The sequence below is a fragment of the Camelus bactrianus genome, chromosome 12 (assembly GCF_048773025.1).
Source record: "Camelus bactrianus isolate YW-2024 breed Bactrian camel chromosome 12, ASM4877302v1, whole genome shotgun sequence".
Classification (NCBI taxonomy): Eukaryota; Metazoa; Chordata; class Mammalia; order Artiodactyla; family Camelidae; genus Camelus; species Camelus bactrianus.
In genome coordinates, this window is record NC_133550.1 from 17,102,209 (window position 1) to 17,241,662 (window position 139,454).

Here is a 139,454-nt window from a genome sequence, read left to right on the forward strand (position 1 = left end):
TACATCATCTTAAGACAAATTCTGCGATTAAATGTTGGGGAAAACCTTACACTGATGATTTTAACTGTAGTTTGAAGCTTAAACAATATAAAGTCATCCAATTCCAGTTACCTTTTTTTTTTTCTCCCCCCACCCCTTCCCAACCCCACCCCGTAATGGATGCTCGGCTGTTTTTGCACGGTCTCTTTGTCTGAAGGATGCAAACAGTCTATGGATGCTAGGGAAAAGGGGGTGGGGGAGAGATTACCTCATCCCATGTCGCTTGCACCAATCAACACTCTCCTGTCGTGGCTTCTCTGGGCAGATTGAGGGGTCTGGACCAACAGGAAAAGGCCCCAGCCCATCCCCATGGTGACCGAGCTGTATATAGGGAGCCGCATCCGCCCATGTGCCGCAGGTTCTCTTACATCGACCGCTTAAGAGTCGCGCTGTAAGAAGCAACAACCTCTCCTCCTCCTCTCCGCCATCTCCTCGGCAGCCGCAAAACAGCAACTATGGTAAGAATATTTTCTCCAGCAATTCGTGACCGTTGGGTGGGGTCAGTGCCCCAGTGTCTACTTGGAAACTGTAACCCCCTTTTCCTCTACAGCTTGTTTGGATAAGGGTAGCTTTATGCTTTGTTTGCGAGGTTTAGCTTTGTCTGCCCCAAATCCTTGAGCTCAGCCGTCGCCGCAGTGCAGGGTGCAAGAACCCAGCCAGAACTGCGTCCAGGGCGCAGCCTAACTGTGGGGAAGAACAAAGGCGGCGCAGAGGGAGTTTTTGTTATCCGAGCCCTTGGGAGCCGCAAGCAGCCCATCTGTCGCTGATGAAAGGGCCTGGGGCAGAGAAAGCGATCGTGGCGTCGCCTTCACAGCCCCAACGTGTGAGCACGGTATTCGTGGACTCGGAGAGGCCCTTTTCTTCCTCGCGTTGTTCCCCAGGGGCAGGGAGAGGAGTCGACCAAAAAGACCGGGTCGGTTAGTGTAGCTGGGAGGAGGGTGAGAGAAGGACGGCGACAATGCGGAATCTCGGTTAGTATAAAAAGATTTCTCGCCAGTTCGTTGTGTTTTAGAAAGATACCCATGTATTAACGGGGAAAATGGTTGGTTTCTCTTGGAGCCCGTGGCGGCAGGCGACAAGGCGGCGCAGGGGCGGAGTTGTTTGTTTCTTGCTTCTCTGGCCTTGGAGCCACAGGGCGGGGTTCGCCCTCACTAAGCCTCCTCAGTCAGAGTTTTAATAAAAGCCTTTCGTCATTGCGGAACGTAGGCGTTAAGAGGTTTTTCATTCACTGTTAAAACTTAGGTGAAATATGTTTTTTCTTCAGGAGCGAAATCACAATTCACTTGACAAGCCCTTTAATGTCTAGTCTGGGGCCGCCTCGTCCTGACTTGTGTGTGTCTGTCTTACTTGGCTGCACATTCACCGAGGGAGAAAGCCCATTTTGTGAACCAGGCTGCCCTAATGTTGAGGACCCAGGGAAACGCCCTTCCACGCCCCGCCCCCATTTGTCAGTGAATGGACAATGGATAGACAAAGGAAGTTGTAGCCATAAAGACCATAGAGAAGACAATCACTATTAAATGTAATAAGTATGAATATTCTGTGGTGGGTAGAGAATCTCGGGATGAAAATACTATTTTGTTTAAAAAAAAATTCATTATCCTTTCACTGGGCTTTTATTGTTTGGTAGCTTCTCGTGTGCTATTTATTTCTAATTTAGAAACTGTTTTAGAGATACTAATAATTTTTCAGTTTTTTTCCAGTGGAGAAGATTCTGGAAAAACTTTCTTAAAAAAAGTAATGAAAATGCTGCAGACAAAGAAGACTTATATGCTTGTCCAGCTGTCTTTTGTTCTACTGCATCTTTATTAATTCATTTCAATTTAGGGATATGGTCCCAGGCTGGGGCAGAGGAGGAAAACTGGCAGAATTGCACAATGAGATCATGTAGGCAGTTGCTGGAAATAGAGCTTGCTCTTTTAAATAATGTAGCAGACAGTACAGGCTGGCACCAGACACAGCAAATGCAGCAATGCAGCAATGCGGGAGGCAGTCCTTGTTTAGCTTCTAAACCCTTAGTAATGATGGGTACTGCAGATCGACTGCAAAAGGGTGTGGCCTGTAGCCTCAGCTGCAGTACAGATGTCCATGTTGAAATACCAAGTCCTATTTAGAAGAAATTCTAGTCTTTATTTAAAGGGGAAGGAGGCAGTAATATTAAACTGAATTTAATTTACTTCATTTTACAAAATCTGTGCTTGAATATTTCTTAAATATGAAAAGTCTTCCATTCAAGCATGGCTGTGGAACAATGGGCTTGCACCATGTGCTACATAGTGCAACATAATTATTATTCAGACCACACCCATCTGCAGCATTTGTAGCTGGTGCTTTTCCTTGTTTCTGTTGTGTTATGGATATGACCTCAGATAAATGAAGAATACTTGTACATTACTAGAAGTAGTTTCAGAAATTTACTGAAAATTCAAATGCTAATATAACCTACTTTTACTGTTTTTTTGTTTTCCATCCCACAGCGTGAGTGCATCTCCATCCACGTTGGCCAGGCTGGTGTCCAGATCGGCAATGCCTGCTGGGAGCTCTACTGCCTGGAACATGGCATCCAGCCCGATGGCCAGATGCCAAGTGACAAGACCATTGGGGGAGGAGACGACTCCTTCAACACCTTCTTCAGTGAGACAGGCGCTGGCAAGCATGTGCCCAGGGCAGTGTTCGTAGACCTGGAACCTACAGTCATTGGTGAGTTGACCTCAGTAACCCAAGTGAGATCCTAGGGTCTGGTGCAAGAGGTGTCCTGGGGGTTCCACTGATGCCCCGGGGTTGAGCAGACTTGTGCAGGTTGTTAGTGATGAGTGGCTGCTTTGTCTTCCTTTTCCAGATGAAGTTCGCACTGGCACCTACCGCCAGCTCTTCCACCCTGAGCAGCTCATCACAGGCAAAGAAGATGCTGCCAATAACTATGCCCGCGGTCACTACACCATTGGCAAGGAGATCATTGACCTCGTCTTGGACCGAATTCGGAAACTGGTATGTTTGATTCTCAGGAATAAAGTAGATTAATGAACCTAAGAGAGATGTTTGAAATATGCTTTTTTTTTTAAACACAGGGTTAAAATGTAACAAAGTGATGTTAATTATTTCCTTATAGTTTTTTTTAAATTCCATTAAAATATGAACTGTCTGGTGTCATCTTATAAATATGAATGAAGATTTTTTTTAATAAAGGAATGCAGAATCATTTCAGGAAGGTCTGCATTTTTAAAAAAGCATTTCTTGTCAAAATAAGATCTAAATCTTTGGAATTAATGGAAAGTGAAAATATTTACTATGATTACTATGATTGTATCTCAAAAAGCAGTAACTGTGTTTTCTCTACTCCTCTTTTCCAACAGGCTGACCAGTGCACAGGTCTTCAGGGCTTCTTGGTTTTCCACAGCTTCGGCGGGGGAACTGGTTCTGGGTTTACCTCCCTGCTGATGGAACGTCTCTCTGTCGATTATGGCAAGAAGTCTAAGCTGGAGTTCTCCATTTACCCAGCCCCCCAGGTTTCCACAGCTGTAGTTGAGCCCTACAACTCCATCCTCACCACCCACACCACCCTGGAGCACTCTGACTGTGCCTTCATGGTAGACAACGAGGCCATCTATGACATCTGTCGTAGAAACCTCGATATTGAGCGCCCAACCTACACAAACCTGAATAGGTTGATAGGTCAAATTGTGTCCTCCATCACTGCTTCCCTGAGATTTGATGGAGCCCTGAATGTTGACTTGACAGAATTCCAAACCAACCTGGTACCCTATCCTCGCATCCATTTCCCTCTGGCCACATATGCCCCTGTCATCTCTGCTGAGAAAGCCTACCATGAACAGCTTTCTGTAGCAGAGATCACCAACGCTTGCTTTGAGCCAGCCAACCAGATGGTGAAATGTGACCCTCGCCATGGTAAATACATGGCTTGCTGCCTGTTGTACCGTGGTGACGTGGTCCCCAAAGATGTCAATGCTGCCATTGCCACCATCAAGACCAAGCGTACCATCCAGTTTGTGGACTGGTGCCCCACTGGCTTCAAAGTTGGCATTAATTACCAGCCTCCCACGGTGGTACCTGGTGGAGACCTGGCCAAAGTACAGCGAGCTGTGTGCATGCTGAGCAACACCACAGCCATTGCTGAGGCCTGGGCTCGCCTGGACCACAAGTTTGACCTGATGTATGCCAAGCGTGCCTTTGTTCACTGGTATGTGGGTGAGGGCATGGAGGAAGGAGAGTTTTCTGAGGCCCGTGAGGACATGGCTGCCCTTGAGAAGGATTATGAGGAGGTTGGTGTAGATTCTGTTGAAGGAGAGGGAGAGGAAGAAGGAGAGGAATACTAAAGTTAAAATGTCACAAAGGTGCTGCTTTTACAGGGAAGCTTATTCTGTTTTAAGCATTGAAAAGTTGTGGTCTGATCAGTTAATTTGTATGTAGCAGTGTATACTCATATACAATTACTGACCTATGCTTTAAAACACAACGCTTTGTTACAGGCCCAAGCTATCCATTTCTCTGATGGATGTGAATAAAGTATTCCCTGTCTTAAATGAGCTCAGTCTTGTGTTTTGTATTTGGGTGTCTGAAAATTTTCATGTATTCAATACATTGAGTAAAAAAGAATAACTGTTGACTGTTTATATATATATATATATATATATATATATATATATATATATATATATATATATATATATACATATATACATATATACACACACACACTAAGCAATGACTTATTGTCTTAGTATATTATAAAACTTATCTGTAAAATATAAAATGCATATCTAAAAACTACCATTAGCTAATATCCATACTATTAAGTTTTGACTCCATTATAATAGTAACTTAAATTGCTAGTTCTTTGAGAAGTGATATTTGTTAATGCACAATCAAAGTCTGGTTGACTACTGAGTCTCAAACAACTAACATAAAATGGTGAATATTCCAAATGCATCATCAGGTCTTATAAGCTTATTTTTATGTTCTTCATGTCCTTGGCAAGTGTCTAGGTGCCATCATGCTTCCTCTTCCCCAGGTTCTCAAAAGAAGGTGCTCTCTCCAAGCAATTGCCCACTGTGCTAAACCTAATTCTTCTTTCGAAACTTATTTTCAGCGTCACACTGGAAAAGCCTGATACGTTTGTTCACTCTAGTGTCTTAACTATATATCTGAACTTCAACTCTCCAAGGGTATTCATTTTTAATATGGGCCAATAACTTCAAAAAACACAACTATAATAGTGCCATTGTAGGCGTCAGCACATACAGTGAAACAGTTTGGACCAAGGGTTTCTTCAGCAATAGAGTTCAGCTGCCATTTCAACTGACCAAAAGGCTAAGGACCCAAGGACAGCAAGCTGTGTTAGGCCATCACATTATCTTGTTCTGGAATAATATCTAGGATTGATGAAGTTGTTTTTTTGTTATTAACTACCTATTTAATCTATTTTTACCTTGACACAGACAACTAAGGGGTATAACAGTATTGTAGTTACTGGAATCTGAGTTTAATGTAAGTTAATGGAAATAATGAAAAATTAGAAATAAGCCAAGATAAACTAATTTTAAAACCAATCTAGTATTGCTCAGCAGTTTTAACTAAAGCTAATGCAAACAGATTGATACACAAAAGTAAAAGTCCTCACTCATTCAGATGAAAAACTAGAAATTAGATCAAGTGTTAAGTTTTTAATGTACATTCCCGGCACCCAGCAAAGTATAAGGGAAGTGGTAGATGTACAATGATTATTGGGTAAATGAATAAAGTGTATGATAAAAGAGATATAAAATCATAGATGTTAAATAAAAGCCCTATGATCCTAATTTTAATTATAAATATCAGTATGAATTTGTTAGGTATTTTCTATTATGAAAGAAAAAAAATTTATAGCTTTGTCCACTGAAAATGCCAAGAACCAATGCAGCAGTAGTATCTCCAGCACTTAGATGGTGGTCTCCAGACATCATTTTTCACTGAAAGGAACCAGGACATTTTAGAGAAATGACTGACTCCAAGCCTAGAGCAGGAAATAAATAAGTTCAGGCTCAAATATTTTCTCATTCCAGAAAGCAAGGAAGATATCAAAGATTAAAGTCAAATCAAAAGGACACGAGTCAGATTTAAGGGGCTCCCATTGATGGTACAATGTTAGCACTGAAAACAATAGTGATTGAAGTGGTTTGAAGAATACAAAATTTGTTAAAATCCATGAGCTCATAATAGTTTTACTTTAGTTTAAAAAAGAATGTAAAACTTTATGGCAGTTACTAAAAAAATTAAACAGATTACCTTATGATCCTGAAATTCCATTTCTGGGTAAATACCCAAAAGAATTGAAAGCAGGGACTCAGATATTTGTATAACTATGCTCATAGAAGCATCATACACAATAACCAAAAGATGGAAGTAACCCTAATATCCATTGATGGATAAATGAATAAACAAAATGTAATATACATATGATGGAATATTATTCAGCCTCAAGGAGGAAGGAAATTTTGACACATGCTATAACATGGATGAAACTTGAGGACATTATGCATAAGCCAGACACAAAAGGACAAATGTCATCTGATTCTACTTACGTGTTAACTAAAGTAGTCAAATTCATAGACAGGAAGTAGAATAGTGGTTATTAGGGGCTAGGGGGAACGATATAATGGGAAGTGTTGTGCTTCTTTGTTTGTAATGATAAAAAAGTTCTAGAGATGAACAGTGGTGATGGTTGCACAACAGTGTTAATGTATTTCAATGCTACTGAATTGTACACTTAAAATGGGTTAAAATGTAAACAATAGGGATATATTATACAGCACAGGGAAATATAGCCATTATTTTGTAATAACTTTAAATGAAATACAATCTATTAGAATACTGAATCATTAGGTTGTACACCTGAAGCTTGCACAATACTGTAAATTAACTTCAATTTTTAAAAAGTTAAAATGGTAAATTTTATGTTTGTTTGTCTTACCACAATCAAACAATGGAAGCATAAACCAAAAACTAAAAAATAGTTACCTGCAGAGGGAGAGAATATGGTCTAAACACACTTCTTTGAGTGTATTTGTTATATCATTTGACTACCGAAACATATAACTGTATTATGTATTATAAGAAAGAATTAAATCAAGGTGGAAAAAATTTCTGACAGTTAAAAGCAAAATGAAACAAATGAATCTAACCATGTATGAATTTGGTGGCTTAACTACAGAGTGGAGAATTATTTCAAGAGACTTAAAAACATAGTAATTTGATTGTACATTCATAGTAAGACATAGCCTAAGGAAAAAAGGAACTCCAAAAAAGAAAGTTTCAGTAATCATTCAGTAATCATAGTGCTATTAATAATATTGATATTGTTATTTTGAAACTACTATATATTAGAATAAATAAAATAATTCATTTATGTTATTAGTATATAAAACCTTAAAAGTTATTATTATTATATGACATATGTTCAAGAAAGTGGATGAATTTTAAGTAGAGATATGGGGAAAAATCAAAATCAAAATTCTAGAGATGAAAAATACATCTGAGATTTAAAAAAATACTGAATGGGATGAACAGCAGATTAGATACCACAGAAGAAAAGATTAATGAATTGAAGCCATAACAACAAATAATATCCAAAATGAAATACAGAACAAAACACTTAGGAAAAAATGAACAGATTATGGATACTAAATAGAATACAAACAAGAGCACAATGAAGATGACTCAGTATTTTAAAAAACTTCAAATGTTTTAATATTTATTATTATTTATTAAGTATGCAATTGACAGCATACTTAAACAGTTTGAGAGAATGAGATTTTAAGCCTTTGGTATTATATTTTCTCAATTACAAACTACTTTCAACATAAAATACAGTGCCATAAATAAATTCAAATTTTATAAATCTATAAGGACATGTTTTTAAGATTAGAGTTTAAATAATGTTAAAACACTTTGTTTTGCTTATTTTTATACATTATTCATTTTACTTTATTTTTTAAGTTAATTTTATTTTTTTAATTGACGTATAGTCATTTTACAATGTTGTGTCCATTTCTACTGTACAGCATGTTTCAGTCATACATATACATACATATACTCATTTTCATATTATTTTCCCTAATTATAGATTACTGTAAGATAATGAATATAGTTCTCTGTGCTATACAGAAGAAACTTGCTGTATATCTATTTTATATATAGGAGTTAATAACTACGAATCTTGAACTTCCACCTTTCCACCCATTTCCCCCTGGTAACCATAAGCTTGTTTTCTATGTCTCTGAGTCTGCTTCTATTTTGTAAGTAAGTTTGTTTGTGTCTTTTTTCATTTAAAGATTCCACATATGAGTGATATCATATGGTATTTTTCTTTCTCTTTCTGGCTTACTTCAATTAGAATGACATTCTCTAGGTCCATCCATGTTGCTGCAAATGGCATTATTTTATTCTTTTTTTACGGCTGAGGAGTATTCCATTGTGTAAATATACCACGGCTTCTTTATCCAGTCATCTGTCAGTGGACGTTTAGGTTGTTTCCATGTCTTGGCTATTGTAAATTGTGCTGCTATGAACACTGGGGCACATGTATTTTTTGAAATTAGAGTTCCTTCCAGATATATGCCCAGGAGTGGGATTGTTGGATCATATGATAAGTCTATTTTTAGTTTTTTGAGGAATCTCCATACTGTTTTTCATAATGGCTACACCAAACTACATTCCCACCAGCAGTGTAGGAGTGTTTCCTTTTCTCCACACTCTCTCCAGCATTAACAGTTTGTGGACTTTTTAATGATGGCCATTCTAATTAGTGTGAGGCGGTACCTCACTGTAGTTTTGATTTGCATTTCTCTGATAGTTAGTGATAATGAGCATTTTTTCATGTGCCTATTGGCTATTTGTATGCCTTCATTGGAGCATTGCTTGTTTAGGCCTTCTGCCCATTTTTAGATTGGGTTGTTTGTTTTTTTGTTCTTACGCTGTATGAGCTGTTTATGTATTCTGGAAATTAAGCCTTTGTCAGTCGCATCATTTGCAAATATTTCTCCCATTCCATAGGCTGTCATTTTGTTTTGCTTATGGTTTCCTTTGTTGTGCCAAAGCTTGTAAGTTTAATTAGCATTTTACTTTATTTTTAATTGTGGTAAAATACACATAGCATAAAATTTACCATCTTAACCATTTTTTAAGTGTACAGTTAAGTAATGTCAAGTACTTTCACATTGTCATGCAACCAATTTCCTAATTCCTTTCATCTTACAAAACTAAAACTCTATACCCATTAATCAACAATCCCCCACACCACTTTCCCTCACCTCTGGCAACCATCATTCTACTTTCTGTCTGTATGACTTTGTCTATTCTAGACACCTCAAATAATAGAATCAGACAGTATTTGTCTTTTTGTGACTAGCTTATTTCACTTAGAATAACATTCTTAAGGTTCATCATGTTATAGTATGCATCAGAATTTCTTTCCTCTTTAAGATTGAATAATATTCCATTGTATACGCATACTACATTTTGTTTATCCATTCATTCATTGATGGACATTAGGGCTGCTTCCACATTTTCACTATTGGAAATAATGCTTTTATGAACACGGGTATATAAATATCTCTTCCAGACCCTGCTTTCAATTTTTTGAGGTATATATCCAGAAGTGGAATTTCTGGATCATATGGTAATTCTATGTTTAACTTTTTTGAGGAACTGCCATGCTATTTCCTACAGAAATTTTTTTCCCTATATTTTCTCCATATCCTTGCCAACACTTGTAATTTTCCGTTTTGGTTTTTGTTTTGCTTTTTTATAGTAGCCATTCTAATGGATAAGAGGTAGTATCTCAATATGGTTTTGGTTTACATTTCCCAAATGATTACTGATGTTCAGTATCTTTTAATGTCCTTATTGGCCATCTGGATATTGTCTCTGGAGAAATGTCTATTCAAGTCCTTTGCTCATTTTTTATTTGGGTTATTAATTTTAAACACATTTATCTCGTTATTTAATCTATGAGGTTATAATAATCTTGAGAAAGTTAAAATTAAAAAATTGACAGCAAAAAGAATATTTTATCTTGAGAACATCATATAAATTTTATAATTATCCTGCATATAATAATTCCTTCATATTAGAAAGTAAAATAATAATAATAGTAGTGGCTAAAGTGCTCATCTTATTCCTTTTTTCTCATTTAATTGAAATGTAACTTGTGGCCTCAAGACATATGTTTTATAACTTTTTGAATCAAATATATGGAAAGAATATATCTTAAATAAGAATATCTATATTATTTATATATTACTAAGAATTTTTATCAGAATAAATATTGAATTTGATTGTCTTTCTAGTAATATTTGGAGATTGATATGATTTTTCTCCTTCAACACAATATAATGAATTATTTTAAAAGCATTTCTAATGCTGAATCATCACTGCATTTCCAGTACAAAAAGCTTGGTCATGGTGATTATTCATTCTTCCAATGTGCTACCAGGTTCTATTTGATGATGTGCATTTTCACCCCCACCAGCAATGTTTTGGAGTCTTATATTATCTTTAATATAAGTTCACTAGAGACTTGGGAATGGGCTGAAGGTGAAATATTTTCTCCTTGGATTTTTACCAGTCTCATGTTTCCAACCATCATTTTGTGGCAACAAGCCTTGATTGGTCTTTCCACTTGTCCTCCTTCCAGGGAGGGATTTTGCAATTCCTTCACTGCATCTCTCACCTATACATTGTCCTCTACTATCTTTTTATTCAGGTTGGGAGTGTGGGAGGTTGTGGGTAGAGGGAAAGAGGTGTGGGAAGGATTCACTATCTTTGAAATGAGAGTTTCCTTTTACTTTCTTCTATTGCCTCTGAGACCTTTGAGTCTGGAGAACCGACTACCAGGCCATTGGCTGCCTAAGTATAAAACCTGGAGATGATGGATGATCATCAAGCCACAGACTTTTTGTTCTGGGGAACTGCCTTCTTCAGAGAGAAGAAGGTGGAGGGATGTGAATTGGTTATTAGTTTCTGAGTTTTGCTGAAGTAGAATCTAAAAAGAAGAAAAAGCAGTTGAGTCATATTATGCATTTTTCAATATAGACTGTGGCATCACACTAGAGTACATTCCAGGGAAAAAAAAGAAAGTTATTCTACCAGAAGCCTATCTCGTGCAGTCCAGGTAAGTAGGCCTTTGATGATCTAGCTTAATTCAGAGACAGAATTTAGAGTACCTAAAGCAAGAGTTCATTATTGATGAACAGGTGGTGAGGACAGACATCCTTGTCTTGTTTCCAGTCTTAGAGAATGTTTAATATTTTATCATTAAGAAGATGTTAGCTTCCAGCTTTTCTTAGATGCTCTTTATCAGATTAAAGTTTCTTTCTATTCCTAGTTTGCTGAGAATTTTTTTTTAATAAATGGATGTTGGATTTTGTCAAAAAATTTTTCTGCATGCATCTATTGAAATGATAATATGGGTTTTTTTCCTTTACTCTATTATCATGGTGAATTGGGTTCATTGCCTTTTGAATATGAAAACAACTTTGCATTTCTGGGATAAATTATACTTGGTTTATATTTAAAGCAGAGATTCTTAACCTAGGGCTCTGGAAAGCATAGGGTACTTCACTAATGGTTCTCATGGGTTGATGAACTCCCTAATGTTGTATGCAAAATTCTGTGTGACCATGCTCATGGTAGCTTGTCACCAAAGATAGCTACTAGCCATTTCTCTCATCCCTATAGGTATAAGCTACTTCTCCCATCAAGAGGTGGGGTCTATTCCTCTCTCCTACAAACTCAGTTGGCTTTAAGACTGCTTTAACTAATAGAATGTGACAGAAGAGAAGCTATGCCAAATCCAGGTCAAGCCCTTAAGAATTCTGGCAGTCTGTTTTCACTAAGAGAGGTCATATGGAAAAGAACCAGGGTACCCCATCCAATAGCCAGAACAAAGACCCCCAAAATGGGAATGTGACCATCCTAGGCATTCCCACCTCAGCTGAAATCCCACTTGAATGCAACTATGAGTTAACCAGATGCCACCACATGAAACAGAAAAACTGTCCATAACCCATGTACTCGTAATAAATAATAAATAACTTTTGTTTAAAGTCAGTGAGTTTTGGGGCAGTTTGTTACACAGCAATAGATATCTGAAACAGGACTTATCCACACATCTGGAGAGGAAATACACAATTTTCATCAGATTCTCCAAAACAATTAAAACCACTAGAGGAATGAAACACTGAATATTCTGTAGAAAACACCTCATAATTATTCTTTTTTTCAGTGTTTTTCATAGATATTAGCAGCAATGTGCTTAAGACTATAATCTCTTGCCCTATGTAAGTAGACTATAGCTACTGAATTCGGCAATTAAATGAAAGGTCATATGCTTTAGCAATCTAATGGGACTGACAACCTCAGGTGAAAAATGAGAAAACTTACTGGACCAGCCCTCCTCTACTCTGAAGCAAGTTTAGGTAGTATTTTAAGACAAGGCCCAAACACTTCACAAAAAAATATACATATAAAACAAAAACAAAAACAAAACAAAAAGCTGAGGGAGGGTAATAATAGCTCAGTGGTAGACTGTGTGCTTAGCATGCACAAGGTCCTGGGTTCAGATCCCAGTACCTCCACTTAAAAAAAATTATATATATATATATATATACTTATACATATATATATATACACATATGATCATGAGAAAATATATACATATAAAAATTATACACAGAGGAATGAACAAAAACAAACCCAAAGTCCTATACCATAAAATGTGGTAAAAACACAGATGCATACACGAAACAGCTGGATGTATTTAACTACAATCATAAATAGTGTAGTCATGGTGGGAAGTGAGTGTGATTTGAAACTGAGATATCACCTATCTAGGTAGAGTTTGGATAAAAAAAGTGACTGAGACATAGGGCATGGTTTCCATCTGATGAATGGGATGGGGTAGGGAAGAGAGGTGGAAGGAGAATGACAATACTCTAGACCACTAGTCCAACCCAGTAGCAGACATAATGAATCAGAAGGGTCTAAGATAATACAGCAAAGAGAAGCTAACCCTGGAAAAAAGGAGCTTAAAGAGATCAGGCCCACGTACCCAGAAATAGTTCAAAGGGAATACATCAGAGACCCAGGCAAGGCCTACTAGGCAGACTATCTGGCTCCCATGTTAGGCATTATTTAGGGAAACAACAGCTAAATGCTCCTTCAAGTGTCCAGGATGTTGAAGGCCAAGATATCCAAGGTCTGACCTAGAGGGGGAAGAAAAACCCAGGATTCTGGGTGGCATTCATAGAAATCCTTGCTGCAGCATATCACAGAAGGAAGGATCCAGATGAGTAACTATATACAAGAGAGTAGACCAAATGAATTATATACCAGAACTCATGGGGAAGCCCTTGATGAAGGAAACACAGGAAAACAAGGGGAGAACAAAGGAAGCTGGTCAGTTGGAATGCCATACTAGAAAGACTAGAGCAGGAGTAGTTGAAGAGATGACATGAGGGCCAGGAATATGGGTGCAGCCAAGCTGGGTTCTACCGGTAAAAGATTTCTCATGAGATTTCAGTCATACAATTGGCCAGGGCTGTAGTCCAATCTGAAGACTCAACTGATGGAGGATTCACTTCCAATCTCACACCCATGATTGTTGGCAGAATTTAGTACCTGAACAGCTTGCAGTCAAGGGCCTCAGTTCCTTGCTGCCTGTTAGCTGGAGACCTCCCAAAGTTCCCTGATACAGGAGTCTCTTCAAAGGGCAGCACAACATGGCAATTCATTTCCCTCAGAGCAAGAAAGCAAAAGAGAGGCCCTGAAACAGAAGCCATAGTCTTTTTGCAACCTAGCCTCAGAAACAACATCTCATTACTTGTGCTGTAGTCTATTAGAAGTGAATCACAGTGGGGAGGGTATAGTTCAGTCAGTGGCAGAGTGCTTGCTTTGCATGCACAAGGTCATACATTTGATCCCCAGTACCCCTGTTAAATAAAATCAGTAATAATAATAAATAAGTAAACCTAATTCTGTCCCTCCCAGAAAAAAACAAAAACAAAAACAAACAACAGCAAAAATACAAGTGACTCACTAGGTCCAACCTATAGTCAAGGGGAGAACATTACATAAAGACATGAATACTAGAAGGAGGGGTACAATGGGGGCCATCTTAAAGGCCGTGTATCATATTACTCAGGTCTAAAAACTTTGTCCCTGTATTTAATTACTGCAAATGTCAAATTCCTGGGAGCAAGGATCTCACTGGCCCAGTTTGGGTTAGAATTTCTTCTGTGGGTCCATCAGCCTTGGCTAGACAGAGCAAGATCACGTAATATATTTTATTATTTTTAGACATTTCAAGAGAATAGGAAATTGTTGTAGGCTTTGTTACAAAGATACACTATCAAGCTATTATAAAAACTGTATAAAAACTAAAAAGATTACTTGAGATTTAGTATTGGGAAATCAAGCTAAGGAATATTTTCACTCGTCTCATTAATGATTACCTTATTCTTTAGAACTAAAGGGAGAGAGTGAGCCATCATTTTAACACCAGCAGATACAATTTAATGGGATAGTTTCGACATATCTTGCCTAAGCCAAATTAGAAGATTCTCAGAATTATTAAGGGGATAGTGGAGGGAGAGAATAAAGAAAATAGTAGAGGTAGTAGAAATAAGACCAACAAGAGGATAAGTTTTTAATGAAGAATTAAAACAACTGATGTCTTTGAATCTCAAGGCATCTCAAAGGTAAACAGAAAATCATCTTTGTTGACATTGACACAATATTTACATAAAGGCAAATAAAGTAGGCTCTGAGTATCACTGCTTTTCTTCAGTTGTTTTATTTTTAAAGTTATTCTCTAGGGAATTCTGCTTTCAGTGATGGTGAAGTTTCTTGCAGACCAATCCTGCAGCAAAAAACAACTAGAAAATATGAACAAGCAGTTATACTTTAAAAAAAAAAAAAGCCTTTCAAAAATGAAGACAGACTTTCTGCCCTGCCATGCTCTGCTCTCAAAAGACACAAGTCATCTCCCCCAGCAAAAGGCCCTGGCCTGCGGCGGAAGAGGGCGGCATATGGCCCCACTTTGCCGGGCTCTCAGAGCATGCCACTGCCCGGACCAAGAGATCTGTGTGCGCAGTGGCTATGACCTGTACAGTGCCTATGATTACACAGTACCACCTATGGAGAAAGCCCTTGTGAAAACCAACATTCGGTAGCCCTTCCTTCTGGGTGCTATGGAAGAGTAGTTCCATGTCCAGACTTGGCTGCAAAACACCTCATAGATGTTGGAGCTGGTGTCATAGACTATAGAGGAAATGTTGTTGTTGTACTATTTAATTTTGGCAAAGAAAAGTTTGCAGTGAAAATGGGTGATCGAATTGTACAGTTCATTTGTGAACGGATTTTTCATCCAGAGATAGAGGAAGCTCAGGTTTTAGGTGACACTGAAAGGGGTTCAGGAGGTTTTGGTTCAGGAGGTTTTGGTTCCACTGGAAAGAATTAAAACTTATGCCAAGAACAAAAAATGAGAAAATGTACTTTTTCCTTGAAAATAAAAACTTTGCTTAAAGTGAAAAAATAATGAAGACAAATTAAATACATTTTCAGAAAAATAATTGAGAGAACCTGCAGACTGCATTAAAGGAATACCAAAGAGAGTTCTTCAAGCAAAAGGAAAATAATCCTAAATGCAGGAAGAAATTCAGCAATAAAAAGGGTAAATATGAAGGTAAATCCTAATGAATAATAAGAGTTGACATTTAAGGATATATGAAAATGGCTAAAAATAAAGAATTTCTGGAATAAAAAACTATGATCTCTTGGGAAAACAATTTGCAGATGAATTAAAGGAGAGAATGCTTACCGGAAAATCGAGCAGAAGAGCTATCTCAAAGCAAAGAGCTGAAATACAAACAGAAGTCATGATGAAAAACACAAGACTTAGAGGATAGATCCAGGAGGCCTAATACACAAGTAAGAGAAGTTCCAGGAGAAAAGAAAAAAAAAAAATACTATTGATTGCTAGATACAAAAATATACAAAAATCAACTGCATTTTCATATACCAAAAATAATTAGAAATTTTAACTTTAAAAAGAATATTGTATCAAAAAACTTATAAAGTGCCCAGGGATAAAATTACTCAATATGCAAGATGTATTTTAATAAAACTTTATTGAAAAACACTAAAACACACTTAAATAAATGGAATTATATACTTATTCCCTTTTTTGGGAGAGTCACCTCATAAAATGTCAGTTGTTCTCAAACTGATCTACAGATTCAATACAATTCCAATCAAAATCACAAAAGACTCTATGTGCACGTTCACATGTCATCTAAGCATGCACTTGACAAAGAGAATATATCATAGATGGCACCATATTAGAAGATTTTTTTCAAAAATACAGAATAAAAAAAAGTCCCTGTGGACCATTTTATACAGGAAATAGTGGCAACATGGGACAAAGTGCTTGGCGGTGGGGAGCTACTCTCAACCCTTACCCATACCCTCCTATATTCATTCTGATTCTCTTACCCGAAGCTTTAATTTCTATCAAAAAGCCCACTAGTATCTGCAAAAACAGTCATCAATTTCTTCAGATGTCATCTTTCGATAAAGTACTGGTATTTAAACAGGGAATTTTTAGGACTTAGAGTCAACTTTTTAAAAAATGGCAGGAAAAGAATTTTAAGCCCCATCTTAGGCAAAACAGATGATATTTTGGGTAGCTATTTTAAAAATCTTGAATCACTAAAATCAGAGTACACAGTGATAGACTAATACCCACTCTACCTACCCCAAAGCTAACCTTGCCCCTCACTCTTTATCCCTTGTGGGGTTTTTTCTTAATATAACATCTTCATTGAAATATAATTCACATACCACACAATTCACCCATTTAAAATGTACAATTCAATGGTTTTCAGTATATTCCCAAAGTTGTGCAACCATCACCACGATCAATTTTGGAGCATTTTTATCACCCCCCTCCTCCTAAACCCTCCACCCAAAAGAAGCTCTGTAACCTAGGCAACCCCTAGCTCTAAGCAACCACTAATCCACTTTCTATCTCTATATAGTTTCCTATTCTGGACATTTCACATAAATGGAGTCATGAGAGCCTGTAGGGGTGCCTTCCCATCAGGGGCTCCCTGTGTGATTCCAGCCAGAGTTCGCTTTCCACCTCCCTCCACTCTTCCCTTTCCCTGCTGCTCAGTTCTGCATACATTCGTAAACTCCAAAAGATGACAGACATTCCAAACAGCCCCCAGTGCTTTGCCTGACCTGGCAGGTAAGTTTCCCAAAAGCCAACAGTTCTCTGTGAATAAGAACCCTCCGTCTCTCTCCACCACTTTGGGCAGTGGGGGCTTCAGAGAACAACCCACAGGTCCTCTCCCTTGCCACATTCCACTCCAAACTAACAATCTTTGCCACCACCCCACCAGCACAGCACAGATGAGTGACTTCCTTGCTTCACCCTCCTCCTCCTTTTCTCACCATACGCAAAGAATAAAGCCATGGGGGGGGGAGTGATAATAATAATAATAATAATAATAATAATAATAATAATAACAATAACAATAACAATGATAATAATAATTGGAATCATACAATATGTAGGTGTTTGTAACTGGCTTCTTTATTCCTTTTTAAAAAACTCAAGTAGACATATTTTTTAAATATTTCCTTTTCAGTGATCCAGACTATTACAGAAAACACCAGCAGGCCATGAAATTTTAAAATAAGCGATTTTAAAATTGCTTCATAAAAAAGCAAATTGTATTGTTACTTAATACATAATTCACATACCATACAATTCACTCTTCAGTGCACAATTTTAGTTTTCAGTATATTCACCAGGTTGTGCAACCATTACAATCATCTAAGCCTAGAACATTTTCATAATCTACAAAAAACCCTAAACTCTGTACCTATTAGCAGTCACTCCCCATTAAACTCTCCCCCAGACTATGGCAAATACTAATCTATGTTCTGTATCTATGAATTTGCCTATTCTGAACATTTCATATAAACAGAATATTTTCAAGGTTCATCCATGTTGTAGTGTGTACTTCATTTCTTTTTATTGCCAAGTAATATTCTATTGTATGGAGATACAACATTTTCTTTATCCATTCATCAATTGATGGCCATTTCAATTGTTTCCAATTTTTGGCTATTATAAATAATGCTGTGCAGAATAGAATTCACCAACCCAAAACATGCCAACTTTGGCATAAGGATTATTTTGCACTGAAGGCAATTAAGAAGAAGCAGATATAAAACAAGCTCTCTGCCCTCTCCCTATTTGCCTAAAAGCAGGACATAAATTTGTACAGAAGTTAATCACTGATAACCCTAGACCATTATCAGCTCAGAGATTCACTGAGCACCAGAAGATTCACTACAGCAAATTTTACTAACTAACCTTTATCCTCCATTAGTCCTCATATATTTACCTTCCCACAACTTGCCATCCCTAAAGACTCAGTCTTTTTCTTGTGTTGATACTTCTCTAAATATGTATTCCTTTGCTAAGTGCTATATAAGCCAAAGTTTTAACCAAACCTTTAAGTTACTATCCCTGATTTTCTCCCATGTATATATGACACACATGTTAATAAACTTCAGTTTGTTTCTCTTTTATTAATCTGTTTTTTGTTTCAGAGCCCCAGACAAGAAACTAGAAGGGTAAAAAGAAAAATATTTCTCCTTCTCCTACAGCTGCTGTGAACATTTGTGTATGAGTTTTTGTATGGCCATATGTTTTCATTTCTCTTGGGTATAATCCTAGAAGTGGAATTTCTGGTTTATAGGTGGCTCTATGTTTAATATCTTGTGGAACTGCCCAACTGTTTTCCAAAGTGGTTGTACCATTTACATTCCTACCAGTAGTGTACAAGAATTCCAATTTTTCCACATCCTCACCAAGACTAGTTATTATCTTTGTTTTTGATTGTAGCCATCCCAGTGGGCTTGAAGTGGTATCTCATTGGGGTTTTGATTTATACTTCTCTGATGGCTAATGATGTTGAGCACCTTTTCATGTACTTATTGACCATTTTTTATCTTTGGAGAAAGATATATTCATATTCTTTGCTCATTTTTTAATTGAATTATTTGTCTTATTGAGTTGTAAGAGTTCTTTACATGTTCTAGTTATGAATATCTTATAATCTTTATAATTTGCAAGTATTTTCTCCCACTTGGTAGGAATGAATATAATGGATAACATTACATACATAATATTTTTAATAGAGTCCTTTGAAACACAGTTTTTCATTTTGATGAAGTCCAATTTATCTATTTTTTCTTTTGTTGTCTATGCTTTGGGTGTCATATCTAAGATGACTTTGACCCAAGGTCATTAAAATTTACTTCTATATTTTCTTTTAAGAATTTTATAATTTTATCTATTACATTAGGTCTATGATCCATTTGAGTTCATGCACATATAAATGTTTGTGTATGTGTGAGGAAGGGATTCATTATTATTCTCTTGCATATAGATATCCCGTTGTCCCAGGACTATATGTTGAAAAAACTATTCTTCCCTCATTGAATTATCTTGACACCCTTAACAAAAATCAATTGCCCATAAGTGTGAAAGTCTATTTCTAGACTCTCAATTCTATCCCACTGGTCTATTATATCTATACTTATGCCAGCCCCACACAGTCTTGATTACTGTAGCTTTGTGGAAAGTTCTGAAATCAGGAAGTATGAGTCCTCCAACTTTGTTCTTTTTCAAGACTGTTTTTACTATTCTAGGTCCCTTGAATTTTCATATAAATTTTGGGATCAGTTTGTTAATTTCTGCAGAAAAGCCAGATAGGGATTTTGAGAGGGATTTTGTTGCATCTGTATATCAATTTGGGGAATATTGCCATCTCAACAATAGTAAGTCTTCCAATCCTTAAACATCTTGCCATTTATTTAGATCATCTTTAATTTTCTTCAGCAATGTTTTATAGTTATTCAATTATTTTAACTGCAATGTTATCCATTCTTAGACAAAAGTATTAATTATAACTCAAGTCTCTCAGTTCTTTCTCCAGATTTGGAAGAGAGGTTTATCTGTCCTATGGAAACTCAAAAACGTTTTGATTCTTAGTGGGTCCCCAATTTAAATTTTACTCTTACCCCCATTTCATTTCAGAACCACCAAATCTTTACCTCATGATGGTAGGCTAGGATTATTTTCTGCGTAGTTTTAATTTCCCTAAAGAAACACTATTTTGCTGCACAGCACATTCTCTGTACTCATCAGAGATCCAACATGATTTTTTCCACTGGGATGGCTTTTTACATCTGTGATAAGATGCAGAGATTTTCCCCCTTTGAGTTTATTAAGTAGAAACAGCTATTCTTCAGCTACAATAAAGAACAGCATTAAGACACCTTCTGTAGAATGTGTTAAATGGGGCAAGATACATTTCTAATTTGAGAGAGAGAAAAAGAGAGAATTAACTTTTAAAGAATCATTATTTTTTAAAAAACAGAATCATTATTTAATATTCTGAAACTGAAGTTCTGCCAGATAAGAAATTTAAATATAGCATACTTTTCTTACTAACATATATAGAAACAGAACACCTGTCTGCTTCCCCTACAGAATTTTATTTTGGTTGGTGGAAAATATGCCAATAATTACAATAGCCAAGATGTGGAAACAACCTAAATGTCCACTGATAGATGACTGGATATAGAAGTTGTGGTATATTTATACAATGGAATACTACTCAGCCATAAAAAAGAATAAAATAATGCCATTTGCAGCAACATGGATGGACATGGAGAAGTCATTCTAAGTGAAGTAAACCAGAAAGAGAAAGAAAAATACCATATGATATCACTTATATGTGGAATCTAAAAGAAGACAAATGAACGTATTGACAAAATGGAAACAGACTCACAGACATAGAAAATAAACTTACGGTTACCAGAGGGGAAAGGGAGTGAGAAGGGATAAATTGGGAGTTTGAGATTTGCAGATGCTAACTACCATATGTAGGATAGATAAACAACAAGTTTCTACTATATAGCGTAGGAAACTATATTCAAGATCTTACAGTAACCTATGGTGAAAAAGAGTATGAAAATGAATATATGTATATTTATGTAAGACTGAAGCATTATGCTATACACTAGAAATTGACATAACATTATAAGCTGACTATACTTCAATTAAAAAAATATATATATATATCTGGGGAAAAAATAAAATATGCCAACAATTTTTGTAACTTACATATTTTGTACCTCCCAATTTATATGTTTTAGGAATATTTAACCTAGTATAGTCAGGGAGATATAGACTTCATTAATCTCAAAGAAAAGTCTTTCTTAGATAATTTGTCCCAAAAAACTGTACAGAACTAAACATCGATTCTCTTCCTTCATATATAAAATATAATGTTTAAAATTTTCACTAACAGCATTTTAATCTCAGTTAATATTTCAAAATTACCAGCTTCTCATTCATTTTTACAGCTTGTTCTCCCTTCAAAAATACAAGAGGAGAAAATCAGCATTCTTTACTACTGACTCAACATAATTGCTATTTTTTCTAAGTTACTAAGATTAATACCTATATGCAATTATGCTTGATAATGCAATTGATATTTTTACTGTTTTTTTTAAAAAATTCCTTGTTTTCTCTATTATGCAGAAATGAGTATAATTTGACAGTGCACATGAGAATTAGCTCTTGAACCTGGATTACGCCAGAAGGACAAGTAATTCCTTTCAAAAGATGAAATCATTTTATAGTACTTTTTGTGTGACCAAAGTGTTTATACTATAGGCAAGAAAGTGATCTAAGGGCATTTTAATTAGTTTGGAAGGCAAAAAAATTTTTTTACAAAGTTAATCTAAACTCTAAAAATCTAAAAAGTATTTTGCTATCTGTCCTTTAAATTTTTCATTGGGCAGACTTTCTGTAGAGCCATTATCCTTACTGTTAGAAGTTAGGGAATCTTCTAGACAGTAGTCAAGTGACCCTAAGAGAGTCATTTGAGGTGCTGAGGATTAAGATTGAGAACCTGGTTGCTATCTCAAAACCTAACAAAGGCAGAAGGAAATAGTCTTCACAATAGGCAAAATGTGTGCTCCCTTCAGCAGCACATATACTAAAATTGGAACGATACAGAGAAGACTAGCATGGTCCCTTCGCAAGGATGACACGCAAATTTGTGAAGCGTTCCATATTTTTTAGCACAGGGAACTATATTCAATATCCTGTAGTAACTTAATGGTGAAAAAGAATATGAAAACAAATATATGTATGTTCATGTATGACCGAAACTGTGCTATACACCAGAAATTGACCCAACACTGTAAACTGACTATACTTCAATAAAAAAAAATAAATACTTAATCTATGCAAAATGTAATCTTCCCAAACAAAAGAAAACAATGAAGTACATGAGTGACACTATATCCATTTATTCATCCATTTCATATTTTTTTAATACCAAACATAAATAGCCCTACATAAATAGCCCTATGGTAGGCATTGGGGATACACATTTATACATTCAATTCATAGTCAATACATATTTATTCGTCACCTACTACAGAAGACTCTGGGGCTTAGGCAGTGAACAAAACAGACAAGATCCTCCCCTTTTATAACTTATATTCCAGTAGGGAGATAGAAAATAAGCAAATAAACAAATGTACTAAGAGGTTAAGGGGGGAACGAAGAGATAGAGGATGCTATTTTAGAAAGAAAGGTCAAGGCCTCTTTGAGGTGATAATATTGAAGAAGAAATTTCACAGAAATGAAGGAGTGGATACCCAGGAGAAAAGCAAACTAGGCAAAGGGAACTCTAAGTGGAGAGCCTTGAGGCAAAGCAGCATATTTACTATGTTCAAGGAACAGTAGGAAGGCCAGTGCAGCTGAAGTGGAATGAGTTCAGTTTAAAGTCATCCTAGACTAGTAGTGCCTCCAGGCATCTGGCAGAAGAAAAAGCAAATCCTTATATTAGGCGTCAAAGAATCCCCCACCCCAATCTAATTTCCCAAGGAAAATGAGGTTTGTTAGTTAAAAAACAAAAAAGTTATGCAATATAAGGAAATAAGGCATTACCCAGTATAAGTAAGTCAGCAAAGGCATTAGATATTGGAATTAACAGATCTAGCTTCTTAAAAACTGCACATTACATTTCAAAAAATAAATAAATAAAGACAAGTTTAGAAATATCTGTAAGAAATAGGAAACAATAAAAGATAACCAAGCAGATTAGAAGTAGAATAAAATAGAAATTGCAGAAGTTAAAAATTAAAGTTATTGTGTTGCCAAAGAGTAGGTTCTTGTCTTATCACAGAAAGAAGACGAGACACAGAGGTCATGAAAGCAAAGCGAGGTTTTATTAAGCGATAGTATATACTCTCAGGAGGGAGAGGGGGCAGGCTCAAGTGAGTAGTTGCCCTAAGTTTCTTTGGCAAGCTGATTATATGAGGTATGAAAATCATTGGGCAGAACATTCTTTGGGAGGGAGGAGTTTGGGTCATTATGTCCTGATTTTCATCCCAGCTACACCTTCCCGGGGGTAGGAGGGATTTTTGTCTTTATGTAGTCTTGATCAAAAGTGTCATGGTGTTGGTGCATGATGGGTACTTCTTATCTGCAAGGCTAATTTTCTTATAACGAGGGCATAATGAGCAAAAGGTTACATTCCGACAAGATTTGGCCTTTTCTCACCTTTCTTTGTCTGCCTCTAGCATCCCTGTTGTCACAAGCTGTATGGTTTCCTGTCACCTAGCCTATGCCCCCCTTTCTCTGCTCATATCTAGCTAACTGCCTGCTCTAACAATTCTATTAATTTCCTAGAGCTGCAATAACAAATTACCACAAACACATCTTAATAATAAGCATACAAATAAAAGTGAAGAAATAAAACATTTGAATATCCTGATGAACAAATTTGAACTAATGGATATATAGAGAATATTGTACTCAACAATTGTAGAATATAGGATTTTGGTGTGTTTTTTTGTTTTGTTTTGTTTTTTGTACAAGGACACAAGGAATTATGGCCTTAAATGTGTATACCAGAAAAGAATAAAAGCTAAACATTAAAGAGTAAGTATTTATCTTAAGACACCAGAAAAAGAACAATAAAAGAAATAAAATATTAGAGGAGAGAGAATATAGGTCAGTGGTAGAGTGCATGCCTAGCGTGCAGGAGGTCCTGGGTTCAGTCCCCAGTACCTTCGATCAATCGATCAATCGATCAATCAATCAATCAATATTAAAAGAAAACAATCAGATAACAGCTAAGTTTACGAGACAGAAAACAAACCCACATAAAGAGGACCAGTAAAGCCAACAGTTGGTCCCTTAAACATAATAATACAATTGATAAACCTCTGATAAAACTAATTAAGAAAAAAACAGAATTGGCGCAAATAACCAATATCAAGAAGAAAAGGAGTCATCACCAAAGAAGTCATATGTACTAAAAAAAGTAAACAAGGATATTATGAAGAATTTAATTCCAATAGATTTGTACATACAGATGAACTGAGAAAAAAACTTCAAGAAGAAATAAAAAATCTGAATTATCACCTAACCACTAAATAAACAGATTATAAATTTAAAAAAAAATCTTCCCATAACAACACCACTACCACCATCCAGGCTCAGATTGCTCTACTAGCAAGTTCCACCAAATTTCAAGGAAAAAAATTCCAGTATTATACCAACTCTTCCAAAGAATAGAAAGTGATGGCACATTCCCTTATGAATCTATCAAAATTATATCAAATTTTGAAAGAAAAAATATGAAAAAGGCAAATTACAGACCAATTTCACACATAAACATTGATGTGAAATATTAGCAAACTGAATCTAGTAATATATTCTAAAATATGATACACTGTAGCCTAATTTTGAAAGCGAGCAGGACTCTGTGGGCCCTCCCCAACCCCTGCCTCTTGTTTATAGAAAAGCTTAAGTCTCCCAGACCTCCCTAAGTCATAGAAGAGCAGGCTCAAGCAGTTGATTAAGACAAGCCTGCAGGCATTGGGGGAGGGGAAGACCACCTATCTCAAAGATTAACTGAGATTATTCCTTCATTTCCCTATAAAACTTTCATGGCCAAACAGAATCTTTAGAGATGGTCTCTTTAGGGGATGCTGAGTCCACTAATTCTGATTAAAAGCAACTTCCTTTGTGTTACCAAGATGTTACCCCAGGATCATACCCCTGCCCTTCTCTCAAATAGAAACCAATTACTCTTATCTAAGTCTCAGGAGGCGGCTGCAGAGAAGAAACAAGACTTAGAACCTGCTCAGTCTAAGATGGTGGAGGATTTGACTTCCAGTGGACACTGAGCCTCATTACATGCTCATTGTAATATATTAACATGCTAAATGACACACCTACCATCACCTTGACAGTTGATGGTTGCCATGACAACAACCAGAAAAGCCCATACAGACTGAAAAACTCGAACAAGGACTGATTGGCTCCATCGATCCAGAACAAGGACATGATGGTGGAAGTCTCTCATAAATGTCCACATGGCCTAACCTAAGCCAGAGCTGTCCCTACTGCCCATCTTGGCTGATGACTCCCCACTCAAACACCTCTTCCTCATTGGAGAGCTTTTCTTCCCTTTTCCCTGCTCAAGCCCTTTCCTTCCCTTTCCCCTTCTGAGCAATAAAACAGGTGTTCACTTTGTCCCTCTGCCTCTGCTGTGCGAATTCTTTCACAGCCAGTGGTAAGAACCTACACTTTGGTGGGCTTCCTAATTTAGGGGTCCCTCCATCTGCTAACCGATTTATCATAGCAATTTAAGGTCATCTTAATTTTAGGAAACAAATCAGTAAAACTTGCCACAGAGTAAAAGAGAAAAATCAAAAGAGAATTTCAATAGATGCAGAACAAGCATTTGCTAAACTTCAACATTTATTCATGATAAAAGTTTCACCAAACTAAGGAAATCTTAATCTGATAAAAGATATCTGTAAGAAAAACGACAGCAAACATCACATTTAAAGTTGAAACCACTCCCTTTGAGAGATGGAACAAGAGACAAATGCTCATTAACACCACATTTTTGATCACTCTAAGGAAGGTCCCAGTGAGTAAATCAAGAAAAGCAAATAAAAGGAATAAAGAATGCAAAAGAATAAATGTAAATGCAAATTAAATGGCTGTGGTATAATAAAAAATAAATATTTGGTCTTTGTCTCTTATTTCCTCGAACAGAGCTCTTAAAATCTTCAGACTATCCTGAGTAAGAAGAATGTCTTTGTATGCTAATAAGGTTATGGGGTAGGGAAAGGGGCAGTCTAGCAAAACAAAACTTTTAGATAATAACTGTTCTTCCCCAGCCAAACACTACAGAAAAATCTGTGGCCTCACCCCACCCATGTCAACAAGCTGAGTAGCGAGCCTAGACCTTCACCCTTGCCAGGCTGTAACAAGGTGCATCAAAGTATACGCTTTTCTGAAAACAGTGCTGGGACAACTGCATATCTATATGCAAAGAAATGAAGCTAGACCCTGTATTGTGTCCCCCTACTCCCAAAATTCATGTCTACCCACAACCTCAGAATGTAACCGTATTTAAAAGTAGGGTCTTCGCAGATGTAATTAATTAGAATGAGGTATTGCTGGATTAGAGTAGGTTGTAAATCCAAAATGACTGGTGTCCTTATAAGAAGGCCATGTGAAGACACATATGCATAGGGAGAATGCCATGTAGTGATAGAGGCAGAAATTATAGTGGTATGTCTACAAGACAAGGAATTCCGAGGACTGTCAGCAACCATCAGAAGCTAAGAGAGAAGCATGGAACAGATTCTCCCTCAGACCTCCAAAAGTAATCAAACTGGCCACCACCTTGATTTCAGACTTCTAGCCTACAGAACTACCAGAGAATAAATTTCTGTTAAGTAACACAGTTTGTGGTACTTTGTCATGGCAGCCCTGGGAAACCAATACAGCCTCCTACTTCACAGCATACAAAAATTAACTCAAAATGGATCAAAGATCTAAACATAAGAGCTAAAACTTTAAAACTCTTAGAAGAAAATACAGGAGTAAATATGATCTTGGATTAGGTAATGGCTTCTTAGATATGATAACAAAATCACAAGCAACAGAAGGAAAAAGAAGACAAATTGAACTTCATTAAAATTAAAAATTTTTGTGCTTCAAAAGACACCATAAGAAAAGTGAAAAGAAAACCCTTGGTATGGGAGGAAATATTTGCAAATCATGTATCAGAGAAAGGACTTGCATCCAGAATATATAAAGAAATATTACAACCCAACAATAAAAATAAAAACTAAAAAATGCTCAAAGGATAAACATTTGAATAAACATTTCTCCAAAGAAGATGTACAAATGGCCAACCAGCACATTAAAAAGTGTCAACATCATTAGCCATTAGGGAAATACAAATCAAAATATAATGAGACACCACTACACATCCAGTAGGATGGCCATAATCAAAAAGACAGACAATATCAAACACAAGCAAGGATAGAGAAAAACTGGAACACTGATACATTGCTGGTTCCACTTTTAAGATATGTAGCCAAGAGAAATAAAAACATACAGTCACACAAAAATTTTTATAAATATTCATAAAGCATTATTCATAATAGCTGAAAAGTGCAAACAACCCAAAAGTCAATCAACTGATGAACAGATAAAGAAAATGTTGTATATCCATTCAATGGAATATTGTTTAGCAATAAAAAGAAATGAAATATTGATAGATGCTACAACATACATGAACCTTAAAAACATGCTAAGTAAAAGAAGTCACATACTGTATGATTCTATTTATATGAAATGTCCAGAATAGGCAAATCCAAGAAAACAGAAAGTAAATTAGTTGCCAGGGACTAGGGGAGGGATGAATGAGAAATGACTGCTAATGGGTACCAAAGTTTCTTCTGGGGTGATAAAAATGTTTTGAAATTAGAGAGTGATGACAGCTACACAATTCTATGAATATGCTAAAAAAAAACACTGAATTGTACATTCTAAAGGTGTAGATTTTATGGAATGTAAATTATCTCAGTAAAGCTTTTTTTTTTTTTTACAAAGTAGGTAAAGGGCAAAAATAAATACTTCTTTCCCTTAATCCACCATTTTACTTTATACTGACCTTTTGTTAACATTAATTTTAATTTTAAAAGCAATACATCTGGATTGAAGAAACTTTGAAGGAAGGTTTTTTAATCACCACAAATCTTACCAATCAATACTGAGACTTCCATTTTCTTTTCACCGGGTAAACATCAGCCTATTAAGTATTTCCTTTGTAACCGCTGTAGGAATTATTTGCTTTCTCAGTTTTAAAATTATTTTCTGAATCTGTACTCCTTTCCTATGTAGTTCATATACATAAATTCAGATCATAGTTAATCTCTACTTAAACTCTTCTCCTTAATCCTCTTTAGTTATTATTAGTACTTTATTTTCATCACTTTCAAAATGCTTCGTCACCAGCTCTCATTTAACCTGAGGAAACTGAGCCTTCCTTTCTTCTCTGTATAGAAAAGTTAAGTACTCAAGTCTCTAGATGGTCACTGCCCAATATGGTAGCCACTAAATGTGACTACTTAAAAATAATTAAAATTTACAAAAATAAAATATTCAGTTTCTCAGTCAGACGTGTCACACTGCAAGGGTTCAACAGCCACATGTAGCTAGATGTTACCATATTGAACAGCAGTGCTTCAGATCTTAGAAGTATTTTCAAAAGCAGTGTTATCAAAAGCATTTTATCTCTCCTGATATCTTAACTCTTTATTATTATTAATTTTAAATATTTACCAATGAATACATGTACAAAGTTTAAAAATGAAATATTCTTTATCTGGGTGCTAATTTGCGCAAGTGTGTTCACTTTAGGTTAATTTATCAGGCTGTACATTTATGAGTTGTACCCTTTTCTGTATATAGGTTGTTACATAGATGTTATATTTCAATAAAAAATTTACAAAACCCACAAGTCAAATACTATTATTTTAAAACAACAGTTTTCCTGCATCATTCCTCCCCTACCCTAGATCTGTTCATGAGGTCTGAGTTATAGTTCACCGCATCTGTTCACCAGAGGAAATTACCCCCAATTCATCCAACCATTTCCCTTGGATTTAACCTACTTATTTCTAAATATTATGTCTATGCTGCTATTTCTTGATTTATCCATTTTAGACTTTTATTTACTTATTTATTTTTTAATCTTATTAGACTTATTTTATTTTATTACTTTATTAGACTTTTATTTATTTATTTATTTACTTTTCACTGTATTTGTTGAGAACTTAGTTCTTTTTTGTTTCTCATACTTTGCCTCCTGGCCATCTTGTCAACATAGTTTTAATTTAAGTCAGCCAGTGCTTACATTATGATTATGATTTAAGTATTATTCATTGCTTAAGCAAACAATGCACTGTAATCATTATTCCTTTCTCATTACAAACTTTTATTTTTCCAGAACTTCATAACTGCTTCATTTTTCGCTTGATATCTCATATAAAATTTTCCAAATGCTCCCACATCTCTGCCAAAGGCCTATTAGTATTAATTCCCTTTTTTTTTTTTATAGTTCATTTGGAGTTCCCTTCTCTATAACTGAAATTCATCATCTCACAAACCCCCAGAAACTGCAAAAACTTAAGCACTACTTTCAAGGTATATCAGTTACTTCTTGTTTAAAATAGTCTCATTTGAGTAAATATTTAGTCAAAATCAAGATTCAAATTCTTCTACCCTCTCCTTCTCTTATCCTCTCTAAGGTGATCTAAGTTCCTAGAGAGACTTGGGTATGATTCTCGAATTGGAGGAAGGGAATCTGATCCCTGTACGGTCTTCCATCCATGCTGGTCTCTGCTGAGTTGTAGTTCACCCTGCCTGTCTTTAGATTTCTTGTGCTGATATCTAGGGTTCCTGCCTTGGCCTCTAGTCTGAGTCCTTTTTACTCCAGCTCCAAGTCTCTTTCAGTTTGCCAGCCTTCTCAGAACTTCCACATCCCATTGGATACTTTGGAACTCTCAGCTGTTTTGCCCATCATGGTGGGGTGTGGGAAAGGAATTTGTAAGGCTGCTTTTAGTTTGCCTAGGCACCTCCTTTAGCCACGGCCACTTTTTTGCTCGGGCACTATCTTAGATGTTGCATTTCTTTAAGAGTCTTACAGTCCTGCAAGGCTATACCCTAGAAAGTGAAACATAAGATTCATCTGCTTAGAACATCTCTTCAACTGGCTAATCTATCCTCACTTCAACTGCCAGAGCCAAGACCCAGTGCAGTAAGACACAGGAATGCTGGATTTTGTCTCAGGAACCCACAAGCAGCTAAACCTTAATCACTCTGCCTTTGATTCACAATTTCCTGTCTGCTGGCTGAATTCTTACTTCTTTTTGGAGAGATAATGATTTTTTTTAACATCATGCATTCTTCACATTTCTGTGGATCCTGGCATGAATTTTAAATAAGAAGTCCTGCTATACTGACTCTGTGGAACCCACAAAGCTGTAACAAAACCTAGTTCTTGCAAATAAAGGCCTTGCTTTCAAAAAATTAATGAATCATGACACAGCTATAAGAACAGAATGAAAAATAAAAATAATGAGAATACTCTCCAGGTATTGACAGGAAAAGATATCCAGCATATACTGACAAGTGAAAAAAAGCAAGGTACAGACAGCATGCACTATAGTTTACAACTACCTTTTTGTAAGAACAGAGTGAAATAAGAATAGATTGATCAATCAATATTTTTATTTTCATAAAGAAACACCATAAGAATCCACAACAAACTAATACAAATGCTTCTCTATAGGGGGAAGTGAGAGGGAATGGGATGAATGAGCATAGGGGTGTGTATTAGTGAGGATTCTCCAGAGAAACAGAACAGGGGTTGGAGGGATTGGGAGAGAACAGAGAAGATTTTATAAGATATTGGCTATAGCAGCTGAGAAGTCCCACTCTTTGCTGTCTGTCCACAAGCTGGAGACCCAGGAAAGCCGTGGTGTAATTCAAAGGCTGGAGAGCTAATGATACAGATTGCTGAAGCCTGAGAACCAGGAATACCAAGGACCAGAGGAGATCAATATCCAAGCTCAGTCAGTAGGTAGAGAAAGTGAATTCAACCACTCTCTGCCTTTTTTGCTTTATTCAGGCCTTCAACAGACTGGATGATGCCCACTCACATTAGGGAGGGCCATGTGCTTTACTTAATCCACCAATTCAAATACTAATCTCTTCAGAAACATCTTCACAGACTCATCCAGAAATAAAGTTTAGTCAGCTATCTTAGCATCTCAAGTTGACACATACAATTTACCATCACAGGGCAGGAGCAAAGTTTCTCAATGTTTGAATCACAGAAATTTTTATCTATTACAAAAAATGTGTTAAAGTTTTGTTTCCAAGTTTATTGTTTTTATTACATGTTTTTAAAAAATCCATTCAGCTATTCAATTATCTTCTCAGTAACTCTAGTCTACTTCATCTTCTAACTCACAATGGTGGCCTAGTAGTTTTAGCAAAACACCAATCCTGGATAAATCCAACTCTCCACCTATTTCATACTTCACCTGAGCAACTAAACCTGACTAAAGAAAAACATAAACAGGATGACTGATCTCATTTTATATTTACAAACAGAAATGTCTGGAAAACCTACTGTATCTTCAACAGTACCTGGAAATTCTACTCTATTTCCCTAGTTAATTTACTCTCCCACTCTCAGACATGATTAATTTATACATTTTCTCACCTCAAATTCCCACATTCCCTCTCCAATCCTCACATTAAGCGAATGACCTCTCCCCTCCCCATTTTACTGACAAAGGAAAAAAAAGAAAGAGAAAAAAGGAAGAAAAATTCCACAAGGTCCTATCACCACACCAGTTATGAATTATAACCAGTTGCAAATAACAAAGACACACATATCCCCAAGAAAAATAAAGGGGGGGGGGAGGCAGGAATCAGTGAGGCTTAAACAAATTATTTTATTTTCTCCCAGAATAAGAAGTCCAGAGGTAGGCAATCTAGGGCTTGTGTGGCAGCTCCACAATGTCATCAGGGACCTAGATTCTATCTTCCTGCATTTTTAGTAATGGCTTAAAATCATTTTATCATCATAGGTGGTTGCTAGAACTCCAGTCATCATGTCCACATTCTAGGCAAGAAAAAGAGAAAGGCCAAAGACATATGCCAGCTCAGTCAACCTTGTTTCTCAGAAACCCAACCAAAAAACTTCCACTAATAACTTACCAGAACTTGGTCACGTGGATGCCCATAGAGTACTTGGAACAGAAGCTCAGCCTTCCTCTCAACAAAATCAGGGTTCTGTAGTTATTCAGGAATGGAGGGGGGCAGGAAGATGAGGAGAAATTACCTGTTTTCTTATTTCACTGAGTTGGGGAGAGAAAAGAAGCAATCAGAAGAGAAATTCCACATAGTCTCACCACCAAGTCTAACTGCCAACCTGAATCCAAACTCATACCCTGGCTTCCTCCTGTGTCAGTGGATGAACTAGTGTGCTCCTTTCTCTGCAAAGGTAACCCTTTCAGTGGTGCACTTGAACCCTTCCCATTTCACCATTTTAAAACTTTGCTCCTTAAATCATCCCTTCCTTCCCCCACATCATCAATTTTCCCTCTCTTTTTTAATTCTCATTAGCAAATAAATATAAAATACCTCCCATATGAAAAAAAATCTCCCCTTTACTGAACATCCCTATCCAGCTATCCCAGCTATCACTCTTTATTCTGTTAAAGCAAAATTCCTCAGAAGAGGTTATTATTCCATTTTCTCCACTTCCTCACCTTGCAGTTTCTTTTAAACCCACCCCAATCAGGGCTTCATTCAGCCCTACTGGGTTTCATTGAAGCTACTCTTGCCCAAGTTACCAGTGATCTCTACAGTGCCAAATCTACTTGCCAGTTCTCAGACTTCATCTTATCCAGCCTCCCAGAAAAATCTGACACAGTTATCACTCTTCTGCTTGAAACACTTTCTTCATTTGGATTCCAGAACACACTTTTCATAATTTCTCCCTACACCACTATCTGGCCCTTCTCACTTTCAACTACTGGATACCCTTCCTAATTCTGAAAAGCTAAAGTGCTCCAGGGTTTAGTCCTTGGACCTCTTTTAATCTACATTTTCTTCCTAGGTGACCTCATCCAGTTTCTATTCTGATGACTCCTAAATTTATCTCCAACATGACTTCTCTGCACTTTAGCCCTCTGCCTAATAATCTCTCCTTAGATGTCTAACACACTGCATCTCAAACTCAACATATCCACATCTGAACTTTTGATTCCATTTCCCTATACCCACTCTTCCTTCAGTATTCCCCAGTGTTACTCAGGCCAAAAAGCTTGGGGTCATGATTGATGCCTCTCTCTTTCTCACCCTCCATCCAATGCATTACTAAATCCTGTCAGCATCACCTTCAAAATATATCCAGAAACCTGCCACTTTCTACCACCTCCACCACTACTGGTCCACCCTGGTCCAAGCAACTTTCACCTCTTATCTGCATTACTGTAATTCCCTTCCAGTTCATAGTCCTTACTCCACTCTTAAGCTCCTGTGGTTTATTCTCACAGCAGCCAGAACAAGCCTTTCAAGATCTAAGACAGAATACAGCATGGCTCAAAACTATGTAATGGCTTCCCACAATTTTCAGAATAAAACACAGTCTTTCCATGGCTAATATGAAAGACCATAACATGATCTAGACTATTTACACGGCTACTTCTCTGATCTCATTTCATAACACTGTCCCCCTTACTTACTCTGTTGTGGTCTCATTGACTTATTGGAGTTGCCTTAAAAAGACACATATCCTCAACCTCAGAGCTTTTGCACTTGATGTCCCCTTTGCTTGAAATGCCTACTCTATCACTTCATTCAGGTCTTTGTTCAAATAACTGCTTCCTCAGAGAGGACATCCCAGATCACTCTATCTAAAATAGTACCCCTCTGTAACTTCAATCTCTTTCCCAGAGTTATTTTTCTTCATAGAGCCTATTAGATTACCTGACATTGTAGTTCATATCTCTTTGCCATATGTTCATTTTCTTTCTTCCTACTAGAATATAAAATCCATGAGGGAAAGGACGTATTTTATTCATCATTATATCTACCCAACACTTAAAAGGAGTATCTGCCATGGTAGGTTCTCAATAAATATATGTCCAGGGGGTTGGGTATAGCTTAGTGGTAGAGTGAATACTTAGCATGCACGAAGTCCTGGGTTTAATTCCCGGTACCTCTATTAAAAAAAAAAAATACACACACACACACACACACACACACACATACACGTCAAATAAATAAAAATAGAAGCCATATTGTTTTCTACATGCACACAATGGACACTTTCCAGTCTTTACCCTCTGCAACATTTGACATTCTACAACTTCTCCTTGAAACTCTCTCTTTCCTTGGATTGTGAGAGCCCCTAAGTTCTCCCTCTCCAAACATTGCTTCTCATACTCCTTTTATAGAATTCTTTTCTCTACTTTAAGTATGATCATTCTTCAGACTCCCTACTAAAGCCAGGCTCTCCATTAAGACTACCACTCTCCAGCTCTGCATATTTCCCTGAGTGGTCTTCACCATCCTCGTGGCTTAATTATCATCTTTATGTTGAAGACATCAAATCTGCATCTCTCTCCTTTTTCCGTACCTGCATATATGACTGACTAGTAGACATCTCTAGGTATATGTACCACAGTCTCTTAAACCTCAAAATGTGTCAAAAGCTAAACTGTTAGCTTCCCCCGTGTCTCTTCTTCAGTTCCCACCTCTTCCTTCAGGATTCTGATCTCAGTTTAAAAAAAAAACAAAAAAACAAAAACCATTTAACCAGTTATTTAAACCAAAAACCTGAAAATAAACTTTCATTTCTCAGTTTCCTCATACCTTGTATCCAATCATCAAATGCAACATCCAACAACAAATTACATATTAAGCACCTACTATGTAACAGTAAATTTAGAGACGGGTGGTTTTAAGTTTGGCTAATCAGCTTCACAGTGTCAGAGCACTAAGTTGGCATCTCTTCGATTCTCTTTACATGAAAAGACTCAAAGTTGGTGGGGGAAGAGAGTATAGCTTGGTGGTAAGAGTCTGTGCTTAGCATGCACAAGGTCCTGGGTTCAATCCCCAGTATCTCCATTAAAAATAAATAAACCTTATTACCTACTATCCCCCCTCCCCAAAGACTCAAAGTCTTAAGGTGGCTCCAGGAATCAAACCTTCACAGAACATTTCCAAAAGCAGAAAGCAAGGGATAGGAATAAAGTAAAAGGGCTTTCCTCAGGGTGTAATCTCTTTTGAACAGGGTGAAAAACCATTCCCAGAAACACTCTAGCAGACTTCCCTGTATGTTCCAATAACCAGAACTGTGTCCAATTATGAAGGAGACTGAGAAAGCAAGTATCTGGCAAAGGGAAACAGGGTTCCCTCAATTTGTCCCCTGGGATTGAGCACATGCATACTCTTAATAAAAGGGAGGAGGGCTTCTCTTGGCAATGAATAATGGTAGAAAGTGGTCTTTGGAAGGGCAGTCAAGATTGACTTTCACAAAAACAGACATGGAGCTTATATTCCAATTAGGGAGAAATTTTAAACAAGTAAATAAATATACAAAAAAAAGGTAATTTCATATTCTATAAATGCTATGAAATAAGGTGATCTGATAGAAAGTAATGGGCATATTTTGAAGATAAAACTGATAGAATTTACTAATGGGATTGAATATTACAGCATGATAAAAAGATGATTCTGACTGTGGGTCTCTCCTTGTAGTGGAGACACGAGATGGCGTAGGAACTGCAGTGGCGGCCGAAAACACTGCAGGACAGGCATTTAGAAAGCTTCTTCCCCTCTTTGACCAAGTATTAGTTGAAAGGAATACAGTTGAAACTGTAACCAAAGGAGGCATTATGCTTCCAGAAAAATCTCAAGGAAAAGTATCGCAAGCAACAGTAGTAGCTGTTGGATTGGGCTCTAAAGGAAAGGCTAGATTCAACTACTTAGTGGAAAGTTGGATATAAAGTTCTTCTCCCAGAATATAAAGGACTAAAGTAGTTCTAGACAACAAGGATCACTTCTTATTTAGAGATGGTGACATTCTTGGAAAGTATGCAGACTGAAATAAATAGCTATTGAAATGACATCACATGAAGCTGCTCATTCCACTGAAGTTCTGAAATCTTTCATGTAAATAATTTCCATGTCTAGCTTTTATAATTAACTAATGATATCCAAACTAATGACATCCAGTGACTCCAAAATTTAGTTTCACTGTACAGATATAAACATTTCCAAATAAAAATATATAAGTTAAAAAACCCAAATAAAAAAGATGATTCTAAGCTAGTATTGATTTCCATTCATAAATGAAGCTTGAGAAAGATAATTAAGGGTCTAAAGTCATACCACTATTAACTAACATAGAATTGAAACTAGATCTGAAATCAAAGCCTGTTTTCTTTCCCCTATACCATCTGTGAAAAAAGAACACAAAGTAACATAAATAAATTTGTAACAATATAATAAATAAGAATAAAAGGCCAAATGTTTGAAAATAGTTGATACTTGGTAAATTGTTGCTACTTGTTATTTCTGTCTTTCCTTATAGAGCTGGCTAAATGAACAAAATATTTTGTGAATTTTTGTGTCTAAACCACAAAATGGAACTATCAAAAATGTTCCTGACTGTTAGAACAGTAGCAAATGGCCATGATATTAAGTATCAAAGATGGGAGGCAAATAGCAACACAGGGTTTTCCCACTATATCAAAGACTCAAAGCAAATAGTTGCAGGCCCTGAAACAGCCTGACAAAAGACCTATATAATCAATAGAACGATGTTAAGGTAGTGGGTAATACTATATTTACATTCCAGCAATAAATAATTACTATTTAGTTATTAAATATAGACAAATTATATACATCATATACAATATAAACAAATAGACCCATCTAAGTTTAGTTTGGGTAAAAAAGAAAAATAAAGTCTTTCCCCTCAAGTACTAATGAGGTAGCAAAATAAACTACCTTAGTATCATTCAATATTTTTCTGGCATAAAGATACCAGACTAGATTATATTTAAAGGTCCCTTATGATTCTATTACTCTCTGAAAACCTAAGGTATCATTAGGGACCTAAAAAAAAAAAAAACATCAAGTGCTTCCTCATTCACAGCAGGGGAATTCACAAATAATAAGGCTAGCAAAGTTAATGATTTTAGAAAAGTCTCTGAGGAAACATATAGGCTCACAGGAGAAATTCTCTGCAGTTAAATTTCTAAGGTTCTGAAGAGCTAGGAGGAGACAGGTGCTTGCTTTCAAATGGCTTTCATCCAGAGCAGACAGCAAAATGGAGTTCAGCAGTATGTTACCTAAAACTCATTTTTTTTTCCAGTCAAGGAAAGCTAATTATTTTCCATCTTCTTTTAAGAGTAAGTGAGATAATATTCAACTATATTCCTGTCCTCTATAACCCTGTTTAGGAAACATGTACAAATTTGGATCTTGACTTGAAAACCTTTAAACACTTATTAACAGTGTAAATTTATTATTTGTTTGATATGAAGGGTGAAGCCTTTATCAAATTTGAATAAGATAATAGCTGAATATAAATTATGAATTTTTACTGTCTTATGTTTATCTTTTTTTGTTGTTGTTGTTACTAATACACTATCACTGGGAGGATATTTTCAATATTGTAATGATAGGAATAGATTTCTGCTAGGATCATTTCCAAGCCATACTTTAACCCTAACTAACCACCTTATATGCTTCCAAGTATTAGCAATGTAGCTTATGGTTTTGGAATAGATTTTCCTGAAAGAAAGAGAGGGGGGAGGAAAAAAAACTAGTCTATTCACTATAATCTGGGCTTTGTAACAAGTACTAAGCTATAACCAATTAATTTATCTTGACATAACATCAGAAAGCAGTTGTTATTATATAGAGATATGTTTTACATTGGTGATTGCCAGAAAGGAGGGTGGTTCAGGGCACAGGCAAAATAGACGAAGAAGATTAAGAGGCACAAACTTCTAGTTACGAAATAAGTCATGGGATATAATACACAGAATGGGGAATTTAGTCAATAATATTGTAATACTTTTAAATGGTGACAAATGATAACTAGACTTATCATGGTGATCATCTCGTAATGTTGTAAAATAAAGAAAATCTCATTTTAAATGGAGTCAGGAAGCCCTGAAGTCCCTGGGGGAGCTCTCATGCACATACCACTCTTGAAGCCTGAATAACCAGCATGAAGAAGGAAGATAAAAAATGTTACTTTTCTTCTGGTACAAGGGAGGAATTTTATCTCCTGCTTTTAAAAAAGGAAGATCCATCTCTGTCCCAGCAACAACACTCTAACACTGCTTGCAGCCAGTAAGAAACAGCCACAACCTTTAAACTCTTCTGCAATGAACTTTTCTTCAAAACCACCTTCCCCAATTTCCTCCTAAAACCTAACAAAAGCAAGCCTTTTCCTTTGTTCCTCTGGGCTTGCCTATGATTCTTCATAGCTTGCCTGTCCCAAATTGCAATTCTCTGCTATTCCCAAATAAACCCATTTTGTGATAAAATAATTGGCTGTTTTATTTTTGAGGTCAACATTAATTGGTGATCAGAAGTGGGATCCAAAGAAGATTCCCAACAATTCTGAGGCTGGTGAGCAAACAGGTGCCAGTACCCACAGAGCCCACTGAGCTCACTGCTTTCTCACTGACTTTTGAGTTTGAGAGTAAGTCTCTTCTGGATTGTAGCTCCATATTCTTTGCATTTTGAGTTCTCTGGCTTTATTTAGGATCTGTTTTTATGAAGCTTCCTGGTAAGTCACCTATCTTTTCAAAAGTGGAAAAAAAGCACACAATTCCTGGTGTTTTAGAATAGCTGTTGGAAAACAGGGCCCTCATAACTAAGAGGTTTTAGGGAATCAAAGGCAAGAAAGGTTTCACCTGGTCCTTGGACCAGGCTCTGGTGCCTTTCTGTTAAAATGGGTGAACTTTTGGATAATTTGGAATTGCAATGGCCATTATGGGGAAGTTTTGTTTTAGATAAGCCCACCGGAAGGGGCACCCTTAAAACAGAGGATCCCAAACCTCTCACAGACGATGGAATTCATTATTTGATTGGTATACAGAAGCTTCTAAAAGACAAAATGACTTAACAACATGCAAATAAAAAATCTTTGGTAGAAAACCGACCATCTGAGCAAGTAACCCTATCTTATTCCATCTGCCAGAAAACAATTTGGATGCAACTTTTCCTTTGAGTTTTATACCTCAGACAGAGCTGAATTTAAAAAAAAAAAAACCATCAGATCTCTGTGTCTGTATATTACGTATGTCTGTATGTGTATATGATATTTTTCTACCTCTGGATGATACTGCCAAAATTAATTTGTAAAGAGCTCTATTTTAGTGACTTAAAGAAAAACTATTTCTATAAATCAAATATACTCTCAGAAATAAACTGTGTTTTTTGTTTTTCAAGTTTCTAAATGCTTTTCAAGTCCCAAAGTTCATACTCTTTGATAAATAAAAAGCTAGTTTAAACATGTTGGTTTAATGAAAACAGGCATGTCTTCAATCAATTTTTTTTAAATTTTTTTTGGGGGGGGGTAATTAGGTTTACTCATTTATTTATTTTTAGAGGAGGTACTGGGGATTGAACCAAGGACTTTATGTATGCTAAGCATATACTTTACCACTTGAACTATACCCTCCCCACCCGGAGTAGTCAATATTGAATGCAACTACACAACTTTCTCTACCTGGGCTCACTGATCAACTGAGATGCTACTTGCTACAGAATCTGCCAATAAGAAAAACAACTTAAGATGATGGTTAGCTGTTCTTAATGCCTAATCCAAGCATAACTGTTAAAAACAAATGTTTTTTTTAAATGAAAATAAGATAGAAGTTTATACTGAGTTAAACTAAATAATAGATTTCAAATAATATCTAAATCATTTCCAAGTAAAATAAACATTAAATGGTAACATAAATTTATTTACTTTTGACTTTTTAATTTTTACAGGGAAAAATATTTGGGTCTATTAACAAACATATTTTGCACTATACTGAAAAAAATTGATTATGAGGAACAATATACTTCTAAAATTTTTTAATGTATTTATAAGTTTGCTAATCTACCACAGGATGCTCATATATGATAGACAATTCACAATTGCCTGCTTTCCAGTTTTTACTGGGAAGTAAAGATTACAAATAGCTTAAAAGGTTAGAAAAAGAGCTGAGAATACAAAATGAACCAAAGAGAAAATGTCAAAACACTTAGAGTAATAAGCGTAAACTAACTCCGCACAAACTGTTTTGCACTGAAGTTGAGAGAATGCAGGCAAAGCAGCAAGTGCCCCTTTGGAAGCTGAAAGCAGCAGAACTCCCATGAAAGCTTTCTCCTCCTGTGGGAGGATTTACTGTAACTTCTTATTTTCCAAACTGTGGTTACAGACCACTGGTGAATTATGATTAACATTTATTTAAATAGAGAATATTTGTGCAGATAAGTGGATAACATTTATCTTCAATGTAGCTATAATTTATAGATTTATTATGTATTTATTATCTATATATAAATAAGAAAATGGTTTCACAAACTGCAAAATGGAATATATGCATGATGTATACTAAAAATAGGAAATACATGCCAGCTTATTAAGCTTTTATTTCAGTTTCTTAAATGGTTTTATATATGTAAGTATGTCCTGGGCCATAATATACACTATATTTCTTACTGTGGAATGATCTAACACATTTGAAAGACACTGTTTGTTTACCACAGTGAACTGAGCAACAAAAAGAGTCTATGCAACCAGCTGAAAAGGCTTTGTCTTTTCAGATTTAGAGCCAGGCAGCAATCTTTGTTTAAAAGAATAACCCCCATTTCTTCTAACTAATTGCAAGGCTGGAAACTCTGTTGGTAGCTTCCCAGATATTTATAACTCTGTCATCAATTTAGAAGTTGACATGCCATCTTTCAAATCTTTATTCTGCCTACTCAATTTGGAGCAAACCTTTTCAGCAATAATGTGGGGATCCTGTTGCCTCCCACCTCACCATTCTATCATTTCCAGCATAGCAGAGCCATGTCAGGATGAGCCAGTACAAACAAACCTCATACTATAATTTCCAAAAAGCATATGGCTTATTTTAACTATATTATATAGAAGGAGTTTATATTCATTTAATGTAATGCATAGGCAATTATGCTATCCTAAGAGTAAATCTGTAATTATTCTGTAACAAATGCCTTACATTTACTCAAAGACTTTTAAGTTTTTGAAATTGAGAAAACAATATTTGAAGTAATAAAATTGAAACTGTCAGAAAAAAAAAGAGTTTTTAAAAAATATAGGTTGCAGTAGACAATCCCTTGCTAAAACTGATTTGTGAAAGAGCTAAGGCTTCTTGGAACTATGTAACCTTCTGTATTTGCCTTTGAAATCTTTTTGTCATTTGGGTTAAATGAGTAATATTATTTCATAGTGATCTGTGATCCTATTTTGACTAAATATTTTTGACAAACTTTCCAAAAATCAAATTCTAAATGAACTCTTTTTGACATTAGACTACCTCTGGGATTTTTCCAGAGGGTCCCTGGAGCATCTCAAAGGATTGGTTCTCTCTCCTTATAAAAAGGAAGGTATTAAAATAATTAGGATTATTTGATATGTTAAATTGCATGGGAAGCATTTTCAAGTAAGAAATAATACTAGGTCTCCTTTATGTTACATCTGTGCAGGTATGTGTACAGGTATTTCAGAAATTACATAACCTTCCTAGAAATCTGATATGTCCTGGTATCATGTTATCATTCATAATTCCAGCTATTATCTTAAAATGTTGTATGTCACAGAAGTAACCTAATTCCCTTGTGAACTGCATTATAATGAACTCTTAATCTTTAATTCTTGCTATTTTTAAGTCTTTTGTTATTTATAGACAGTTACTGTTTCGCTCCAATACTTTGCAAAAACGTTCCTACAGCTTCAAGGAACTTCATCTTCAAGGAGATTCATGGAAAAGACCCTGACAAGTACTCAAGAATGCAGGTTTCTGATAACTTTAACATGGTAACACTGAACTTGGCAAAAGTTTCTAAAAATTTAATGGAAAACTGATAGATTCATAAAGCTGCTAACCCAATATCAAGATCAACAAGAATTAATACAGGAGACTAAATGAACTAATGAGGATGATTACATTTTTATGACTTCTTATACTGGTTCTCTAATGTTTTACTTTTCCAGATTTAAGGAAACTTTTTCTCTTAAGCATCTGTGACAGCAATTTGGTAAAATATACTTTTGAAAGCAAAGATCAAATATTTCTCTTTTTTCCCTACCTGAAACCTCCAGGATTCAGAAACACTTACTAAGCATTCTATTGTTAATGACAGTATTTACATAAGTTAAAATAATCTATTCTCCCTGTAACAGAAAATAACTGGAAATATTGGCTATATTACCAAGTCTTTGACCAGATTATCATACTCAAGAGAGCTATACATAGACTCAGATATAATCAGACAATTTTAAGAAACTGCTTGGGAAAATTGGCCTAGTACCTTGCATACAATTTAGTAATCTTAAGAGTTTACATGGTCAATCACTATTCTTGCCACATTTATGTAAATAATGAGACCAAATTTAATACAAATTAGGTTTACCATGATTATCTTTGGCAAAAAAGGGAATAATTATGGAGAGAGAAATTATGTTTGCACCTTTGTAGACATTAGATTCTTGTCCTGCTAATTATTGCTAAGGTTTTATCACACACCTGTAAGCTGGACCAGATCTAAACTCCTAATTTCGTCACATATCTGACTACAAATCTTCAAACTAATGTTTCCAATTTTCTCTTACCCTTCTGACCTGAAATCAATAAAAACAAAGATTCCTTAAATATCCTTGGAAGGGACTATACTAGGTCCTCCTCACTATGCAGATAACAGCCAAACTTTAGAGACTCAAGCCTTGGGTACACTTCCCACAGCTAAAGAAGGCTCCACCTGACATTCAGTCCTACTCAAGCACTGGAGACCTCCGAATCAAACAGACCAGGAATTGAAGCAGGCAACAGCTGAAGGAGACAGCTTTCCCAAGATGACCAGACTAAGCCTGCACACCATTTCCCACTGTTACTTCCTACCTATCCTTTCCCTCTTTTTCTTAAGAAGAAATGCTCTTAACTGCATTTCTCTATCTATTACAAAAGAGGGAAATTTATCTAATTGTTGGGCTTGTCACCAGAAACTTTGATCTGTTCATGACAATAGTGACACTTTAGTCCATCCTGTGATGAATTTTTTCACCTGTCCCAAGTGCTGCTGCTAATTTTACCTGGTGTCCCTTGATGACAGCTACAAAGTAAGATTTCTGAAGCTTCCCATTGGTCCACCCCATTAAGTCTCCATGGTCACCTTAACTGAGAACTTCAAGGAGGCATACATGTCTCCAAGAATGCCTCCATAGGGCCAACCTTTCTCCTTTGGGTCAGAATAAGTACCAATGAATGTATGATCAGAAATCTCTTCCTAACATTAGGAAAGCTTGCTGATTCCACAGCCAAAGCAATAGCAATCCAGCAATGGTCACGTGACTCATTGACTGACTAAATTAATTTTGCGTAATAGCATGGTCCTTGATTATCCACTTGCTGAGCAAAGAGGCATTTATACTATAGCAAATACCACCTGTTGCATATGAATAAATGCCTCTGGAGAACAGAAACTCAATTACACAAAATCAGGGAACAAGCCCATTGGTTACAATAACTTTCATCTGCTGACCCCTACTTTCTCTTCTGACCTATTTAGCTGGTTACCTTCAGGTATGGGCTTCTGGTTTAAAACCATCACACAACATGTTAATTTTAACTCTACTTTATATAAGCATTTTTACATTTTGTACCTGTTGCCTGTTAAATCTTTATAGAAATTACTTACCCAAGAGAGTGATGCTAGCTCAGCTCTTCAAGATGATCTCCAATGCTTAAGCTCTTGATAAGAGATAGAGTTTAAAATGAGAAATGCCTGAGAGTTCTCCCTCCTACTCTTCCTCATTACTCAAATATGGCCTCAATGGTTTCCAATCGCACTTTCCCTCCCATGTGAGACATGACAACCAAGAAAAGTCCTTCCAGGCACTGAAGGACAAAACCACTAAATGTAGAAGAACTGCTTCTTAGTCAGCAATGCTTTAGAGGAAAGATCTTGATCAAAAGGGGGTAAATATGAACATAAATGAAGGACATCTCATTTTAAATGGAGTTGGGAAGTCCTGAAGGCAGAACTCTCAAAACATATAGTACTAGGTGGAGCCTGCATAACCAGCAGGAAGAAGGAAGATAAGAACTTTTTTTCTTTTCTTTTTTTTTAAAGAATGTTACTTTTCTTCTGGTACAAGGGAGAACATTTTCACGTAGGAATTCTATCTACTGCTTTTATAAAAATGAAAGATCCTTCTCTGCCCCAGCTTGTTCTAACCACCACTTGCAGCCAATGAGAAATAGCCACGATCTTGAACTCTCATTCTTCTTCAATGAACTTTTCAAACAATCCTCCCTAATTTCTCCCAAAACCTAATAAAAACAAGCCCCTCTCCTTTGTTCTGTTGATTTGCCTATGATTTTCCCATAGCTTGCCTGTCCCAAATTGCAATTCTCTGCTTTTTCCAAATAAATCCATGTTACTGGCAAAATAACTGGCTATTTTATCTCTGAGGTTGACAATGCATATAAATGTAAAATCACTATGTTGTACACTTGAAACTAAAATAACATTGTATGTCAATTATACTTCACTTTAAAATTTTTTCCTACTTCCTAACATCCTTCAGTGTCAATTTCTTCCTTCCCCGTTTCTGTCCTCACGTCTTCAATTCAGCTATTAAATTTGAAATGTGTCTTTAAATCTCCCTTTCTAAAAAGCCCCTAGAGCTATTCCATAAAGTTGGTTGGTTTAGGTCTAAAAATGGGGCCTATTCTGCCCTTTTAACAACTTAGGTGTTCAGTGCTTAGGTACTTACTCTTTGAATGAAATAATACCTGCTTCCAACGTTCGGTATCTTTAGTTTAAAGAACAAGTCATTACAGTAAACCAAATACAACTACTCTTGTTTTCTAAACCTTGCTCCTTCACCTTATCAGTTTAGTGCGTTCTGTACTGCCTTTAAAGGAACTGAGAAGAGAAAAAGGCAAAACTCACTGACAAATTGAGACAACATGAAACTGATCAGCTGAACTATCCGAACCAGATGTTTCTGCATTTCATGGTCTTCATCTTTAAAACTGTGTGGCTTCTTAAGTCTTAGGATTCGTCCAGAGGAAGGCAATTAAGCCTCCATTCCCTTGTTGGTTTATTCTGAACCTGCGCCCCACCCCCACCCTCACCCCCGCCCAGGCCCTGACAGCCATGCGCCAAAGACTGCAGCACCCGAGCTCGCGGCCCGCAGGCGCCGCGGACCCCGCCCGACACGGCCGGCGCGGGGAGGGGGCTCGGAGCCAGGAGCCCGCCTCTGCGGAGGCCCAGCCGGGCGCCGAGTGGGCGCGCCGGGCCGAGGGAGGGGCCTGCGACCAATGGCGCCGCCTGTGCCCGTCCGCCCCTCCCCAGACCGCTACTTAAGTGGCTCCCGCTCCACCCCCGCCTCAGTGCGTTACTTACCTCGACTCTTAGCTTGTCGGGGACGGTAACCGGGACCCGGTGTCTACTCCTGTTGCCTGCGCCTGCTGACCCGTAGCCACCATGGTGAGTGGACCGCCAGCCTAGCTCGGGAAAACGGGGAAAAGCGAGCCGGAGGAGCGCAAAGGGCCCATAGCTAGAAGAGGGCTGAGGCCAGCGCTGTCCATTTGGAGGGCGAGGCGGGAGGCGAGGGTGAGAGTAGATAGACCCCGGTTTTTGGAGAACAGCTGGGGCCCAGAAAAGGAGAGGGAGGCACCGCGTTTTCTTCTGGAACGCAGGGAGGAGATGGCGGGGCACTCGCTCTCCTCCATCATGGTTGGAGCTCTCATTTAGCTCTTAACTCCTGGGCGCGGCGCCCCAAGACCCTGCAGTCTTTTCCCGCGCCTTCCCATCCCCCCCTTTACCCGCTGCCTCAGGCGAGCGCGCGCGCGGGCTCTCCCCGCCCTCACTTCCTCCTCAGCACGAAATGCGGAGGCGGGAAAGAGCCGGACACAAAAGCGCACGCGCGACCGTTACCTTCCCGCCAGGGAGTGGCGGGAGACCGCCACTGCAGTGGGCGCGTGCGCGCTGGGACGCTGCGGGTCCGGCTGGAGGGCGTGTCTCCTGTTACCCTGAGTGGTTTTTTGTTATTAATAAAAGAATCAAGATGAATGTGGAGAAGAGCGCCTTTTCAGCGTGCTGCACTCCGCCAGTGTATTGGGACAACTAGTTGCCAACAGCCTGTAGAAGCCATCTGGCCTCAGCTGCGTTAGGAATGCGTGTGGGAGCAGGTGGTGGCAGTGAAGGGTTTTGAGGGAACGGAAATCGGATCTTGGTCCAGATCTGGACCGCCGATAATCCCCTGCTGCGCCCTGACAGATGTGGAGGTGTTGGATTGAGCCCAGCGCCTGCGGGAAGCGGAGGATGGTGGGCTATGGCTTCGCCTCTGCAGACGTGGCTGTTGCGGGCCTCTGCAGCTGCGCGGCTCCGCCAGCCGCAGCAGGCCGCCGGGCTGGCGGGCGCGCGCACACCCTGAATTGCTCATTCATCCTGTGCCGCAGAGCCCCGCCCCTGGTCTCTGCGGCCAGACATTTCCGCTGCACTGCTCTGGCCACGTGCTTCCTGTGCTGGGAGCTGCCCGGAAATCTGGCCAACTACTCTAAAAGGGGATTCTGGGGCCTGAGTGCTAGATGGACGGCCTCTTCCCTATCTTGACCCTCCAAAGGAGGAAGCTGTGACTAAGCTCGCTTCGTGGTGTGAAAAGAGGCCTTCCCAATTTAGAGAGGAAAAGGAAATTAATTAAAAGCAATTTAGATTAAAAAAATAATAAAATTTTTTAAATAGGTGAAAAAAGCAATGTAGACGAAAGTTCTCCTCTGGCTGGGAAAGAAGCAGTACATTTTAATTCATTTTAAAAGAGAAATTTATTAATTTTTTCTCTTTGCCACAGCGTGAGTGCATCTCCATCCACGTTGGCCAGGCTGGTGTCCAGATCGGCAATGCCTGCTGGGAGCTCTACTGCCTGGAACATGGCATCCAGCCCGATGGCCAGATGCCAAGTGACAAGACCATTGGGGGAGGAGACGACTCCTTCAACACCTTCTTCAGTGAGACAGGCGCTGGCAAGCATGTGCCCAGGGCAGTGTTCGTAGACCTGGAACCTACAGTCATTGGTGAGTTGACCTCAGTAACCCAAGTGAGATCCTAGGATCTGGTGCAAGAGGTGTCCTGGGGGAGCTCCACTGATGCCCTGGGGTTGAGCAGACTCGTGCAGGTTGTTAGTGATGAGTGGCTGCTTTGTCTTTTCCAGATGAAGTTCGCACTGGCACCTACCGCCAGCTCTTCCACCCTGAGCAGCTCATCACAGGCAAAGAAGATGCTGCCAATAACTATGCCCGCGGTCACTACACCATTGGCAAGGAGATCATTGACCTCGTCTTGGACCGAATTCGGAAACTGGTATGTTTGATTCTCAGGAATAAAGTAGATTAATGAACCTAAGAGAGATGTTTGAAATATGCTTTTTTTTTTAAACACAGGGTTAAAATGTAACAAAGTGATGTTAATTATTTCCTTATAGCTTTTTTAATTCTATTAAAATATGAACTGTCTGGTGTCATTTTATAAATACGAATGAAGATTTTTTTTAATAAAGGAATGCAGAATCATTTCAGGAAGGTCTGCATTTTTAAAAAAGCATTTCTTGTCAAAATAAGATCTAAATCTTTGGAATTAATGGAAAGTGAAAATATTTACTATGATTACTATGATTGTATCTCAAAAAGCAGTAACTGTTTTCTCTACTCCTCTTTTCCAACAGGCTGACCAGTGCACAGGTCTTCAGGGCTTCTTGGTTTTCCACAGCTTCGGCGGGGGAACTGGTTCTGGGTTTACCTCCCTGCTGATGGAACGTCTCTCTGTCGATTATGGCAAGAAGTCTAAGCTGGAGTTCTCCATTTACCCAGCCCCCCAGGTTTCCACAGCTGTAGTTGAGCCCTACAACTCCATCCTCACCACCCACACCACCCTGGAGCACTCTGACTGTGCCTTCATGGTAGACAACGAGGCCATCTATGACATCTGTCGTAGAAACCTCGATATTGAGCGCCCAACCTACACTAATCTTAACCGCCTTATTAGCCAGATTGTGTCCTCCATCACTGCTTCCCTGAGGTTTGATGGAGCCCTGAATGTTGATCTGACAGAATTCCAGACCAACCTGGTGCCCTATCCTCGCATCCACTTCCCTCTGGCCACATATGCCCCTGTCATCTCTGCTGAGAAAGCCTACCATGAACAGCTTTCTGTAGCAGAGATCACCAACGCTTGCTTTGAGCCAGCCAACCAGATGGTGAAATGTGACCCTCGCCATGGTAAATACATGGCTTGCTGCCTGTTGTACCGTGGTGACGTGGTCCCCAAAGATGTCAATGCTGCCATTGCCACCATCAAGACCAAGCGCAGCATCCAGTTTGTGGACTGGTGCCCCACTGGCTTCAAAGTTGGCATTAATTACCAGCCTCCCACGGTGGTACCTGGTGGAGACCTGGCCAAAGTACAGCGAGCTGTGTGCATGCTGAGCAACACCACAGCCATTGCTGAGGCCTGGGCTCGCCTGGACCACAAGTTTGACCTGATGTATGCCAAGCGTGCCTTTGTTCACTGGTATGTGGGTGAGGGCATGGAGGAAGGAGAGTTTTCTGAGGCCCGTGAGGACATGGCTGCCCTTGAGAAGGATTATGAGGAGGTTGGTGTAGATTCTGTTGAAGGAGAGGGAGAGGAAGAAGGAGAGGAATACTAATTACCATTCCTTTCAGCCCTGCAGCATGTCCTCCTCAGAGCTTCAGCATTAGCTGACAGGAGTAAACAAAAGCTTTCTGATTAGATTGTCTTCACCTTCAGCTGTGATCATTTATTTTCCATGTGTTCCTGTAAGATTTTCCTATCATGTCTCAAAAGTAAAGGCTTTAAGAAAGAAAATTTGACTTCTGTGCTTTTTCTAAATTGGTTTCTCCTATCCAAGATGTGCTACACCTCCTCCAGTTGTCTCTGCAACAGGGTTGTAATTTCAAGGATTTCATTCCTTATCTGGATATCTCTAAGGGGGAAAGGAGCACACTGGTCTGGAAAAGCAAGAGAGCTGAATACTGAAACTGGTCTCACCTCAACCAGTGTTGGAATCCAGGTCCCCAGGGGGCTTGGGAAAATGTAAATTCAGATGACTCATTTTACTCATCTAATTCTTAAGATTGAGTAATTACAAATTAGGTATGAGGAGATTTTTTTAATACCCTACAGATAAAACTTAACAGGGGGCCTGTTAACTTACAGTGGAATATAATTTCAATGACCCTTGAACAGGTAAATAACTGGCTGGAGGAATATTCAAGCAGAAAGATAAAAAGCTGTGTTTGCCACCCTGTAATGGGAGAAAATTTTGCATACTCAGGATTCCTGGTAGAGTGCCCAGAGTAACCCATGTGCATTTGTGGAAGAGCACTGCTTTAGAAGGAGGTGAAGTGGCAACGTTTGTAAAGGTAAGAGTACAGTTTATAGCACTTGGCATAGTTTACATTCTTTCCAGTATATAGTTTGGCTACATCTAAAACACTAGAGGAGGTAGGTAAGTGGAAAGCAAATAAGAGGATTTTTTGGAGGAGGAAATGTACACTTCAAATTCGGAAAGCCCAGGGACTATTGAGACCTAAAGACATGATATGAGTAGGGAAGACCAAAAATTTCCCAGTTTTTTCCCTAGTCCATAAATACTATAAGCTTAACAAATGACTGCTGTCAATTCCTGAAAGAAACAATCCATGGGTATTTTAAGAGAAGGCTATTGGGTGACACTGCAGGCCCAACCCAGCAGAACATGTAGCCAGCCACCCCACGGGTCCCAGAGAAAGGAAGATGCCGGGGCTTTAAAGCAGTGAGGGAAACCCTAATGGAATTAGTGATGACATGGAAATAGAATTTTAAGTTAGTGCTGAACTCATAGAGGAAGACCATCTTAAGTGATGACTGAAGAACCTCTGAAGAGTCCCTCTGTATTTTCTGCAATACAAGAGGGAAAGGTAGGAGCCTGGGAAACAGCAGCAAACCAATGCAGAGAAGAGCTCTTCAGGAAAAGCACACATTAAGTCTACGGTGTGCTGGGGCGGGGGGGGGGGGGGGGGTGCGCGCGCGCACGTTAAGGGTTCTGAGGCCCAAGACAGGAAGGTAGGGTAGAGAAGTCAGGGTTTCAACTTTATCTAATGTTTTGTTGTTGTTTGAGGGGGGTGTGTTTGTATTAAGAAAACAAACTAGTAAACAAGGCAGTGTTAAGATGATAGTTTGGTTGGTAGGTTTTTACAAGTTTACTATCCATTGGACAAAACTTTATGGCTTAATATATGTGTATAACTTCATGCAGTTTCTGAGGGTCAGGAATTCAGAAGTGGCTTAGCTGATGGTTCTGTCCCAGGGTTTCTTATAATGTTTCAGTCAAGATGCTGACTGAGGGTGCAATTATCTGAACGCCTGAGTGGATTGGGAGAATTCACGTCTAAGGTTGTTGGCAGGTGGCCTCAATTCTTCACCACGTGGACCTCTCCATAGAACTGCCTGAGTGTCCTTACAACATAGGAGCAGGTTTCCACCAGAAAGTGGTCCACAAGAAGGCAAGCTGAAAGCCTCAATATCTTATGACATAACCTTGAAAGTCACAGTCATTTCTACAATATCCTATTCGTTACACATGTCAGTCCTATTCAATGTGGGAGAAACTACACAATGACAGGAGGCAAGAATCAGTGGCAGCTATACATAATACCCTCAGATTTGATATTTCTATCAAATAGAACAATGTCAATCATAATTATCCTTTTCTCCCCCTGTATGCTTGAAATATTTCATTTTTAAAAAGGGAGGAAACCTGTAGTTAGGAAAGAAAAGGTTTTTCCATTTTGTATAGCTCAAATTCAAATTTCAGTGTATTTAGTTGCCTTTTAAGCTATCTTTTAGAACAGACACCTCCTAGCTACAATCCTCCTAAGCAATTCAATCCCCTTTATACCCTAATTATTTGATTGTGGATACAACTTGCTGCTCGAATTCAGTATTTCCTCTGTTTCCTCTGTTCACACTCATATAGTCAAGATGATGACTATAGGTACCAGTAGTCAAAGCCTTTGGTAGCATGAGATACAAGTTTGTGACACAAGGGCAGTGGGGGGGTAGATGGTTATAATGAAATGCTGAGGCAGCCAAGAAATGACATCTAGCATTCCTTTAGTTGTTTACTGGGATCTTATCATCTATATCCCTGCCCCAGTAGCGATCATAGTGCCTGGTAATGTTTATTGCCCACATAATGTTTCAGTGGAAGTAAAAATAAACAATAATTATTTCCCTCTTAGGCCAAATTCTTTATTATTCTATTGAATATAAATATTAAACTCTAGGATTTTGTAAAACATATCCACTCTCTTTCCAGGCCCAGATCTCTTTTAGCACCTCCTCAGAAGTTGAGTCCCGGGGTAGAGAGGCCTAGGAAACAGATTGAGACACTTGACTTCTTGTTTTGTCACTAGTCTAGCTCTCTGAAAATTCTGGGTCTTTTCTCCTTTAGCACTACAGATTTCCATCCTACCTTTCTTTAGGCGGGGGGAGGTAGTCAGGGGAGGGTGGTAAATAGGGCAATTAAGTCTGGAAGGACTTGTAAGCTTATAGATGTTTGTCCAAGCTTAGGAGGTGAGAGGCAGGACACTCCAGGACTGGATAGCTTTGCTCAGCGGAACACCAAAGTCACTGCCAAGGAAGATTTTACCATTTATTTAGAAAAGAAATAGAAATAAAGCCCAAGAAAGGTTTAGTTACAGATGGTGAGAATGATGATACTGATAATAATATTATTAACCTTGACCACATTATCAACACCTTCAATTTATACCCACCCACTGTTTTAAAAAATTTTAACATCAGAATGCTCGAATGCCTTCACAACCCAGCATTCCGTAACCTTATCGAAGCGACCTTAAAATGGCAGAAGCCCACTGCTTCATTTTTTTACAGAGAACAGATTTAATTGGCAGGGAAGAAGGGAAGTGATACCTGGTTCTGCCTTATAGGATCAGGTGCTGCCAAAAAGTCAGAGGGAATCAGGGGTCTTTTGGCCCAATGGAGGACCAGAGCTATGATTTAGGGACATGCTTAGATTCAGAGGCTTGAGGGAGGGAGGAGAAAGATGCCATTTCCCCATCCCAATCCCATCAAATTCCTGGCAAATTCCTTAATGCCCTGCAGATGGCACCACTGACAAAGAGTTCTCTGCCCAGAAGAGTCAAGCTCAGATTTGTGAACTCTGCCCTCCCTGTCACCTTGGAGCTGAGCCTAAAAGATACACCGGAAGTGACTGACCTGGCATTCTTGGGCTTGTCACTTTTTGTTGTGTCCATTCCTGTAGGCAGCTGAGCCTCTTGCTAGGCCACTGTGAATCAGTCAGCCACAGGAAACCCCAGCTCTTGACTTTAGCTCCTGCCTCTAGGATGCTTCCCAGGGTGGAATGGGTTTAAAAGCATGGCCTTGGGGGTCAATATGTAGTAATGGACGAGCATGTTGCCAGATCAATCAGAACTCAATACTGATACAGAGTTAATAACCACCTGATGTTGTGGACATCATCCTATAGATATTGGCATCATTGTGTTTTGAGAGCCAGCTTCTTCCGTTCTGCCAGCTGGCCCATAAACTGAAATAAATGCCCTACCCGACTCATCCCCCAACTGACCAACCCGTCTCCCAACAGACAGCCTGCTGTATGTTACTGTGCCCAACAGTGATGGAATTAAGCTCATCCCCTCATTCCTGCCTAGGGCCTTTAAACACTCTTCTCTTCTCTCTGCCTGTAATACCTTTCCCAGCCATAAATGATCCCACCACCCTCACCCAGTTAGCTCATACTGTCTTCCTTTGATGATGAAAACCCAAGTGTCACCTCTTTAAGGCCTTGAAGACTAAGTCAGACTAGGTCAGATTCTCCATTATATATTTTCCTAGAATCTTCACCTTTTCTCTCAAAGCACCTGTCATATTTTGGAATTATATATTTGTGTGATTATATAATTAATGTATTTTCCCACACCAGATTGTATAAGCTCCATGTCTATTGTGCTTACACTGTATCATCGTACCTAGCTCAGTTGCTTACTGCATGGTTGACACTCAGTAAATAGTCTATGGATTAATTTTGAGCAAAATCAGAGATTCAAACTTTTAACTCTGAAAGTTAGAGGCGACTGCCCCTCTACTTCCTTCCCCTTTTCCCCAGGCCAAAAGATCTAACAGAGTGGACAGTGACATCAAATGGAGATGGAAGGGAAAGCTGCTGTTTTCTTGTAAAGATTCTTCATAAATAAGATCTTTTAGCCTCTCTCTGGCCCAGCTTTAGTGGCTCATGATACTAGCATCTGAACTTCTGCTGGCTCACATTAATCAAATGAATGTATGCCATGAACCAAGATGTGACCCAGCTGCTAGAACAGGCTGATGTCACCTTACACATTCCTTCTGTACAACAGTGAGCACAGCTAGGCAGGTGAGCATTCCCACTATCCTATTCACTGGTCACTCTACTATGCACTGTTACCCAGTTCTGGGTCCCTCAAGAAGAATATGGATAGACAAGACAGTTTCCTTCCAGGAGTGAGTGGAATGGTAGGTTTCCTGGGTAAAGAACTGAGAATGTTTAGATCAGAAGAGAGACCCAGCGTAGAGCTGTTGTCCAGAAATGGCATCATACTCATTCCTCAAAGCCCAGAGGGCACAGCAAAGGATGGGGAAGAACATTGCAGCTCACTTTCTAATAATTAGCTAGGACCAACAATGAACCACAGTGCCATCCATGTCATGAAGGACAAACAGGTAGAACGGAAAACTAAGATCCTTCTCCATTCCCAGAGTCTAGGATTTCACAAATTTTCCATCTATCACAATGGTTTATATATGATCCCATCTAAATCTGATTACCTCCCAAAGGTCCCACCTCTTCATACATCACATTGGGGGTGAGGGTTTTAACATACAAATTTTGGGGGCATACATTCAGTCCATAGCATAGCTTGTAGTATTTTCACCTCAGAGGTAAATGAGTTCTTCTGAAGACATAGGACATCCTGGGAACAAAACCACCTAAGGATAGTCTTAGAGTGAGCAGAAAATTTTCTGTACTTGGGGCTTTCTGTGGGAAATTTGGGACATGTAGGTAAGCAAAGAGAAAATGAAAATAACCTATAATCTGAATGAAATGTTCTTGACATTATTATTTAAAGAAAAGAGCAACTCTTCCTAATGCACCTCTCTCCCCTCTTCCACCCCAATCACCTCTGGCAGTGGGTAGCCCTGGCTCCTCTGTCTGCTCCTCTCAAAGTGCTGTTCAGCAATAAGTCTGTATCATTGGGAAGCGCAAAGGTAGACCCACAGGAAGGAGCGGAACAGTGAGCCCTTTAGATACAGATGGAGGATGCCAGGGCTCTTGAGGACACTGAAGTTCAAATTCTAACGTTTTATTTACACTGAGTATTTAAGCAGTATAGTAATGAGGGAAATGCAGAAGTGGGGGATATATCTACTAAGAGGAAACTGCAGAATACTGGGGGAAAAGGAGGCTTTGGAGTTAGGCCAAAGGACCTTTCTATTGTAGGTCCTTGTACAAGTTATTTAATCTCTCTGAACTGAATCCTCATCTATTTTTAAAATAAAGTCTATTTTGTAGGGTCCTTGTGACACTGAATAAACTAATCTTTGTGAAGTGTTTGTTAATGTTTAGCACTTAGTGGAGGCTCAGTCTGGATTAGTTCCCTTCTCTGTGTTGCTTGAAGGCATTGAAATTTATTCCCCATAGTCAAGGTGGCCCCTTCTCTACTAAGAATAGGTAACTAATCTCCTGGGAGATCAAATCCACAAACATTGTTTTGAGTGTTTACTGTGAGAACTGCACTGAGTTAAGAACTGGCACTGGAATGAAAGGGGTGAATTAGAAGCCAAATACAGGTTTCCAACCCTCTAAGGAAAGGCGAAAGGAGAAAAGGAGTAAATGGAGGTGAAGTTAAACAATACAAAAGATTTAAATAACAGCTGAAAGTAATGAATGTTATGAGACAGTGCATATGTCTCATTGGTCACTGAACTATGCAACTGGATGTTTCTTTGGGAGTTTAGAGAAGGTGGAAATCCTTTTAGGAAAAGATATTTGGGTTGAGCCTTGAAAGTAAATAGGATTTGGACAAAGGGAGATTTGGTGAGTTTAAAAAGAGAATGATGTAGTGTCTTTTTGCATAGTGTTCTGAGCGGTAATTCAGTAAACAGAGACCCTTTCACCAATTCTGATCATAGGCAATGGAAAGAAAGTTGTGCTTCCAGTGGATTTATAAACCTGGGCTCAAGGATCTTTGTGCAAATCGGATTGCTGCTTGGCTCTACCACTTTCTTAAGGGGGTCTAGATTCTTTCTCTCAGTTTTGAGCGCAAGCTTATCTTATACTGTGCATTTTTAATTGATATTTTGCCTTTTAAAGTTCACTTCAGTTGTACATTCTGGATGACGATAAGTCTCTAAGCAGAATCTGTTAGCCAATAGTTACAAGTATCAGATGTAATAGTCTGTGACTTAGGTGATGTCACAGCTCTTTGTAAACTGTAAAGCACTATGAACATCAGATTAATAGGTTCAGAAGCAATCTTACTAGTTTTACACATAAGATCAAGTGTAGCCCAGGATGACCATGCTAGAACCAGAACTCACCCCTTCTAATTATTAGCAATGCCTGCTATCCCTTTCACAACATTTGCCAATATTTGACTGCCTATATGTCTTGGGCATGAGGCGAGTGGCTAAAGAAATAACCACATTCAAAACAGATATGATTCTTTCCCTTTAGGAACCTGTATGTGGGAAACAAACAAACAAATGCAAACAAATGAAAGTATGGCGACTTGTAATGAATAAAATGACAAAAATAGGTTGCTTTGGATAAGGTAATGGGGGAAGATTCCTCTGAGCAGGTAGCATTTAAGCTCAAGTGTGAACCAGTCAAAAGTGAATTGGAAGGAAGGAGGGGAAGAAGAGAGCCTTCCAAGCAGAGGAAACAGCAAGTGCAGAGTCTTGAAGAAGGAAACAGCTTGGCAGGGTCCACCAGGAACTGACCAAGGTCAGGGTGAGGATGGTGCCAAATTGAAGCAGTAGAGAGGTGCTAGCTCACAGGTCACAAACTCAAATTTACAGCTAGGCTGACAATGCAAACGGAAAAACTGGTGAGGTAAGTGTTTACTTGAGTTGTAGGGGCTATGGGACACTGGACACACCCTGCCCCATATACAGAGCCATAGGTCCTTATTGCCCAGCTCTGCTAGATCTTCTATTTAAGATAATGAAATCTGAATTTTTATGGTGGCATCTCCTGATTTTTAAATGTTTGTTCAAATTTGTTAAAAATTCTATGAGCCAAACAAAACATAGTATGTCTAATTAGGCCAGAGGCCACCATTTTGTAACCTCCAAGAGTCTTATAGGCTTAATTTATTTTTATTAAAAAAAAAAAAAAAGCTGGAGGAATAACCCTCTCAGACTTCAGACAATGCTACAGAGCTACAGTAATCAAAACAGCATGGTATTGGCATAGAAACAGATGTATGGATCAATGGAACAGAATAGACAGCCCAGAAATAAACCCACAGACCTATGGTCAATTAATCTTTGACAAAAGAGGTAAGAACATACAATGGAGAAAAGACAGTCTTTCAGTAAGTGGTGTTGGGAAAACTGGATAGCAGCATGTAAATCAATGAAATTAGAACACTCCCTTACTCCATACACAAAAATAAACTCAAAATGGCTTAAAGACTTAAATATAAGACAAGACACGATAAATCTCCTAGAAGAAAACAGGCAGAACATTCTCTGCATAAATCTTAGCAATGTTCCCAGTCTACCCAGGGAATAGAAATAAGAGCAAAAAATAAACAAATGGGACCTAATTAAACTTATAAGCTTTTGCACATCAAAGGAAACCATAAGCAAAATAAAACAACAACCTACAGAATGGGAGATAATATTTGTAAATGATGTGACTGACAAAGGATTAATTTCCAGAATATATAAACAGCTCATACAACTTAATAACAAAAAACAAACAACCCAATCCAAAAATGAGCAGAAGACCTAAACAAGCAATTCTCCAATGAAGACATACAAATGGCCAATAGGCACATGAAAAAATGCTCAATATCACTAATTATCAGAGAAATGCAAATCAAAACTATAATGAAGTATCACCTCACACCAGTAAGAATGGCCATCATTGAAAAGTCCACAAACAATAAATGCTGAAGAGAGTGTGGAGAAAAGGGAACCCTCCTACACTGCTAGTGGGAATGTAGTTTGGTGCAGCCATTATGGGAAACAGTGTGGAGATTCCTCAAAAAACTAAAAATAGACTTACCATATGATCCAACAATCCCACTTCTGGGTAAAAGTCCTGAGGGAACTCTAATTTGAAAAGATACATGCACTCCAATACATAATGTATATAGTGTATATAAGCACTATATACAATAGCCAAGACATGGAAATAACCTAAATGTCCATTGACAGATGACTGGGTAAAGAAGTTGTGGTACATTTATACAATAGAATACTACTCAGTCATCAAAAAAAGAATAAAATAATGCCATTTGCAGCAACATGGATGGACCTAGAGATTGTCATTCTAAATGAGGTAAGCCAGAAAGAGAAAGAAAAATATCATATGATATCACTCATATGTAGAATCTAAAAAAGAAAGAAAGAAAGAAAAAAGGGCACTACGAACTTATCTACAAACAGAAACAGACCCGCAGACATAGTAAGCAATCTTATGGTTACTGGGGAAAGAGAGTGGGAAGGGATAAATTTGGGAGTTTGAGATATACAAATGTTAGCCACTATATATAAAAATAGATTTTAAAAAAGTTTCTGCTGTATAGCACAGGGAACTATGTTCAATATCTTGTAATAATCTTTAATGAAAAAGAATATGAAAACAAATATATGTATGTATATGTATGACTGGGAGATTATGCTGTATAACAGAAACCGACACATTGTAACTGATGGTACTTCAGTATTAATTAATTAATTAATTAATTAATTAATTTTGGTGAGGAGGTAATTAGGCTTCTTTTTCTTAAAATTTTTTGGTTTTGCTTTTGTTTTGGGGGATGTAATTAGGTTTCTTTGTGTATTTTTAAATTAACTTTTTATTTTATTTTTTAGGGAATTGAATCCAGGACCTCATGCATGCTAAGCATACATTCTACAACTGAGCTACATCCTCGCTCCCATAGGCTTACTTTAAGGCAAGTGAATTTTTTTTTCTCTAGGGCCAGTGAATTTTTAAGTGCAACTGGATTGCTTTTGAGGGATTTTGAGCAGGGACAGATCTAATTTCTGTTTTAACAAGAAGATTAAAGTACATTGCCTTGAAACAAAGATGAAAGAAGAGTTAAGCACCAGGGTCACCTCTTCTTGACAAGCTAAAAACTCTTCTAGGGCAGGGCCTTGGTCCACTCATGTTTATTCCTAAAACACACTCAGTAGGCCCAAGTCACCTCCCTGTGCTCTCCTTTCCTTCCCTGCAGCAGAGCCAAGGACCCAGCCAGTTATCTTTTCTTTCTGTCTCTGCCCACTCTCCCACTCTCCTGGAATTCTGTTCACTCCAAGCTTGGTTGCTAAAAGGGAAATCAGCTCTTTGGGTCCCCTCATTAACTTTCTACTACCAAAGATAGACAGACAGACAAACAGACAGACAAATACATGTGTATATATCCAAGTATATGCATTTTATTTCCCATGGTTCAATGGCAAATCACTGGGGAAACAAAAAGGAGATAAAAGTAACTTGCTCCGCAGAAGTTAAGAATACACAATTCAGTTGTTAATTCTGACCCCTAACTCCTGCTCAGATAGTAACTGGATGCCGTCTAGGCCTTTAGAATTGCACTCCTATTCTTCAGTGGGGGGTTTTGCAAAACTTGGCCCTTCTTTTGAGTTTCCCTGTACTACTCCCTCCACTTTAGAGGAAGGGTTTAATTCCATGAAGGTGAGACTTTCCAAACAGTACATATACCAATCAAAGTCACAGGAAGGTAACTTGCATCCCTTGTGTTACAACCTCTCACCATTTTTTTTAATTGAGTATAGTCAGTTTATAATGTTGTCAATTTCTGGTGTACAGCATAATAGTTCAATCACACATATACATACATATATTCGTTTTCATATTCTTTTACATTATAGATTCCTACAAGAATTGGATATAGTTCCCTGTGCTATACACTATAAACTTGTTTATCTATTTTTTATATAGTAGTTAGTATCTGCAAATCTCGAACTCCCAATTTATCCCTTCCAACCCCTCTCATCATTTTCTAATCACTAAAATGCTAATCACAACACCTTTCTCTGAAGGGTTGTTGTGATGTAAAAATGAGATAAAATCTATAAAGTGAGTGGCACATAGTAAGTGGTCAGCTAATGGTCGACTCAGCCCCACTATGATCCCCTGGGGCCATTTCCCCACAAAAGTTTCAGATGGATTTTTCTCTAATTCTCTATCTAGTGTTCTTTGGTATTTGCTCTAGCACACACTAGGGCTCCCACAAAAGTGACTGAGTGAAAATTCCTGGCGGCAGAGGATCCCTCACCCCAACATAAACACTTTGAGAAAACGCTACTGCGGGCCCTGGGTTACTGAGCAGCGGTACCTTTCAGAACCCCCGTAGTGCTCTCACATCCCTCCTAGCTGGCTTGGTCCAAATGGCTCATTTAACCAAAGTCACACTAAAATCTTGGTCGATACTAAAATGCAGGAATCGTCGCTGGTCACCAGCAGGAGGTGAGGAAGACAGTTGCTTAGTTTTCGAATGAGCACCGGTAGGCCCTAAAGATCCCGCCTCCTTTCACAGGGCGAGTCTATCAGCGCTGCTTTAGCGATGAGCGGCAGCTCTCCAGGAGCCAATGAGTTCCGCTCCCTGGAAAGAACCCGCCCATCCCTTGTGTCGTCACTGGGTCTCTCTAGAACCAGTACCGGCGCTTCCTCGTAGCGTGCCTGTTGGCGGGTGTTTGCGTTGAAGCTTGACCTTAAAGGGGAGGGAGCGGAGGGGGGCCAGGGCCCTTTAAAACGAGGCGCTCTGGTGCCTGCCCCTTTAAGGGCGGGGCGTCCCGACGACTGAATCTGAGCCCCAGATTACCCCGAGTTTCCGTCACAGGCTGAGAGGAAAGTCTCCTTCGCCTGGGTCCGGGTGCTTGGCGGCGGCGGCTTCATCCCCGCTGGTCCTCCCCGGGCCCGGAGACACCCCCGCCCCAGTCATGCTGAACAGAGTATGGAAGCAGCTGACTACGAAGTACTATCTGTGCGAGAGCAGCTATTCCACGAGAGGGTCCGCGAGTGCATTGTGAGTGCGGGAACCGGGCAGGAAGGGTAGAAACAATTGAAGGAGAAGCACGGGTGTCGCGGGAGAGGGAGAAGTTCGAGTGGTAGTGCGACTACTTGGGCTCAGAGCTCTGTCAGATCTTGCTTGGTACAGGGGCGAGCGACGAAGGGCGCCGTTCCGACCAGAGCTGGGCTGGCCAACCCCTAGATCAGGTCAGCTGGGTGGCTGCGAGATAAACAAAGCCGGTCGGTTTCCGTTCCTCCCCTGTACTCGCCCCTCCCCTTGGCCTCCCCCTGTCCCCCATCCCCCGCCGGTGTTCTGAAGGAGGTCTTGGTGTGTCTGGGAGTCTGGTGAGTCTGCCGATCCTAGCCTGTGGTACGCGAGGGATGGGTTTGTCCAGGGGAGGGCTTATTTGCATTTACCCCTCAAACCCAACTGATGTTTGGTGAAGGGGAAACGAACAGGAGATTTTGGTGGGTTTCCCACTCTGGAAGAAAGGACTCTTGCTGGGGCGGGTTCTACTGTGCAGAGATGGAGAACAACAAAGGTTTCCCCTACTTTTCCTTATTAGTGTTTGTTAGAAACCCTGCAAGCCAAGGTTCCTGCTTCCCAGAGCCGTTAGGGGATTTCCTTTGTGAGTGGTTGCCCCCAGTGCTACAGGGGGCACCTGGCTGCTTTCCTTACTCCCTCACTGCCACCTAGAGTAACAGCTGAAACTGCCACACAACAAGGGATTCCTTCTCACTCCAGGGCCAGGGGCACCCAGTGGAGCTTAGAGAGTCACATCTTTCTCAGGCCTGCTTTAAACTCTCATCTCTCTCCTTTCTTCTCAGTCTCCTTCCTCAGAGCTCCCCAGGGAAGCCCTCACCCCTAAATACTAAAGGGAAAGGTATAGAAGTATAAAAGTGTTCAGGTGTGGGAAGGCCCACTGATGGGGTCATCCTTCATTTTTCTTAGGCTGGGCTCTAGTCTGCTCTGGGCTGCCTCAGAGGGGTAAAGTGAGCCATGACATAACTAGATGTGCCCTTATTTGTGAAGGCTGAAAAGTTGAAAGTATACCAGTGCATGTGTGGAACGTCAAATCTGCTTTCCGGAAGCCTTCCTTGTGTGTTCTTTAGTGGATAGTCTCACATGGTGGGGTTGGGCATATTGTGGAGGCCCACCCAGGCCTCGAGCCAGAGGCCCACATTCCTAGAGAACAGGGAGGGATGAGACCTTGGACAGAGAAGCAGTCTCCTGGATGTCTCCCCTATCCTTTAGTCCCATTTGCTGAGGACATCAGTGCTGGCCAAGAGCAGCTCGAAGACTTCTGTACCTCCCCCACCTGGCTCCAATCCCCTGCTCTAGAGAATGGCCTAGCCTCTGCTGGAACTGCATGGAACTCCAGCTTGACCATTTGAGCCCTCTCACTTTCCTGGCTATTACACAAGCCCAGAGCAGAGTACTAGGCAGTAAAAATCTTGCAGTTACAATCTGAGTGGTTCATTCTACTCTACTTCCCTAATATTAAAAGCTACAATTTTGTCCTAGACCCATGGTTCTCCTGGGGTCTCTGGGGCTTTTCTCCTTGTACAGACAGCTGTATGCAGATTCCCTATAGGGTCATCTCCTCTTGGGGGCTGGAGAACCTATGAGACTGATCCTGCCTTCTTGGCCTACTGCAAACACATTAACATCTCAAGACTCTCTGGCCCTGGTTGTGGAGCCAAATTGACAGTGGCTCCTGCCCTGGGCAATAGTAGCTTACTCGGGGTAGGGCAGGGATGCTTGCATGCAGAGAACAACCTGTTCAAGTCCTGCCATAACTGTCAATTGGAGGGCTGGTCACCCAGGGGCATGGGACAGGCCCTGAGAGGACTGCCCTGGAGTTGGAAGTCACTTGAGGTAGGTACCAGGGACTGATAGCATTTAAAGGGGCTGATGCTGGCTCTAGAAAGGAGGAGGGGGAAAGTGGAGGGAGGGGGAGTGGGAGAGAGGGAGTAGAGGGCCAGGACAATGCAGACATCCCCTTCTTCCTCTCAGACTCTCTTTCCTTTCCAATAATGTGCTGGGTGTAAATTCCCTCTGGTTCTGTGGCCTGTTTCATGTGTGTGTATATGTGCATTGCTAAGAGTTTTCTCTGCTCGTTTACCAACCAGGGTTCAGCTGAAGCTGTTTTCTCCCAGGAAAACCCTCATAGAGCTGGACATGGTGCTATTTCCCCAGGTGTATAGGACAGCCCCTGTCTGGTGCTTCTTAGAGGCCCCTGAGGCCTTGACTAGAAGGAAGTATTGGGGAGAAAGATGGAATCCCTGGTAGTATGGAGCCTAGTTTTGGGAAAGTGTCCCCATGGAATTAACAGAGGCCACTGGGCCTTAGGAATATGCCTGGGATTAGAGCCTCTCATCTCATTCACTCTCTGCCACAGATCTCAACACTTCTGTTTGCAACACTCTACATCCTCTGCCACATCACGCTGACCCGCTTCAAGAAGCCTGCTGAGTTCACCACAGGTACCTGTGACTTCCCTGCCTTCTGCCCGCCCTCTGCCAGTGTTCCCGTTGCCATGGCACCAGCCTCAGGGGAAGAGGCCTAAGGTGCCTGCTGGGAAAGGAGAGGTGGCTGTTCTGGAGCCTTTACCTCTTCTGCCTCCCTTTCTTCACAGGCAGGGGCAAGATGGTATAGTGGAAAGTCTAGGTGGAAGTGTCTACAACTAATAAAGTCACTGGGCAAGTCATGTAACTTTTGTGACCCTCAGTTTCATCCTCTACAAAATGAGTCTAACCATCTCTACCCAGTCCATTGTCACTATGTGGAACAAATGCGATGGCTAATGTGAAAGCTCTCTGTGAAACTAAAGAGGGTGACTGCAGGGTGGATGTTACTGTGGGCACAAGCTCTTTCATCTCCTCTCCTAGTGCTCCTGCACCCAGGACCAGAGACCTCCCTGACCACTGGGGCCCCAGGACCTGGTGATGGTGGCCTTCCTCTTTGTAGAGTGTTCAGGCATCGTATGATTACAGGGACACACTTGCTCCCATTCCTAGCTCCAGCCTGTCCAGATCTTCCTGGCCTGGCCTGAACCTCTCCTCCCCTCCAGATGGCTTCATGAGTCCCCAGCCAAGAAGGCAGCTACTCATGAGTGTAATTCCCCTGGGGACTTTCTCTGTGAACCTCCCCTCCCCCTCCCCTCATTTTCCTTTGCTGTATCTAGCCACTGATGTAACCAACCTCACAGACCAATCGTTTGTTCTATTTTCAGTTTATAAAGAGGAACCTGTGGTGGGAGAGACCTGGGGAAGGAGGGAAGTGGGGGAAATCCTGATCCATACTCTCTCCACCTAGGACCACTGAACTTTAAGCTGCCACCTTGGCCAAAGAATAGGTTATGGGGTTCAAAGTGTGAGCTCTCCTGGAGCCTCCTGCCCAGCTCTGCCTGGGTGGGCCTTCTTTCAGGGCCAGGGAAGGAGCAAGAGGGCACACTGCAACACAAATGCCTTCCGGAGACACCCATTGATGGCCTGCCTCTCCCCATGCTTCTGTCTCTTGTAGTGGATGACGAAGATGCCACAGTCAACAAGATTGCGTAAGTGTTGCTGCCTCAGGACCAGGCCCTAGTAGCCTTTAGAAGCTCAACTCTAGTGAGTACCCTGGAGCTGAGGGAGAGTGAAGTATCAGACAGTGAAGAGAGAGCTGCTGCTTCCGCCTCATTTCTGGCTTCTTCCGGCTTTACCCCACATGTGGATGCTTGGAAAAGCTGTTGTTCCTGTCTCCCTGGTTAGGCCAGGAGCTTCTAAGAGGCTCGACCAGGAACTGTTTGCTGGAGGCCTGAGTCACTGGAAATGGCTCCAGCTTGGCTTCACCTCCCAGAAGCCACTGGGGAGGGAGTGGGGTGAGGATGCAGACTAATGGAAATAGCAGGGGATGGGGAAGGTGGAATCCCCAAGGGTGGGGCATGCTTGGTTCTGAGAGGATAGTCCTTACTCTAGGCTGTTATTATTCACTAGCACCTGTAGAGAAAAATATAGAGGTGACCCCTTTGGATCAACAGATTAGAAGAAAGCAACCCCCACCCATACCCCTCAAGGACCAACTAGATAAGTGTTCCTTCTTTTCAGCTGATGCAGCCCAGGGCACAGGCCTTGGCTATGAAGCTGAGTTTCAGGTCCCCCTTTCACCTTAGTGCCTTTGTTCAGGGCATAGCGATATGGGGTGACCCTGCTCTGTCCAGGCTGAAGAAGACAAGCTCAGAAATCCACATCCCTGCACTGAGCAGAGAGAAGTCAGGCCCCTTAGCTTGGCATCATGCCTGGCACACCCTGTAGGCATGTGCAGGAGGTCCGCATTCCTGGGGACAGCCTGGGCAAGTGACATGGCAGGTGACCAGGCTCCCATGAAGGCCTAAGGTATGCCCATCCCATGTGCCAAGGCTTCCTGGGAGGTAAGGGCTAGGGTGGGAAGGCAGTGGGAAGAGCCCCAGGTGGATGGCTCCTTCCCTAGGTCTATCACTGCTACAGGTGGTTCTAGACGCCACAGGTGCCTGTGGAGATGAATGGGGCTCCTTGGGCCCAGGGAAGTGAGTGTCTGAGCTAAGCAGGGGCACTACCCCATCTCTGCCCAGACTCGAGCTGTGCACCTTCACCCTGGCGGTCGCTCTGGGTGCTGTCCTGCTCCTGCCCTTCTCCATCATCAGCAACGAGGTGCTGCTCTCACTGCCTCGGAACTACTACATCCAGTGGCTCAATGGCTCCCTCATCCATGGTGCGTTGCTCCTGGTTGCAGCTGAGGGTGGGGATAGGCAGCCTTGGACAAATCAGTCCGATATCACCCCATCCCTCCCGCCTCCCCTGCCACATGTTCAGTCCCCAGTGGGTTGCCCCCTGTGGGTTGCCCCCTGTCTTAATAACCACCTCTGCTTTTTGTTTTTTGCTCCAGGCCTCTGGAACCTCGTTTTTCTCTTCTCCAACTTGTCCCTCATCTTCCTCATGCCCTTTGCGTACTTCTTCACTGAGTCTGAGGGCTTTGCTGGCTCCAGAAAGGTGAGTGAGGGATGTACCAGGGAAATGTAGTTCCACTCGGATGGTTCAACTGAAAAGATTTTGATGAAGAGACTATTTGCAGAGGTTCTGTCAGCATTAAGGGGACCAACAAGGAGCTGGAGGCACTAGTAACAACAGCAAGTCATTACCACCCCTAGGCCTGTGGGAGCAAAGGGAAGAAATATTTTCTGGAACTATTTGAAGCTAGGGAGGTGTGGCTTCCCGGGAGAGGAGCTAGTGTCTCAGCCACTGTCAAAACCATAGTGCAAAAGGTGGGAAGAAACAGAAAAGATACCCTGACCTCTCTCTCTTCCTTCCTTCCACTCTTGCTGGTCGTCCCCACTGGGCAAGATGAACAGAAAACCAGAGGGTAAAGAGCATGTGTGTCACAGACCTCAGGGGTCAGCCTCCCAAGACAAGACAAGGGTGGAGAAGGGATCTGAGGAAGCGGATTGCAAATGAATAATATCCAGTATAGGGAATGACCCCAGATTGTGGGGTAGGAAGGCAGAGTGACTTAGCAGAATAAGAGGGAAACACCTCTGTCTCCTGAATCCACTCCTCCCTGCTTCCCCCAGCCAGACTGCCATCTCTGTCTCCTTCCTTCCTCGCATAGTCTCCCTCACGTTTTGCCTCCACCTGTAGGGTGTCCTGGCCCGGGTCTACGAGACAGTGGTGATGTTGATACTCCTCACTCTGCTGGTGCTGGGCATGGTGTGGGTGGCGTCTGCCATCGTGGACAACAACAAGGCCAGCAGAGAGTCGCTCTATGGTGAGAAGGCCAGCTTCCTCCCCACCCTCCCGGCCGAGGGGCTCTTCAGCTGGCTGATGTTCCCCTGCCAGGAAAAATTATATCCTGCTAAGGCGGAGAAAGTTGGGACCCTCTCCCTTAGACTGAAGTTTCCAGCTGATGGACTTCAGGCCAAATCCAACCTGTAGAAATGTTCCAATTTGGGCCCAGGCAATGATTTAAAAACATACATGAGTCAGTTGAAATTGGGAGATTTCACCTCAATATCCAGATGTCTGGCTTTGCTTGACAAGACCAAGGATCTGGCCATACTAAGCCCCAGCGACTTGGGCCAAAGAGTGCTTGTGCCCTTTAGAAAGGGCTTAAGATCTCTAGTTTGCTGTAGGCCCTGCCACTCCTTCTGCTGCTGGCCAGCTTTCCTTGGCTGCATTACTGGCCTAACCCCCGTAGGCTCTTGTGTTGTGCCCTCGCCTCTTCTCTGAGTTCTGTCAGCCCCCAGTAAGCCAGAGGAGAGAGATGGGCTGATGTACTTCTTTTTTCCCCTTTAGATTTCTGGGAATACTACCTCCCCTACCTCTACTCCTGCATCTCCTTCCTTGGGGTCCTGCTGCTCCTGGGTGAGTGTCCAGGGTCTGGGAGGGGACGGGTAAGGCCCCTGGGCCAGAGCAACCAGGATGGATGAGGGAATGGAGGGGTGGGTAGGGGAAGCAGTGAAGAGAAGGGTCTGGCAGGTAACTGGCTCCTGTTCCCACAGTGTGTACTCCACTAGGTCTTGCCCGCATGTTCTCGGTCACTGGGAAGCTGCTGGTCAAGCCCCGGGTATGTAGTATTCCTAGTCCTTGATCCTGGAGACAAAGCTGGAGCCAAACAATGAAGCGACCCTGTGGTTGTGCAGTGCACACCTCGCAGAGGGCCGTAGCCTTTGCTGGCTCCTGTATCCTTCACCCCATCATCTGGAGTTGGTTGCCAGAAATGCAAAGCAGGACACAAGCCATTTGGGAGGGACTGGATAAAGTTGCTGGTCACGGGGTGGTGAATGAGGGGAGGGGAAGGAATGGGACAATGGAGTCCTGAGATGAGAAAGGTTCTCCTGGGACCCTTGTGACTGGGAGCCTCTGACAGTCAATCCCTCCCTTCCCCCTGCCCACAGCTGCTGGAAGACCTGGAAGAGCAGCTGCACTGCTCAGCCTTTGAGGAGGCAGCTTTGACCCGCAGGATTTGCAGTGAGTTGCAGTTCCTCCTGGCAGGGATAGTGGGCGTGGCTTGGGCAAGGGCTACAGGACCAGGGGACAGTACCACCTTCTCTGCCCTCAGATCCCACCTCCTGCTGGCTGCCCTTGGACATGGAGCTGCTGCACAGACAGGTCCTGGCTCTGCAGACACAGAGGGTTCTTCTGGGTATGTGGGTTGGTAGGGATTGGGATACCGGGGTTTCCCAAAGGTGGGTAGCCCCACATACCAGGCCCTTGCTATAGCTTCCCATCCCTACACAGAGAAGCGGCGGAAGGCTTCAGCCTGGCAGCGGAACCTGGGCTACCCCCTGGCCATGCTGTGCTTGCTGGTACTGACGGTGCGTACACCAGCCTTGGTGGGGGTGGGGAGTAGTAGGCCCTTGTGTACTTTATTAGGCCTTCTCAGGGAGGAGGGAGGGGATGCAAGGACCTGGTTATCATCAATAATAGTGATTGCCTCTCACTGAGTGCCTACTTTGTGTCCTGCCTTATTCTGAGCATACATCAATCCCCATTTTGTAGATGAAGAAACACAAGTTAAGGAGTTTGCCTAAGGCCACACAGGGCCTAAGTAGTTTTGCACGTTTGCTCTGGGGTGAAAATAGGGTTGAAATCTAGTCCATCCCCCTACTTGCCTCATCCTGGACTTGGGAATAAGTCTGATCAGTTTGGAGGAAGAGGTACACTTTTCTGTTTGGCCTTTTTGCAATCCTTCCACCTGGAGAGGGTACCCTCAAAGGTACTCTGTTGCTAGTGTCAGCCTTGAGGAGGTCCCACACAGCTCACTGGAAACAACTGAAAATGTTGGACCAGAGTGTCTGCTGTTAATACTAAACTCTGGATACAGCCGTGGACTGGGGCAGGGATGGGAGTCCATGACCTTGCCTCACACAGGGACTGTCTGTGCTCACTGTGGCTATCCACATCCTGGAGCTGCTCATCGATGAGGCTGCCATGCCCCGGGGCATGCAGGTACTGGGCCACTTTCCCACTGTATCTTTTGGGGAGGGCCTAAGAAAGGCTGAGTTGGGGAAGGGGGCAGCTGAGGCCAGAGGGAGGCTAGGTGCTGGGTGGTACTGATGGCGGGGAGTGCTGCACAGTGACATGCTCCATCTCTCAGGGTGCCTCCCTGGGCCAGGTCTCCTTCTCCAAGCTGGGCTCCTTTGGTGCCATCATTCAGGTTGTACTCATCTTGTATCCTTTTGGAAACCCACCATTGCCTCTTTTGGGATGCAATTCTCAAACCTGTCTCCTCTGGGATGCTGGGCAGAGCTACAGTGTGAGCGATGGGGAAGAGGGCAAGACTTTGCCGACCTGGGGTTCAGAAAGAAGGAAAAGACTTGATTTGAAAGGAGGGCTGAGGGAGAGAGATCCATTCCCTTTGAGATGAGACATTAATCCTTGAGAGCAGGCCAGTTCTTCCCTAACCCACTGGCAGTTACCTGATGGTATCCTCAGTCGTGGGATTCTACAGCTCTCCACTCTTCCGGGGACTGCGGCCCAGATGGCATGACACAGCCATGACACAGGTAGCTGCGCAGGAGTCAAGGAAGCTTCCTGGGGGCATGCTTGGGCACCAGGTGCTGGCAGTTTGGCTACCTTCACCTCCTCTTTCCTTACTCCCATCCAGATAATTGGGAACTGTGTCTGTCTCCTGGTTCTAAGCTCAGCACTTCCTGTCTTCTCTCGAACCCTGGGTAAGTAGCAAAAGGAGGCAAGGGAATTAGCTTTTTTTTTAGTACCTGCTGGTACTAAGCAGGCACTTTCTATTCATGCTCTCTCTAATTCCCACAACAAACCTGTAAGAAGGTATTATCGCCATTATACAGATGGAGAAACTGAGGCTCTATAAAATGTTTTGCTGAGCTTCAGAGTAGTGTTGCTTCAAAGCTCATGCTTTTTCCATTTGCTCCATAACACACCTTCCCTCATTTACTTCTACTCCAAATCTTCCTTTGGGGTGGATCATCTAATAAACATTCTCATTTTAAAAAAGAGAAACAGAGAGGGGAGGGTATAGTTCAGTGGTAGAATGCATGCCTAGCATGCACGAGGTCCTGGGTTCAATCCCCAGTACCACCATTAAGAAAATAAGTAAATAAATAAGCCTAATTACCTCCCCACACAAAAAAATCAAAAGTAAATTAAAAACCCAATGGATCTTTTCCTGTAGACATACATTGTTGGAAATGTCTCATGACAGAGAGTATCTAAAAATCAGAACCAAGGCAGATCCATCTTCTTTGACCCCAAATATGTAATATTCCTAAAGTAAATTGCTTGGGGAAGTTGGATCACCAAGATCACAAGTGAGGAGTTTTTGAAGTGTGTCCATGTTCCACTGGAGATTAAAGACGCCCAACTAAAAGAATTATGGACTGACTGACATGACGACTATTGACTGAGCAAAAAATCTTATTGAAAGGGCTATCCTGAAGATTACAATTGAAACATTGGAGGAGCTAAGGTTGATGGTCAGTGGAAGGAATCAGAACATGAAATTCTTAAAAAATTTATTGACAAATACTTTTGCCTATGTTACACAATAAAAAAAAACCTTTGCACTTTTTGTAGGAATTAAATTAAATTAATTAATTTAAATAAATAAATAAGAGGAGAAACAGAGAAGCTAATTGATTTACCCAGAGTTATACAGGTAGTTTGAGACAAAGCCAACTCAGGCTAGAACCTTTGTCTCCTGAACCCCAGTTTAGAGCTTTTTACACACACTGGGGCATCAGCTAATACACTCAGTCCTTCTTCCACCTTTAGAACTATGATCTAGAATTACCTGGTAAAAAATATTCAAAAGTATAAAAAAATAGTTCACCCCATGGTAGTAGGGGAGTTGCAGAGGTAACTTGTTACCTCCCGCACCCCATCATCTATATACTGTGCATGAGTTAGTATTTAAATCAGTTCTGTTTGGTTCTTAAATTTATGTTCTCTCCACTATACCGTTTGTACTTGTGCCATGGGGATTTAGTAGGAAACTTGGCCTGTGGATCTACCAGTTAGTTCCTTTAGGTTGGCTGTTGGTAGGAGTATTTTTTTAAGTATTTTTTTAAGGGAGGGCCCCAGAATTCTAATTTATGATAATTATATTATTATTATTAGGGGCTCAATAAATGTTAGAATAATGCCTGGCACGTGTATGTGTGTTGTCTCCTTTAATTCTCACAGTCACGTTATTTCCCCTGCTTTATAGATGAAGAAACTGAGGCATAGGTGTTTCAGGAATTTGCCCCAGGTCACACGGTTAGGTGGGGTGGAGTTCAGATATGAACCAAAGCAGCCTAATCAGAGTCAGAGCCCTTAGCCTCCTCACTGCTCTGTCTGCTAAAAAAAACACTTGGTGACAAGCTTGTAGGTTCCTGGCCCAGGAACAAGTAGCAGGCCCTGGGAGCTCCTTGGGACACCTGGAGCCAGAGCGGACCCCCATTGGAGGAGAAGATGCTAAACCCTGGAAGGGAAGTTGGAGCAAGCCTAGCTGCTGACACTTTCTTCAACAGCCCTGAACTGTCCCTGAGACAGGAAGTAGGATTATTACCTAAGAGAAGCCAACCCATCAGTTGCAGTGTTGGAATGTGGCCACCAGGCGGCAGCAGAAAGCTGGGCTCTTTTCCAGGGAGGGGTTGGGGAGCCCACCTCCGATGCTGGCCTTTGTACTTCAGGTCTCACTCGCTTTGACCTACTGGGTGACTTTGGACGCTTCAACTGGCTGGGCAGCTTCTACATCGTGTTCCTCTACAATGCAGCCTTTGCGGGCCTCACCACTCTCTGTCTGGTGAAGACCTTCACCGCAGCTGTGCGTGCAGAACTGATCCGGGCCTTTGGTGAGAGGGAGTTGGGGCAGGGCTGGTGGGGTGGTTTGAGGTGGAACCCTCTGGAACAGTGGTCATCCCAAGGAGGGGAGATGGCATGCTCTCTGCTTTGTTTGTAACATTCCTCATCTACCCAGTCTGTGGGTTGGTTGTCTTATACCTGAGGACTGAACCTACATCCTGCTTTTGACTGCCCACCTCATCTCTTCCCTAGGGCTGGACAGACTGCCATTGCCTGTCTCCGGTTTTCCCCGGGCATCTAGGAAGAACCAGCACCAGTAACCTCCAGCTGGGGATGAGAGGGAGAAAACTGGACACTGCCATCTGCTGCCCAGGCCTGGAGGGGCGCCCAGGGGTGGGTGGACCTCAAGACCTGTAATCTGAGAGGGTGGGTGGCAGAGGGGAGTTGAGCCATCTGCACTGTTGCATAATCTGAGCCAGAGTTTGGGACCAGGCCCCACCGGCTTTTCCATATTTAACTATGGGCCTCAGCATGGAGTGGGGCTGGGTGACTGGGTCTGGCTCCTGGTCCCAAATCCGTTTACACATCTATCTGCCTCACTGCTATTCCGGGCCATGCCCGTAGCCATGTTTACATGATTTGATGTGCAATAGGGTAGGGTGGGGACAGGGGAGGGACTGAGCCTGGGCAGACTTGGGAGGCAGATTGTCTCCCTTGCCTCTGGCCCAGCAGAGCCTAAGCACTGTGCTATCCTGGAGGGGCTATGGACCACCAGAGAGATGACGGCATAGGGAGGAAGAGGCCACAACCATCAGCAATAAAGTTGATCCCAGGGTTTGCTTTGGTTTTCTAAAGGGCCTGTCTCTGTGTCTGTTTGAACAACTTTGCTCCCACCAGTCCTGAGTCTACCCAGAGAAACAGAGGTTTCTTGCCCACTATCCTTTCCCTTCCCCTCCATCCACATTCTGAGGGACCCTTGAGGACTTGGGTCTGCTGTTAGGCCATACAGTGAGGCAGTGGGGAGCTCCTCCTCTCCTTGGACTTGCTGAAAGTTGGCTGGTCACCTGACTCTTCCTTATGCCCAGGCCTTATTTCTGTGCCTTGGTTATTGGGAGTAGGTGGGCATGTGTGTAGGAATAGGATAACCTTCCTCTATATACTGCCCCCACCCGCAGCTCTTTCCCTGACTTGCCTATGGGATGAAGAGTACATAAGTGTCTGCCTGACAAGGGTTTGTGATTCCTACATCAGAGAAGAACCCAACTCCATCCTTCCAGAGGCTATCAGTCCCTTGAATACTCTGCATGCCTCTCTGCTGTGTTGGGAGGAGGGGTAAAATTTCTACTCACGATTATGAAGATTGTACATTGCACAACTTCTCGGGGCACCATTCACCCCATAGTCTACATGTAGTTACTACAACTATTTCCTTGCAAATGGCAGCCAGGTATCTTGAGGAAGGGCTGCTTTTTTCTAATGTACACAAAGCTAGTGAGTGCTAGCCATGGAGCTATGTGAGGGATGAGTACGGAATACCAAAAAAAAAAAAGTGTCATTGCCATAAATACTTTTGAGCACCCTACTAGAGGCCAGGCACTCAGCCAAGGGGGTACATGATGAACAAATTTGTGCTTAGAAATTGCTTTGTATAGTAAGAGTGACATAATTTTAATACCATAGCACAATGGATGGCAGTTAATTATTGGTTCTTAAGGAAACACAGAGGGCCAGTGTCAGGACAACAGGGAAGGCTTCTTAGAGATTTCTAAACAATAGTAGATTAGTGGGTGAAGTATTGCAGTCGCAAATCCTCTGAGATGAGACCTGAGTGGCTAGACATGGAGAGGGTTTCCAGAGAGGGTGAAGGATAGAGAGGTGCCTAGATAGAAGGTAAAGGGAAGCAAACATTAGCCTGTTAGAAACTACAACTTTCAGTACTCACTGCCCTCCAGCAGCTTCCAGTTGACAAGTTTGGTGCTTGGCAAGGATAAGAGAGGAGACAAAAGTTTGACTGTAACTATGAAACTCTGTTCCTGATTCTGAGGAAGCTCCCAACAGAAGACTGCAAAACTACCAGGGAAAATGGTCCCCTGGTACCACCCCTTCCAGTCTTGGTTACTGCTAAGAAGGAGAGATGGAGGTGGGGGAGGTGGGAGAAGGACCACAGAGAAGGGATGCTCAGGTTGTATGCCTAAAGGGCTTGGCTGGTCTTGGGCAGAAATTGGATCCCATACCTCCTAAGTGATAGCAAAGGATATGACCCGCCAGGGTAGGCTTTGGGAGTGCCAAGATCTAATTCACATATTAGAGGTAGGTGGTTTGGTGCCACGCATAGGCTTAGAGGTAGAAGGATGCTTATCAAGGCAACGGAGGACTGTAAAGCTGCTAAAATTTCCGAGGCAGGTTCCTGCGTGGTCTCAAGGATGGGACACACTTCAGTCGCTGAACAGACCAGCGGTGATCGGCTAGAGCCTGGGCCCCGGTGGGAGGGGGCGGGACGGTCCTGGGAGAAGGGCGGGGGGGCGGGGCCAGGGGCCACTTGAGGCGGAGCCCGGGCGTTCTGCCGGCGCCCGAGTCAGGCGACAGAGCCCGGCAGGGTTGGCACTTACCCACGACCCCCCTTCCCTGCTATGATGACCCGTCCGTAGCAACTTCCAGACCCCCTGGGGGTATGTAGGCAGAGCTAGCGGCAGCCAGGTGCGCAGAGCCACAGGAGCTCTAGGGCACTCTGAGGGCAGCTCTGCCTGCTGCGCTCTCTGGTGCCTGGGGAAATGCCCAACTGACGGGAGAGCTGGTGAGGACAAGAACGTTCCCTTTTGGCGAGTCCGCTGCATCCATGGCGCTGCTGGCCAGCCTGGTGCCCCTGTGCTGCTTGGCACTCCTGGCACTGCCGGCCCAGAGCTGCGGGCCGGGCCGGGGACCGGTTGGCCGGCGCCGCTACGTGCGCAAGCAGCTCGTGCCGCTGCTCTACAAGCAATTTGTGCCCAGCGTGCCGGAGCGGACCCTGGGCGCCAGTGGGCCGGCGGAAGGGAGGGTGACAAGGGGCTCCGAGCGCTTCCGGGACCTGGTGCCTAACTACAACCCCGACATCATCTTCAAGGATGAGGAGAACAGCGGTGCAGACCGCCTGATGACTGAGGTAAGGAGGGCTTCTCCCCCACCTGCTCCAGGGCACTGCCAATTTCTCTGCCCTCCTATGGCAGCCTGGGAGGGTGAGCTGGGCTTCATCTATAGAGACCTTGATGTCAAGGACCTACCTCTACCCCTCACCACCACCCCCCAAAAAAAACCTCTGCTGGTTGGAATGAGTGATCAGGAGGAATCATCCCAACAGAGATGAGGAGGGGGAGGAGGGACTAGTGAGAGTGAAGCTGGGAGAGACGAGGAGGGCGGGGAAAGGAGGATGGCGGCAGGCGAGACGGGAAATGGCTGAGGCGTGGACCGGGGGTCAGCTACTGAGCCAGGCAGGAAGGGCTGGGGTGAGCTGGGGGCCAGGAGCTGGCTAGGGAGCAGACAGAAAGCTCTGCCCTTAGCCTGGCTCCTGATTGTGTTAAAGCTCTGTGGCCCAAAGAGACTGACAGGGCTGGCAAAGGGGTGACCAAGGGTCAGGTCATCTACCTGAGGAGGGGCTGGGCAGGAATTTTCTTTGGCCTGGGGGAGGCATCCTAGAACAAGGGTAAGGCTATTCTAGAGTCTAAATGCCCATCTCAGAGCAACAAGCAATCCTTGGAGTGAAGAACAGATGAGCCCACCTGAGAAGCAAAAGGTTCCTGTATCCCTCAAACTCAGTCTAGCTCAGAGGCTTTTCTTGGAATTAAAGGGTTAAAAGGAATTCAGCTGCCATGTATTGAGCATCTGCTGCAGACCAGAACTTAACCAACCTAGGGTGAAGTGAGAAGGACCACCTCTGGCCTGTGATCTCAAATGTCAGAAGTAGAAGGAAACTTGGAGGTCACATTCTTCCACCACGCACCCCCTCCTCCCATTTTACATCTGAGAACTGGGCCCCAGGAGGAAAAGCAATTTAATCAAAGTCTTAAAGCTAATTAGTGCATGGCTGGGACTAGAATTCAGGACTCCTGATTCTAAGTCCTATACACTTTCCATTACACCACCTAATTGTGTATGGAGTGGAGAGGTGGGGGGAGTGGGAGGGGTACGGATTTCCTCTGATTAACTGCCATAGTTTTCCAGGTTACTTTGTTAGGAAAACCTGTCCAGGGGAGAAAATATTCCTTCTTGCTCCTGCCCTGAAGTCTTCCTCCTACCCACAGATTGAGATACTCCTTCCCTTCTCAATCATGGAATATCGTGCGTGGTCCTTTCCTCTGGTTGCCACCTGCAGCAGAGGGGGCAGAACAAGGGATTGGCCCAGGAGAGGCTCTGACAGGCCCGGGAACCCCCTCGGTTTTGCTTATCTCCCACACCCTGACTGCAAAAGGCCTCCATTGAATTGGCTCTGCACACTGGGCTGCTGCCCCCGCAGGTCAGGGCCTCAGGGCCTCCTTAGGGGACAGAACGACATAAAGTTGGAAGGAGTTACCACTTTTCCTGTCTCCCCCTCCCCTCCTCTCCAACCCTGCCGAGGTGTAGAAGACTCGGGAAGAAGGGCAAGGGGAAAGTGTCCTTCTGGAAGTTTAGGAGAAAACCAAGTCCGAGGTGAGAGGTCGGAGCGGGGAGAAGAAAAGGAAGCTGTCCTCTCTGCCTCCTCCCGCGATGTCCGTGCTGTGGTGCGCGCCAAGGTCTCCGGCTCCCAGACTGGAGCAGCCGAGATAACCGTGGTCTCACTCCCCCGGTGCAGGCTTCCAGCCGCTGCTGCTTTTCCTCCTCTCCACTCCCACCCTGCAGGGGGCCCCCCAGATCCGCGCAAGGGCCGCTCGCGTTATTCTCAGGTGTTACTCCCACGCCTTTCTGGGCTGCCTCTGGAACACAGACCGAGAGATGGGGGGCTCTCAGAGCTGGCAGAGACTAAGCTGGAACTGGGAGGGCTGGCTGCACTGGGGGAGGGGACCTGGCGGGCCGGAGCAGGGATGGGGGGCGCGGCTTTCTGCCCTTTCCTCTCCCAGCGCCGGGGCGGCTGAAAAGCGCCTTTGTGGATGGAGCTGCTGAGTCCGCTTCTCCCGGCGCGTCCCCGTCCTCGGCCCGGGATTCTCATTCGGTTAAGTCATCCCGGAGAATGGCCATTGTACTTCGCACGGCCCCCGCCGCCCCAACTCTTTTTCCAGCAGCCTTGATCCCGCAAGGCTCCGCCTGGGCAACTCTGTGGGGGGCACTTGCACCATGAAGGGGTTAATGCTAGGGGCCGAAAGGAGGAGGAGGAAGGAAGGAAGGAAGCGATGCCCGGTGCCAGGGAAGGCAACGAAACAAAAGATGAATCAGGCAGAGGGAGGGCAGCCGGGGCTTGGGGCGGGGGCCAAGCTAAAACAGGGGCTTCTCTCGGGGAGCCAGGCTGCTCAACCCCTCCCTGGCCAAACTTCCACCCGCTCTCTCAATGCTTGCTTTCCCAGGTTGAGCGGAGGTCCCAGAACAAGTAGGGACGAGGGGCGCGCATTGAAAGTAGGGGAAAGAACTAGGCGCTCCCTCTCAATCTCAGAGGTGACCCCACAGTTCTACAACGACGCTCTGGAAAGAGAGCACAGATTGGCAACTATACCTATGCAGATTCTCACCTCCCCAGGACACTCAAAATTTGGGATGGAACGGAGTAGGGTCGGGAAAACAAAGAAGAATCGACCCTCCAGTCCAGGTCGATTTTGCCCCCATGGTGGTGGTAGTGGTAGGGAGGAGACTGACTCCTTTATTCCCCGCCAGCGTTGTAAGGAGCGGGTGAACGCTCTGGCCATTGCCGTTATGAACATGTGGCCCGGAGTGCGCCTACGGGTGACCGAGGGCTGGGACGAGGACGGCCACCACGCTCAGGACTCACTCCACTACGAAGGCCGTGCCTTGGACATCACCACGTCCGACCGCGACCGCAATAAGTATGGGTTGCTGGCGCGCCTGGCAGTGGAAGCTGGCTTCGACTGGGTCTACTACGAGTCCCGCAACCACGTCCACGTGTCGGTCAAAGCCGGTACAGTAGGGGCTGGGTGGTGAGATCCCTCGGGGAAACGGACTGCACAGCCCTGTTGCAACCCTAGGGGAGAGACCAAGCGGGCGTTAGTGTTGTAAACCAACCACCCTTCCATTTCTGCCCAGGTTGGGGCCAGATCTGTGGGAAATTGCATGCTGTCCTGGGACTAATGAAGTCTCCGCTGGGCTTGACCCATATCTTTAGGAATCTCTACTAACAATCTGGAACCGTTGGTCTTCATTCAATCCTCTGATTGTTGCCTGCAGATAACTCACTGGCGGTCAGGGCAGGCGGCTGCTTTCCGGGAAATGCCACCGTGCGCCTTCGGAGCGGCGAGCGGAAAGGGCTGCGGGAACTGCATCGCGGAGACTGGGTGCTGGCGGCAGACGCGGCAGGACGGGTGGTGCCCACGCCCGTGCTGCTCTTCCTGGACCGGGACTTGCAGCGCCGGGCCTCTTTCGTGGCTGTGGAGACCGAGCGGCCCCCGCGCAAGCTGTTGCTCACGCCCTGGCACCTGGTGTTCGCCGCTCGAGGGCCAGCGCCGGCGCCAGGCGACTTTGCACCCGTGTTCGCGCGCCGCCTGCGCGCAGGGGACTCGGTGCTGGCGCCAGGCGGGGACGCGCTTCGGCCGGCGCGCGTGGCCCGCGTGGCGCGGGAGGAAGCCGTGGGCGTGTTTGCGCCGCTCACAGCGCACGGAACGCTGCTGGTCAACGATGTCCTGGCCTCGTGCTACGCGGTTCTGGAGAGTCACCAGTGGGCGCACCGCGCCTTTGCTCCTCTGCGCCTGCTGCACGCGCTGGGGGCGCTGCTTCCGGGCGGGGCCGTCCAGCCGACTGGCATGCATTGGTACTCTCGGTTCCTCTATCGCTTGGCGGAGGAGCTGCTGGACTAAGCGCTCCAGGCATAGAAACCTCGAGGCGCCCGCCTAAACGGGGGCGTGCGGGCTGAGATCTGGGGATATGGGCAGCAGATGATGCTGACTGGGAGGTGGGTTAGGGAGGAAAATAGATGCGATGGTTTAGGGGCAACCTCTAACTGAGAGGTTGGGTCCTAAATAGGTGGGGTTGTTGATGAGTATTCCTTGACGTGGACTGTTTCGCCTCTTCCTCCCCAGTGCCTCAGCCCAACCCGATTATTTTATTTTATTTTCTATTTATAAATTGTAATATAATGATCTGCTTGCCCCGCCTGGCAAGATGAGCGGCTGGGGCACGGCGTTAACACTGACACTGGAGCCAAACTGACATTTTTCCTACAGGTAGGCTAATAAAGGGAAGGCTTCCAGGAGCTTGTTGGGGATATCTCTATTTAGATGGTGATTTACCTCCAGATGTGGGGGAGAAAGGGGACCATACCTTACTTCCCACTCTTCCTCCTTACCCAGCAGGTCCTCTGGCCCTGCTTTCTCCTCTCAGAAAAGGCATCCCAATCGATCAGCACAGGATCAGTAACAGAGACCAGAGGAGTCTGAACTATTCTAGGCTGCTAGTTCTTTCTCCCACCCAGAGAGGACCAGCATTCTGCCCACATGATTGCTTACCACCTGTTGGAGGGTGAGAAAACACAAACACGTCCTTTCTCCATTCATAGGGGCTCCAAAGGCGGCTGAGGCCATTGTGGGTTCTGATACATAAAGAATTCTGGCCCCCAATTGTTAGCCTGCAGTCCTGGTCCCTCCCTCAAGAATCACCCTAGCCCCCATCCTACTCTGGTATTGGGGGTCTACATGGGGCCGATGTTTTTTTTCTGGGATGTCACTGGACCAACTAATGACCCATGGGAATCTCTAGCTAATATATAACTGATAGTTCTCACACACTGTTGATCAAGAGAAAGAACCTGGACGGAGGGCTGGAACCTATCCTTCCTGCTGGGCTCAGCACAAAGAACAGCTTCAGCCCAAGTGTATGGAGTAGGGGGACAGGCTCTCCAAGCAAGAGCATATAGGAATTACAACCTGAACCCCTTTCCTGATCACCTGTCCTTGTCATTTCTACTGGCTTTCTCCACTGTACCCCTCTCCCCTCTCCCATTATCACCAGCTCTGCTTTCCCAGCCTGGGTGTTTCTGGAAATTTTTTGGGTTCCAATGCAGCAGACATCTGGAATCCAAGCAGGCAGGTGCCCATGAGTTAGGAACGGCAGCTCAGAGGAAGTTGGACTACACTGGAAGAGGGATATCTAGAGCCTGGGAGATGGTAGGGGTTGTTGGTACCACCAGGAGCCCGCCCTTCCCTGTAGCAGCTGTACTCTTCCTGCACAGTGTCCCTGCTATACACCGCCCTCTAGTGGCCTTCAGGATCGGTTCCCTCCCAGGCCAAAGGGAAAAGAACCACATACTACACAGATGGGTGGACTGGATCTGCTTAAAGGAGCCTTCTCCCAGGCGGCAAGAGATGGTGCATGGGGCTTGTTAAGCTGCCAGGGATGAGCCATGGGTGTCACCGGCTGGCGAGGAGCCCACCTGCCTCTCGTTGGGAAAGTCCTTCCAAACCATGGCACTTTTGCATCCCCTGCACGTGGTTTAGTTCTGTGGCTCCTGGAAGCTAGAGGTGTAGTTGTAGACTGTAGTAGTGCAGATTTCCACGTGCATCTAAGTTGCCCACTCATCTCCCTCACCTTTGTGACCCTTGATTTCAGTGTCTGGAGGTGAAAACATACTTAGGGTCCCAGGTTGTGCTTGTTAAAGCCAACATATGGAAGCAGGCTAAGTTTACCTTTAAGTGTCCTTACACCTCTCACTTCCCTCAATCCACACCAGGTGCCTGTTTCCGCCACCTGCCCCCTTTCCTGATTTTAGAAACACACTCCAAGCTTTGGACCTTTCCTACTTTTTTTTTTTTCTCTAAAACTGCCCTTGTCTCACTCTATCAGATTCTGATGCCCTCCGCATGTCACTACAGGGGATGACTAATCTGATAAGCTAATTAGTATTTCTATGTTGATGGCCTCCCTGTTTTTACTACTCTTCCCAGGTGATGCATATATTTTAAAGGCCAGCTGAAAATAAGACTTTAAGCCACAAAATCATAGTGGTGCTGATTCCTAGTACTTCAATACGTTGGGCAGGGATATAGTTGGGGACATCATTGGATATTGGAGAACTAATTGGTTCCCCTTAAGCTACATCCTATAGACTACTTCCCAGGTCTGAGGCTCACCTCTCACTCCTGACTTCCATCCTTCATTATTCTTGTCCCCTTGAGGCTCTCCCAGCTCCCCCCACCCCACCCAAAAAAATCCATTATCTTCCTTCAGGCAGCGAAGAGCACTGTCTCTATGAAGATGGCCAGGAAGGCATATTCACTTGGCCACACAACATCTCCAGATGCAACACCTCTTCTTATCAGCAAAATAAGCAGGGAGGCTTAGGGAAAGGGCATGGTTTGGAAGTCAGGTAGACCTCCTGACAGGATTCTTGACAGTATCAGTGTATGTGACCAGTGTGGAACAGACGCCCAGTGAATGTTGTCCATGCTCTGCACCCATTTCTCACTGCCTGTGCTGCTTTCTGCTGTCTGTCTGCTTCTTTCCTCACCACTCCACTAGAAGCAGCATTATCAATGGTTCCCAGACTCTGGGGGAGGGGACTGTGTAGCCCCTAAAATTGTTTGATTTCATAACACTCCGTTCTTCAGAAGGTGCTGTGTGACAGATATGGGTTTGCTTTAGAACTAAAGTATAATTAAAAGTAATCTTGTTTTGAGAATTTACAGAGCATTTTGTGATAATTCTGGCAAGACCTCTCTGCATATGGGGAAACTGGGGTTGAAAACCACTGCTTCAAAGTTCAGATGACTTTTTATTTTGCCCAGAATTCAGATTTTTCTCCAATTCCTTTCTTCAAGCAGGATTTACTGAACATCTATAGTGTAGCACCATATTAGGCACTGAAAAACACAGACACACCAATTAAGAAAACAGCTTCTTAAAGGTGTAAGAAGATTGACTACCAAAGCAACATTTTCCCTTAATCAGGATGAGTTGAATGGGCAGTAAATGTCATATTTGTACACAGAAGGCCTGTGGAGAAAGTAGGGCCTAAAGAGGATGTTGTAGCATGTGTAGGTGGAGGAGACCAGAAAAGGCATTCCAGACAGGAATAATAACATGAACAAGGACTTGGAATCCTGGATGAAGATGTGCAGGCTGGTTAGAGTGGGAGATTGGGAAGTGCAACTATATGTAGCTAATAGTTCCTGAGAATTTACTATAGGCCAGGACTTGTTTGACCAATTTTACATGCATTCTTATTTAGTCGTCATAATAACCCTATGAGATTGTATTACAGATGAGGAAACTGGAGCAGGAATAACAAGAAATAAGACTAACTTGATGGATGGGGCCACATCCTGTGGGGCCTTAAGCTGGTTTTGACTCTTCCGCATTCCCTTCATTAAGCCGCTAGTAAGTCTAGCTTCTGAAAGTTACTTCCCTCTCACTTTCACTGGCTCTTCTTCCTCCTGCCTGGATGGCTGGCTTCCTTAACTAAAGCTACCTAGCCACCAGTTAAGGAAATACAGATGTAGGTGTAAGTTTCTGGCAGTAATCCATGGCAAGTTAGTCCACCAACCCAGAAAATGTGAGAAGACTCTTAGCTCTCTTTGAATTAGAGGAGAGGGGAGATTGAACTTCATTACTGACTGAGTGTTTGTGTTCCCCAAAATTCATATGTTGAAGCGCTCATGCCCATGTGGGCTGTATTTGGAGGTTGGGTCTCTAAGGAAATAACTAAGGTTAAATGAGGTCATCAGGGTGGAGCCCTGATCTGATAGGATTAGTATCCTTTTACGAAGACACACCAGAGGGCTTGCTTTCTCTCTCTTCACGTGCACCAAGGGGAGGCCTTGCAATGCCACAATGAGAAGGCAGCCAGACACAGGCCAGGAGGAGAGCTCTCAACAGAAACCAAATTGGTTGGAACCTTGAACTTGGATTTTCTAGCTTCCAAAACTGTGAGAAAATAAATGTTTGATGTCTAAGCCACCCAGCCTATGGTATTTTGTTATGGCAGCTCTAGCACACTAATACAAACTTCCAGAAATGTTTGAAATAAGAAGAGGCCAGTGCTAAGATGGGGTCTTTACTGAGTGAAAATAATCTACTCTGCTTGGAAAATCAGCATTTCTGACCTAGGGCCTTGGGACGTTTACCCCTGCCTATGCTTTTGTGGTCCCTGCTGTATTGAAGGAAGCTTTCTTCTCTGGTTGGGAGACTGAGGCAGCTGTCTCTGGGAAGCAGCCTATGGCTGGTCAGGATACTTCCCTGTAGGGGACTTAGTGGTTAATTAGCACATTCAAATGCTCCTCTCCCTGTTATTGTCTCTATATTTAACTTGGTTGATGATGAATATCTCTCATAAGGAGGAGGTATCTTCAAAAAGGGTTCACTGAGTGCCTACTATGTGCCAAATATCATGTGCTGTGGAGATAGGACAATAAAGTTAGGCATAGCTCTTTCAGGTCATCCGGTAAGACAGGCATAAGTGGTGAGAACATTGTTGAGTGTGGGGAAGAGATGAGAAGTGGCATGGAAGCTGAGACCTGAAAGATGAGAAAGAATTGTTCAAGCAGAAGGAACAGCATGTGCAAAGGTCTGAAGCTGGAGAGCAAGAGTAAGGTGAATCTGAGGAGCATAGATGAGTGCAGTAGTATAAGGAAATGGGATCAACTTTAAAGACTTTCACGTTTGTCTGAAAGTTGAAAAACAATCACAGGATTTGAAACAGGGGAGGAGGAAAAAATCAAACTTGCATTTAAAAAAGGAAATTGGCAATTAGATGGGCTTTTGGGGTCATGTTTATCCCTAAGTAAGTTGGTCCTCATCTGAGCACGTGAATGTTGCTAGTTGTGATCACAAGTAGGAAATGCCCCCGTCCCCACACAAGGTGAGTTATGGGAACAGATGGTAGTGGGGGCAGTGTAGGGAAACTGGAGCAGGACAGGATAGGACAGGAACAGAACTGAAGGTGATACCTCCAGCCCCGGCTTTGCTTCAATCTGAAACCTAAACCCAAACCGTCTCTCAACTTCCCTCCTTGAGACCACAAAACCTAAGAGCACAGTTATTTGATTTCAAACCACTTTGTGTTTGATCAAAAGTTCTTGAAACTAGGGATCTTTCTCTGCTATTCTCTTTTGCTTTCCAGCAATTCTTTCCACAGAGCCTTGGCTTTGCTTGGAGCTGAGAGCCTTAAGCTGTGTCAGAACTGCCATCCTGAGAGCCAGGTTCTGGGCTGAACATTGCAGCTGCCCAGGGAACAGCTGGTTAAGCCCTCAGCAGCTGCAGCAGCTGGGATTCCACCCAACATTTGAGCTGAGATTAATCCCATTTCCTCCACACATATCCCCTCCTTGTTCTAGTCCCTGGCTAGTCTATAGTATCTCGTAGAATCTCTGGGGCTAGATATCATGAATCCTGAACTAAGCTGGAGCTAAAGTCACCCACCTTCCTCTTCTCTTGGAGGCAGTTGGCCCAAAGCACCTTAGCACCGCCACAGGAAGGAGGGTGTGGTCTCTCTCTCACACACAGCCTCCTTCCCTCCTTCTCTCTATCCTTTGATTAACCAGCTAGGGTGGATTATATGTTGAACTGTCTCATTTTCAATAACTGTTACAGTTGTCTTAAGATGAAGGGGTTTCTTTGGTGGGGTGAGAAGGTAGATTTCCTTTATCTTTGAAAGACTCTATAGCAAGGCTTGGAAACTCGGTGGAAGTGTTGAAGGAGGACGAAGCATCATACTGGTGGTTTCCACTTTTGAACTGTGCTTGTTTCTCACTTAACTGTGATTCTGGTCAAGAACAATAGGGCTGTATATTCTCTGGTGCTTATGCGCCAGCTGTGTGACCTTGAGGAAATCACTTTGTAATAGATGCCAGAGGCTACTACAATGAGGTGCTTCTAAGAGTTTGGAAATGAGGAGGTGTTCTAAGATTTAAACAAGTCAAATTAACACACAAAGGGACAAGGCAGTTCCTCCCAGGTTCAAAGACTCACTCACTCACTCCCTTCAACAAATATTTATTAAAGCACCTGCTAGTGCAAATAGGCATTATATTATGCTAAGGATTTTGAACATTTTTCTAGAGTAACAGGCAATCATTTTAATGGATTAAATTAATTAGGTTTTAGCTTAGAGGAGTGGCCTGATCAAATCTGGATTTTAAAAAGATCAAAAGAGGGAGGGAGCTCCTAAGTGGAGAATGGATTAGAAGGGAGTTAGTGGGTCAGAGAGGAGAGTAAGCAAAAAAGATAATGAGATAATGAGAGATGATGCCGGTTGAGACAAAAAAGGTGGCAATGGAGATGGAAAGGACAGCTTCAGGAACTATTATATTTGTGGGATTGGTGTTTGATTGGATAAAGGAGGAAGTGAACAATAAGGTAGATGGAGAAAAAGATTTCTCTCAACTTGATTTGCTTGATACTCATGTATGTAAAATGAAAGAGAAAGTAATTGATCAACCAATATCAATCTATTAATTCAAAATGGAAAGTGGCAAATGGCAACTCCATCTGTCAGAATTGTCATGACGTGCCCAGAATTATTATGGAGAGGGAGATGCCAAATGTGGTCACCGGTGGGGCAGGGATGGTTCTTTGGGCCTCCATGTGACCTGGCTGAAATATGTTCACAGAGATAATCCTCTCCTTTTATCCTAATATTCTGCTCATCAGGCAACAAACTGATGCCTTGCTGGGAAAGGGAATTCCCTAGATAGAGGACACAGGCATCCTTGGTGGTGAAAAGGGAAAGAAACGGATACACCGGCATGGTGGGAACCCAGATCAAATGCTCATGAATTACTGTCAGGTTTCCCTAGCATACGAGTGTTTGGAGGTGTCCTGATCAAGTCCAGTTCCCAAGCTGGTTAGACTGAGTGCCCTTCCCCACATCATCTTTCTCAGGGGGGTCCAGGGAGGGAGCTAGACCATCTGCCTCTGGGCCTACATCTCTGGCCAAACTATGTATTCATTTTCAAACTAATCATGATGATAATTATGGTAGCTTCAACTTAAAGAGAATCAACTCTTCCTCATTATGGACACAGCAGGGATATCACATATATTATCTCATTTACTTCTCAAAAACAGTTGTGCAAAAATAATTGTTTGATTTCAGGAGGATTTAAGCAGGTCACAGGAAGGCAGGGGGCCTGGGTTCCAAGGTTGTACAGCCAGGAAAAAATGTCTCAAATCACAGAACTAAGCCAGCAGGGGCACTGTGGCAACTGCCCCTAAACACTAGACAGTGCAGTTTGCAGACCAATACCCTGACACTGGATGCTGGAAGGCCCGGCTGACACCACTGATCTTTCTGCCAGCAGCCAGAAAGAATGACAAACTTCTGCTACTTTGTTGTTCTAACCATTTTGTAGAAGAAAAACTGAGGCTCAGAGTAGTTAAGTAAACTGCCTGAGATGGCATAGTGAGTCAGCCAGGATTTGAAACCAGGTCCGGTTGGCTGCAAAGTCCATGTTCTTTCCACTATGTTTTGCTGTTGTGATGCACTTTACTTCTTTAGTCTGCAGTTTTCCATTCTGTAATCTGGAGAAGTTGTGATTCTCAAAGTGTAGTCCCCGGGCAAGCAACCTCAGTATCATCTGGAAACTTGTTCAAAACGCAAATTCTGGGTCCTACCTGGACCTACTGAATCAAAAACTCCAATGTAGGGCCCAGCAATCTATGCATTCACAAATCCTCCAGGTGACTCTGATGTGTCCTCAAGCTTCAGAATAACTGGACCAGATAATCACCAAGGTCCTCCAGCTCTAATAGGTTATAATTCAACTATTTTGGAAGTTGCTGGTTGTGGTCCCTGGATTGAGCAAGGTCCCCTGAGAGGAGTTAAATATTTCCCATCTTCCTGAAATAGGTTGGTGTTTGTCAAACTCCATGCTAGCGGAAGTCAAGAGTAGGTGTCAGAGTGAGGAGACAGATGGAGCAAGAAGGGAAGATGCCTGCACGTGTATCTTGGTTATTTTTCTGTGGAGTGCCCAGAGACACATGTCCTTAATTGGCCCATTGACATGTGAATGTCTGGAAGGTGCCCCCAAATCCACATGTCAAAAATAAATGCATTAATCAATACTCTCCCCATGCGCCCACTAAGCAATATCCCATGTCCTCTAAATCTATAAATGGAATTGCCAGCATTCTTCATTTTGTCCCTTTTAATCAGGCCATCAACTTTTTAACTTCTATCTGGAGTGCCCTTTGTATGAGTCCTCACTCTCCTCTCTGTACTACCATATCCAGGTCTTCATCTTTCTCCTTCTGGGTACTGGTTTCCTAATAGGGCTTCCTGACTCCCATCCCCAGTATCTCTCAGTGCATCTTCCTCCACAGGGTGGCCAGTGTGATCCTTGCAAAGCATGGCTCTCTTCACAGTTACTGCCCTCCCCACAACAACCACACCAAGGAAACAGCAAAGGTCCCATTGCTTACTGCAGTGCTTTCCAAACCTTGTACTATTTTCATGACTATGTTTATAGTCCCTTTCCACTCATATAATTATTTAATATTTTTCTAACTTTACTGGCTTTTCTTACTACCAACTTTAGCCTCTTCTAAGTAAGAATATTTGTGAAGTCATAGTTTTGGCATTATAGCTATTATTTTTCCAAACACACATTAAAAATTACATAACAAAATTTTTCTAAAGTTTGTGTGTTACCTAAGTTATTTACATACTGCTAGTGGGTATATTTTGAAAACATGGGGTTCTGAATAAAGATCACATTCTTAAAGCTGGCATTCAAAGCCCTCTGTGATCTGATCCCAGTCAAATTGCCAGCCTTAACTGTCACACGTAGCCCACATACGTAGAGTGCCCCAGGGTCCACTAGGTATTTCTGGACAAACTGTGCTTTCGCTCTTCCTTTAACATTTTGCTTTTACAGCCAGGGCCTTTTTGATCTTTAAGGCCCAGCTCAATTATTGATTACCATGTGAACTCTCTCATCCTTCCAGATAGAATTAATCAATTTTTCTTTCTTTCTCTTTCTTTCTTTCTTCCTCCCTCCCTCACTCCCTTCCTTCTTCTTCTCTCTCTCTCTTTTTTTGAAGAAAAGCGTCTTCTTCTATGTTTCTAGCTACTTGTACTGTAATATGAGGCTTGATATAATTTTGCCTTCTAATCTTTTGCTTGATAATTCCCACCACTACAACATTCAGAATCCTTGGAGGAAACAGATTGCATACTCAAATGGGGAACTGAGGAGGATATAATGAAAGGGATGTTCATAAAGGAGTTGACAGGGTGATGGAGTATCTACAAGTGTGGTGAAGCATTCAGAGTCTGGCATCAGTGGGGAGCCACTGGAGGTGCTCACCCCTTAGGCCTGAAGGGGCAAGAGAAGGAAGGGTTACAAGAACCCAAGAGAAGTGGGGAGGGTATAGCTCAGTGGTAGAGCACATGGAGCATGTGCTTAGCATGCACGAGGCCCTGTGTTCAATCCCCAGTACCTCCATTAAAATAAATAAATATATAAACCTAATCACCCCTACCCCCAAAGGAAAGAACCCGAGAGAGCTGTAACTGTATCTGTAGCTGAAGGAGAGGGCCACCCAACAGGGTCTGTGGCCTCTGGTAGTCCAGGAGTTCAGGAGAGATGACAGAAGAATTGCCAATTCAACTCACAGAATCATGAGAAATAATATATCATGGTTGTTCTAAACCACCAAGTTTTAATATAGTTTGTGATGCAACGCTAGATAACCAGTACCTCACTGGGGGGTGGGGTGGGGGAGCCATAACTGTTTCTCCACCAAAGTTGTGGGAAACCAAGTAGCTCTGAAGATCTGTGAAATGGAACCCATCATTGCAATGCAAACATAGTAAAATTGTTTTCACTATTTGTAGAGATACTACAGTTTTCTGGGAGCATTTTATCTTCATTTTATCTTAGTTGTTTAAGACATAGCAATGTATGATGCTGTTCCTAGAAATTTTATTCCAAGCCTATTTACCTAACATTAGGATAGTTTGTTTCCTTTACTTTATCCTATATTGGTGATCTTTGCATATCTGTGATCTTTACAAAGTAACAATTTCTGCCCTACCTTTTAAGGTGATTGATATTTAAGAAACAAATTATCTTGATCCCAAGATGTACAGATCTTGGAGATTAGCTCACAAAGCATTCATTCGTATTCTGTTTTGCCTTCCTTTACTATAGAGGGTGGAAAAGAAAATGCTGAAATTTCCAGGCTCTCTTGAAGCTAGAGATGGTCATAGGATACAGTTGTGTTCAAGGAGAGGTAGGTGAAAGTCTTTGGTGAGATCTCTTCCTATATAGAAAGAAAAAGCCACAAGAGAAAGCCCTTTGTCTTAGTCCTTTTGTTTTCCTCCTGATTGAAGACAGGAGAATTTTAGGATGATTTAATAAAGAGACTACAAAGGTGTGAGCAGGGTGTAGGGAAACATAAGGGGTAGAGCGGCACCCCAGGGCGAGTATCAGAGAGGCTGTTATCATTGTAGGCCTGGAGGGTGAGTGGAGGGAATTACTGGAAACAGAACAAGAGAGCAGTGAGTGTGTGGGGGTGCTTTGACCTTCAGTCAATCTCAGTCTGGGCACAATCTCTTCCCTCCATCTGATCTTCGGTAAGTACTCCTCTTTGGCTGAACCCACTGGGATCCAAGGGGCAAGCTCTTCCTCCTGGACACAAATCTGGGTGGAAAAGAGGAGAGAGTTAATCTGGAAAGACAAACAGCATAAAAGGCATCTATTATTTATCTTTCTATCTCTAGTGTGCAAAACATATAGTACACCTGGTATAAAGTAGCAGATAAGGAAGTTTTTACTGAATTTAACTGAATCCAGGTCTTTGTTTTACCCTACAGTGCTTAAAACCTAATCTGGAATCACTGCCAATCCCACTCAGGCCCAATAATCCAACATAAAATTGCTGGTCTGCAAGGAATTTGCTTTACTCCATAGAAGAGGTATTTGGTTCTCTTTCTGAGGCCAGATTAGGAAGTGGCACCTTGAAACAACTTTGTAGATCTGGATGTTTTTAAGCATTAGATGGTTCTATAGTTTTACAAAGCCTGTCCTCCAATACAGTCTAACTCCTACAAACCCACCACATCAGGGCCTTCCAGAAGAAATAACTTTTGTGTGCTACCTGTATGACTTAAGTGTCAGTTTCCACATCTGATAATAACTAGTAGTCAAGTCTCAGGTACAAATATTACCTCCTCAGCCTTCCGAGGATATCATTAAAAAAGAGGAGTACCAAAAAAAGAAGAGTGCCATACCCCAAGTTAGTCTCTAGCCTGTTAATGTCTTATTTATTTTTTCTCATGGCAGTTATTAATTTTTGATTGTAACTTTTATTGTTTACCTGTTGGTCTCCTCCCAAAAGAATACTTGCTCCTTGTGAGCAAAGACTTTGTCTGTGTTGCCCACTGCTCTATTCTAAGCACCTGGAAGGGTGCCTGGGACATGGTGGTTGTTTGATAAATATTTGTTGATGAATGAATGAATGAATAATGCCAATTATCAACCTCAGGGCTGTGGTGAATATTAAACGAGATGACAATGAAATGCACCTGGTGCAAAGTAGAACTCTATAAATCTAGGTGTTTTCTTTCCTCTCTTTCCCTCCCTCATCTCCTGTAACCAATCCTTCAGCAAGTCAACTTAACCTCAGCCTCAAAACATACCAAATTCTCTACTTCATTCATCTCTACCCCTCTAGTCAAGCCATCCTCACCTCTCCCCTGGACTACAAGTATCAGTCACCTAGCTGATCACCCTGCTTCTCTGCTTGCTCCAATTTCCCTCAAACCCCAATCCATTCCCCACAGCCAGGGAGACCTTCTAGGAACACAGTTCAGATAGTATCACATCCCATCTTACCTAAACATCATCAGCAGCTTTCTAGTTACCTAGGATTAGCCCAAACTACTTTACCTGGCCTGGACCCGTACATCCTCTTCGACTTCATCTGCTTTAGGCTAACTAGCTTTCTCTCTGTCCCGGAATTTAACAAGTTTACTTCCATTCTAGCACCATAGCATTGATAGATTCTTCTGTTCAAATCTTTTGCTAGTTGGCTCCTTACTGTCATTCAGACTTCAGCTTAAATGGGGCTTCCTTTGAGAGGAAGTATCGCTAATTTAAACTGGTCGTTTCTTATCACACTACTTTTTGTAGCACTTTATACTATCTAATACTTGTTTATGTTTGTTTCTTCCCAACTAGCTTTTAAGCTTCGTGAGCGCAGAGACCTTGTTCTCTGTCATGTTCATCGCTCTACCTTCAAAGATAGAGAAATGTCTAAAACATAGTATACACAGTAAATATTTGTTGAATAAATAAATGCATTGATTGATGATGATGATGACAGTAAAACTTCAGACGACCTGGCCACAAATTCTAAAAATTTTCCTATAAATAGGAATTGCATCTCCGAAGTTAGATCCTGCAAGACTGTGGAAACCGGAAAATAAAAGATCTGGGGCTGAAAGATGGGGGAAGCGGAGGGAATATATTGAAACTTTGGCCTTTCTTTCCCTACCCAGGGACCCCGGAGACCTCGCAAAAGGGAGGCATAGACTCTTTTGACCACAAATTCCAGACTGGCCACGACAGATACTTTCCATCCATTATTTTTTGCAGGGACTTCTGCTAGGTTGCAAATACGCAAACACCTCTAGGACCCCGGGTTCCTTTCTGTTTCTTTATGAATGAACCGGCTCTAGTCTGCGCATGCCCAGCTCCTGGTTCTCCCGCTCCACGTGAGGCCCACCCTTCCCTCCTGCTGGCGGCCCCGCCCCTACCCTTTTTAATAGACCAATGGCGAGAGGCCCGGGGGGCGGAGCCCGGAGCGGCGCGGCAGTGTAGTTCCCCGGTCGCCCGGCTCCCTTGCCTTAGTCTTGCTGTGTTGTGATCACGTGGCCAGCTCCGGGCGCGGCGCTTGTTTTGGTTTCCCTCTAGCTTGCCCCTGGCAGCTTCGCGGTTAGCTACTTCCCTGTGCCAGTTGCCTCGCCTGCCTGCACTCCGACCTCTTCTTGGGGCTCTCTTTGCCCGAAGTTCTGCGAGCCCTTCGGGGCCGGCTTCTGCCATGCCGTTAGTTCGCTACAGGAAGGTGGTCATCCTCGGATACCGTTCTGTAGGTGAGTTTCTGCCTTGGAGAGAGCACGGACGCACCGCGGCTTTGCGGCCAGAGGAGGCGCGCTGCCGCGGGAAAGCGACCCAGGGAGGAATGGTGGCATCGTTAGAACCAGCTTGTAGAGCGAGGATTGAAAGGTTGGAGGGGGAAGGCTGCAGGAAGTGGGAGCATGTAAGGGTTAACGTGGGCTTGACTGCTGGAACACCAGGGTGGTCCCCAGCGTTACCCTGGGGAGTGGAGGTGGGGTCAGGATTTGATGATGGGGGCGCGGTCTGGGTGGTGCAAGTAAGTCTCAGGTGCAGGGCAGGCTTGATCCTAAGGAATCGAGGATTTTCCCAGGGGTGGGGTGGAGAAAGGAGGCGGGAAAGGCTTCCTGCGGCACTACAGAATGCATCCGGTGGCCAAGGTGCAGAGACCCTCGGCGAAAAGAAGGTTAGGGTGGGCTAAGGGAAAGCATTGCATGGGGCATTCACAGGCTAGGATGCTAATTTGGGGTTCCTTTTAGTCCTGGGTCACATCCCGAAGGGACACGGGATTTGAATGTAGTTGGGTGATTTGGATACAACTCCCTTTGCTTCCCACAGGGAAGACATCTTTAGCACATCAATTTGTGGAGGGCGAGTTCCTGGAAGGCTATGATCCTACCGTGGAGAATAGTGAGTAACTTCTCCCCCAGGGGTGGGGCTGAGAGGGCTTGGGTGCCCCACCCAACACCATAGTTTGTGATTTTCCTGGTGCCAAGGGGACTATTTAATTAGATATTAAGTCTAATCTCTTCTCTAGTAATCCTGTTCTATGAGTGGGGCTAGAGTGTGGATTTTGCAAGATACTGAGTCCATGATGGTGTAGATGTCGACAATAAGAAGCCAAACATTTTCTCTCCAGTTTTCTGGAGCACTCCCTGGACCTGGCTCATTTATGTCACCTCTGGGGTTAAGACTGTATAGGGGCACACATTGTTAGCTCTACACAGCACCTCACAGTTAAGTTTTCTTTTCTTTTCAGCTTACAGCAAGATAGTGACTCTTGGCAAAGATGAGTTTCACCTACAGCTGGTGGACACAGCAGGGCAGGTACCAGTTTGGGGTAGGGTATCTAAATGTGGCAGTTCAGTCCTGGGAGATGAAGTCTGGTAGAATCTGTGGCTTATCCGTAAAGTAGTATTAAAAGAAAAGCATTTTAGCAGCTAGCAATATGCAGCGCTGGTTGGAGCTACTCTATAAATGTTTGTTGACTAGAAGTGACGAGTAGGGAGTGCCACAGGGAGGGTCCCCAGGATGCAGCCCACCAACCATGGGCATCTGAGTGTTGTAGATCCAGGTTGTTGATGTTTCTGTTTCTTGTCAGGATGAGTACAGCATTCTGCCCTATTCATTCATCATTGGGGTCCATGGTTATGTGCTTGTGTATTCTGTCACCTCTCTGCATAGGTAAGTGACAAGAGTGATGAGTGGGGGACTTGGGAGGATCTGGGGGCTGTCCCAGAATAAGGTTATAGCTTCATTTCTTGTGTTTAAAGCTTCCAAGTCATCGAGAGTCTGTACCAAAAGCTACATGAAGGCCATGGGAAAACCCGGTATGTGGCTCTGGGGGATAAAGACATAGTGTGGACACAAGGGGAGAGAGAAGACAGAGGGGAGTATTGATTCAAATTAAGGAGGAAGCTAGGACATAGATCCTATCTGGTCTGATGGGGATTTGTCCAGCTCTGATGTGAAGGAGGTTGGGGTCCATGGGGAACAGAGGGGATCCTGTAGTAACTGCTGTTTTCTCACAGGCTGCCAGTGGTGCTGGTAGGGAACAAGGCAGATCTCTCTCCAGACAGGTACGGAAATCTCTGTAGCTCAGGGCGAAGGAAAGTGAGCTGGACTAGGAGTGAGTCAGGCTCTTGTCCTGGCTCTGCCACTGACTTGAACAAGTCATTTTCTTTTCATTAGTAACCTGAAGGTTAAGACAAAATAACCCTTCTATTGCAAAAGCTATAATTTCATATTTCAAGCCTCAGTCCTAAGCGCTTTTGTTTTCTTGTATTTTCTCCTTCCCCAACCCTTCTTCCCAAACCTTGGAATAGGATGGGTCAGAGGAAGTCTAGTTTCTATAAAGATTTTGCAGAGAACATGGAGACATGACTGTCCTTCATTTTAAAGTCCCAAATTTGCTTCCAGGGAGGTCCAGGCTGTTGAAGGAAAGAAGCTGGCAGAGTCCTGGGGTGCAACATTTATGGAGTCATCTGCTCGAGAGAATCAGGTGCTGAGCCTGAAGATTAGGAAGGCTGTGGGGGTAGCAGTGTTTTCCTTATAGCACTGTTTGGTGTGGGGAAGGTGATGGGTAGGGTAGTCACCTCACAGCTGGATGGTACCTGTAGTGAACTAACCAATTCTTTTTGCTCTGAATCTTTATCCCTTGCAGCTGACTCAAGGCATCTTCATCAAAATCATCCATGAGATTGCCCGGGTGGAGAATTCATATGGGCAAGAGCGCCGCTGCCATCTCATGTGAGCCCTTGAGCATGGGATAGCTGCTGTGATTCTGTCCCTGGCACTTGCCAGGCTCCAGTGGGGATTTGGGGGGAAGACCCTCAGGACTTCACGGGTTTGGTTGCCAGCTGTGTCCCTGGCTCTCTGGGCACATAGTGTGGTACCGTCATGTTTGCACACTTACCCAGGCTCCAGTGGCCTGGTTGTCAATGTTTACAAAGGGGCAAGGATGTGTCATGGGCACTGTCCTCTAGCCTTCTGTTTTTGCTAAATAAATGAATTGTTGTTATAACCTGTGCAGTAAGGATATGAGTCCTGGGCATTGTTTATTAAGGACCCAGTCTCCTACGTAAGTTTTGGGCGCTGGCTGGGTGAGGGGAGCTGGGGACTCCTGAAGTGGAGCTGGCTCCCTGGAGTGATAATGTATATACACAAATAAACTGAGAAATCTTTTGTAGTTGATGTCTCTATATGTGGGGAGAGCTCAGGACCAATCTCTTTTTCCAAGTGGTGATGACTACAGCTTTGGTAGAGAATCAGGGCTAATTGTTTCCTCCTACCTTGTTCCTTTTCCTTACTCCTCACTCATGCAGGACCTAAGACTTAGTACTTACCCCTTTTCTACTTTTCTACTCTGTTTTCCCACACAGGTACCAGTAGGCTGCCACTCCCATCCAAATTTGTAGGCACTCACGATCCCCTTAACTACAGAAACACCACCCTCTAGTGGCCAGCTGCCACGTGCTGACCTAGCTTCCCTCCTGGGGCCTTGGCATTTGTTGGAACTCAGAGGACAGGGTTTGGGCAGGAGGAAGAAAGCCCCTTGTTCATAATGATGTAAGAATTGTGAAGTAGTGTAAAGGCAGGGACTAAAGTCTTGTGAAGATTTTAGCTTTCTAGGAGTTGAGTAAAGTAAAAAATAATACCCCTCTGATGTATATCAATCCCCATTCCCCACCCACCATGTCCCCAGTGCCTTTTGTTAAAACAGATGTTCTTTGCTCTTTTCATATCTTTCATACCTTTGGAGTTGTGCTACCTTTTTTAGGTGTCAAAGGTAATTGCTTCTGCCCTTTCTTACTGAGCTGCCACTTCTGTAGGAGGATGGATGTTTCAGGTGGAAAGTTTGGTGGTACCTGCCTCTGCTCCCTACACTTCCCTGGCAGCCCTAGGGCCTAACTTCCTCCAAGGACATAAAAGGATTACCCGAATGGTATCCTTCACAGGAAGGGCAACTGGGGGAGACTGAGGTACTCTGTCAATGCACTAAGTTGGGGAAAATGGATAAAATCTAGGTGTGATTTACAGCTGTGACCTTGCTAGTGCCTTGCTCCAGGCTATTTGGGCTTAGAGTTGGGAATGACGGTTTGTCAAGCTGGTTTTCAAAAGTTCTGCCAGCTTCTTTTGCATCTCTGATCCAGAATCTAAAAAGAATTTGGAAATCATATTCCAAAGAGCAATCTCTTGGGGCTTAGGAGTGTCTTTAGGGTTGTTATCACCCTCTCTTTACAGTAAAATTAGGTCCTTTTGCACATCTGACCTGGAATTCTCATTACAGGTACCTACACTCCTGTATTTCCATGAGGTCTGAGACAATTACAAACATCCAAGGTCTTCTAGAAGTATAACAATCTCAAAGCCTGATAGTAGTGAAGGATAGTGGTTAATGGCTGAGTTGAAAGAGTTACTCTTCCACTTAGCTGTGTGACCTAGGGCAGACACTCAACCTCTCTGAACTTCTGAACCTCTCTGTTTCTCATGTATAAAGTATAGCTAAACCTTCCTCAAAGAGTTGAGGTGAGAATTAAACTGAGGTGATAATATGAAATGCTTACCATAGTTTCTTATATATAATAAACCCTTAAGAAGTGGTAGCTATTAGAGGTCTTTATGGTGAGGGCCTGCCTCCCTACCTCTGGATGCAGAGGTAGGGAGAGGTCTTCCATTTCCCAACTTCTGTCTCTTGGTGAACTTATTCCACTATAGCTAGGATAGGTGTGGGGTGGTTAGCACAGAACATGCCTAGCTCTGATCCCTCCTATGACTGGCCAGTAGGGATTTAGGTCTCCCGCACTGTGCACTATGGAAGCCACAAGTTACATATGGCTATTTAATTTAGTTTTAAAATTAAATAAAAAATTTCTCAGTTGTACTACATACAATTCAAAGTGCCCAATAGTTACTTATGGATAAGCCATATTAGATAGCGTAGATATAGTATATTTCTACCATTGCAGAAAGTTGTATTGGATAGCACTGTAAACCCTTTACCACAAAATCAGCCCTGCATCTGATCTGTCTGTCTGTCTCCACATCTCAAATATATAAATATAAATAAATATGTATATACACACACACACACACACACACACACACACATATCCCTAGGAAAAACATGGCCATTGTTTTGAATGGCTCAACTTCTCAATGGACATAGTTTGTTGGGCAATTTTACCTATTTTAGCCTCAATTTCTTCATCTGTAATATGGATATAATTCCACGTAATTCATAACAAGGATGAGTAGTAACTAAGAATATATAAAGTATCGGGCACGTTGTTAATTTGTCTCCTGTCCATCCCGCGGGTACAGCTAATGAAGAAAACTCATTCCAATTCTTTCTCATACATACTAATGGTGTGGGGGGGCGTTGCCTGCAATCCGAGTGTTTTGGGATTTTGTCTAGATTAACAGTACTCCAACCAGGTAGCAGCAAGTCAAGTTACATCCCCTCTGTTTACTAAAAAGGGGGACACAGGCCCCTAAGATCCAGAGAGAAAGACTGAGAGTGGGGGTTGGAGCACCCAGGAAAGGAGGGGAAACTCTACATTTACGTTTTGATGGGGGGGGGGTGATTGTGGGGGCACTGACAGTCCTCTTTCCTCTCGAGGGGGTTTGAGAGCCAGGAGGAACGACTAGGGACTCGTTCCGCTTTTCTTCGGGCCCCCGAACGTGGCAGGAACCCACCCTTTGCAGCGCCAGGCTCCGTGCCTCACTTTCTCCATTTGCGGACTCCAGTTCCCAGGATGCAGAGCAGCGGCCAATCTCCTGGCTCTTCTTCCATCCCCCTCCCAGGAAAGACTGCCCCTGGCCAAGGCGAGGAGCAGTTGGAGTTTCAGGGACCGATAACTCCAGGGAAACGGAATTAAAAAGTGGCTGGAGTCCTAGTTTCACTAGCCGGGCGATAAAGGAGGCAGTTCCAGGGCAGGGGCGAAGAGGAGGGGGGCTTCATTCCCACGTGTCTGCACAGCGGCCGGCCCGGCGCAGTCGGGGTTAACCCGTGGCGGAGGGATCCAGAAGCGTGTGCGTAGAACTGCAGAGTCACAGCCTTTCCTCGGAAAGGGCCGGATCCTTCCGCCGCTCCGCTCCAACACAAAATAGGGCCGCGTCTTCTTCTTTCTCCCCTTCTCGAGTGGGGTTTCCCAGGCAAAAGGGCCCCCCCGGATCTCGCGCCGGAGGCTTCCTGAATCTCCACGACCGCTGCCGAGATCTCGGGCCAGGAAATAGCCCCTTCGCAGGAACCACCCTACCGGCCGAACAGGAGGCGGAGGGGGGGAGGCGGAGCGGCGCCGCGCTGCACTACTTTCCTCTCCGGTTGCAAATGGCTGCCTCGTTCCCCACTTTCCGCTCAGTTTCCTGACCCCCGGCGCCGGGAGCCGGGGTTGGGCCATGCACCTCTAGGCCCCCCGCGATCACAGCCAGCCGGGGGTCGAGGGGGTGCCGCCGAACAGAGCCGGCCAGGCCGGGGGCGGGGCAGCTCCCGAGGCCAGAGGGGAAGGGAGGCGAGCGCAGGGCCTGGAGCGGCCGGAGGGGAGCGGGCAGAGGGCTCGCACCGCCCGCCCCTTCCTTTTCCTCGCCCACCTACCCTCCTCCCTTCCCCGGGGGGAGCAGAAGGTGGGGGGCTCAAAGCCGCCGAGGGCGAGCGCTCGGGGTCGAGGAGCCCGGCGCTGGGTGTGTGTCAGGTTCAGCCCCGCGGCCGCGCCGGCTCCGCGTCGCCGTAGCTCGCTCGGCCCCAGGGCGCCGGCCCGAGCCGGGAGAGGGGCTCAGCGCTCCTACGAGGGTCTCACGTTCCGTCCGGGCCCGGCGCGGCATTCCTTCCGGGCTGCTGGGGAGGCGCCTCGACGTTCCATCTGGAGAGCCTCGACGTTCCGCCCGAGCCCGGCGCGGGCGGCCAGGGCGCTGGCCCGGCCCTTGGACTGAGAGGCCGCCCGGCGACGCGGATGCGGAGCCTGCTCGCCCAAGATCAAAGCCACCGGTGCTCTCTTTGTGTCCGCTCGGGATTCGCCGCCCTGGGGCTGTCCATGGAAACCTAAACTGCTGGAACCCGAGGCAGAGAACCCCTCTTTGGCTTCTTGCTTTTTTTGCGGGGAGGGTGGCCACTCCGACCTGGATTTACCGTTCTTGGCCCCCCTAAGCCCCCCCGTGCGGGGGGCGGCTGTGATCGCTCTGGCGGTTGGAGGTCGGGGAGCGGCCCGGGCTCTGGCCATGTTCTCGGATGAGGATTTCTGGATCGCCCTGTGAAGAGGTGAGTGAAGTCCGCCCGGCCAGGGCCCAGAAAGGGTTGGACTGGGGGCATAGCCAGATGGACTATCTTGGCCGGAGCTGGCCTGTAGGTTGGAGAAAGGGGTGCCAGAGCTGAGGAGGGTTCCTTTGGCAGGGTCTGTCAAGAAAACCTGAGCCAGTCGCCAGGGCAGGACCGAGGCCTGGTGTCTTGGGGTGTGCCTCTTTAAAGACTGGGGGTTCAGAGAACCACGGGAGTTTGGGAACCTGGCCAGAAAACCTTTCTGCCTGTTTATTTTTGTGTTGGGGGGAGCTCAACTAAACTAGGACCCAAGCCCTTATGCCAGCACCAATCCCAGTCAGCTGCTTCTCCTTCAGGGTTTCTTGTGGGCCTTGGGAATAGAACAACTTGGGAGTGGGGGTAGGGTGCCACTGCCAGGTCAGACTTACTGCCAGGTTGGACTTTAAGGTTGTTCCTGCCCATCTGGGCACCCAGAGCAGCTTCTGGGAGACTCAGGAACCCTAGATCCTTCACTAGGCTTTATTTTACTGTGCAAAGGGGAGAGTGTGTGGAAACTGACTAGTGTGATGAAGGGGGTGGCTGGGGCAAGAAGGAGGCGGGGCTGGGGGCAGCTCTGGCCTTGCTGTTCAACTTTAAACTGCTCCTGCCTGGCAAAGTGACCCCAGCGAGGCCTAGTGCTGTCTTAGCCTGCTTTGCCTCCCCTCCTCTCGGGATGGACATAATCTCTAGGGGATTATAGAGAAGGCCGTTGAGATTTGCTCCCTGCGAATGTGGGCTGCAAAAAAAATGGCTTTTGTCTCCCGCTTTCTCTGGGCCTAGTGTGGAGAGCTGGTTGCTTGTAAGTCCCTGGCCAATCCTGTAGGCCCCTCCCAGACCGCTCCAACCTTTTTCAATCAGGGAATGTTAACTGGCTCTGTGGTCCTGCCCCAACCCTGCAGAATAAGGTCTCCTGTACCTCTTTAAAGGAGAAATGGCCTGATTCGAACTGTGTCTGCTGAAGCCAGTGTTTCCAACCCTGGCAGATGTTGGGGAGAAGGGGTGTGTATGTGATTTGCACGAAGGGTGCACCATGAGCCTCATGCCTCTGGGCCCTGGGCTGGGACAGGCCCTCTCACAGCTGTCAGGCTGCCCAGCAGGGATTTGGCTGGTGTATTTTGCTCCCTCACTCTACCCCCTCCAACATACATAGGCTGGATCTCTTTGAGCCTGGTCTTTGAAAAGAGAAGATAGGGGTTTGCCCTTGAGAGATTTCTGGGTGGTAAGCCTGAGGTGAAAGGTGACACAGGGGTGCTGGAGTGAGGCTAACTGTCACCCATGCTCTCTGCCTTTGCCTCCTATGGAGGTCCTCTCCCGTTGTGTGTCCCTGAAGAACATCCTTAGGAGAGACCTCTCCTTTTTAGCTGTGGCTGACCTTAGGATGACCCAGGGATAGTCTGGACGGCCTACAGGACCACTGTTGCCATTTGGATTCTTCCCTGGAGGGCCGACCCAAAATGGGGGTGGGGAGAGGTGTGGTTTGATTCTCAGGCTGGGAACCAGGAAGTCTTGAGTCCTACAGAAGAGCTGTTCACTCAAGGGCCTGCTTCAGCCTTTCACCTCTCCAAGCCTCCATTTCCCCTTTGGCTGGGAAAATGGAGTTAAAGCTTTTGGTCTGGGATGGAGGCTGAGAGGAGAGTGGGTTGAGCTGAATCTCTGCCTTCTTTCTTGCTGTTTTCGGCCTCTTAGGCCCAGGATTAAGGGGACCCAGCAGTTTTATTCCCTAGATCTGTATTTCTCTGGTATCCCTAGTTCCCCAGAGGAAGCCTGGCCTGGCATTAATCCAGTTTAGATCCAGGAAAAAAACCCTTGGTGGGTCTGTGTGGTTTCTGACTGAATGATGGGACAAGGGAAACTATGGTCTTTATTTGCTTTGATCTGTTCAGGCACCTGACAACTGGGGCTCAGCATGGGGGTGCAGGTGCTAGACTGCAGGGTAGGGACATGGGAGGTGTTCTTAGATTCTTTTTGATACAGCTTGGAGGACACTCTGCCCTTTGCTTCTTGATCTCGTATCTTCCTTGGTCCCATGAATGAGGCTCTAGCTTTGGAGTATGTTGATACCGTCTCCCAAGGCTGGACGAAGGTGGTTTCTGTACCTCCCCAAGCAGTGCCAGCCTTACCAGCTTGAGAAGGCTGCGCTCGGGGGAGGGCAGAGGAATTTGTCCCTCTGGCCTTGTGTGAGGCAGTCCTCCTCCCACCCAGTGTACTATCACTGTTGCTTTTGATTTCTTGCTGTTTGTGACTCCTTTGGCCTCAACTTTGAGAGCAGAGCAGGTGGAAGATCTTGGGGGCATGTAGTGGTAAGGTACAGAAAAAGTTGTACACATTTAGGAAACTTTGAAACCTCCTGGGTGTGGTCAAGCCTTGAATGACTGGATAGGAAGAGGAGCCTGGCTGGTGCCCTGATCTCCAACCTCTACTTCCCATAGGTGGCTTCTAGGGTCCCCTGAAGTTCCAAAGCAGCTTTTCTGTGGGCTGGCCAGATGACCACCCTGCTTTCCTTTCAGGCGTGATTGTGTGGCAGGTTTAGGAAAGAGATGATCTGGGAATAGAGGTGACAGGTATCAGGTGATATTTCACTTTCTCAATCTAGTAGAATCTCATATTGTGAGGGGGAAAAAGGTAAAAGAAAACTTCCCTTCCTGTGGCATGTCACTTGAGGCCCATTGCCAGTCTCTGGAAATGGAGTGTTAGCTCAGGGAAAGAGGATTGATAATGTGGGTCTTAGGTAATTGATTTATGGATCCTGGACACCTTTGAGGGTTCCCTGTCTCATCTGTCCCAGTCACTCAACCCCAAGTGGCTCACTGGGGTGTTTGGTTTGGGAAGAGAGTCTTGTCCTTACTAAGATTGATGTGGTCCCTCTGGTTAAACAAGAGGAGTGGAAAGGTGAAGGATACATTTCTCAGACTTTTACTTTGAGTTATGTTTGGGGGATTTCCCTCTGCCTTTTGTAGGAAAACTATACTTTGTTTCTCTGCTTAAGCCCCTACTCTTCCCACTAAGAGCGGCTGACACCTACCCTCTCTCCCTTCTAGAGGACCCCTTCCCTCTTCCTCAGCTCTGTAATTCTTACTCTTTACTTCTCTCTTTTTCATACTGTGTTTAGGTTTCCTCTGAGGTTTAGGAAAATGTGCCAAAAGGTGTGGGTTTCAACCTTCTTAGGTACAACGTTAGTGTGTTTCATTTGGCTCTGGGATAGGCAGACATGTCTTAGAAGAGGGGACCGTTACCCCCCACCCCCATAGTATGTGTGGAAACCCTGCTTGACGGAAGAGGAAGGAAGCTACTTTGCTGTGTCCTGCCCCGTTTAGAACTCCTCCAAGTGGCAATGTGCTTCCTGAGACTACAACTCCCAGCATGCCTAGCGTCAGGCCTGGCTACACATGCTCAGTAACTCTTAAGGCCCACTTCTGTTAACTACTAGGGACATCTGAGGAGGAAGGGCAGTTGGCGTTGCTAAGGGCAACGACCTGAGGCCTTCAGGCTGGGTGAGATCGTGAGCTCAGTCATGGTACGGGCCAGGGAGTGGGACTGAGCTGGATTTAGAGGGGCAGTGGGTGGAAATTGGGGAGTTTCTTCTGTTGTGATTGAGATGTTCTGGTTGAAAGCAGTGAAGGTGGGGGAGATCCATTCATAGCTGGGCTTCAGTTCTAGTAATGTGTTCTACATCCTGCAGGACCCCAGACTTTGTCTCTAGGAGAGGGATTTCGGCTGGAGTCAGACTTCCTGGGTTGTGACTACCCCTGGGTTGGTACTGAAAGATCTCTAGGATGGTAGCTGACTTTGGGACCTGAGAAAAAGTCCAGGGGATAGGGCCCTCCAGAAGCCAAGAACTCAGACATGAGGCAAAGGGTCTTACTAGATGTAAATTTGATGTGATTCTAGTTGGATACTATTGCCCTGGGAACTCTTATCTAAGAGGTGGAAAGTGGGAAAGGGGAGTGGATCCCCTGAAAATCCAGAGTGGGAGGAGAAGGGTATGCGTTTATCTGGAGAGGAAGTAGCAGTGGGATAAGGGTTGGGGAAAACTTTCCTTGTCATTAGTACAGGAGTTTTTAGGTATGGTTTTGCTCTGATTTCTGTAGAATCTAGGTAACATTAGCTGCCTTCTTTCTAAGACTGTTGGGAAAGTGTTTAGTGGGGAGACTTACTACAAATAGGTATCTCTTGGCCCTGACAGGTCTCCCCGAGAGGGCCCTGCCCAGTCGGAGAGAGGGATGGACAGCCCGAAGCCGCCTGGTGAGGATAAAGATTCAGAACCAGCAGGTGAGTAGGGCAAATTTTAGGTTTGCTTGCAGTTTTCTGCTCTTCCCAGGCAACCTTAGATCTCTGGTCCTAGCACAAGGACAGGAGCTAAGTCTGTCTAATAGACAGGTAATGGAAGGACTTTGTTCTTTGGGACAAAAGTTGAAATGCCATCACTGTGATCCACCTGGGGTTTTGGATAATCTCATGGGTCTGATGAGTGGACTAGTATTAAATAGAGGATAATGGTTGATGCTTGCTTCTCTGTGTGTTCATTCAGCTGATGGACCTGCAGCCTCCGAGGAGTCAGGCGCCACTGAGCCAGACCTTCCCAAACCACATGTGGGGGAGGTCTCTGTGCCCAGTTCTGGGGGTCCCAGGCTTCAGGAGCCTCCCCAGGACTGCAGGTAACTAGTTTGGGGAAATGAGAATATAAGGACATAAGGGGATTTGATTTGACAGTCTAGGGCTTTTAAGGAGGAAGATTTAGGAACATGAGTGTTTGGGAAGCATGGGTGTGCCAAATCATGGGGTTGTCAGGGGTGCCTGTGGGCAGGGCTGGCATGGTGCTGATGCTTGTGTGTTCACAGTGGGGGTCCAGTGCGGCGTTGTGCTCTCTGTAACTGCGGGGAGCCCAGTCTACACGGGCAACGGGAGCTACGGCGCTTTGAGTTGCCATTCGACTGGCCCCGGTGTCCAGTGGTGTCCCCTGGGGGGAATCCAGGGCCCAATGAGGCAGCGCTGCCCAGCGAGGACCTATCACAGATTGGTTTCCCTGAGGGTCTGACACCTGCCCACCTAGGAGAACCTGGAGGTAAGTGAAGGAAAGTAGGGTAGCTGACTTGGGCAGGAAACAGGGTGAGGGCTGGGTGGTCCTGAGCCAGTGATCATGTTCCTATTAACTTTTTCCTTTCTGTTTCCATCTTTCCACCTATAAAGGGTCTTGCTGGGCTCACCATTGGTGTGCTGCGTGGTCAGCAGGTGTATGGGGGCAGGAGGGCCCAGAACTATGTGGTGTGGACAAGGCCATCTTCTCAGGGATCTCACAGGTGGGGCTGGGGCCAGGGCATTGCATAGGCAAAGGGCAGTGGTGGGCTTGTGGGCTTCTGAGAGGGTAGAATGAGAAGGGCCGGGGGCATACAAGGGCAAAGTTAGTGCTTGACCTGTCACTCTGAAGGGAGCTGGCTAGCACTGAGGCTTTGTCTCCACTCTGGCAGCGCTGCTCCCACTGCACCAGGCTCGGTGCCTCCATCCCTTGCCGATCACCCGAATGTCCACGTCTTTACCACTTCCCCTGTGCGACTGCCAGCGGTTCCTTCTTATCCATGAAAACACTGCAGCTGCTATGCCCGGAGCACAGTGAGGGGGCTGCACATCTAGGTGAGAAGTCCTACCCTTTGAATATAGGGCAGATGAGGGGTCAAGTGTGCCTGGGGGTTTTGTACTCTGCAGAGTTCTCAGTCTATAATTATATACTATCAGTCTGCCCCACCTAAAATAGGTGTGGACTTTGAGAGTGCAGGGGCTTTGCTTGTCTCGTTTACCAAAGTGTCTGCAGTGCCTGGAGTAGTGCCTGGCATATATTAGGCAGACACTTAGTAACTATTTGTTATTTGTTCATTCTATGTCATGGAATGCCTGTCATGTAGATAGCACTGTGCTGAGTCCTGTATGGAATCCATCGCTGACCCATGTCCTCTGTCCCTTCCCACTGCAGAGGAGGCTCGCTGTGCAGTATGCGAGGGGCCAGGGGAATTGTGTGACCTGTTCTTCTGTACCAGCTGTGGGCATCACTATCACGGGGCCTGCCTGGACACTGCTCTGACTGCCCGCAAGCGTGCTGGCTGGCAGTGCCCTGAGTGCAAAGTGTGCCAAGCTTGCAGGTAGGAATGGGAGGGCAAGAGGAAAGTCTTAGGCGAAGCACAGGTTAGGGTTGAAAATGAGGGCAGGGAGGACCTCATTATGTGTCCTGTGCCCCTGCAGGAAACCTGGGAATGACTCTAAGATGTTGGTCTGTGAGACATGTGACAAAGGATACCATACCTTCTGCCTGAAACCACCTATAGAGGAACTGCCTGCTCACTCTTGGAAGTGCAAAGTGAGTCCCCGGATTCTGCCTTACTTTCCCTAATTCTGCCTCTCACAACAGCCTGAGTTTCTCCGTGGTGACGAGCCCTGTACTCTCCTCCAGTCTCTGCTGTCTGACCAGTGCCTGTTTTGCCTCCTTCCTTCCCCTAGGCATGTCGGGTATGTCGGGCCTGTGGGGCAGGCTCAGCAGAGCTGAATCCCAACTCTGAGTGGTTTGAGAACTACTCACTCTGTCACCGCTGTCACAAAGCCCAGGGAGGACAGCCTATCAGTTCTGTTGCCGAGCAGCATCCCCCTGTCCGCAGCAGGTAAGTGGTTTGGACTGGCGGGGACTGGGATGGGGGATCGGAAGTACTGAGATTGGCAAGGGTCGTGTTAAAGCAGGCTGACTTTGAGAGGAGAGTCCTCAGGTGGGCAGTGCAATCCATAGTGCTCGTGCCTTGCCCCAGGGTGCTGTCTAGGAGTTGATAGCTGATGAGAGCCACGATGCCTGCTCCCCTGTACCCTCTGCAGATTCTCACCCCCAGAGCCTGGCGATACCCCTACTGATGAGCCCGATGCTCTGTACGTTGCATGCCAAGGGCAGCCAAAGGGTGGGCGTGTGACCTCTATGCAACCCAAGGAACCGGGGCCCCTGCAATGTGAAGCCAAACCACTAGGTGAGTAGGGTTTGAGGGTCCCTGAAAGTTACCCCTTCTATTCTGTGGCAAGTGATAGTTTCTGCTTTGCCCCAGACCCTGTACTTTCTGTGGAGTGCAGCTGAGCTAGGTAGGAGCATAGTGTATTATGTCTGCAGGGAGAGCAGGGGCCCAGCTTGAGCCCCAGTTGGAGGCCCCCCTAAATGAGGAGATGCCACTGCTGCCCCCACCTGAAGAGTCGCCCCTGTCCCCACCACCTGAGGAATCACCCACATCCCCGCCGCCTGAGGCATCGCGCCTGTCCCCACCGCCTGAGGAATCACCCCTCTCTCCACCGCCTGAGGAGTCTCCTCTGTCTCCCCCACCCGAGTCATCACCTTTTTCTCCACTGGAGGAGTTACCCTTCTCTCCACCAGAGGAGTCTCCCCCATCTCCCCCACTTGAGACACCCCTGTCCCCACCACCTGAAGCATCACCCCTGTCCCCACCACTTGAGGAGTCTCCCCTGTCCCCTCCACCTGAGGAATTGCCCACTTCCCCACCACCTGAAGCATCTCGCCTGTCTCCACCACCCGAGGAGTCACCCATGTCCCCTCCACCTGAAGAGTCACCCATGTCTCCACCACCTGAGGCATCTCGTCTTTTCCCACCATTTGAAGAATCGCCCTTGTCCCCTCCACCAGAGGAATCTCCTCTCTCCCCACCCCCTGAGGCGTCACGCCTGTCCCCACCACCTGAGGACTCACCCATGTCCCCACCACCTGAAGACTCGCCTATGTCCCCACCACCTGAGGTATCATGCCTGTCTCCCCTGCCTGAGGTGTCACGCCTGTCCCCACCGCCTGAGGAATCTCCCCTTTCCCCACCACCTGAGGAGTCTCCCACATCCCCTCCACCTGAGGCTTCACGCCTGTCCCCACCACCTGAGGACTCACCCACATCCCCGCTACCTGAAGATTCACCTGCTTCCCCGGCACCGGAGGACTTGCTTATGTCCCTACCGCTGGAGGAGTCACCCCTGTTGCCACTGCCTGAGGAGCCACGCCTGTCCCCTGCGCCTGAAGAGCTGCATCTGTCCCCCCGGCCTGAGGAGCCACGCCTGTCCCCTGTGCCTGAGGAGCTGCATCTGTCCCCTCGGCCTGAGGAGCTGCATCTGTCCCCCCGGCCTGAGGAGCTGCATCTGTCCCCTGGACCTGAGGAGCCCCGCCTGTCCCCCCGGCCTGAGGAGCTGCATCTCTCCCCCCGACCTGAGGAATCTTGTCTGTCCCCTGCACCTGAGGAGCCGAGTCTGTCCCCTGCACCTGAGGAGCTGCATCTGTCCCCCCGGCTTGAGGAGCCGCAGCTGTCCCCAGTGCCTGAGGACCCACGCCTGTCCCCTCGGTCTGAGGAGCCACGCCTGTCCCCCCAGCCTGAGGAGCCGCACCTGTCCCTTGGGCCTGAGGATCCACGTCTGTCCCCCCGGCCTGAGAAACCGTGCTTGTCCCCTCGACCTGAAGAGCCCCCTGAGGAGCTAGGCCTCTGCCCTGCACCTGATGAATTGCCCTTATTCCTCCCACCTGGGGAGCCACCGCTATCCCCCTTGCTTGGAGAGCCGGCCCTGTCTGAGCCTGGGGAACCACCTCTGTCCCCTTTGCCTGAGGAGCTGCCGTTGTCCCCATCTGGAGAGCCATCTTTGTCACCTCAGCTGATGCCACCAGGTAAGGGGATGTTAGTACCCTCTTACTCTGGGACTGTTTTAACTCTTTATGGCACATCTAATAGCCTCTCTTTTTTCTCTTTCCCTCCAGATCCCCTTCCTCCTCCACTCTCACCCATTATCACAGCTGTGGCCCCACCGGCCCTGTCTCCTTTGGGGGAGTTAGAGTACCCCTTTGGTGCCAAAGGGGACAGTGACCCTGAGTCACCATTGGCTGCCCCCATCCTAGAGACACCTATCAGCCCTCCACCAGAAGCTAACTGCACTGACCCTGAGCCTGTGCCCCCGATGATCCTTCCCCCCTCTCCAGGCTCCCCAATGGGACCGGCCTCTCCCATCCTGATGGAGCCCCTTCCCCCTCGTTGTTCTCCACTCCTCCAGCATTCCCTGCCTCCCCCAAACTCCCCTCCTTCCCAGTGCTCTCCTCCTGCTCTGCCACTGTCCATTCCTTCCCCACTGAGTCCCGTGGAGAAGGCAGTGGAGGTGTCAGATGAGGCTGAGCCACATGACATGGAGACTGAGAAAGTCCCAGAACCTGAGTGCCCAGCCTTGGAACCCAGCCCGACTAGTCCTCTTCCCTCTCCCATGGGGAACCTTTCCTGCCCTGCACCCAGCCCTGCCCCAGCCCTGGATGACTTCTCTGGCTTGGGGGAGGACACAGCCCCTCTGGATGGGACTGACACTCCTGGTTCACAGCCAGAAGCTGGACAGACCCCTGGCAGTTTGGCTAGTGAACTTAAGGGTTCTCCTGTGCTCCTGGACCCCGAGGAGCTGGCCCCTGTGACCCCTATGGAGGTCTATGGCCCAGAATGCAAGCAGGCAGGGCAGGGCTCACCCTGTGAAGAGCAAGAGGAGCCACGTGCACCAGTGGCCCCTACCCCACCTACTCTCATCAAATCTGACATCGTTAATGAAATCTCTAATCTGAGTCAAGGCGATGCCAGTGCCAGTTTTCCTGGCTCAGAGCCCCTGCTGGGCTCTCCTGACCCTGAGGGGGGTGGCTCCTTATCCATGGAGCTGGGGGTATCTACAGACGTCAGTCCAGCCCGGGATGAGGGCTCCCTGCGGCTCTGTACCGACTCTCTGCCAGAGACTGATGACTCACTATTGTGTGACGCTGGGACAGCTATTGGAGGAGGCAAAGCCGAGGGGGACAAGGGGAGGCGGCGCAGCTCCCCGGCTCGTTCCCGCATCAAACAGGTGAGGGGCTCTCCAGTCACTGGATGTGTTCGATGTCATGCCACTGTCAGAGGTACAGTCCTGTGTCACTGATACCGTCCCACCTGGCTTATTGAATCCTAGACTCTCAGAGATCTTGAGTCCATCCTTTTATTTTATTAAAGAGAATTATTGATACTTAGAGGGGGAAGTGACTTGCCCAGGTTCGTGGTTACTCAGTCATAGGCTTGGGACTAGAAACTCAGGTCTGTCAAGCCAATATTTTTTCTTGTTGTACCACATTGGCTGCTCTTTTGGTGGGGGTTGGTGGGGAGTGGTTTGGGCCAGAGCTACCTACCTGTTGCTGTTGCTTTTCCGCTGGCCCTGACTGGGATTCTTGGGCTTTGTTACTTGCCATGTTCTGTCCATTCGTCTCTTCTCTTCCCTCCAAGCCTGTGGACCCAACATCTTAGCCCTTGACTTGCTCCTGTAATCCCTCACTCAGGGGCGCAGCAGTAGTTTCCCAGGAAGACGCCGGCCACGTGGAGGAGCACACGGAGGACGTGGGAGAGGACGGGCCCGGCTAAAATCAACTACTTCTTCCATTGAGACTCTGGTAGTAAGGAGAGGCCTCCCATCCCCCAAACATACTTCAGCTGGCCCCTTTAAGATTAAACACCCTTTAAATCCTGCCAGTCCCCTGCACGCTCACCTGCCTGCCTGCTAGCCTAGGGGCTGTCCAGCTATGTCTGTGCTCCTTCTGTCCACTTGTCCCCCAGGCTTCTCTGAAATCTAATGTCAGGCTGAGGCCCAGTTTGGGAGCTGGGGTGTTCTGCTGCTTAGTCCTGGCTCCTGGCTTTCATCTTAGCCAGGGATTTATGCCACCTTCCCCCAACACCAAAGAGGAAAGCAGCTTAGTTGGGGCAGATTTAGCTGCCTCACTTTCCACAACTCTCTGCCCATAAGGTTGCTGATATCGATAGCTCTCCCAGCAAGGAGGAAGAAGATGATGATGATGACACCATGCAAAATACTGTGGTTCTTTTCTCCAACACAGACAAGTTTGTCCTAATGCAGGTACCGTACTTGACTGCTGTAGTCCCATCTTCAGCAGTGGGGCCTGGCACACTGAACATTGGGTGTGTGTGTGTTGGTGGGAGAGTAAATGGGGAAAACCAGGGACCTGCTTCTGGGGATACCAGAAGTTGAGCTTGACACTGAGCTAGGTGTTTGGGATGTAGCAGTGAAAAAGGCAGAAATGGTTTCTGCCCTCTTGAAGCTTATAGTCTAGGGAACACGAGTAATCTTGAAGCTGTAGAATTTTGTCACATGTTACTCCCTCATCCTGACCAGTCTTTACTCATCTTATCTTCCTTTCATTTCTCATTACCTTTTCCACGTCAGGCTGTATCATTTCAAATTACCTGATCAGATGAACGAGGCAAGCTAGGAAGGAACAGGGTTCCATGATGGCTTACAGTGTCCTAGAGCTGAGGATAGACTTTTGGTTGTCCGACTCCCTCCTCTCAGATGAGTGTTGTAGTCAGTTGCCGGGTCTGAGTGGTGTTGAGAATACCAGGTTGGACATTCGGGTTTCTGTGTGTTTCCCCAGGACATGTGTGTGGTGTGTGGCAGCTTTGGCCGGGGGGCCGAGGGCCATCTCCTTGCTTGTTCCCAGTGCTCTCAGTGCTATCACCCTTACTGTGTCAACAGCAAGGTAAGTTCGGGGCCCAGGAGCCTGGGCTGAGGAATGGGTTTGGTGATTTCTTGTTCTACGTCTCTGTCCTGGCAACTCTACTTAAAGCAGCCATTAGTCATAGAAGTTGTTCATCAGTCAACCATGGTTGTCAGTTCATCTTGGGGAAAATTACTTTGGAAACCATAGTGGTCTTTATAAGTTTCTTTGTAGTAGACCATGACTTACAGGTATAATTCAGTCCATTATATGAACTATGAGAACTTTACTGGTAGAAGACATGGTATAGTCTAGACGTAAAATGTAAAATCAAAATCAAACACATGTCCATAAAGAGAAAGCAGTGTTTTTGAGCCAAGCATGATTAGTCATTTTGGGTTTTCATTAATGTTAATTTAGAACTGGTTCACTGCTAACATTCACTAACTTGCAGCAGTAGCAGGTTCTACGTGTTGAAGAAAAACTGAGGGAAATGCAACCTAATTCTGTCCATAGCCTTTTTGGGGACTAGGCTAGTGAAAGATTGTAATAAGGCAGTGGCTGGGTAATGCTGTTCTTCTATCAGCCAAGATCCCTGGAGCTACTAATTTTGGGATGAGGTATACTCAGCATAACCTCCCTGTGTGCCAGGGGAGGTCTGCCCTGTGCACTGGGGTCCTCCAGCCCCGCCCTTGTAAGTTCCACCATCCTGAGAGGTCTGCCCTGCCCTGTGCATCACACCCTGAGGAATTGCTATCTTCTGCACCAGATCACCAAGGTGATGCTGCTCAAGGGCTGGCGTTGTGTGGAGTGCATCGTGTGTGAGGTGTGCGGCCAGGCCTCAGACCCCTCACGCCTGCTTCTCTGTGATGACTGTGACATTAGCTACCACACGTACTGTCTGGACCCTCCATTGCTCACCGTGCCCAAGGGTGGCTGGAAGTGCAAGTGGTAAGAAGACTGGGATCTTCAGAGGGGCCTGGGTCTGAAATGTTAGAGTGGATCTGTTGTTGAGTACAAGGCAGAATCTGGGTTTAGAAGGCCAGGTTGATTGCTTAGTTCACAGTGTGGGCACCTTGGGTGCCTTGGGTATGCTAGGTGCTGAGGGTCTGTCTTTCTGCTGCCACCAGGTGTGTGTCTTGTATGCAGTGTGGGGCCGCCTCCCCTGGCTTCCACTGTGAATGGCAGAATAGTTACACACACTGTGGGCCCTGTGCCAGCCTGGTGACCTGCCCTATCTGTCACGCCCCGTATGTGGAAGAGGACCTACTGATCCAGTGCCGCCACTGTGAACGGTGAGGGTGCCCCTTTCTGCTTACATAGGCCCCCTCCTTCCTGTTCTCAGCCTTGCGTTGTCTCAGTTCATCTCCTCCTGTCTCCCTTCTCCCAGGTGGATGCATGCTGGCTGTGAGAGCCTCTTCACCGAGGATGATGTGGAGCAGGCAGCTGATGAGGGCTTTGACTGTGTCTCCTGCCAGCCTTATGTGGTAAAGCCTGCTGGTGAGTACCAGGTGCTGGGGATGGGGAGGAGGAGTCAGGGTGCCTTGCTTGGGGACTGGGCCTTCAGCTGCCTTGGTTTGTCCTTTCCACAGCACCTGTTGCACCTCCAGAGTTGGTACCTATGAAGGTGAAGGAGCCGGGTGAGTCATAGAAATTCTGAATGCCAAAGCCAGAGGAGAACTTAGACACTTAGTCTGGCTCCAGCCCACCCCAACATCATCTCCTCATTTCCAGAGGAAGAAACTAAGACCTGGGAAGGTTGAGTGGCATGCCCAAGGTCACCCAGTAGGTTAGTGGTGAAGTTATGACAAGAACCAAGGCCTCCAGTTTCCTAGGCAGAGTTCTTTCCACCAGGCAACATGGCTGTTGTACTGCTAGAATCTCATCTCCAGAGAGCCCAGAACACAGCTCTTTCTCCTTCGTGAAGGGGCTGGGGCTACTCTGCTTCCATCATGATGTGGGCACTGCTCTTGGCATGCAGTACTGTAAGCTGGCATTCAGCAAGTAGGGGCCCTCCCAGCACCAGACAGCTAGAGAATATATTTGGTGAACCAAGGGTTAATCATGAGTAAAGTCAGGCTTCTGCAGTAGCAGTCTCTAAATCTCCCGGGTCAGTGATGGAGAACTCGGGCCTCTTCTAGTGCCTATTGGTGGCCTGTTTTCTCTAGCCCTCAGACCCCAGTCTGGACTTGTTCCAGCTAGGGTCTTAGGCCGAAACTTGGAGTTCTGGGGTTCCCTGGGGTCTCCATCAGGGGTGACAGGCGCTTCCCTTTTGTGCAGAGCCCCAGTACTTTCGCTTCGAGGGTGTGTGGCTGACAGAAACTGGCATGGCCGTGCTGCGTAACCTGACCATGTCACCCCTGCACAAGCGGCGCCAGCGGCGAGGACGGCTTGGCCTTCCAGGCGAGGCAGGGCTGGAGGGTTCTGAGCCCTCAGATGCCCTTGGCCCTGATGACAAGAAGGATGGGGACCTGGACACTGACGAGCTGCTCAAGGGTGAAGGTCAGGCTGGGGACTCTCAGGGAGTGCCAAAGTCGTGGGAGCAGCGCACCTGTGAGAATTGAATGTGGGGTAGGGCAGTATTGCCACTCCCAATCACCCTCGAGCCACTGTTGGTTTTGTGCAGATGGCTCTGTGGCAAGGCACTCGGCTCTCTGTTCTTAGGTGGCAGGATGACAGGGTTAAAAGGGTCTATGTCTCTGACCTGCCTCTGTCTCTTCTGTCCCTGTCACAGGTAGCGTGGAGCACATGGAATGCGAGATTAAACTGGAGGGCCCCATCAGCCCTGATGTAGAGCCTGGCAAAGAGGAGACTGAAGAAAGCAAAAAACGCAAACGGAAACCCTATCGGCCTGGTAAGGCCCTGAGATGCGGAGGTGAAGTGGTGAGGGGCAGCTGACCAGGTACTCAGCAGCTTTTCAGCCTCAGCCCTGCCTTCTTCTAGGCATTGGTGGCTTCATGGTGCGACAGCGGAAATCCCACACACGTGTGAAAAAGGGGCCTGCTGCACAGGCGGAGGTGTTGAGTGGGGATGGGCAGCCCGACGAGGGTGAGACGGGTGAGGGCTCCAGTGGGGCCTGGGAGAAGGTGGGGATCACAGGACCTCTGGGACGCTGCCAGGGAGGCCTGGGGCAGGGGCACTCACTCAAAGGGCCAAGAGGGTGGTGGGCCCAACTGGTGTTGGGGGAGAGAGTAGGCAGAAAACGTCCCCAGACTGAGTTGGGGGTGGCATGCCCAATGTCCCCAGAAAGGCTGACACCTCCTGTTTTGTCCTCAGTGATGCCTGCCGACCTGCCTGCAGAAGGCTCTGTGGACCAGAGTTTAGCTGATGGGGATGAGAAGAAGAAGCAGCAGCGGCGAGGGCGCAAGAAGAGCAAACTGGAGGACATGTTCCCTGCTTACCTGCAGGTGGGTCTTAGGCTCTGAGGGGCAAGGGCAGTGTCTGCCCTGCAGGGCATGAAGAAGCCTGTTTCTGCCTCAATCCTCCCATAGGAAGCTTTCTTTGGGAAGGAGCTGCTGGACCTGAGCCGGAAGGCCCTTTTTGCAGTTGGGGCGGGCCGGCCAAGCTTTGGACTAGGAACCCCAAAAGCCAAGGGTGATGGAGGCTCAGATAGAAGAGAACTCCCGACCTCACAGAAAGGTTAGTCGTATTGGGGTAAGGTGGTCTGAAGGGGTCCAGCTTCCCTCTGTGCTAAGAAGGTGGCAAGAGAATATGGGGGGAGATGGGCTGGTCTCCAGAAGTAGAGGGTGGGCTGCGAGTGCCCTGGCCTTAGAGCTGGGGTCCTGTTCTGGGCATCAGAGGTAAGGCATCTCTGATTGGAGTGGGGACTGTTGCTTGTAGGAGACGATGGTCTAGAGGTTGCAGATGAAGAGTCCCGTGGCCCCGAAGGCAAGGCTGATACACCAGGTGAGGGCTTCTGGGAGGACTGTGTCCTGTCTTGGTTTTACTTCTGTCAGCCTCTTCTGCCTCTAAGTACCATCTGGGTTGGAGACTGGAAACTGTTTGATGCCTTCTGTGGTTCAGGGTGGCCAGTGTGGTACCTCCAGAGTGACCTTGCTGATGGGTTTTTCTCCTGGCAATTGCAGGACCTGAGGATGGGGGTGTAAAGGCATCCCCAGTGCCCAGTGACCCCGAGAAGCCAGGCACCCCAGGTGAAGGGATGCTTAGCTCTGACTTAGACAGGATTCCCACAGAAGGTGAGGCTGTGACTTGTATTTTTCGTGTATAAGGATTCTCCGTGGGAGAAGGAGAGGGTCCCACCTGTGGGAATCTCATCTCTACAGCTTCTCTCTCGGGGAGTCCTGGGCACCTTCCTGTGCCATAACCATTTGTAGCCCTGTGGTATCCCCTCAACTCCCCAGTCTTCCTCGGCAGCATCCTTCACCAATTCTTTGCAGAACTGCCCAAGATGGAATCCAAGGACCTGCAGCAGCTCTTCAAGGATGTTCTGGGTTCTGAACGAGAGCAGCACCTGGGTTGTGGAACCCCTGGCCTAGATGGCAGCCGTACACCACTGCAGAGGCCCTTTCTTCAAGGTGATCTGGATGGGAGTGGTTTGAAGACTAGGTGGGCAGGTGTGGCCAAGCTGGCTCTCTTTCTCTGATCCTGTGCCTCTTGTAGGTGGACTCCCTTTGGGCAATCTCCCCTCCAGCAGCCCAATGGACTCCTACCCGGGCCTCTGCCAGTCCCCATTCCTGGATTCTAGGTTGGTATTTATGCTTAACCTCTGTGGGCAGTCCCTTCTCTCCAACTGGGGCTGTGCTGAGGGGGGGTACTTTGGACACCTGGGTGCTGCTGTAGCAGTACCTCCCTCTGCTCCTTTGTTTGTGGCTGTCCTCTTTTGGGGAAGGGCAGTGGCCTGGGGACTCTGGGCAGTTTGTTTGGGGTGGGGCTTGGCATCCCTGCCCTCTGTGACTCTCTGCCCCTGCGCCCCAGGGAGCGCGGGGGCTTCTTCAGCCCGGAACCCGGTGAGCCAGACAGCCCCTGGACAGGCTCGGGGGGCACCACGCCCTCCACTCCCACCACCCCCACCACGGAGGGTGAGGGCGACGGTCTCTCCTATAACCAGCGGAGTCTTCAGCGCTGGGAGAAGGACGAGGAGTTGGGTCAGCTCTCCACCATCTCACCTGTACTCTATGCCAACATTAACTTCCCCAATCTCAAGCAAGATTACCCAGGTACCCATGGGACGAGGACAAGGGAGACAACCTGGTAACATGACTGGTGCAGGGGTCACTTGCCAAGTCTCCTCTAATGTAATCTCTCTGCCCTCCAGACTGGTCTAGCCGTTGCAAACAAATCATGAAGCTCTGGAGAAAAGTTCCAGCTGCTGATAAAGCCCCCTACCTGGTGAGACAGAGGGAGTCTAGGTCAGCGTGGGAACTGAGGGGTGGGTGTCTTTGGGAAATTCACCTCAGTTCTTTCCATTCCCCACTCCCAAAGCAGCTGGGCCAGAAGGGATCAGCTTTTGGGCAGGCAGTGTGAGTGACATTGTAAGGGATGGGGGCTGGACACGAGATTGAGCCCTAGGCCTAAGGTTCTGTCATCTGTTCTTCAGCAAAAGGCCAAAGATAACCGGGCAGCTCACCGCATCAACAAGGTGCAAAAGGTGAGTGGGGGCCAGGCTGGGCCATGCTATCCAAGTTCTGTAGTGTGGGCCCTTTCTGAGGGTGGGGGGCATGTAGGGCCTGCCACAGCAGCCTGACTGCTCTGTGCCTGGTCTCCCCCCGTAGCAGGCTGAGAGCCAGATCAACAAGCAGACCAAGGTGGGCGACATGGCCCGTAAGACTGACCGACCGGCCCTACATCTCCGCATTCCCCCTCAGCCAGGGGCACTGGGCAGTCCGCCTCCTGCTGCCGCCCCCACCATTTTCATTGGCAGCCCCACTCCCCCCGCCGGCTTGTCTACCTCTGCGGACGGGTTCCTGAAGCCGCCGGCGGGCACAGTGCCCGGCCCCGACTCGCCTGGTGAGCTCTTCCTCAAGCTCCCACCCCAGGTGCCCGCCCAAGTGCCTTCGCAGGACCCCTTTGGACTGGCCCCCGCCTACGCTATGGAGCCCCGCTTCCCCACAGCACCACCCACCTATCCACCCTATCCCAGTCCTACTGGGGCCCCCACGCAGCCCCCAACGCTGGGTGCCTCATCTCGTCCTGGGACTGGCCAGCCAGGGGAATTCCACACTACCCCACCTGGCACCCCCCGACACCAGCCCTCCACACCTGACCCCTTCCTCAAACCCCGCTGCCCCTCACTGGACAACCTGGCTGTTCCTGAGAGCCCAGGGGTAGGGGGAGGCAAGGCTTCCGAGCCCCTGCTGTCGCCTCCACCTTTCGGAGAGTCTCGAAAGGCCTTAGAGGTGAAGAAGGAAGAGCTTGGGGCATCGTCTCCTAGCTGTGGGCCCCCAAACCTGGGGTTTGTTGACTCACCCTCCTCAGGCCCCCATCTGGGCAGCCTGGAGTTAAAGGCACCTGATGTCTTCAAAGCCCCCCTGACCCCTCGGGCATCTCAGGTAGAGCCCCAGAGCCCGGGCTTGGGCCTCAGGCCCCAAGAGCCACCCCCTGCTCAGGCTTTGGCTCCTTCTCCTCCCAGCCACTCAGACATCTTTCGTCCTGGCCCCTACCCTGACCCCTATGCCCAGCCCCCATTGACCCCTCGGCCCCAACCCCCACCTCCTGAGAGCTGCTGTGCCCTGCCTCCTCGCTCACTGCCCTCTGACCCTTTCTCCCGAGTGCCTGCAAGTCCGCAGTCTCAGTCCAGCTCCCAGTCCCCATTGACACCCCGTCCTCTGTCTGCTGAGGCTTTCTGCCCATCTCCTGTTACCCCTCGCTTCCAATCCCCTGACCCTTATTCCCGTCCACCCTCACGCCCTCAATCCCGGGACCCATTTGCCCCATTGCATAAGCCACCCCGCCCCCAGCCCCCTGAAGTTGCCTTCAAGGCTGGGCCTCTAGCCCACACTCCGCTGGGGGCTGGGGGTTTCCCAGCAGCCCTGCCCTCGGGGCCGGCGGGTGAGCTCCATGCCAAGGTCCCAAGTGGGCAGCCGCCCAATTTTGCCCGGTCCCCTGGGACAGGTGCATTTGTGGGCACCCCTTCTCCCATGCGTTTCACTTTCCCTCAGGCAGTAGGGGAGCCTTCCCTAAAGCCCCCTGTCCCTCAGCCTGGTCTCCCTCCACCCCATGGGATCAACAGCCATTTTGGGCCCAGCCCTACCTTGGGCAAGCCTCAAAGCACAAACTTTGCAGTAGCCACAGGGAACTTCCACCCATCGGGCAGCCCTCTAGGACCCAGCAGTGGGTCCACAGGAGAGGGCTATGGGCTGTCCCCACTGCGCCCCCCATCAGTCCTACCACCACCTGCACCCGATGGATCCCTCCCCTACCTGTCCCATGGAGCCTCACAGCGGGCAGGCATCACCTCTCCAGTTGAGAAGCGAGAAGACCCAGGGTCTGGGATGGGCAGCTCTTTGGCGGCACCCGAGCTTCCAGGTACCCAGGACCCAGGCATGTCCAGCCTTAGCCAGACAGAGCTGGAGAAGCAACGACAGGTGAGTTGACATCCTGGAGTTGAGTCCCCACAAATCTCTGCTGTTTCTGTGCCAGCCCTATGATTGGAGTAGAATGGACTTAACCCTCTTCTCTGTTCTCTGCACAGCGCCAACGACTACGGGAGCTGCTGATTCGGCAACAGATCCAGCGCAACACCCTTCGGCAGGAGAAGGAAACTGCGGCAGCTGCAGGAGCAGTGGGCCCCCCAGGTAGCTGGGGTGCTGAGTCTAGCAGCCCTGCCTTTGAGCAGCTGAGTCGAGGCCAGACCCCCTTTGCTGGGACCCAGGTAGGTAGAGTGGCAAGGGGTGATGGATCCAAGATACTGAAGGTGGCCCCACCTTCATCTACCCCTATCTCTCCTAGGACAAGAGCAGCCTTGTGGGGCTGCCCCCAACCAAGCTGGGCGGCTCCATCCTGGGCCCAGGGGCTTTCCCCAGTGATGACCGACTCTCCAGGCCACCTCCACCAGCCACCCCTTCCTCTATGGATGTGAACAGCCGGTGAGGCTCCAGGGGGTTCCCTGGGGGTAAATCAAAGGAACAGATAGTACTACCATCGTGCTGCCTCTGATTTTCCCATCTCTCTAATCCTCCAGTATCACTTACTTTTCGCCATTCCTTCCCCCTCACCACATTAACTCCATCCTTCCCTACTGCCCTAACTCCATGTTCTAGCTCTTTTTCATCCTAATTTTGTCTTACTGACTACTGCATATTCTTGCAGGCAACTGGTGGGAGGCTCCCAAGCCTTCTATCAGCGAGCACCCTATCCCGGGTCCCTGCCATTACAGCAGCAGCAGCAGCAGCTGTGGCAGCAGCAACAGCAACAGGCAACAGCAGCAACTTCCATGCGACTTGCCATGTCTACTCGCTTTCCATCAACTCCTGGGCCTGAACTTGGCCGCCAAGCCCTTGGTTCCCCCTTGGCGGGAATTGCCTCCCGCCTGCCAGGCCCTGGTGAGCCAGTGCCTGGTCCAGCTGGTCCTGCCCAGTTCATTGAGTTGCGGCACAATGTACAGAAAGGACTTGGACCGGGGGGAGCTCCATTTCCTGGTCAGGGCCCCCTTCAGAGACCCCGTTTTTACCCTGTAAGTGAGGACTCCCACCGGCTGGCCCCTGAAGGGCTTCGTGGCCTAGCGGTATCAGGCCTTCCTCCACAGAAACCCTCAGCTCCACCAGCCCCTGAACTGAACAACAGCCTCCATCCAACGCCCCACACCAAGGGTCCCAATGTGCCCACTGGCTTGGAGCTAGTCAGCCGGCCCCCCTCAAGCACTGAGCTTGGCCGCCCCCCTCCTCTGGCCCTGGAAGCTGGGAAGTTACCCTGTGAGGATCCTGAGCTGGACGACGACTTTGATGCCCACAAGGCCCTGGAGGATGATGAGGAGCTTGCTCACCTGGGCTTGGGTGTGGATGTGGCCAAGGGGGATGATGAGCTGGGCACCCTGGAAAACCTGGAGACCAACGACCCCCACCTGGATGACCTGCTCAACGGGGATGAGTTTGACCTGCTGGCCTATACCGACCCTGAGCTGGACACTGGAGACAAGAAGGACATCTTCAACGAGCATCTGAGGCTGGTGGAGTCGGCCAATGAAAAGGCTGAGCGGGAGGCCCTCCTGCGGGGTGTAGAGCCAGGACCCTTGGGCCCTGAGGAGCGCCCTCCCCCTGCTGCTGATACCTCTGAGCCCCGTCTGGCATCGGTGCTCCCTGAGGTGAAGCCCAAGGTGGAGGAGGGTGGGCGCCACCCTTCCCCTTGCCAGTTCACCATTACCACCCCCAAGGTAGAGCCAGCACCTGCCACCACTTCACTAGGCCTGGGGCTGAAGCCAGGACAGAGTGTGATGGGCAGCCGGGACACTCGGTTGGGCACAGGACCTTTTTCCAGCAGTGGGCACACAGCTGAGAAGGTCCCCTTTGGGGCCACCGGAGGACCATCAGCTCACCTGCTGACCCCCAGCCCACTGGGTGGCCCAGGAGGGTCCTCTCTGCTGGAAAAGTTTGAGCTAGAGAGCGGGGCCCTGACCTTGCCTGGTGGACATGCATCTGGGGATGAGCTGGACAAGATGGAGAGCTCGCTGGTAGCCAGTGAGCTACCCCTGCTCATTGAGGACCTGTTGGAACATGAGAAGAAGGAGCTGCAGAAGAAGCAGCAGCTTTCAGCACAGCTGCAGCCTGCCCAGCAACAGCAGCATTCCTTGCTGCCTACCCCAGGCCCTGCTCAGGCCATGTCTTTGCCACATGAGGGCTCTTCTCCTGGTTTGGCAGGACCCCAACAGCAGCTTGCTCTGGGACTTGGAGGTTCCCGACAGCCAGGCTTGGCCCAACCACTGGTGCCCACCCAGCCACCAGCTCATGCCCTCCAGCAGCGCCTGGCCCCCTCCATGGCCATGGTGCCCAACCAAGGGCATATGCTAAGTGGGCAGCATGGGGGACAGGCAGGCTTGGTGCCCCAGCAGAGTCCACAGACAGTGCTGGCACAGAAGCCCATGAGTACCATGCAACCGTCCATGTGCATGAAACCACAGCAGCTGGCGATGCAACAGCAGCTGGCTAATAGCTTCTTCCCGGATACAGGTAACCTCAGCTGCAGGCACTGGCTGTGTTACTCAGGGGTGATCACTGTTAACACCAAATGCTCAGTGAGGCTTCAGACCCAAAATACTCCCTAGTTAAGGGAGATGGAATGCAAAGAGCTTTGGCTAAATACCATATTAGTGGTGTAGGTAGAAGCTTTGTGGCTTTTAAAGGAGAGTGGTGCCTGGCATATGGCAGGCATTCAGATGTTTGAGTGAATGAATGGAATGGATGCCTGAAGCCTGATTAGCAAAGAATTTGTAGCTGTGGTGAGACCCAGAGATTAGAACTTGGAGAGAAGTGTACGAAAAAGCAATCAGGTTGGTGAAAAGATTAATGAGACTTAAGGCAGGAATGCTGATGGGGAATATGTTTGGAGACAGTGGAGTGATTTGCCTGGAGTAGGCTTTGAGTGGAGGGAAGTGAGTGGGTGCTACCATAACTTAGGAGAGGTAGGAAGGGGGCCCAGGTTGAAGAAGATGTCAAATTATAATAGCATTTATTGAGTAATGACTATTTACGAAGCAGTGTGTGAGCGCTTTACATTCATTGTCTAATTTAATCATCATAACAAACTCATTAAATAAGTACTGTTATTCTAGAAAAGGAAACTGAGGTATGGAGTTTAAGTAACTTGCCCAAGATCACACAACTAACGGAGCTAGAATTTGAGCCCTGGGCCTCTGATTCTCTTAACTGTTTCACTGTTTCAGAATAGCCAGGAGAGAAGGAATTTGGTTAGTCCTCTTAAAAGAAGGGAGTCAGTTAAGTTTTTTAAGTTTTCTGAGCAGTGGAGAAATTTACGACATACAGGATTTTAGGGAGATTTAAGTTTTTGGTGGCTGCTTGTTTCACTTTTTCTACCCACCATCCTGGGCAGTCAGGAGACTGGGCTGTAGGTGATGCATATTGTGCCCCAAACAGCTCTGGCCGTCTAGGGCTTTGGCACAATGGCCACATCTTGAGTTCTTGGGCTGCACTTAGTTGCCCTAAGAACACTACTTTTGAAGAATGCTTTCTAGGTCATAAAGTGTGCTCATATTCTTGTCACATTTGATACTCTCAGTAGCTCCATGACGTAGGCAGAGTAGAGAATCAAGCTCTCTATCAAATAGAAGAGTAAACTGGGGCACAAGCACTGTGCAAGTGGAAACAGGGCCACATGTCCTGTGAATCACAGAACTGAGTCTGCCTGGCTACTTATGCTGCCTGGCTCCTAGTCCAGTGTCTTTTCACCACACCATGCTGTTCTCAGCTTGGTAGAAGTCAAGGTGTTGGAACAGCAGACATGGAATGGAGCATTGACTTCAATGCCCAGCTCACTTGGCTCTTCTCTCTCCAGACCTGGACAAATTCGCTGCTGAAGATATCATCGATCCCATTGCAAAGGCCAAGATGGTGGCTTTGAAAGGCATCAAGAAGGTGATGGCTCAGGGCAGCATTGGAGTGGCACCTGGTATGAACAGGTAAGACTTGGGGGGTAGGAGGGTTGGTCCTTTCCTTTTCCGATCCTTCCCCTATCCTTCCTGATCTTTCTACTTGTCCAACCTCTTTGCTTTTCAATATTCCTCATCATGTCCTTTTTGCTTTGGCGGACTCTAGGCAACAAGTATCTCTGCTAGCCCAGAGGCTCTCAGGGGCACCCGGTGGTGATCTGCAGAACCACGTGGCAGCTGGAAGTGGCCAGGTAAATGGTCAGGTAGGAGTAGGAACTTGTGTCGTGTGCCATTGGGCCACCCTTCTTAGGGCCTGGTACAGACACTGACCCTTTATTAGTCTCTCTCATCACAGGAGCGGAGTGCCAGTGACCCCTCCCAGCCTCGTCCCAATCCACCCACTTTTGCCCAGGGAGTGATCAGTGAGTATGCGCATGGGGAGGCATATGTAAGGAAGTGACTTGGGGCATGTGGGGACAAGAGGGCTTTGGGTCACCATTTTGCAGTCCCTGACTCCCCACTTTCTTTCCCAGATGAGGCAGACCAGCGGCAGTATGAGGAGTGGCTGTTCCATACCCAGCAACTCCTCCAGATGCAACTGAAGGTGCTAGAGGAACAGATCGGGGTGCACCGCAAGTCCCGGAAGGCTCTGTGTGCCAAGCAGCGCACTGCCAAAAAGGCTGGCCGTGAGTTCCCAGAGGCTGATGCTGAGAAGCTCAAGCTGGTTACAGAACAACAGAGCAAGATTCAGAAACAGCTGGATCAGGTGGGGATGGCAGACCTTGACCTAGCAACCAGGAGCCTGGAAGGAGGGATGGCATGGGTGGGCAGGCTTCAGGCTGACCTCCTTGACCCTCCCATGTTAGGTCCGGAAACAGCAGAAGGAGCACACTAATCTCATGGCAGAATATCGGAATAAGCAGCAGCAGCAACAGCAGCAGCAGCAGCAGCAGCAGCAGCAACACTCAGCCGTGCTGGCCCTTAGTCCTTCCCAGAGTCCCCGGCTACTCACCAAGCTTCCTGGTCAGCTGCTCCCTGGCCATGGGCTGCAGCCACCACAGGGCCCCCCGGGTGGACAAGCTGCAGGTCTTCGCCTGCCCCCCGGGGGCATGGCACTACCTGGACAGCCTGGTGGCCCCTTCCTCAATACCACCCTGGCCCAACAGCAGCAACAGCAACATTCTGGTGGGGCTGGGGCCCTGGCTGGCCCCTCAGGGGGCTTCTTCCCTGGCAGTCTTGCTCTTCGAGGCCTAGGACCTGACTCGAGGCTTTTACAGGAAAGGCAGCTGCAGCTCCAGCAGCAGCGCATGCAGCTGGCCCAGAAATTGCAACAACAGCAGCAGCAGCAGCAGCATCTCCTAGGACAGGTGGCAATCCAGCAGCAACAGCAGCAGGGCCCAGGGGTACAGACGAACCAGGCTCTGGGTCCCAAGCCCCAGGGACTTCTGCCTCCCAGCAGCCATCAGGGCCTCTTGGTCCAGCAGCTGTCCCCTCAGCCACCCCAGGGGCCTCAGGGCATGCTGGGCCCTACCCAGGTGGCAGTATTGCAACAGCAGCAGCAGCACCCTGGAGCTTTGGGCCCCCAGGGCCCTCACAGACAGGTGCTTCTGACTCAGCCCCGGGTGCTGAGTTCCCCCCAGCTGGCACAGCAGGGTCAGGGCCTTATGGGACATCGCCTGGTCACAGCCCAGCAGCCGCAGCAACAACAGCACCAACAGCAGGGATCCATGGCAGGGCTTTCCCATCTCCAGCAGGGCGTGATACCACACGGTGGGCAGCCCAAACTGAGCACTCAGCCTATGGCCTCCTTGCAGCAGCAGCAGCAGCTACAACAACAGCAGCAGCAGCTTCAACAGCAGCAGCAGCAGTTACAGCAGCAGCAGCAGCTTCAACAGCAGCAGCAGCTACAGCAACAGCAGCAGCTTCAGCAGCAGCAGCAGCAGCAGCAGCAGCAGCAGCAGCAGCAGCAGCAGCAGCAGCAATTACAGCAACAGCAGCAGCTTCAACAGCAGCAGCAGCAGATGGGCCTCTTGAACCAGAGTCGAACTTTACTGTCTCCTCAACAGCAGCAGCAGCAGCAGCAGCAGCAGCAGCAGCAGGTGACACTTGGTCCTGGCATGCCAGCCAAGCCTCTGCAACACTTTTCTAGCCCCGGAGCCTTGGGCCCAACCCTCATCCTAACGGGCAAGGAACAAAGCATTGTAGAGACGGCTCTTCCTCCAGAGGCCACCGAGGGGCCCTCCACACATCAGGGAGGATCGTTAGCAATAGGGACTGTACCTGAGTCAGTGGCTACTGAACCAGGAGAGGTAAAGCCCTCACTCTCTGGGGACTCACAACTCCTGCTTGTCCAACCACAGGCCCAGCCTCAGCCCAACTCTGTGCAGCTGCAGCCACCTCTGAGGCTCCCAGGACAACAGCAGCAGCAAGTTAACTTGCTCCACACAGCAGGTGTGGGAAGCCATGGGCAATCAGGCAGTGGATCATCTTCAGAGGCCTCATCTGTGCCCCACCTGCTGGCCCAATCCTCTGTTTCCTTAGGGGAGCAGCCTGGGCCCATGACCCAGAACCTTCTGGGCTCCCAACAGCCCCTGGGACTAGAGCGGCCCATGCAAAATAATGCAGGGCCACAGCCTGCCAAACCAGGATCTGTCCCCCAGTCTGGGCAGGGCCTGCCTGGGGCTGGAGTCATGCCTACAGTGGGTCAGCTTCGAGCACAGCTCCAAGGAGTCCTGGCCAAAAACCCACAGCTGCGGCACTTGAGTCCTCAGCAGCAGCAGCAGCTACAGGCGCTCCTCATGCAGCGGCAGCTACAGCAGAGTCAGGCAATACGCCAGACCCCTCCCTACCAGGAGCCTGGGACCCAGCCCTCTCCCCTCCAGGGCCTCCTGGGCCGCCAACCCCAACTTGGGGGCTTCTCTGGATCCCAAACAGGCCCCCTGCAGGAGCTCGGGGCAGGGCTTCGACCTCAGGGCCCACCCCGGCTCCCTGCCCCACAAGGAGCCTTATCCACAGGACCAGTCCTTGGCCCTGTCCATCCCACACCTCCACCATCCAGCCCCCAAGAGCCAAAGAGACCTTCCTCACAATTACCTTCCCCTAGCTCCCAGCCCCCCTCTGATGCCCAGCTTCCCACCACCCAGCCAGGAACCCCCAAGCCCCAGGGGCCACCCTTGGAACTGCCTCCTGGGAGGGCCTCACCTGCTGCTGCCCAGCTTGCGGATACCTTCTTTGGCAAGGGCCTCGAACCTTGGGACCCCTCAGACACCCTAGCAGAAGCCCAGAAGCCGGAGCAAAGCAGCCTGGTACCTGGGCATCTGGAGCAGGTGAATGGGCAGGCGGTGCCCGAGCCACCCCATCTCAGCATCAAACAGGAGCCTCGGGAAGAGCCATGTTCCCTAGGAGCCCAGGTGGTGAAGAGGGAGGCCAACGGGGAGCCAGTAGGGGCACCAGGTACCAGCAACCACCTCCTGCTAGCAGGCCCTCGCTCAGAGGCTGGGCATCTGCTCTTGCAGAAGCTTCTACGAGCAAAGAATGTGCAACTCAGCACTGGGCGGGGGCCTGAGGGGCTGCGAGCTGAGATCAACGGCCACATTGACAGCAAACTGGCTGGGCTGGAGCAGAAACTACAGGGTACCCCCAGCAACAAGGAGGTGAGTTCTCTAGCTGGAGTGGAACAGACAGTGGGGTCCAGTGCCCGGGGGCTGAGTGAGCAGGTCTGGGTAAGACAAGAGGCGAGAGCTCTGAGGAGGATAGCAGCCTTCAATGTGGTTTATCTGGCTTAGGATACAGCAGCAAGGAAGCCTTTGACACCGAAGCCCAAGCGGGTACAGAAGGCAAGCGACAGGTTGGTGAGCTCCCGAAAGAAGCTGCGGAAGGAGGACGGGGTCAGGGCCAGCGAGGCCTTGCTGAAACAGCTGAAACAGGTGACCCCCAGGAGCCAGTCCCCTGGTCCCATCCCAGGATGGGGGGCAGCCTGGCCCCCAGCTGTGCAGTGGCAGAGATGTACATGCTGCGGGTTTCCAACCTTGTCATCTTGCCCCTCCTAGGAGCTGTCCCTGCTGCCCCTCACGGAGCCTACAATCACCGCCAATTTTAGCCTCTTTGCTCCCTTTGGCAGTGGCTGCCCAATCAACGGGCAGTGCCAGCTGAGGGGGGCCTTTGGAAGTGGGGCACTGCCTACTGGCCCCGACTACTATTCCCAGCTGCTTACCAAGGTCAGAAAAATGGCAATACCTTTTGGGGATGATGAGGTTCTTGGGGAGGTGGAGATGGGGATGGCAGGCTTGAGGAAATTGCTGACATAGTGTAGGGCCAGGAGATTATGTCAGTCTCCCTATGCCATCTTGCGCACAACACCCCACCCCACCCCCAGAATAACCTGAGTAACCCGCCGACACCACCCTCGTCGCTGCCCCCCACCCCACCCCCATCGGTGCAGCAGAAGATGGTGAATGGTGTCACTCCATCTGAAGAGCTGGGGGAGCACCCCAGGGATGCCGCCTCTGCTCGGGATACTGAAGGGACCCTGAGGGGTAAGTCAGGAGCAGAGTGGGCTTCTCCTTCCCTGGTAGGACTTGGTGGCTGGGGTCCAAGCCAATTAGTGTGCCCTGTTGTACAGTTTAAGATAGGAGTGGGTTGCATGTTGTTCTGTGTATATACATGACTGGGTATATGAGATAGGGACTTCTTCAGGACTGACTAATTGGAGGCAAGGATGGGCTTCTGGAGTCCAGAGCAAAGGTAACAGAGTAGGGAGAGTGTTAATGAAACTTTTGCTTGTAAGGAATAGCCCAGCTTCAGTGGGTATGAACTACAGTCAGATCTGGATTTGAATTCTGGCTCCTGTGTTCCTTTAGCTGTGTTACTGCAGCCAAGTAACTTGACTGACTTGTGTGAGCCTCAGTTTTCTTACTATGAGATAGATAATCCCTAATGGATTTGCTAAGAGGCTATAAGCAAAGCATGCACCTGAAGAGTCCACTCCTTAGAAAGTTTCAATATGGCTCATCTGCCCCAAACTGCTAGATGGGTGGATGGGTAGACAGTGGTCGTGATGGCTAAGCTAGATCTTGTACTAGTTAGGGCTGAAATACGGGGAGAAAGCACCATCGGCTCTGGCATCTCTCAACCTGGCTTTTCTTTTCCTGCCTACCCCTCAGATGCTTCAGAGGTGAAGAGTCTAGACCTGCTGGCCGCCTTGCCTACGCCTCCACACAATCAGACTGAGGATGTCAGGTGCAGTTGGGGCCAAAAATGGGGTTGAGGAATTGGGGTGGGAGACAGGTTGCCTTATTTTTCCTTTGGCTAATGGCAGATTCAAGTAAGGCTGTGACATCTGCTGATCTCTAGATTTGGGAGAGGGCATCTGCCTGGCTGTAGCAGTGATTGTTTACTTTTGGCCCACAGGATGGAGAGTGACGAGGACAGCGATTCTCCTGACAGCATTGTGCCAGCTTCATCCCCTGAGAGCATCCTGGGGGAGGAGGCCCCTCGTTTCCCACAGCTGGGCTCAGGCCGGTGGGAGCAGGATGACCGGGCTCTCTCCCCCGTCATCCCCATCATTCCTCGGGCCAGCATCCCAGGTAGAGGCTGTTCTGGGCATGGATCAGACCTGGCCAGGCCAGGCTGCATTGTCAGAAGCTGGGGAGAGAGGCACCTGCAGCTTATTTATACAGATCTCTCTTTCTCAGTCTTCCCAGATACCAAACCTTATGGGACCCTGGATCTGGAGGCCCCTGGGAAGCTGCCTGCCACAACTTGGGAAAAGGGCAAAGGAAGCGAGGTGTCAGTCATGCTGACGGTTTCTGCTGCTGCAGCCAAGGTGTGTCCTGGGGGTACCTCGGAGGCCAAGGTGGTGCTAGTCAGGGAGCAGTCCTAGAATCTTGTCTGGATAAGTTTAGTCATTCAGAACTGTGTTGAGAACCTACTGTATGAAAGCCTGAGCTGGACTGTGGGATTAGGGAAAATGAAGCACAGGGGATCCTTGACCTCGAGGGGCTCATAGTTCAGTGGTAAAGAGGCAAGTCAACAAATAGGAGAGTGTGTAAAATGTGACAAATGCTGCAAGACAGCACGTCCCTAGTCACATTGGGTGGAACTCTGTTTTTGAAAATGTTACCAGGTTTTTGTGGTCAAAGGAAATTAGAAATCCCAGTTAAAATAACAAAACAGTTTTTTTATGACAAGACTCTTCACATCCTTTACTTTGCCAACGTGTATTGTGAGTTTCCAAGTAGTGGATGTAGCATGTGTCATTTCTTAAACTTAGTTGACACCGGTCTCTTTTTTATGGAGCTCCTGTTAGTGCCCACAGCAGTTTGGAGAAGGAGAGCTGGATGGCAGAGGGCAAGACTGACCGGCCGATTGGGAAATTGTATTCTGGGTGTCCTTGTTCCCACCAAGCTGGTGGGAGTGCTCACTCCACACGGCTCTCCCACCCCCTTTCCTGCCCTGGCAGAACCTGAATGGTGTGATGGTGGCAGTGGCAGAGCTGCTAAGCATGAAGATCCCCAACTCCTATGAGGTGCTGTTCCCAGAGAGCCCCGCCCGGGCAGGCATTGAGCCTAAGAAGGGGGAAGCTGAGGGCGCTGGTGAGTATGGCAGGGAAGCTCCTTGGGACCTGCAAGGAATGATTCTGGTGGGAGGCTCTGACCCCTTCCTTCCTGCAGGTGGGAAAGAAAAGGGTCTGGGAGGCAAGAGCCCAGAAGCTGGCCCTGATTGGCTGAAGCAGTTTGATGCTGTGTTACCTGGCTATACCCTCAAGAGCCAGTTAGACATCTTGAGCCTTCTCAAACAGGTGGGTCTGTTGGAGGAAAGGGGGTGGGTATCTAGCTAGGACAGAGAAGGCAAAGGGTTTTTGGGCTAGTGGAATCTGGGTGGGAATAGAGAGAGGACTAGTTAAGTGAGGAGCTGCCACTAACCATCCAGGGCATCTTCCCATAGGAAAGCCCAGCCCCAGAGCCACCCACCCAACACAGCTACACCTACAGCGTCTCCAACCTGGATGTGCGACAGCTTTCGGCCCCACCTCCTGAAGAGCCCTCCCCTCCCCCTTCTCCCTTGGCACCCTCTCCTGCCAGCCCCCCGGCTGAACCCTTGGTTGAACTTCCAGCTGAACCTTTAGCTGAGCCACCAGTCCCCTCGCCTCTGCCACTGGCCTCATCCCCTGAATCAGCCCGGCCCAAGCCCCGAGCTCGGCCTTCTGAAGAAGGTGAAGATTCCCGGCCCCCTCGCCTCAAGAAGTGGAAGGGTGTGCGCTGGAAGCGGCTGCGGCTGCTGCTGACCATCCAGAAGGGCAGCGGGCGGCAGGAGGATGAGCGGGAAGTGGCAGAGTTTATGGAACAGCTTGGCACAGCCCTGCGACCTGACAAGGTGCCTCGAGACATGCGGCGCTGCTGCTTCTGTCATGAGGAGGGGGATGGTGCCACTGATGGGCCCGCCCGCCTGCTGAACCTGGACCTGGACTTATGGGTGCACCTCAACTGTGCCCTGTGGTCCACAGAAGTATACGAGACGCAGGGTGGGGCTCTGATGAATGTGGAGGTTGCCCTGCACCGAGGACTGCTCACCAAGTGCTCTCTATGTCAGCGCACTGGTGCCACCAGCAGCTGCAATCGCATGCGTTGCCCCAATGTTTACCATTTTGCCTGTGCCATCCGCGCCAAGTGCATGTTCTTCAAGGACAAGACCATGCTGTGTCCAATGCATAAGATCAAGGGGCCCTGTGAGCAGGAGCTGAGCTCTTTTGCTGTCTTCCGGCGGGTCTACATTGAGCGGGATGAGGTGAAGCAAATCGCCAGCATCATCCAGCGAGGAGAGCGGCTGCATATGTTCCGTGTGGGGGGTCTTGTGTTCCACGCCATTGGACAGCTGCTCCCCCACCAGATGGCTGACTTCCACAGTGCCACTGCCCTCTATCCCGTGGGCTACGAGGCCACTCGCATCTACTGGAGCCTCCGTACTAACAACCGCCGCTGCTGCTACCGCTGCTCCATCGGCGAGAACAATGGGCGGCCAGAGTTCGTGATCAAAGTCATGGAGCAGGGCCTGGAGGACCTGGTCTTCACTGACGCCTCTCCCCAGGGTGAGCAAGGGGCCCTTGAAGTGGTAGTGTGAAATTGGGCAAGTTTCTCCCAGAATCACCTTTATGATGTTGAGAGGAGATCTGTGGGCTCCTGGGGAGGGATCTTCCTCCCCAACTTTGGGCAGGTGAAGGTCTCTGGAGATCCCCAGAGAAAATGTTTTGGCATCTCTCAGTCACCTTGAATTCCCTTGTAATTGAAGGTATTTCGCTTGTCTAACTGCATGTATTCCAGCTCCTTTTCCTAACCTTGTGGAACTAAAGGATACAGTTCTGAGACCCTGTCATCTAGCTCACCCAATCTGATCCTCAGGTTCCTTATGGTTGTTTTTCGCCAGATAAAATCTTCTGATCTTAGTTTCCGCGTTAATGATAAAAGTAACAGTAGGTGTCATTACATTTTAGCAAGCACGTCCTGTGTGATACAAACTAAGCTGAGTGATTCATGTAGGTTATTTTGTTCATGCAATTCTACAAGGTAAGTACTATCAGTATGCCAAGTTTATACATAAAGGAACTGAGTCATAGAGAGATTTGAGTGTTTGCCTTAAGGCCCCATGGCCAGTATTAGAAACTGAACCCAAGTCTTCTCAACTCCAAAACATGCCTCTTGTTCTGGCTCTCAGTAAGGCCCGTGGCCTGTGCTGGGTACCCTGGGCCCTGGGTTCATGTTTCTGTGTCACAGGGCTCTCTGATGTCCCTCCAGGGTTGTTGAGGGAGACTGAGACTGGGAGGCCAAGAGGGGGTCCTGAGGAACCACACACTCTCGTGACAGAGGGATGAGCAGCTACAGAAAACAACTACAGTTTTGGATCAAGGTTAGGACTGAGGTTAGTGAGCAGAAGAAGTTGCCTCTGAGGGCTGCTCTCTTTCCCCTCCTCTCAGCGGTGTGGAATCGCATCATTGAGCCTGTGGCTGCCATGAGAAAAGAGGCTGACATGCTGCGGCTCTTCCCTGAGTACCTGAAAGGCGAGGAGCTCTTTGGGCTGACGGTGCATGCGGTGCTGCGCATAGCTGAATCAGTAAGGAGGGGGCCGAGGGCTGGGAGCCAGGTGGGCACCTGGAGTGTTGTTCCTGCCCCAGAAGTACTCAGGCTAAAGTGAGCATGATCTGTGCCCACAGCTGCCTGGAGTGGAGAGCTGCCAAAATTATTTATTCCGCTATGGACGCCACCCCCTGATGGAGCTCCCGCTCATGATCAACCCCACTGGTTGTGCGCGATCAGAGCCTAAAATCCTCACACACTACAAACGGTGAGCTTATGGCTGCAGCCAAGGGATGTGGGTGTGGGGCTTGGTAGGCACCCTCTGGCCAATTATGAGTATTCAGGGTTACAGATCAGAGTTCCCTTGGAGAGACTGGGGGGATAACTTTAGGCCTCCTGATTAAAGGGTACACAGGATCACTAGGGTATCCCTTTCCACCTCCCCCAACCCAGGTGTTCTGGGTTGACCTGTCATCCAGGGACAGACTTATCTTGGGCACCCTGGGAATGACCATTGGGGAGGATCTGGGTAGACAGTGGTGAAATATTATGAAATGTATAGAGGACCCAGTCACCACCTTCCTTTCCTGTTTTGTTTCTGGGGGCCTATGATTCTTCCAAACCTCAGACAGATGCCCTGTGAGTGCTAGGTTCACCATCCCTTCCCCAGGCTGAGTTGGTGTCAAAAATAAATAATTAGGAATATAATAGGAAAATAATAAAACCTTACATTTGTATAGCACTTTATACTTTTTTTTTCAAAGCGTTTTCACATCCATTATCTCATTTGATCCTCACAACAACCATATGAGGTAGGTAGGGCAGGTGGTATGATCCCCATTTTACAGCTGAGAAAACTGAGACCCAGAAAAGTTAAATGACTAGACAAAGGTCGCACAGCTGGGACCAGAGCCTTGCCACTTGACTTGTGGTTCGCTGTTCTTTGTGTGTACCACAATAGCCTGACCTTGGTCCCTGGGTAGAGGGAGGCAGAATCCATGGTAGCAGGGCTTTCTTGGAGGCCTTTGGTTGCTTCTTGGGCTGCTGTAAAGCGTCAGACTCTGCCCCAGTCAGCCCTAATCCTTGATGCTCTGTAACAGTGGTTTTCAAACTGTGTGTGTTCCAGAAAGCCCTGGAACACATAAACTGAGTGGGGAGAACGTGGCCCTCCCCATGCATAACTCCCCCTTCCCCAAATTGGATTCAACCAGAAAAATTCTGTTTCCGCCTAGTTTATGTATTGGAGTTCCTGTAAAGTTTTGTTAAAAAAAAAAATTCTGCTGTATAAAAAATATAATCAAAAACGTTTGAAAACCACTGATCTGGGATGGGCAAGAATTTGGCTGGTGCCCTAGGGTGGTGGAAAGGCATCCTGCCAGGCAGCAGTAATTCCCCTGCACTGAGCCATCTGCACAGAGCCCAATCTTATGTCAGAGTAGGGGACAGTCTGAAGAAAGGAAAGGTTACCACCTTTTGGCTGTGAATTCAGAGCCAGTTTTAATTCAGATCCAGCCCCGTGTGGTAGACACGGCTACCAGTATAAGCAGGAGCTTCCAGCATAAGCAGGAGGTAGGACTCAGATATTTGAGCAAATCCTGAGCTTAAATTCCAGGCCTGAGCTGCTTAGGGAAGATGTCCCAGAGGAGCACGGCCTTGAGTCCAGTTTGGCAGGAGGGTGGTAGAAGGTAGGGTGATGGGAGAGCAGGCTCAGTGTAGGGGAATCAGGGCCCCTTCCCTCCCTTCACACCCCCACCCCCCATCCTGGGCTCTCTGTGCCATCCAGGGTGTTGGAAGGGTCCCTGTAGCTAGTTGCTGCCTCACCAAAGCCAAGACCCAGATGCCTCCACTCCATTCCCAAGGCAGCACACACCCCTAACTGGAGTGTCACACATCCCAGGGAGGAAGCGGGTGGTGTGCGTCTGCTCTGAGGGAGAGCTGTCTTGTCATGGACTATATCACCTCCCAGGCCCCACACTCTGAACAGCACCAGCATGTCCAAAGCATATCAGAGCACCTTCACAGGTGAGACCAACACCCCGTACAGCAAGCAGTTTGTGCACTCCAAGTCATCTCAGTACCGGCGGCTGCGCACCGAGTGGAAGAACAATGTGTATCTGGCTCGCTCCCGTATCCAGGGCCTGGGGCTCTATGCAGCCAAGGACCTAGAAAAGCACACAATGGTCATCGAGTACATTGGCACCATCATTCGCAATGAGGTGGCCAACCGGCGGGAGAAAATCTATGAGGAGCAGGTATGGGCTGGCAGAGGGGCCGTGATAGTGCATGGTCCACACTCAGCCAAGGGCAAGGGGCAGGACTGGGGCCAGAGGAGCAGGTGGAAAGCTGTGGGAAGAGGAGGGGAGAGGCAGAAGAAAGGAAGAATAAGAAACAAAGATAAGCCCACTACCTGATCCCACCACCTCTGCTGCCATTCTCTGATATTCTTGCTGCTTCTTCTGCAACCTCTGCCTTTCTAGAATCGAGGCATCTACATGTTCCGAATAAACAACGAACATGTGATTGATGCTACGTTGACTGGAGGTCCTGCCAGGTGAGAGAAGGATGAGAAGAAGGGATTTACGGGTCCCTGAGGGTGGCATTCTGGGGGTGGGCCAACAAGGAACCAGAATCATCCAACTCAAATTGCTTGACATCTCTGACTCTGTCTCACTGCCTAGGTACATTAACCATTCATGTGCCCCTAACTGTGTGGCAGAAGTTGTGACATTTGACAAGGAGGACAAAATCATCATCATCTCCAGCCGGCGAATCCCCAAAGGAGAGGAGGTAAGAGGAAGCATCCTCAGTGAGTGACAAAGAAGCTCCTTCTTCTCTGTCCTTCCCCAGGAGTCAAGTTCCAAGGCCACTGCCCTCCCCCACTTCCTCTGGGGGGCTGGTATTGATTCTGCCCTCTTCTCTTTCCAGCTGACCTATGACTATCAGTTTGACTTTGAGGACGATCAGCACAAGATCCCCTGCCACTGTGGAGCCTGGAATTGTCGGAAATGGATGAACTAAGAAGCTTTGAGGCTACCAGGCAGGGGAGTCCCCCCACCCCCAACCTCTTCCCTGAAAGGGATGAGGGGGAAGAGAGGTAGCAGCCAGAGCCAGGACCCAGGGCTGGGGCTGCCGGCTGACCGGAGCCCCTGGAGCAGGAGGCTGGGGCAGAGGGCCCTAGGCCAAGCCCGCCCTGGGCACCAGGGACGACCCTCTTCCCCGCCACCGGCCCCCAGGCTAGCATCTCTGCCCCCAGCTCCAGGAGGGGCCAGACAGAAGCAGCCATTGGGCATCTCAGGTTTGAGGGGGATATGGGCCGGGAACTACCCAGAAGCATCTGGGAGGCAGCAGGGAGGGGGGAGGAGGATGTGTGGCCGGGCCTCACAGCCCTGCTGCTCCCACCGACCTCTCTGGCCCAACTCAAGGCTGCAAAGAGACTTGACTAAGCTTGACAATCCCAAAGGCCGGGTCTCACACCTGGCCCTGCCTGCCGGGTCCTGCCCCCACCCTCACCCCCATCCCCTTCCCTCTCAATCTGTCTCTGTCTCCCTCTTCTCCTCTGTGTTTCTGTCTCTCTATGGGTTGTGTTTCCTTGTTTTCCACTCTGACAAATGCAACATGAACGGGAAAGAGGCGCCCAGCTGCCCAGGAGGGCAAGCCAGGCAAGCCGGGCAAGGAGACCCCGCACCCACACCTACCTCATTTAAGTGTTGGATTTTTTGCTGTTTTGAAATGTGAGACCCTCTCCAAGCCCCCTACTGCCCCAACCCTCTCCCCCACCTCACTGCCCTCTTCTGAGTGGGTGGAAGGGGGGTAGGAGGAAGAAGAAAAAACAACAACAAAAAATCCATCTTTGTTTTTAATTATGGGCATGGGATGGTGGTTGAGGCTAATGATGAAGATTGGGGATGACTGGCCCCTAGTTGCTCTAGGACTTCCTTCTCCATCTGGACATGGGGGCAGGAGGGGTGTGCTAAACCTAGGACCAGGATATCTCCCTCCTGTTTTCCCAACCCCATCATGAGCCCATTTGCCCTCCAGCCCCTGGATGGGGTGGGTGGGTGGTAGGGTGAGGGCTATCCCTGAGTGGCATGCCCATACCCAGTGAGGCAGGGTGTGGCCCGGAGCTCCCACTTTCCCTCAGTCACCAAACTGCTGCTGGTCTGGTGGGAAGGGGTGGTGATGTGGGGGTGGGGGAGCTTAGTGTCAGCGCGGGGAGGGTGGGGGGTATTTATCTATTTATACATGGGATTGTACATAGTCTTGTGGGGCATGGGGGAGCCGGCTGGAGGTGAGAACCCTCCCCTCTCCCCCAACCCCCGGGGAGAGCAAATGTAAAACTACTAATTTTTGTGCTTTATATATTCTATATAAATATATCTATTTTCTTTTTACAAAACCAGTTTATAAATGGTAGGGGGGCGTGGGGCGGACACATGGAGCTCCCCTTGTGGGGGGGCCCCCTCCATTACCCAACCTACCGCCCTTTTCCTCACCCCCTCCTCCCCACCCCCTGGCTGTGACTGCTGTAAGGTGGGGGTATAGAGGCTGGGCGATTCCCACCCCGTTTTGTATAGTTGGACTATGTTATAACGCACAAAAGTGAGCTGGCCCCAGGGGGAGCCAGAGGGTAATGGGTTCCCCTGCCTCCCTTTCCTTCCCCTTTCTGCCCAAGCTTGTGCTGCAGTTGAACCTCTTCCTGGGGGTAGGGGTAGGTCAGGGGCTGGGTGAGGCCCCAGACCCCTCTCTGGTAGGGAGCCATGGGGATGAAGATGAAGCTTATATGCAGTTCTCTCCTAGGGGCTGTGGGCAAAGGGCATTTTGTAATTAATATTTTCAAGAATCAAATGTCTGGAGTGTAGGGGTGGGCTTGGTGGCGGTGTAAGGGCGGGCCTGCTGGAGGGGGAGCACGGTCGCTGTTGTGATTTTAGGTTTGTTTTTGTTTTGTTTTTGAATTTGGGGGGTTGCGGATTGATGGGGGTAGGGAGATTTTTTTTTTTTAAGCTGCTTCCTCAACTGTTTCAAGCTGCAAATGTTTTAAGAGAATAACATCCCCCCACCCCCACAGAAACCACTGTAATTAAATCAGACAGTGGGGAGACCAGGCTGCTGCCCCCAAAGCCATTGGGTGTTCTTTTCCAAGAGCAAAAAGTCTAGGCTACAGGGAGGGGGAGATTGGCTCCTGCGAGTCAGGCTCTAGTTGGGGCTTGGTTCCTTGGATTGGGAAAAGGGGATGGGGCAGACTTTGTAAGCATATGCTAGGTATCCGATAGTCCTGTAGAATTTAGTGAAGAAACCTTATACAGTTTTTAATTTTTATATAAACTAACTCAGACCCAAGCTACAAGGTTGGAATTTTGGTTGTTGGTTTTTTTTAAGTACCCCGCCTGTATAATTGCATCAGAATTCCTTCCCCTCCCTCCCCCCTCCCCGTGTTTGTATTTTGGGTTGGTTTACACTTGCACATATTCAGTTTTCAGTTTTCCCCCTTTACAGTCTTCTCCCCTCACCTCCAGGACCCTCCCCCTTTTTAAAAAATAAACCTCTGACAAGTGTGAATCCCGTGAAGACTTTATTTTGTGTTGTGTGTATCCTGTACAGCAAGGTTGGTCCTTCGTAACAGCGGATGAAATGATTCCCTTTTTTAAAGCGCCCTCTCTCCCTCCACCCCCCGCCCCCCTGTCCTTGGCATGTTTTGTATCAGCGATCATTCTGAACTGTATATAATTTATGTTGCAAGAGGCAAAGGGCAAGTTTTGGATTTTGCTTCTTCAAAGTTTGTTTTTAAACGACAAATAAAAAAAGAACATTTTAAATACAAGCGGCTCCGTCCCGTCACCCTCGCCATCGGTGGGATCTGTGAGGTCCGACAGGACCCGGGGAGGGCGGTTTCTGAGCCCAGGCCACGCCGGAAGGGTGAGCTGCCCGCCTTCCGCCTTCGGCTTCCGTCTGTCCTGACGTAAGCGGATGTGGCGTTGCCGTACCGGACGTGGGGCGGGGCCTTCTCCGCCCCCCGGCCCTGGTGAGCTTCCTAAGTGAACGGACCCGGCCGGCGTCTCGCAATGGAGACGGTGAGGAGCGCGGGAGGGTGGCTGGGGGGCGCTGTGGAGCCTGAAACCCCGGTCAGGGGACGGGGAAGCCTGGGCCAGGGCCGGTGCTGGTGCCCAGTAAACGAAGCCGGGGGTCCTATCCCGTGACCCTGCCCCTCCGCTCTTCTGAGCGCATCTCCTAGGACTGGGCCGCGCCTGTGCCTGCCTTCCGTCCGCGGTACTTTTTTGCCCTGGCGGGGAGTGACTCCTCGCTCCCTCCTTGGAACCCACGTATACGCCGGCTGTCTCGGGCCTTGTTTCCTTTTAGCCCCTCAAGCCCTTCAGAGATTCGCCTGAGAGAGAACAGAGAGAAGGGATGTGATCCAGCTCTCCTGGGTGAGGCAGGGGGTTCCGAGGGACCCCCGCTTGCAGGTACCACCCGGTCCCCGGTTGTCTGAATGTGATTCCTGCAGTCCTTGGTAGAAGAGGTCTGAAAGACTTTTATACCAAACTGAGGTGTCCAGCGGGGTCACATAAACTTAATAAGACGGAAAAGTGGGGTTTCCCTTAAGGAGGGAATCTTTCAGTGTAAGAGGCCACTGTGTCCCTGGACTAGTTTAGGTCATGCCCTGCTCTGCGATTCTAAGTAGGCATGTTGGCATAGCTCCTTGTTGGCGAGCAGGCATTGACCGATTGTGTCAGATCCCTGTCATCCTCCCAGAGATAGCGCAGGTTGTCTGCTACCTGTTTGGACCCATCCTCACTCTCGGGAGCCTTTTACTAGCACTCTGGGATCCTTCCCATTCACTACCATCTTCAAAAGTTTTTAACTATGTAGAGTAACTTCTTATCTTTGTTTTTATCATCTGCTACTGTAGTTGTGTTAAGGGCTGCAGGTTCACCTTTCTTTGGACCAGTTACATGCCCAGAGTAATTTTTCTTACTGTACTCTTCCTCTGCCTGCAGAGAGGTCATGTCCCTCAGGTTCTAAAGAAGAAACCAGATCAAAGTAGTAAAATGATTTGCAACTGGTCACCCAGGGAAGGGAGTAATTTCTTACAGATTAAGAGAACTTTGAGCAATAATGAAAGGTCTGATTCCATTAAATTCAAAATAACATTTTTAAACTTATAAATGTATTATAGTTTACAAAGCATTTTTATGTGGATTTTCTAATTTAGCCCTCATACTTGATGTACTGGATCAGGTTCTTGGAATAGAAGTTGTTTTAGAAAGAAGAAAAAAAGTCCTACTTTGAGATTTTTCAGCCTAACTGGAGCGGAGGTGAAGGCAAATCAGTGATAGTTGTTACTTGTGGTAGATTGTAATAAGTGCTACCATCAAGATGCAAACAAAGGACTGTGGAACTGTAGGGGAGGGAGAAATTACTGTGAACCCAGGAGAGGGCATTACAAGTTGGGAGAACAGTGTGAGCAAGAGCATAGAAATTGGAATATGTAGAGATTAATTGGGGGTGGCAAAGGGAGCCAGTGGCTTAATGCTGCTGGAGTTCTGGATTTTGGTCACAGTTGGAGAAAAGACTGGAAAAAGTAGGCTGAGGTCAGGTTGAAACTACTGCATACCACATTAAGTTTGAACTTTGTTTTGTAGTAAGGAGACCCATGGAAAATTTATGAGCAAGGTAGCAAGTATGCTTTAGGAATGTTCCTAACAGCTTTCTGTAAGTGGATGGAGCGGCTTCAGAGAGTAATTAGTTCTTCATTGCTGGAGATGAAAGTCCTTTCCAAACCTGAGGGGCTTGGTGAGAGAACTTGGTGACAGCATGAAAAACGAATTGAAGAGGAAATAGATTTAGAACAGGGAGACCAGTTTAGAGAATGCTACAAAAATGAGATGTAAAAGGCTAAGTAAGTTAAAGCTGTGAAAGTGGACAGGCAAGAGATGGATTTGAGGCATTTCTAACATAGCAGCTTAGCTGATAGATGTTAAGGACAAGTTTAGATCATGCCCAACTCTGTGATTCTAAGCAGACTCTTTGGCATAGCTCATTCTTAGAGGAATCAAGACTGCAGTTCTAAGGCAATGCAAAAACAAAGATGGGAACCACAGTAAGGATAAGAGGATTGGAGGGACAGATCCTGTTCTGTTTTGTGTTGAAGCATTTGAGGAGTCTATGTGACATCTGTGGTTGTCCAGCATGCAATTGGAAATGTGGATCAGGAGTCCAGAAGAAATTGTGAGTCTATGTGTCAGATGTAGGGTATGTCTCTGTAACAGTATTTTGTATTTATGTAGTACAGTGGTCTCAGATCCCCTATGTTATTTAATGTAGAGAGAGTGGACATATTTACATCATTCCTGTGTGGAGAAACAGGCAGAAAGATAAAGTCATATTCAGTTGTGTCTGACTCTTATGTAGGTGTCTGTACCTCTGTTTAGCTGTGTGTCTCTTTTCTTTCTCTGTGACTTAGTCTTACGTTTCTCTGTTCATATCACTGTGCATCATTATCAATTTGAGAGTTGAAAAACAAAAGTTGAGAGTTACATGCAAACCCCTCTGCTAAGTGATATGAGGGAGAGCTATCAAGAAGTATAAGTTAGTTC

At 46.2% G+C, this 139,454-nt stretch overlaps 7 protein-coding genes, 1 long non-coding RNA gene, 1 other non-coding gene and 2 pseudogenes across 28 annotated transcripts in view; 10 read left to right on the top strand and 1 right to left on the bottom strand.

The window, feature by feature from the left end:
* The first annotated feature begins 312 nt into the window (after window positions 1–312).
* Window positions 313–4,583, top strand: LOC123619519 (tubulin alpha-1A chain). The gene is made up of 4 exons (XM_074374922.1): window positions 313–497; window positions 2,517–2,739; window positions 2,879–3,027; window positions 3,393–4,583. Exons 1-4 carry the CDS (start codon window positions 495–497, stop codon window positions 4,371–4,373), a joined length of 1,356 nt encoding a protein of 451 aa, XP_074231023.1. The 5' UTR covers window positions 313–494; the 3' UTR covers window positions 4,374–4,583.
* Window positions 4,584–12,961: 8,378 nt separating this feature from the next.
* On the top strand, window positions 12,962–20,813 carry LOC141579509 (deoxyuridine 5'-triphosphate nucleotidohydrolase, mitochondrial-like; annotated as a pseudogene).
* Window positions 20,814–22,160: 1,347 nt separating this feature from the next.
* LOC123619541 (U6 spliceosomal RNA) lies at window positions 22,161–22,267 on the top strand. Its single transcript, XR_006728191.1, has one exon. It is a non-coding gene; the product is annotated as a U6 spliceosomal RNA (small nuclear RNA).
* A 5,656-nt stretch (window positions 22,268–27,923) lies between these two features.
* LOC123619498 (uncharacterized) lies at window positions 27,924–45,550 on the bottom strand. The gene is made up of 4 exons (XR_006728128.2): window positions 45,320–45,550; window positions 44,060–44,112; window positions 32,312–32,451; window positions 27,924–32,216 (listed from the first exon to the last, which is right to left on the bottom strand). It is a non-coding gene; the product is annotated as an uncharacterized LOC123619498 (long non-coding RNA).
* LOC141579481 (10 kDa heat shock protein, mitochondrial pseudogene) lies at window positions 35,470–37,833 on the top strand (annotated as a pseudogene).
* A 157-nt stretch (window positions 45,551–45,707) lies between the features above and the next one.
* Window positions 45,708–49,252, top strand: LOC105076201 (tubulin alpha-1B chain). The gene is made up of 4 exons (XM_010964242.3): window positions 45,708–45,859; window positions 47,223–47,445; window positions 47,583–47,731; window positions 48,093–49,252. Exons 1-4 carry the CDS (start codon window positions 45,857–45,859, stop codon window positions 49,071–49,073), a joined length of 1,356 nt encoding a protein of 451 aa, XP_010962544.1. The 5' UTR covers window positions 45,708–45,856; the 3' UTR covers window positions 49,074–49,252.
* An 11,113-nt stretch (window positions 49,253–60,365) lies between these two features.
* On the top strand, window positions 60,366–72,361 carry LMBR1L (limb development membrane protein 1 like). Of its 3 annotated transcripts, none has more exons than XM_045523569.2 (17): window positions 60,366–60,738; window positions 63,125–63,209; window positions 64,153–64,282; window positions 65,318–65,457; window positions 65,632–65,735; window positions 66,381–66,507; window positions 67,035–67,103; window positions 67,256–67,305; window positions 67,637–67,709; window positions 67,801–67,884; window positions 67,980–68,056; window positions 68,613–68,690; window positions 68,839–68,912; window positions 69,157–69,247; window positions 69,349–69,415; window positions 71,393–71,554; window positions 71,757–72,361. In XM_045523569.2, the coding sequence occupies exons 1-17, from the start codon at window positions 60,667–60,669 to the stop codon at window positions 71,822–71,824; spliced, it is 1,551 nt and encodes a 516-aa protein (XP_045379525.1). In that variant the 5' UTR covers window positions 60,366–60,666; the 3' UTR covers window positions 71,825–72,361. The 3 variants fall into 3 exon arrangements, with proteins under 3 accessions (XP_045379525.1, XP_045379524.1, XP_010962542.1); XM_045523568.2 differs by having other exon boundaries at window positions 60,367–60,738; window positions 67,241–67,305; window positions 71,757–72,360; XM_010964240.3 differs by having other exon boundaries at window positions 60,369–60,738; window positions 64,249–64,282; window positions 67,241–67,305; window positions 71,757–72,359.
* Window positions 72,362–74,063: 1,702 nt separating this feature from the next.
* Window positions 74,064–78,864, top strand: DHH (desert hedgehog signaling molecule). The gene is made up of 3 exons (XM_010964239.2): window positions 74,064–74,643; window positions 77,316–77,577; window positions 77,844–78,864. Exons 1-3 carry the CDS (start codon window positions 74,341–74,343, stop codon window positions 78,467–78,469), a joined length of 1,191 nt encoding a protein of 396 aa, XP_010962541.1. The 5' UTR covers window positions 74,064–74,340; the 3' UTR covers window positions 78,470–78,864.
* A 12,571-nt stretch (window positions 78,865–91,435) lies between these two features.
* On the top strand, window positions 91,436–94,466 carry RHEBL1 (RHEB like 1). The gene is made up of 8 exons (XM_010964238.3): window positions 91,436–91,701; window positions 92,282–92,353; window positions 92,703–92,770; window positions 93,045–93,127; window positions 93,217–93,273; window positions 93,475–93,522; window positions 93,863–93,944; window positions 94,107–94,466. Exons 1-8 carry the CDS (start codon window positions 91,650–91,652, stop codon window positions 94,194–94,196), a joined length of 552 nt encoding a protein of 183 aa, XP_010962540.1. The 5' UTR covers window positions 91,436–91,649; the 3' UTR covers window positions 94,197–94,466.
* A 2,880-nt stretch (window positions 94,467–97,346) lies between these two features.
* On the top strand, window positions 97,347–136,681 carry KMT2D (lysine methyltransferase 2D). 15 transcript variants are annotated; one of them, XM_074374935.1, is made up of 57 exons: window positions 97,347–98,699; window positions 102,919–103,004; window positions 103,264–103,390; window positions 103,574–103,797; window positions 103,923–104,032; window positions 104,201–104,363; window positions 104,701–104,866; window positions 104,967–105,081; window positions 105,222–105,379; window positions 105,585–105,730; window positions 105,868–107,406; window positions 107,497–108,605; window positions 109,069–109,182; window positions 109,530–109,640; window positions 110,176–110,280; window positions 111,008–111,189; window positions 111,369–111,533; window positions 111,629–111,738; window positions 111,831–111,878; window positions 112,519–112,740; window positions 112,973–113,092; window positions 113,182–113,295; window positions 113,515–113,645; window positions 113,730–113,877; window positions 114,079–114,144; window positions 114,324–114,434; window positions 114,636–114,773; window positions 114,859–114,943; window positions 115,174–115,415; window positions 115,514–115,587; window positions 115,796–115,846; window positions 115,971–117,782; window positions 117,890–118,069; window positions 118,147–118,283; window positions 118,507–120,359; window positions 121,702–121,825; window positions 121,962–122,058; window positions 122,136–122,217; window positions 122,329–122,561; window positions 122,662–125,121; window positions 125,311–125,448; window positions 125,581–125,721; window positions 125,845–126,012; window positions 126,171–126,330; window positions 126,958–127,033; window positions 127,205–127,380; window positions 127,489–127,619; window positions 128,256–128,388; window positions 128,467–128,594; window positions 128,741–129,881; window positions 130,764–130,900; window positions 131,001–131,131; window positions 131,628–131,675; window positions 132,830–133,115; window positions 133,341–133,414; window positions 133,542–133,650; window positions 133,789–136,681. In XM_074374935.1, the coding sequence occupies exons 2-57, from the start codon at window positions 102,956–102,958 to the stop codon at window positions 133,879–133,881; spliced, it is 16,491 nt and encodes a 5,496-aa protein (XP_074231036.1). In that variant the 5' UTR covers window positions 97,347–98,699; window positions 102,919–102,955; the 3' UTR covers window positions 133,882–136,681. The 15 variants fall into 15 exon arrangements, with proteins under 15 accessions (XP_074231036.1, XP_074231037.1, XP_074231024.1 ...); XM_074374936.1 differs by having other exon boundaries at window positions 122,662–123,894; window positions 124,156–125,448; XM_074374923.1 differs by having other exon boundaries at window positions 122,662–125,448.
* Window positions 136,682–136,825: 144 nt separating this feature from the next.
* PRKAG1 (protein kinase AMP-activated non-catalytic subunit gamma 1) overlaps window positions 136,826–139,454 on the top strand; it is a 12,663-nt gene continuing 10,034 nt past the window's right edge. Inside the window, exon 1 of one of the 4 annotated variants that reach the window (XM_010964235.3) lies at window positions 136,826–136,931. In XM_010964235.3, coding sequence (XP_010962537.1) covers window positions 136,923–136,931 — 9 coding nt within the window. In that variant the 5' untranslated portion in view covers window positions 136,826–136,922. Of the gene's footprint in view, window positions 136,932–136,994; window positions 137,322–139,454 lie in introns of those variants that run through there. The other 3 variants (XM_045523612.2, XM_045523611.2, XM_010964236.3) reach the window with 3 other exon arrangements.

Excerpts from the sequence above, each read along its gene's own strand:
- LOC123619519 (XM_074374922.1), top strand. Across the intron at positions 2,740-2,878 it reads CCTGGAACCTACAGTCATTG|ATGAAGTTCGCACTGGCACC; the intron begins GTGAGTTGACCT and ends TTCCTTTTCCAG. Across the intron at positions 3,028-3,392 it reads TGGACCGAATTCGGAAACTG|GCTGACCAGTGCACAGGTCT; the intron begins GTATGTTTGATT and ends CTTTTCCAACAG.
- LOC105076201 (XM_010964242.3), top strand. Across the intron at positions 47,446-47,582 it reads CCTGGAACCTACAGTCATTG|ATGAAGTTCGCACTGGCACC; the intron begins GTGAGTTGACCT and ends TGTCTTTTCCAG. Across the intron at positions 47,732-48,092 it reads TGGACCGAATTCGGAAACTG|GCTGACCAGTGCACAGGTCT; the intron begins GTATGTTTGATT and ends CTTTTCCAACAG.
- LMBR1L (XM_045523568.2), top strand. The coding sequence starts at position 60,667 with ATGGAAGCAGCTGACTACGAAGTACTATCTGTGCGAGAGCAGCTATTC. Across the intron at positions 65,458-65,631 it reads CAATGGCTCCCTCATCCATG|GCCTCTGGAACCTCGTTTTT; the intron begins GTGCGTTGCTCC and ends TTTTTGCTCCAG. Across the intron at positions 67,306-67,636 it reads AGCTGCTGGTCAAGCCCCGG|CTGCTGGAAGACCTGGAAGA; the intron begins GTATGTAGTATT and ends CCCTGCCCACAG.
- DHH (XM_010964239.2), top strand. The coding sequence starts at position 74,341 with ATGGCGCTGCTGGCCAGCCTGGTGCCCCTGTGCTGCTTGGCACTCCTG. Across the intron at positions 74,644-77,315 it reads CAGACCGCCTGATGACTGAG|CGTTGTAAGGAGCGGGTGAA; the intron begins GTAAGGAGGGCT and ends ATTCCCCGCCAG. Across the intron at positions 77,578-77,843 it reads CCACGTGTCGGTCAAAGCCG|ATAACTCACTGGCGGTCAGG; the intron begins GTACAGTAGGGG and ends TGTTGCCTGCAG.
- RHEBL1 (XM_010964238.3), top strand. The coding sequence starts at position 91,650 with ATGCCGTTAGTTCGCTACAGGAAGGTGGTCATCCTCGGATACCGTTCT. Across the intron at positions 92,354-92,702 it reads TGATCCTACCGTGGAGAATA|CTTACAGCAAGATAGTGACT; the intron begins GTGAGTAACTTC and ends TTTTCTTTTCAG. Across the intron at positions 93,128-93,216 it reads TCTGTCACCTCTCTGCATAG|CTTCCAAGTCATCGAGAGTC; the intron begins GTAAGTGACAAG and ends TTGTGTTTAAAG.
- KMT2D (XM_074374923.1), top strand. The coding sequence starts at position 102,956 with ATGGACAGCCCGAAGCCGCCTGGTGAGGATAAAGATTCAGAACCAGCA. Across the intron at positions 108,606-109,068 it reads CTCGTTCCCGCATCAAACAG|GGGCGCAGCAGTAGTTTCCC; the intron begins GTGAGGGGCTCT and ends TCCCTCACTCAG. Across the intron at positions 111,534-111,628 it reads CAGTGCCGCCACTGTGAACG|GTGGATGCATGCTGGCTGTG; the intron begins GTGAGGGTGCCC and ends CCCTTCTCCCAG.